The sequence below is a fragment of the Barbatula barbatula genome, assembly GCF_947034865.1.
Source record: "Barbatula barbatula genome assembly, chromosome: 2".
Lineage (NCBI taxonomy): Eukaryota > Metazoa > Chordata > Actinopteri > Cypriniformes > Nemacheilidae > Barbatula > Barbatula barbatula.
Window position 1 is genome coordinate 4,971,166 of NC_136767.1, and position 121,896 is coordinate 5,093,061.

At 41.9% G+C, this 121,896-nt stretch overlaps 3 protein-coding genes across 7 annotated transcripts; 1 reads left to right on the forward strand and 2 right to left on the reverse strand.

The window, feature by feature from the left end:
• The first annotated feature begins 61,914 nt into the window (after positions 1-61,914).
• Positions 61,915-103,179, forward strand: acaca (acetyl-CoA carboxylase alpha). Of its 5 annotated transcripts, XM_079448962.1 has the most exons (55): positions 61,915-62,090; positions 65,035-65,290; positions 66,498-66,630; positions 66,696-66,834; positions 68,633-68,742; positions 69,262-69,343; positions 69,437-69,535; positions 69,618-69,724; positions 69,828-69,938; positions 70,082-70,291; positions 70,374-70,544; positions 71,651-71,812; positions 72,008-72,171; positions 72,809-72,959; positions 73,285-73,388; positions 73,489-73,716; positions 73,829-73,979; positions 74,309-74,443; positions 74,544-74,690; positions 74,897-75,085; positions 75,371-75,471; positions 75,554-75,642; positions 76,034-76,158; positions 76,332-76,445; positions 77,148-77,261; positions 77,514-77,603; positions 77,848-77,966; positions 79,696-79,719; positions 80,723-80,824; positions 81,583-81,726; positions 82,068-82,170; positions 82,426-82,533; positions 82,660-82,716; positions 82,915-82,959; positions 83,985-84,026; positions 84,850-85,065; positions 85,153-85,308; positions 85,442-85,666; positions 86,693-86,848; positions 87,038-87,184; positions 87,700-87,969; positions 88,067-88,164; positions 88,649-88,769; positions 88,881-88,991; positions 92,807-92,950; positions 93,129-93,249; positions 94,152-94,248; positions 95,586-95,682; positions 95,773-95,908; positions 96,005-96,182; positions 96,300-96,412; positions 97,476-97,630; positions 99,460-99,630; positions 100,398-100,534; positions 101,879-103,179. In XM_079448962.1, the coding sequence occupies exons 2-55, from the start codon at positions 65,064-65,066 to the stop codon at positions 102,003-102,005; spliced, it is 7,173 nt and encodes a 2,390-aa protein (XP_079305088.1). In that variant the 5' UTR covers positions 61,915-62,090; positions 65,035-65,063; the 3' UTR covers positions 102,006-103,179. The 5 variants fall into 5 exon arrangements, 4 of the variants coding, with proteins under 4 accessions (XP_079305088.1, XP_079305089.1, XP_079305090.1 ...); XM_079448963.1 differs by lacking the exon at positions 82,915-82,959; XM_079448964.1 differs by lacking the exon at positions 80,723-80,824.
• Positions 103,180-103,574: 395 nt separating this feature from the next.
• aatf (apoptosis antagonizing transcription factor) lies at positions 103,575-114,133 on the reverse strand. Its single transcript, XM_079451097.1, has 12 exons — positions 114,001-114,133; positions 113,406-113,573; positions 112,748-113,152; positions 112,498-112,635; positions 109,558-109,672; positions 109,096-109,324; positions 108,750-108,917; positions 108,215-108,298; positions 108,012-108,079; positions 107,850-107,930; positions 107,298-107,369; positions 103,575-104,231 (listed from the first exon to the last, which is right to left on the reverse strand). The coding sequence occupies exons 1-12, from the start codon at positions 114,083-114,085 to the stop codon at positions 104,180-104,182; spliced, it is 1,665 nt and encodes a 554-aa protein (XP_079307223.1). The 5' UTR covers positions 114,086-114,133; the 3' UTR covers positions 103,575-104,179.
• A 2,085-nt stretch (positions 114,134-116,218) lies between these two features.
• lhx1b (LIM homeobox 1b) lies at positions 116,219-119,585 on the reverse strand (the record flags this gene model as incomplete). The annotated part of the gene is made up of 5 exons (XM_079449970.1): positions 116,219-116,601; positions 117,051-117,216; positions 117,762-118,036; positions 118,207-118,430; positions 119,416-119,585. The coding sequence occupies 5 exons, from the start codon at positions 119,583-119,585 to the stop codon at positions 116,219-116,221; spliced, it is 1,218 nt and encodes a 405-aa protein (XP_079306096.1).
• Positions 119,586-121,896: the final 2,311 nt, after the last annotated feature.

The window sequence follows — 121,896 nt, forward strand, 5'->3', positions numbered from 1 at the left end:
CGGTAGAGCATGCTCTCGTGGCACAAGTGCTCTTGTGTCCACAGACATGTCACCTGGAGGCACCGGCCAATGCTCCCTTCCAAAGCTTGTAAGTCCTTGCCATCACTGATGTTGAGGGCTTGCACTGTGGCAGGTCAGCTGCCTCCGCCCTTCACACCAATGCAAACTACTAAATTGAGTAGGATACAATGTCACTGCTTAAATAAAGTGTAATTACTGTTAATTTTAAACTAATCCCTAAATGTCATGGGGGATGAAACTATTCAACAGAGACCCATTATAATACATTTTGATCAACATGACATAAGCAATTGATAATGTAAGAAACAGCCGAGAATTGTACATAATCATTTGCATGGATGAACCAAAGCATTTGCAACTTGTTCAAAGAAATGAGAAACTGCTTTTTTGATGTACACAAGAGACACCATGATGTGAGGATTGAACAGGTAGATTTGTGAATGTAAATTATGATCTAAGAAATGCACCAAAGCGACTTAGAAAAAATATATTTAACTTGGGTTGAGGTACTTTTGGGGCAGTTTCGTTTCACCTAACTGTCCCATTTCCACCCCCTTCAAACTAATGCATGGATGCATATAGCCAGAAACAATTCGTTTGATGCATGCACAGAAGCAACACTGTATGTCTCAACAAGCATTTATTCATAATAACATAGACATAGTAAAGTTTCAAGGCCACACTACATATTATACATGACATATGATAGCTGCAAATAAACCTCAGTTTTTAAAATACGGTAGAACAATAACTTCAACTACTGAAGACTCGTTTCTCTATATTCTGCCTAAATTATCTAAATTCTCTCACATTTCAGATAACCTAGAACATCTTCACACTTCTTTTGGGCAACATATTCTCATCCACAACGAATATCTTCTGTTGAGATGCAGCGTGGAAAAAATATTTTAGAGTGTCTTATCCAGCCTCAAAAGGCATCTTCTGTGAAGTCATCACACGCTGCATCTATGGCAGCTAGAATGGTCATCTGTGTATGCGGCTTGCGACCATATACGTTCCATCTTCAAGCTGAGAAAAAATCCTCAATGGGGTTAAGGAATGGAGAGTAGGGTGAGAGGATCTCCATCGACATCCTGTTGTGGTCCGCAAACCATTGCCTGCTGATGTTGGAGCGATGGAAAGTGACATTGTCCCAAACTATCATGTACTTTGGCATGTGATCTCCAATCTGACACCTCTCTTGTTCAGGGATGAGATCCCTGTAGAGAGTGTCTAAAAAGGTGACAAGAAGTTATGTATTGTATGGCCCAATAATGGGAATATGCGTTAACACACCATTCTCAGAGATAGCAGCACCCATGGTTATGTTCCCGGCCCTTCTGTTTAGGTGTGAAAAGGGCCTTCTGCCACCCTGTGAAGTTGTCTTGCAGTCCTATGTGGAAAAAATATAGTAAGGCAAACTACTAAATTGAGTTATATTAAATCTCACTACTTACGTAAAGTATACTTACTGGTAATTTTATACTAATCCCTAAATGTCGTGGGGGATGACACTATTCAACAGAGACCCATTATAATACATTTTGATCAACATGACATAAGCAATAATAATGTAAGAAACAGCCGAGAATTGTACATAATCATTTGCATGGATGAAGCAAAGCATTTGCAACTTGTTTAAAGAAATGAGAGACTGCTTTTTGGATGTGCACAAGTGACACCATGATGTGAGGATTGATCAGGTAGATTTGTGAACGTCAATTATGATCTTAGAAATGTACCAAACCGACTTATAAAAACTGTATTTAACTTGGGTTGAGGTACTTTTGGGGCAGTTTTGTTTCACCTAACATTTCCACCCGCCACAAACTAATGCATGGATGCATATAGCCAAAAACAATTCGTTTGATGCATGCACAGAAGCAACACTGTATGTCTCAACAAGCATTTATTCATAATAACATAGACATAGTAAAGTTTCAAGGCCACACTACATATTTTACATGACATGACATGACATATGATAACTGCAAATAAACCTCAGTTTTACAAATACGGTAGTTCTACCAGAAAGACTCGGGAGGCAAAGTGTAGAGTATTGAACATTTATTAAACAGCTGGTAAACAGAATATATGGTAATGGTGAATATGGTTATGAGTTTCTTTGGAGTAGGCCCTGTCCGTGGCTCGCATCCAGAGGGCCAAGAAGTCCTCCACTTCCCGTCTTAAGATGAAGACAGGGGCGTAGCCAACCCCCCTTGGGTTTGTAGGGACAGGACCTCCTGGTGGTGGTGGGGAGGATGGGGGTGAATCACTGTTGCTTCGACTGCGGACGTAGAAAGGGGTAAGTGGCGATCTTTTATGTTCCATGTTGGGAGGTGATTGGTTAGGTGTTGATTGGTAGTGGATGATGCGAGATTGAGTCTTCCCGGCAGAACTTGCGCTGTAGCTATATTTCTACCAGAAAGACCCGGGAGGCAAAGTGTAGAGTATTGAACATTTTTTAAACAGCTGGTAAACAGAATATATGGTTATGGTAAATATGGTTATGAGTTTCTTTGGAGTAGGCCCTGTCCGTGGCTCGCATCCAGAGGGCCAAGAAGTCCTCCACTTCCCGTCTTAAGATGAAGACGGGGGCGTAGCCAACCCCTAAGATGTTCGTTGGCTTACCTCTGGAGCGGGGCCTACCCCCAAGAATGAAGAGAGATTTCTACTCACCCGCTGGTTAAGGTCTCTTACAGTTCCTGTAGACAAGATTTAGAATGCAAATGTTAATTGATATTGCCGAATGCCGGTCACCGGCCCCGATTGGCCACGACACTGAGACAAGGCCCCGATGGGCCACGACACTGAAAGTGGGGGGGGGGGGTTTGGGACGGACTTTCAGGTAGAGCGTAATGGAAGTGAATGGACAGAAGCTGGTGTTGATTTTTGTGAAATTTATTGTGGCGCCGACTCGCTTCGTGTCAGATTTTGTGTGTTTAAGGGTGATTGAGAAGGCTTCCGAGGTAAACTGGATGTTGGAAAACGAAAGGCCTTTCATTGGGTCGAAATTTTTCATTGAGTCTGGCATTAATTCCCCCCGGCGCATGAAGCCATAGAAAGCTGAGAGGAACATGGCCTCCAGCAGTGCGTTTGCGTAAGGAGTAAAAAGCCTGCCGTGGAGGGAATCAATAAGTCTGTGTAATATTGATAGTGTGATAGGCTTGCGTCTATCTGGATGACTGCACGACGAATGGGTCAAGCCTTTGAGCAACAAACGCACTGAGGGATTGGTGAAGAGGCTCGGATAATCGTTATTATGATACCTTGCGTAAAATTGAATTCCCGCCAGTAGTCTCCGAATGGAAGATATGGTCTGGTTACGGTTCTCATAATTATGGACGAGAAAGGAGCAGACTGATGAGATCGAGATGGGGAATAGCGGAATTTGGAAGGAGAAGCAGAACATGTTAAACTGGGACCAGGCGGAAGTGTAAGACTTAAGTGTCGACGGGGCCACTCCTTTGGCCATGTAGCGTCCGACTGATTGTCGAAGTCAGTTGTGGGTCAGTTGTGGCCTGGGGGTTAGAGCGTTGGGCTTGTGATCAGAAGGTTGCAGGTTTCAAATCTCAGTGCCAGCAGGTCATGACTGAAGTGCCCTTGAGCAAGGCACCTTACCCCGATTGCTCTGCAGTAATGTGTCACTGTAAAAAACTACTTGTTAGTCGCTTTGGATAAAAGCGTCTGCCAAATGAATAAATGTAAATGTAAATGTCGAAGAAAATCTAGTCCAGTTTTATATCCCCTAGATCGGGGCAGGGCAATGGGTCCTGGTCTGCTGAAAGGCAGAGTCGTCTGAATGTCTGCAGACGAAGACGAGATAGAGCATCAGTGATTGCGTTATGGTGGCCCGGAATGTGTCTGGCTGTGATTATAAAATTATGGAGAACTGACTGCCAGATCAGACGTCTTACGAATGGCATTATCGTCTGGCAGTGAGATCTCCCTTTGTTAATTATGGCAACTGTTGCCTCATTATCGCAGTAGAGGGTGATGCGTTCGCGAGACCACGCCGATCCCCAGATGACGCTAGCAACCGCTATTGGATAAATCTCGTGCAGAGCGGACGAAGCGAACCCGGAAGCGGGTTTGGGGAAATCGTGTGGCCACTTCTCAGCGAACCAATGGCCTTGGAAAAATCCCCCGAAGCCGATAGAGGGGGTGGCGTCTGTAAACAATTTCGGGTCGAGCGGTGATTCTGAAGCGTCGTTATAAAAAAAAGTTCGTCCGTTCCAATTATTAAGTAAGTAAGACCAAAATCTGAGGTCAGAAACGGCTTCCTTCATCTAGTGAAATCGTATTGGTTAGTTCCGACACCAAATGGGTCAGGGTAAGCATGCGTGATATAAATGACCGGCCTTGGGGAATTATGCTTGTGGCAAAGTTTAGGTGGCCTAGGAGGGAAAGCATATCTCGGTTGGAAGCTGCGCTGCATGCCGAGAACTCTTCTGTGAACGACCTGATTCTTATGAGTTTATCACGAGGAAGGAAAGCTTGCATTTTGACAGAATCGAGATGAATGCCTAGAAATGTTAAAGCCGTGCATGGTCCCTGTGTTTTCTCAGTGGACAGGGGAACGCCAACGTCGTCGAAGGTCTGTCTGAGTGTGTCGAGGGTGGACGTTTGGGAATTGGGGAAATCAATAAGTAGAAAATCGTCGAGCAGGTGTAGGACGAAGGGCAGTTTATATACGTTCAGCAGGATCCAACACAGGGCTTCGGAGAGACAATTAAAGATGTTGGGGCTGCTTCTGCAACCGAATGTGAGTCTCGCAGCAAAATAAAATTTAGACTGCCATTTTACGCCAAACAGGTGGCGATCCGCGGGGTGTAGCGGTATGATTTTAAAGGCGTCTTTGATGTCGGCTTTGGCTAGCGAAGCCCCGGGTCCGGCTAGCTTTATTAGCCTAATAGCGTTATCGACAGATGCGTAATGTAGTGAAAAGGGTTCTAAAGGGATGCATTCGTTGATGCTTGCGGTCGTGCTGGAATGGGGAGAGGACATGTCGATGATGAGGCGTTTTTTACCTGAATATTTTCTAGTGGCAAAGCCAATTGAGTTAATCCGAAACATGGAATAAGGAGGGGAGTCGAACGGGCCGGTTACATAACCTTTATTTACTTCGTTCTCCAACATGGATGAGACGATTGCAGGTTCTGACATGGCTGATTGTAGATTTTTGCCACAAAGTAAGCTGTGAGTTGTGTGCCGACCCGGAACCCTTGTGAAAGCCCGGTTAACAAATAATTTGCGAAACATCTATGGGGGTGAGTCGATAGGTAGTTTGAAAGGATTGGGACGTTAATGGGAGTAGATACGAGATTGATTAGTACATTCTCTTCCGATCGGCGGCTTCCTCTCGGATAGCTGGCCTGAATATCCTGGGGCAGACGGATTTCGGGTGTGGGTCTTTGCAAAAGCTACATACTTGAGCGAATTTGCATTGGGGAAAAGAACAGACGGATTCGTTAAAATTATTACAAAGAGAAGTGCCGATAAAATGTATGATGTCCCGACCTCTAGCGTCTGAACGCTTTCTTACATTTCAAGCGCCGAGAACTACGGGCGAATCTGGACTAGCGGTTGTTTTAGGGCAAAACTGTGCCGAATGTCCGTGGGAGCTGCAAATGGAGCATGCGAGTGTCATGTTGCCGCCAAAATGGCGAACGAGCAGTTCCGTATCTACGATGGACCAATCGATTCTAGAGTTAAAAAGTGAGATGAAAGATGCGGATTTAGCAGAGAAAGATGCGTGGTATTCGTAGAACAGTGTACCCCTGCAGCGTTGGCTGAAATCTGCCATCGTTCCTAAATAAATATCCAGCTCCTCCCTTCTGTCCGGGTAAACTTGGCAGAGTATGTCGCGGTAAATTCCAAAAGCGATCATGAATTCGCCGAACGGCAGGTTACGTTGGAGTCTGGGATCGGACGTCCGGAGAAAGACTGCCACGTCACCGCACTCGACCATTTTCCTGTCGGGAGATACCGTGGCCGCTGCCGGATGGACGAATCGCCTGCCAAAAGCTTTGGCTGAGGTGGCAAGGGCAAAATGTGCTGTCGCCGGCGGAGCAGTTGCGTCCTGGAATGGTGTCTGGATGATATTTGTAATAGCTACGGGGATAGATGTCAACGGGATGCTTAGTTGATCGTATATTCCGGGGATGAGAAGGTCAGTCGATGGTGTGGACCGCGTCCTGATGTTAAATCGTTTGTTGCTAAGTGCTGTCTCGAAAGGCACCATTTTTGTTTGTAGGCCTTGAACGGTGGCGGACAGAGATCGAACGGCCTGAAGCAGCTGATCGTTGGCGTCGCAGGATGCTTGCGGAGGAGAGTAGATCCTTGTGGGCTGCTGGCACTTTTTGGATTGCCGAGGTGGAGAGGATTTACCGGTTCGCTTCCTTCCAGCTTGTTTGGGCTGGGTTGGTGGTGCGTCGGGCCGTTGCGGGAGGGGCGCCCAGGGCGTTGAAGGCCAGCGCGAGCAGATCATCCCTGGAAAGATCGGGGCCGGCTGGAATGCCTGCTGCCTCTAGTTTGCTGAAGATCACTTCTGACGGACACTGGGCCCATGTAGAATCCCAACATTGGATTCTTGAACTACGCCTCACGTTGGCAGGAATCGTAGGGATGAATTCCTCATCGGAATCGGTGTATTCACAAAAGGCGTTCTGTGACATGACGAAGTCTGCGAGTCGTAGCTGCTGGATTACGGTGAATCACTGTTGCTTCGACTGCGGATGTAGAAAGGGGTAAGTGGCGATCTCTTGGGAGGTGATTGGTTAGGTGTTGATTGGTAGTGGATGATGCGAGATTGAGTCTTCCCGGCAGAACTTGCGCTGTGGCTATATAACAATAACTTCAACTACTGAAGACTCGTTTCTCTATATTCTGCCTAAATTATCTTAATTCTCTCGCATTTCAGATAACCTAGAACATCTTGACACTTCTTTTGGGCCACATATTCTCATTCACAATGTATATCTTCTGTTGAGATGCAGTGTGGAAAGAATATTTTAGGGTGTCTTATCCAGCCTCTACAGGCATCTTCTGTGATGTAATCACACGCTGCATCCATGGCAGCTAGAAGGGTCATCTCTGTATGCGGCTTGCGACCATATACGTTCCATCATCATGCTGAGAAAAAATCCTCAATGGGGTTAAGGAATGGAGAGTAGGCCGAGAGGAACTTAATCAACATCCTGTTGTGGTCCGCAAACCATTGCCTGCTGATAATGGAGCGATGGAAAGTGACATTGTCCCAAACTATCACGTACTTTGGCATGTGATCTCCAATCTGACACCTCTCTTGTTCAGGGATGAGATCCCTGTAGAGAGTGTCTAAAAAGATGACAAGAAATTCTGTATTGTATGGCCCCAAAAACGGGAGTATGCGTTAGCACACCATTCTCAGAGATAGCAGCACCCATGGTTATGTTCCCGGCCCTCCTGTTTAGGTGTGAAGACGGCCTTCTGCCACCCTGTGAAGTTGTCTTGCAGTCCTATGTGGAAAAAATATATTAATGCAAACTACTAAATTGAGTAGGATACAATGTCACGGCTTAAATAAAGTATACTTACTGTTAATTTTAAACTAATCCCTAAATGAGATCAAGATGGCGGCGCGTGAACATCGCGAGGCTCAGCGTCTCTCCAGTTTTAGCATTTATATAGTGTATTTCTTGCTCATCTCGGGTCTGTTCGTCCAGAACAGTTGTGCATTTACATCGTACACCCGGCAGGAGCTTTTGGATATCAGTTTACGCATGTCCGGTAGTTGTATCAGCAACATTTAACTCGTCTCTGAGATCGTCAGAACAACCGATGCAACGCACCCTGCACGGCCAGGCGGAAGTGCTTGTTTGCGGCGTCGAGATCGTAAACAAAGGCGGGGGAAGCGCGGAGGGCTAAGAGCTAGGCTAAAGCTAACACCACACCGGCTCTCTTTACCCAGCATTTTCCTTGCTAATGTTCGATCACTAGTGAACAAAATGGACGAGATTAGACTCCGCATCACCAACAGCAAAAGACTTTTGAACTGCAATGTCATAATCTTCACGGAAACATGGCTACACAGCGGCATACCGGACAACGCTATTGAGTTAGCGGGCTACAACACACACCGGGCGGATAGAACGGCAGAGGAATCCGGTAAGACAAGAGGAGGTGGATTGTGCATTTACATCAACAAAACTTGGTGCACAAACTCTGTTATTGTCGGGAGACACTGCTCGGCTAACCTTGAGTTTCTCATGGTTAAATGTAGACCGTTTTATCTGCCACGGGAATTCACTTCCACCATTATAACGGCAGCTTATATTCCACCGGATGCTGATGCCAAGCTTGCTATGAAAGAACTTCATGCAGCCATCAGTAAACAACAGACTGCTCACCCGGAGGCTGCATTTATTGTTGCGGGAGATTTGAATCACTCAAACTTAAAGACAGTGCTCCCTAAATATCATCAGCATGTTTCCTGCCACACAAGAGGAAACAAAACTTTGGATCATGTCTACACAAACATGGCTGAAGCTTACACCGCCACCCCCCTCCCCACCTGGGTCAATCTGATCACCTGTCTTTGTTCCTCACCCCCAAGTACATTAATCTCATTAATCGTGTGAAGCCATCAGTGAAGACCATCAAGGTGTGGCCTGCGGGGGCAGACTTTTCACTCCAGGAAAGGTTTCTACACACAGACTGGAGTCTGTTTGCTTCTCAGGCCACCAGTGGCTCTCACACGGAGATCGACAGTTACACCTCCTCTGTATTGGACTACATAAATTCCACCATTGATAGTGTCACAACCCAGAAGCAGATCACCACGTACCCTAATCAGAAGCCATGGATGAACAAGGAAGTGCGCCTCCTGTTGAAAGCACATAACACTGCCTTCCGATCGGATGATGCACAGGCCTATAGTACTTCTAGGGCAAATCTGAAGAGGGGCATCAAAAAGGCCAAGCACTGCTACAAGCTGATGCTAGAGGAGCATTTTTCCAATTCTGACCCTCGACGCATGTGGCAGGGCATCCAGGCCATCAGTGATTACAAACCCAACCACTCCACCCCCATAGCCACAGATGCCGTCTTCCTGAACGAGCTTAATGACTTTTATGCTCGCTTTGAGAGAGACAACAAGGAAACAGCTACCAAGCTCACACCCTCTGCTGACCACCCAATCATCACACTTAACGCCACTGATGTTCACAATGCACTAAGTCGGATCAACGCGCGCAAGGCTGCTGGCCCAGATGGCATCCCTGGTCGCGTACTCCGGGCATGTTCAGAGCAGCTCGCTGGGGTGTTCACGGACATCTTCAACCTGTCCCTCGCCCAAGCAGTGGTTCCAGCATGTTTTAAATCCACCTCCATTGTGCCCATTCCAAAAAATTCTAACCCGACGTGCCTGAACGACTACCGCCCTGTAGCACTCACACCCATTGTCATGAAGTGCTTTGAGCGGCTGGTCCTGGCACACCTAAAGGACTCTCTACCACCCACACTGGACCCATACCAATTTGCCTATCGCAACAATAGGAGCACAGATGATGCAGTGTCCATGGCGCTGCACTCCGTGCTCACACATCTGGACAATAAGGACACTTATGCACATATGCTGTTCCTAGACTTCAGTTCTGCTTTAAATACCGTCATCCCTTCCAAGCTAATCGTCAAACTTGGAAACTTAGGCATCAACAACCCTACCTGCAACTGGATTATGGACTTCCTGACGAACAGGCCTCAGCTTGTTATGTTAGGCCACATCTGCTTCACCCCCACCCTCAACACGGGTGTACCACAGGGCTGCGTACTGAGCCCCTTTCTCTACTCCCTTTTCACACTCGACTGCAGGCCTGTGAACGGATCTAACTCCTTCATCAAGTTTGCAGACGATTCAAACAACGATTGGTCTCATCAGCAACAACGATGAGACTGCATACCGGCACCTGGCCACATGGTGCACCGACAACAACCTGCTCCTTAACACCTCCAAGACAAAGGAGATCATCGTGGACTTCTGGAAGGCGAAAGGAGGCACACACGACCCCATCCACATCAATGGGATGGCTGTTTAACGTGTTTCCAGTTTTAAGTTCCTGGGGACTCACATTTCGGAGGACCTGTCCTGGACCACCAACACCTCATGCCTGGTCAAGAAGGCTCACCAGCGTCTCTTCTTTCTGAGGACACTGAAGAAGAACCAACTGTCTTCAACTATCCTGGTGAACTTCTATCGCTGCACGATAGAGAGCATCCTGACCAACTGTGTCACAGTCTGGTACGGGATCTGTTCTGTTGCTGAGCGCAAGGCACTGCAGCGGGTGGTGAAAACAGCCCAGCGCATCACAGGGACTACACTTTCTGCTATTGACGACAATCCAGAAGAAACACTTTTTGCGTCGAGCTCGCAGCATTATCAAGGACTTCTCTCACCCTGCTCATAGACTGTTTACTCTCCTGCCTTCCGGTAGGCGCTTCCGGTGCCTCCGGACAAGAACCAGCAGACTAAGAAACAGCTTTTTTCCCAGAGCTGTTTCATTATTGAACTCTGCCCCCCAATGATTCCACTACCTCTCTTACCTTTAACTCCAATGCTGCTATAACATCGTTTACATTGCACTACAGGGCTGCATGCTTGACTGAACTGTACACACCAGTACTTCATGTTATCTGCTCTACTGGACTGTTTACACACACAGCATCATTTGCACTCTATACTGCTCACTTGCACACCAGGAATATTTAACTGAATGCTCTTTTGCACTAATGGACCACTTCCATAACTGCACTAACCTATCTACTGCACTGTAATTCTACTAACTGCATCTACTCATCTATTGCTCTGTAACCTATAAACTGCATTAACTCATCTTCTGGACTGCAAACTATTAACTGCATTAAATCGTATACTGCACCGTAACTTTCTTAACTGCATTAACTTCAACTACTGCATTAACTCACCTATTGCACTGCAACCTTAATAGCCAATGTCAAAAATGTATGCATACCTAAGTCACTTGCACTATTTTAGTCTAAATTATTATCTGTTCATAGCCACCTGTATATTAATGTTCATAGTATATAGCCATCTGTATATATTGTTGATAGTATATACCTAATGTCATATTTTCATAGAACATTCCTACTGCAAAATATTTTTATAGTCCATGCCCACTGTATTATATTCTCCCATATTGTATTCTGTATTTATTCTAACTGTATATCCTGCACTTGCTAACTGCACTTCTGGTTAGACCTAAACTACATTTCGTGTAATATGTGTAATGACAATAAAGTTGAATCTAATCTAATCTAAATGTCGTGGGGGATGACACTATTCAACAGAGACCCATTATAATACATTTTGATCAACATGACATAAGCAATTGATAATGTAAGAAAGAGCCGAGAATTGTACATAATCATTTGCCTGGATGAAGCAAAGCATTTGCAACTTGTTCAAAGAAATGAGAAACTGCTTTTTTGATGTGCACAAGTGACACCATGGTGTTAGGTTTAAACAGGTAGATTTGTGAATGTCAATTATGATCTGAGAAATGTAACAAAGCGACTTAAAAAAACTGTATTTAACGCGGGTTGAGGTATTTTTGGGGCAGTTTTGTTTCACCTAATTGTCCCATTTCCACCCCCCTCCAAATAATGCATGGATGCATATAGCCAAAAACTATTTGTTTGATGCATGCACAGAAGCAACACTGTATGTCTCAACAAACATTTATTCATAATAACATAGACATATTAAAGTTTCAAGGCCACACTACATATTTTACATGACATGACAGATGATAACGTCTCGGTTACGTATGTAACCTCCGTTCCCTGATGGAGGGAACGAGACGTTGTGTCGACAGAATGGGGTTTGACTTGTGAACCTACCTTCTCTGACTGACTTGAACAGGCCAATGAAAATTGGCGAATGAAATTTGCATGCCGGACTCCGCCCCCGGATATCCGGGTATAAAAGGGAGCCGGCGTGCCGCATTCATTCACCTTTTGTGCTGAGGAGCCTGAGGATCTTGCCCCGACTGCTGCAGCGGGCGGCCAGTGTTGTGGCATGAAGGACACAATGTCTCGGTCCCTCCATCAGGGAACGGAGGTTACATACGTAACCGAGACGTTCCCTTTCTGTCGGTCTCTCGACGTTGTGTCGACAGAATGGGGTTCCTCGGAAAACGCCACAGCGCTGTGCCGCGTCACAATTCCTCGCGAAGCGACGCTGACTGGCCTGGGCGTGTCAGACGTGAGCGCTTAGCATGAATTGCAACCTTCCAGCGGAAGGGAAGGAGTCCAGAGCTTTCTAAAAAGATGGGAGCCCCTTCCACCGGCCGTCACGGACGGCGGCCTAGTTCTCTTAACAGCGAGAAGCCGCCCGGCACCGTAAGGCCACTGGGAAGCGTCATTCCCCCCTGAGGGAACGCGCTACGGAGACCACTTCCTACCGCAGGGAGGAGCTTTAGTGGAGATTCACAAACGGTCTCACCGGATAGGGGAGAGCACGTGGGAGACATGCAGACACGAGAGGGTATCGCGAACAGGTGAAGTACACCTGGGAGAGGTCATGGGCCATCGATTGAGAGCCATTCATGAGAAGACAACAGACGGAACCGCCCTGTGGGGGGGTTACTACGTGTGGAGCACTAGGCCTTGTTTGAGTCACTGCTAGAGCTCAGAAACACGCCAAGGGAGGCAGGGCCGCTCCGCCGGGCCCGCCGCCGAGGAGTGCTTAGTGATGGATGGAATGCCTACTCTTCACCACGTGGGGGGAAGAGGGGAGGCTAGATAGCGCCGCGTCTCACCTATGGAGGGGCGCTATCGCAGGCGTACGCCCACCGGCTGCCGGACTTACCTGGCGGTGCTTCGTAAGACTCTGGCTGATACCGGTTCCACGCGGAGGCTGTAGAACCTCGCGAAGGTGCTGGGCGTAGCCCAACCCGCAGCTCTACATACGTCTGCCAGAGGGGCGCTCTGAGCCAGTGCCCACGAGGAGGCCACACCCCTGGTGGAGTGTGCCCTCACTGCAAGCGGGCACGGGAGATCCTGTGATCGGTAAGCCATTGATGGCGTCCACGGTCCAGTGCGCCAACCTCTGTTTGGAGACAGCCCTCCCCTTGTGCTGACCTCCCAAAACAGACAAAAAAGCTACTCAGAGCTCCTGAAGCTCTGCGTGCGGTCCAATCAGAGGCGCAGCGCGCGCACTGGACACAACACGGAAGGGGTTGGGTCTTCCTCCCCAGAAGGGAGCGCCTGCAGGTTCACCACCTGGTCCCGACAGGGAGTGGTGGGAATTTCGGGCACGTCGCCAGGCCGGGGTCTCAGGATAACGTGAGATTGATCAGGCCCGAACTCTAGGCAATCCGTGGCCACGAAAAATGCATGTAGGTCCCCTACCCTCTTGGTGAGCGCCACTAGGAGAGCCGTCTTCATCGAGAGATGAGAAAGAGCGGCATCTCCGAGGGGCTCGACGGGGGGCCTCTGGAGGCCCGCCAGGACCACATTGAGGTCCCAAGAGGGAACGGAGCGCGGACGGGCTGAATTCAGCCTCCTTGCACCCCTCAGGAACCTAATGACCAGGTCGTGCTGTCCCAGAGACTTCCCACTAACTGGTCCGTGATGAGCGGCAATAGCGGCTACATACACCTTCAGCGTGGAAGGGGAGAGATTGCGCTCGAGTCTCGACTGCAGGAAGGACAGCACGCTCCCGATCGAGCATATCCGTGGGTCTTCTCCACGAGAAGAACAACAGGAGGAGAAGAGGCGCCACTTCAATGCGTATAACCGCCTCGTGGCCAGGGCCCTAGCCTGAGTAATGGTTTCCACCACCGCTGGGGGTAGACCACTCAGGATCTCCTCGTCCCGTCCAGGAGCCAGACATGGAGGTTCCAGAGGTCTGGTCTCGGATGCCACAACGTGCCCTTCCCCTGAGAAAGAAGGTCCTTCGTCAGGGGAATCGGCCAGGGGGGAGTTGTCGTCAGGAGCATTAGCTCCGAGAACCAAGTCCGGTTGGGCCAGTAAGGCGCAACTAGTAGCACTTGATGCTCCTCTTCCCTGACTTTGCACAAGACGTGTGCAATGAGGCTCACTGGGGGGAAGGCGTACTTCCGCTTGTGCCGCGGCCAGCTGTGCGCCAGGGCATCCGTGCCGAGGGGGTCCTCGGTCAGGGAGTACCAAAGCGGGCAATGGGTGGTGTCCAGGGAGGCGAACAGGTCCACCTGTGCCTGCCCGAACTGCACCCAAATGAGCTGGACTGCGCGGGGGTGGAGCCGCCACTCTCCGCGGGGCGTCGACTGACGAGAGAGCGCATCGGCTGTCTGGTTCAGGTCGCCCGGGATGTGCGTGGCTAACAGAGACTTCGTCACCTGCTGGCTCCACAGGAGGAGGTGTCGGGCGAGTTGCGATAGCTGCCGTGAACGAATACCACCCTGTCGGTTGATATATGCCACGGCAGTCATGCTGTCCGACCGGACCAGCACGTGCTTGTCCTGCACGAGGGGAAGGAACCTCCTCAGTGCAAGCAGCACCGCCAACAACTCTAGGCGATTGATATGCCAGCGCAGGCGGGGGCCCGTCCAGAGACCCGACACTGCGTGCCCGTTGCACACAGCACCCCAACCCTGCAGGGAGGCGTCTGTCGTCACCACGACGCGCCTCGAAACCAGCCCAAGAGGGACCCCTGTCCGCAGAAAGGTCATTGAAGACCATGGGGCTAGGGTGCGCCGGCAGAAGGGCGTGATCGCGACGCGCCTGTTGCCGGTGTGCCACGCACTCCAAGGAACTCTGCTCTGTAGCCAGTACTGTAGCGGTCTCATGTGCATCAACCCGAAGGGGACAACCCCCGCCGAGGACGCCATGTGTCCCAGGAGCCTCTGAAAAAGTTTCAGCGGGACCGCCGGCTGCTGCCTGAAGTTCCTCAGGCAGGTCAGCACTGACTGGGCAAGCTCGGAAGAAAGACGTGCAGTAATGGAGACAGAGTCGAGTTCCATACCGAGGAAGAGGATGCTCTGCACCGGGGAGAGCTTGCTCTTCTCTCGGTTGACCTGTAACCCCAAATGGTCTAGGTACCGGAGCACCAGGTCCCTGTGTGTACACAACAGATCTCGCGAGTGCGCCAAGATGAGCCAGTCGTCGAGATAGTTGAGTATGCGCACCCCCTGCTCCCTGAGGGGAGTGAGGGCGGCCTCCACGACCTTCGTAAAGACTCGAGGAGACTGGGACAGACCAAATGGGAGGACGCGGTACTGATATGCCTGTCCCTCGAAAGCGAACCGTAGGAACGGCCGGTGACGAGGGAGGATGGACACATGGAAGTACGCGTCCTTCAGGTCGATCGCCATGAACCAATCCTGACGCCTGACGGACATCAGGATGCGCTTCTGCGTTAGCATCCTGAACGGCAGCTTGTGTAGGTGCTTGTTCAGGGTACGCAGGTCCAAGATGGGGCGCAGCCCGCCACTTTTCTTGGGGACAATGAAATACGGGCTGTAAAACCCGGAGTACATCTCGGCCAGAGGGACGAGCTCGACCGCCCCCTTCACCAGAAGGGTAGCGACCTCGGCCCGAAGCACGGGAGCATCTACTCCCACTGATGTGAAGAGGATGCCCCGAAACTTGGGTGGGCGCTTGGCGAACTGAATCGCATAGCCGAGACGGATCGTTCGCTCTAGCCACCGTGCCGGTCTGGGAAGAGCCAACCAGGCTCCCAGGTACCGAGACAGGGGGACCAGAGGTTCGATCTGATTCATTGCCCCCGTGGGGGGTGGTTCGATGGCTGGCAGTACGGCTCCCTCGACGCGGGGGGGACCCCGGGGAGGAGAGCGGCTCTGCCGAGGTGCCTGTCGGGCGATATCGCGGCATACCGCACCGTCTGACTGAGGGTGCTGGTGGCCACTGAGAGTATACCCAACCGTGTGTCTCGCCGAAACACAACGTGGGGTTGCCGAACACCGTCCTGCGGAGGGTGAGAGCGGCTGTGAAAAAGACCCAGGGAGAGAGAAAGCTCTTTCTGTGAGAATGTGGGCGCCAGGCCCTGAAAAGGACCCGGCTGGTGTTGCTGGGACGGGGCAGGCACCGTCCCAGTCCGACCCACTAGCAATGTAGTTGCCAGGGTCGGGCCCGGTGAACTCGATCTCCCTGGGTTCACCCCGTCAGGAACGCTTCTGCTTCCGCAGAGGTTGGTGACGGGATGGTGCTCTCCTCGACGACGTCCTTCTCCGGGAGGCAGCCTGTGCAGGGGGCGCTGGAGCCGGAGTCTGAGTCGGCGAGGGGCGGGGCTGCCGGGGAGCAGACGCCGCGCGGGACCTCGACGGACGATAGGCGGCCGGGTCGCGGCGGGGCAGGATGTGTTTTATCGCCTCCGTCTGCTTCTTTACAGTCGAGAACTGCTGGGAGAAGTCCTCGACCGTATCACCAAACAGCCCACCCTGCGCGATGGGGGCGTCGAGAAAGCGAACCTTCTCAGCGTCCCGCATCTGCGCAAGGTTCAACCAGAGGTGTCTCTCCTGGACCACTAATGTGGACATCGTACGACCCAGGGCTCGCGCCGTCACCTTCGTCGCCCGAAGAGCGAGGTCAGTGGCAGTGCGGAGTTCCTGCATAATCCCTGGGTCGGACTTTCCCTCGTGCAACTCCTTCAACGCCTTGGCCTGATGGACCTGCAGGATGGCCATGGCGTGAAGAGCCGAGGCAGCTTGACCCGCAGCGTTGTAAGCCTTTGACACCAGCAATGCCGAAAACTTACAAGCCTTGGAAGGGAGCCTTGGTCGATCTCTCCAGGTGGCAGCTGTCTGCGGGCACAGGTGCACCGCGACTGCACGTTCCACCTGAGGGATGTCGACGTAGCCCTTAGCTGCCCCGTCATCGAGGGAAGTCAGGGCGACCGAGCTAGTCTGACGTGCACGCGGCGAGAAGGCGGCGTTCCAGGTCCGACTAAACTCCTCATGCACTTCCGGGAAGAATGGTACCGCCGCCGACCGTGGCTTAGAGTCACGGCCGGTCCCCAGATACCACGTGTCCAGCCGCGAGCGTTGGGGAAGAGGCGGTGCGGTGCACTGCAGCCCAATACTCGCGGCGGCCCGGGAAAGCATGGTTGACATCTCGACGTCCGCTTCATCCTGAGCTCGACCCCCCGGAGGGGGAAGCTCTAAGGAATCGTCGGGGTCGGATGCCAAGAGGTCGCCCTCCGATGCAGCAAGCGACATCTCATCGTCGTCACGCCCCGTGTCCGAGTGCGTGATGGAGGAACAAGGCGGCGTACCGCCTTTTCCGGGACGGTCAGACGAGCGAGGCGGGGCGTGAACCGTCCGCGAGCCGATGGCTGACGGATTGAGGCGCACGGTAATTCCCCGATCACCCCCGGTGCTCGCCGAAGCGGTTGGCAGGGCTGATGCCACTGCTGCCGCAGAACGGGAAGCACTCGAGGTGGCGGCTGATTCTCGGAAGAACGCAGCTACCCGTGACCGCAACGTCTGAATTACCATCCGCCCGCAGTGCGGGCAAGATGTATCCACAAACGCTGCCTCAGCGTGCTGGAGTCCCAAACACACGAGGCAGACATCGTGTCCGTCCCCTTCCTCGATGAGTGCGCCGCACCCACGAGCACAGCGGGACATGCCGCGCTGAAGAAACACTAAGCCCTGAAAAGGGCTCGCTCTTTAGAGGGATGCCTTGGAAGTTGCCGAGACGCCCAGGGGAAGTCACAGGAAAAGGGACAGTCCGCTGCACCACGTCGTAAGACCAGCAACACGTAGAATGTATCTGCAGAGTCGTCAGCATCAGGATGCGAAGGCTCCGAAGAACAAAAGGTGAATGAATGCGGCACGCCGGCTCCCTTTTATACCCGGATATCCGGGGGCGGAGTCCGGCATGCAAATTTCATTTGCCAATTTTCATTGGCCTGTTCAAGTCAGTCAGAGAAGGTAGGTTCTCAAGTCAAACCCCATTCTGTCGACACAACGTCGAGAGACCGACAGAAAGGGAATGCTTGTTTGATGTGCACAAGTGACACAATGATGTAAGGTTGAACAAGAAGTTTTGAGAATTTCAAATCTGATCTGAGAAATGTACAAAATTGACTTAGAAATTGACTTGGGTGGGGGTACTTTTGGGGCAGTTTTGATTCACTCAAGTGTCCCATTTCCACCCCTCTCAAACTGATGCATGGATGCATATAGCCAGAAACAATTCGTTTGATGCATGCAAAGAAGCAACACTGTGTGTCTCAAGAAGCATTTATTCATGATTACGTAGACATTCTAAAATTTCAAGGCCACACACACACACTACACATTACACATTACACATGACATTACACATTTCATTAAATTTACATTTAGTCATTTAGCAGACGCTTTTATCCAAAGCGACTTACAGACGAGGAAACATTGGAAACAATTATAACAATATAGGCAACAAAATGCATAAGTGCATTAAATCCAGTCCATTAAAGACTAGCACAGTATACAAAGCTAAGAATAGTGAGGAAAGTAAACTTTTTTTTTAAGAAGACAGAAAAGAATTAGAGGTTAAAATCAGTCATCTACATTTTGACGGAAGATATGCGTTTTCACATACTACACCGGCCTGTAGTGTTCTAGCAGTGTAAGGATGAGAGTGGGTTTCTTCAGTAGCGGTGTGATGCAGGCCTCTTTGAACGCAGTGGGAAATGTCCCAGTGGTGAGCAAAGAGTTGATGATGTGGGTCAGACCAGGCACAACTGCTGGAGAGATGGCGTGGAGGAGATGGGTGGGGATGGGATCCAGTGGGCAGGTGGTAGGGTGGTTGGAACCAATGACCTTGGAAACATCATCTTCAGACAGAGGAGAAAAGGCGGGTGATGGTGGTGTAGAAAATTGGCTGTTGATGGCGGTAGTTTTCTTTACGAAGAACGATGCAAAATCATCAGCCGTTAACTCGGTTGAAGATGTGGGATCAGGCGGACAGAGGAGAGCAGAGAAGGTTTTTAAGAGCGTGCGAGAGTCAGGAGAGTTGCTGATCTTCGAGTGGTTATAATCAGTTTTTGCAGATTTGACGTCAACGGAGAAAGTAGAGTTTAGAGACTGGTAGAGAGAGAGGTCAGTATGGTCTTTTGACTTGTGCCATTTTCTCTCAGCTGACCGGAGGCTGGCGCGATACTCACGTGGTACATCCGATAACCAGGGGGCAGACAGTGATGCACGGGCTGGTCCAGATGTGAGAGGGCATAGGTGTCCAAGCAGGATGTAAGCGTGGAACACAGAGTGTCTGTGGCACTGTTGGTATTCAAAAGAGAGAGCTCTTCAGACAAGTTGCAGAGGAAAAGCAGGAGGGAGGGACCGTAGGTAGCGCCGGAAAGTGACCAGCGGTAAGACATCTGCGTTGTCTAAATCGGTGAGGTCGGGGGTGACAAAGAAGTGATCAGACGTGTGCAGCGGAGTGACCTGAGAGTGATGAGTGGAGAATTTCTCGAATCATCCCTGACATTTGCAAAACAGTAAGTGCATTTCTGGTTTTGATTGTTTGATTTCAAGAGACTGCACATGATTCATGTTAACGCTTTTACTGTTTGTACAATAATTTATTGACAGACAGTGTCATTGCGATGCAGACAGGAAAAGACAGCACTGCATAGCACAAACAAATGTAGAAATCTGAACATAAGACAATTTCCTTAGGGAAAACTGTACATGCAGTGCAATGGAATTACAGTGCAGTCTTCCTACACCTCCTGACGTTCCTGTCTTTTGGGCAACGGATTCTCATTCACATCACAACAAATATCTTCTCTGGCGATACAGCATGAAAATCATCTTTCAGAGTGTCTAATCCAGCCTCTGCAGGCATCAGCTGTGATGTCATCACACGTTACATCCATGGCAGCCAGAAGGGTCATCTGTGTATGCGGCTGGCGATCATATACTTTTAATCTTCATGCTGAGAAAAATTCCTCAATGGGGTTAAGGAATGGAGAGTAGGGTGAGAGGAACTCCACCAGCATCCTGTTGTGGGCCTGTTGTGGAATTTTCTTATTCCTTAATCAAGGTGAGTCAATTTTGACAAACGCAATATACAGAGACATCAGGTACTTTGCAAAGTATTTTATTGTCGTTTAATCTGCATCATAAGCAATGAGCATGGTGCAGAGCGAAGGCGCTCTTTCCTCCTACACCAAGAGTTTATATATTAAAACGTGAAAACCCCCTCCCTTTGCCCCCTAGCCAGAATCCCGAGCTGGTTTACGAGAAGTTCCGTTATTCCAAACAGAACATCTTAGCCTCTGCTCGAGGGCAAAGGCAGAGTGGTATGACGCGTATAGAGAAAAACATGATAACATAGAGAAGAAAACATAGATAAAAACTTCATAAACATATAGATAGACACATCAAGAAGCTAGACTAGAAAATTTCCATTACAGGCCGCAAACCACTGCCTGATGATGTTGGAGCGATGGAAACTGACATTGTCCCAAACTAACACGTACTTTGGCAGGTCATCTCCAATCTGCCCCCTCTCTTGTTCAGGGATGAGATCCCTGTAGAGACTGTTTAGGTGTGAAAAGGGGCCGTCTCTAACCCAGTGAAGTTGTCTTGCAGTCCTATGTGGAAAGAATATAGTAATGCAAAACACTAAATTGAGTAAAATAAAATGCCACTGTATACTTGAAGTATACTTACTGTATATTGTAAAACTAGTGCTTAACTGTCGTGGGGGATTATACTATTCAACAGAGACCTATTATAATGCATTTTGATCAACATGACATAAGCAATTGATAATGTAGGAATCTGCACAGAATTGTGTCATAATCATTTGCATGGATGTACCAAAGCATTTGCAACTTGTTCAAAGAAATGAGAAAATGCTTGTTTGATGTGCACAAGTGACACAAGGATGTAAGGATTGAACAAGAAGTTTTGAGAATTTCAAATCTGATCTGAGAAATGTACAAAATTGACTTAGAAAAAACTGTATTTAAAGTGGGTGGGGGGTACTTTTGGGGCAGTTTTGTTTCCCCCAAGTGTCCCATTTCCACCCCTCTCAAACTGATGCATCGATGCATATGGCCAGAAACAATTCGTTTGATGCATGCAAAGAAGCAACACTGTGTGTCTCAAGAAGCATTTATTCATGATTACGTAGACATTCTAAAATTTCAAGGCCAAACACACACATTACACATGACATTACACATTTCATTAAATTTACATTTAGTCATTTAGCAGACGCTTTTATCCAAAGCGACTTACAGACGAGGAAACATTGGAAGCAATTATAACAATATAGGCAACAAAATGCATAAGTGCATTAAATCCAGTCCATTAAAGCCTAGCACAGTATACAAAGCTAAGAATAGTGAGGTAAGTAAAACATTTTTTTTAAGAGACAAAAGAATTAGAGGTTAAAATCAGTCATCTACATTTTGACGGAAGATATGCGTTTTCACACACTACACCGGCATGTAGTGTTCTAGCAGTGTAAGGTTGAGAGTGGGTTTCTTCAATAGCGGTGTGATACAGGCCTCTTTGAACGCAGTGGGAAATGTCCCAGTGGTGAGCAAAGAGTTGATGATGTGGGTCAGACCAGGCACAACTGCTGGAGAGATGGCGTGGAGGAGATGGGTGGGGATGGGATCCAGTGGGCAGGGTGGTTGGAACCAATGAACTTGGAGACATCAGCTTCAGACAGAGGAGAAAAGGCGGGTGATGGTGGTGTAGAAAATTGGCTGTTGATGTCGGTAGTTTTCTTTACGAAGGACGATGCAAAGTCATCAGCCGTTAACTCCGATGAAGGTGTGGGAGCAGGCGGACAGAGGAGAGCAGAGAAGGTTTTTAAGAGTGTGCGAGAGTCAGGAGAGTTGCTGATCTTCGAGTGGTTATAATCAGTTTTTGCAGAGGTGACGTCAACGGAGAAAGTAGAGAGAAGAGACTGGTAGAGAGAGAGGTCAGTATGGTCTTTTGACTTGTGCCATTTTCTCTCAGCTGACCGGAGGCTGGTGCGATGCTCACGTGGTACATCCGATAACCAGGGGGCAGACAGGGATGCACGGGATGGTCCAGATGTAAGAGGGCATAGGTTGTCCAAGCAGGATGTAAGCGTGGAACACAGAGTGTCTGTGGCACTGTTGGTATTCAAAAGAGAGAGCTCCTCAGAGGGGGGGAGTGCAGACAAGACAGCAGAGGAAAAGCAGGGGGGAGGGACAGTAGGTAGTGCCGGAAAGTGACCAGCGGTAAGACATCTGCGTTGTCTGGAGCGGTGAGGTCGGGGGTGACAAAGAAGGGATCAGACGTGTGCAGCGGAGTGACCTGAGAGTGATGAGTGGAGCATTTCTCGAATCATCCTTGACATTTGCAAAACAGTAAGTGCATTTCTGGTTTTGATTGTTTAATTGCAAGAGACGGCACATGATTCACGTTAACGCTTTTACTGTTTGTACAATAATTTATTGACAGACAGTGTCATTGCGATGCAGACAGGAAAAGACAGCACTGCATAGCACAAACAAATCTGAACATAAGACAATCTCTTTAGGGAAAACTGTACATGCAGTGCAGTGGAATTACAGTGCAGTCTTCCTACAACTCCTGACGTTCCTGTCTTTTGGGCAACGGATTCTCATCCACATTACAACAAATATCTTCTCTTGCGATACAGCGTGAAAATCACCTTTCAGAGTGTCTAATCCAGCCTCTGCAGGCATCAGCTGTGATGTCATCACACGTTACATCCATTGCAGCCATAAGGGTCATCTGTGTATGCGGCTGGCGATCATGTACATTTAATCTTCATGCTGAGAAAAATTCCTCAACGGGGTTGAGTAGGGTGAGAGGAACTCCACCAGCATCCTGTTGTGGGCCGCAAACCGTTGCCTAATGATGTTGGAGCGATAGAAACTGACATTGTCCCAAACTAACACATACTTTGGCAGGTCATCTCCAATCTGCCCCCTCTCTTGTTCAGGGATTAGATCCCTGTAGAGAGTGTCAAAAGACTGTTTTGGTGTGAAAAGGGACCGTCTGCAACCCATTGAAGTTGTCTTGCAGTCCTACGTGGAAAGAATATAGTAATGCAAAACACTAAATTGAGTAAAATAAAATGCCACTGTTTACTTGAAGTATGCTTACTGTATATTGTAAAACTAGTGCTTAACTGTCGTGGAGGATTATACTATTCAACAGAGACCCTGTAATGGAAATTTTCTAGTCTAGCTTCTTGATGTGTCTATCTATATGTTTATGAAGTTTTTATCTATGTTTTCTTTTTTATGTTATCATGTTTTTTCTCTATACGCGTCATATCACTCTGCCTTTGCCCTCGAGCAGAGGCCAAGATGTTCTGTTTGGAATAACGGGCATCACTTCTCGTAAACCAGCTCGGGATTCTGGCTAGGGGGCAAAGGGAGGGGGTTTCACGTTTTAATATATAAACTCTGGGTGCAGGAGGAAAGAGCGCCTTCTCTCTGCACCATGCTTGTGATGCAGACTGAATGTCAATAAATATAAAATACCTTGCAAGGTAACTCATCCTCTCTGTGTGTTGCATTCCACAACAATTTGGCGACGAGGCATGGGATCACAAGGCTGACGGAGAACGGACTAGAGTTGACTGATCATTCTGCTCATAGCAAATCCAGCTCTAACCCCATACAGGGATGAGAGAACTCTACTCCGGACTCCAAGCTGACGTGATCCCAAAAGAACTCAGTGCAAGGCACAAAAGCGGTGAGTCAGATAGGTTTGATGCATGCAAAGAAGCAACACTGTGTGTCTCAAGAAGCATTTATTCATGATATGCTTACTGTATATTGTAAAACTAGTGCTTAAATGTCGTGGAGGATTATACTATTCAACAGAGACCCTGTAATGGAAATTTTCTAGTCTAGCTTCTTGCTGTGTCTATCTATATGTTTATGAAGTTTTTATCTATGTTTTCTTTTTTATGTTATCATGTTTTTTCTCTATACGCGTCATACCACTCTGCCTTTGCCCTCGAGCAGAGGCCAAGATGTTCTGTTTGGAATAACGGGCATCACTTCTCGTAAACCAGCTCGGGATTCTGGCTAGGGGGCAGAGGGAGGGGGTTTCACGTTTTAATATATAAACTCTGGGTGCAGGAGGAAAGAGCGCCTTCTCTCTGCACCATGCTTGTGATGCAGACTGAATGTCAATAAATATAAAATACCTTGCGAGGTAACTCATCCTCTCTGTGTGTTGCATTCCACAACAATTTGGCGACGAGGCATGGGATCACAAGGCTGACGGAGAACGGACTAGAGTTGACTGATCATTCTGCTCATAGCAAATCCAGCTCTAACCCCATACAGGGATGAGAGAACTCTACTCCGGACTCCAAGCTGACGTGATCCCAAAAGAACTCAGTGCAAGGCACAAAAGCGGTGAGTCAGATAGATTTCTAAAAAGTCTTTAGAGCAGGGACTACTCTGAAAGAGTAGATTTCTAAACAGTCTGTAGAGCAGGGACTACTCTGAAATAGTAAATTTCAAAAAAATCTGTAGAGCAGGGACTACTCTGAATTAATAGATTTCTAAACAGTCTGTAGAGCAGGATTTCCTCTGAAATAAAATAGAATTCTAAAAAGTCTGTAGAGCAGGGACTACTCTGAAATAGAAAGAACATTTCTAAACAGTCTGTAGAGGGGGGACTTCTCTGAATCGTGAAAAATGGGACAAGGAAGATCCCATATGAATATGGATAAACCAACATACAGAGAAATGAGGAAAAGGTGGGGAACGGGAAGTTTACAAGCTTTTCCCCAACTGAAAGAAAAAGCAAACTTTCCTGAAAACGGTACATTTAGTACCACAAAATTAGAGAAGATAAGAGAACACATGGGGAAAAAAGACATATTTAAAATGTCCAAAAAAGAAAGAGAAAAATATGATGAAGCATGTAAATGTTTAGAATTATGGGAGAGGGAAGCAAATAGACGTGACCATGTTTTTAAAGAAAAGGCTTTGGATGAACTGCCACCGCCGTGTCATACACCCCCACCGCCGCATGCTCCATTGTACCCTGTTTTGCCTGAATATAATGATATAACCCCTCTGTCTTCTTTACCCCCATCTATGACTTGTTACAAACACCAACCGGAGGATGATTGTGTCCCTCCTCACCGACATCTGAACCCGATCGAGGCAGCTTCAGTGCCCCCACCAGTGTCTCCACCAGCACCAGTGCCGTCTCCACCACAGCCCATGGTGCGTCAAAAGCAAGAAAGAGCGCGTCCAGCACCGACAGACAAAGAACTTTTGACATTTTGCAAAGAATTCTCACCCTCAATGAAAGAATTAGAGAGACTGTAGAGAGACAAACTGAAACCATCTGACCTAAGAAAGTTACAGGGTAAATGGACTGTGGAGGATTATAGAAGGGAACATGTCAACTGGTTGCATGCAGACAATGCTGAGTACAGGAGGATTCTGGAAAAATTCTTAGAAGGATTAATAACTACGTTTCACAAATCTCTGAACCTGGACAAGATCGCTGCTTGTGTGCAAAAAACTGATGAAAGAGTGGAGGATTTCTTGGCCAGGCTGGAGGAAGTATTTAAAGAACATTCTGGACTTCAACCGGATGCAGACGGACCAGACATTAGTCCGTTCGAAGGACATCTCAGGTCCGCTTTCCTGCGGAACCTCCGAGGAGAGCTGGGACGAGAAGTGGAAAAATCGTGCATCGAGCCAGATCGCGCAAGAATGAGTGAGATCGTCCGTCATGCTGTGCACGCAGAAAGACAAACAGAGAAGAAAGAGCTTCAGAAGAAACACAAACAAGACGAAGAACTTCACATGGCTTTAGTAAACATCGGTGAAGAGCATGGAGGGAAAGGAAACTGGCATGGACGTGGAAGAGGGAGAGGAGGTTTTAAACCCTCTGGCATGTATTGAGAGAAGTGTTTCAATTGTGGAAGAACGGGGCATTGGCACAAAGATTGTCCTGAGCCTCGGAGATCGCGGAGGTCAAGAGAAAAGGTAGATGGAAGTGAGGAGGTGAGGCATCATTCCGAGGGTGGTGAGTATGATTTCCCTTAGCATATGCAATGAAGAAATGCTTTTTCCTACTGTATGCAATGAAGATCTGCTTAGCTCACATTCCATGATGAATGAAACCGCTTTCTGAACTTTGCTAAAATGCACAATGCTTGTGTGCAACAAACCGCTTGAATTTTTGATAGATTCAGGGGCAACAAATAGCCTACTGTGATTCACAAGAAGTGTTTAAATTTACCCGAGTCTAAACTAGCTGTGTTTTCCCTAAATGCTAGTGGCTCTAATGTAAAATAATTTATGTCAAAAGGGTGCAATGTGAGTTGGGGAGTGACAAATTTCAACACAGGTTTTTCATGTCTGACTGCTGCCCGATTAATTTGCTGGGCAGAGTCATAATGTGTATGATGACAGATTGAGCATGATGCCAACACGACCCGAGTGCAGCGCTCGTACAGCTGTACGATGTAATATTGAATTACGTAAGTATGTTGTAGAAAGTTTTGCCTCACAGAGCCTCATGACGTTGATTACAATGGTGTGGGGAGCTGTGGGTGTTTTGCTGACAAATATGCGCACGCCATAGAATGGGTTAAAAGGGATGACATGCAATATTCAAATTTGTTGCACACCCATCGTGAGAATCATACCTGTCTGTCAGCAACAAGGGGACTTGAAGTGTTTTCACACACAAAAAAGATTAATGAAGAGTATTGACCTTTCAACTGTTGGTAACAGGAAAATATTATGTTGGGTTGATTAGGAACTGTGAGCCTGTTGTGATAACGCCCAAGGGTAATTTTCGTCCACGCAAACAGCAATTCCCCCTCAAAACAGAAGCCTCAAACCAGAAGCCCATAATGGCATAAGGCCAATATTTAATGAGTTTAAAAAGATTAAAAAATAAAGGCATAGTTGTGCCATGCCCAAATTTACCGGTGCGCAGGCCTTTGTTTCCAGTTTAAAAGATAAGAGAAAAGAACACAAAGTAAATGTCTCCAAAGTCCAGCTGGCAAAACGATTTGTTCATTTTTGGGTCACGAAATTACTGACCGCGGCAGACAGCTGTCCGCAAAGCGTGTCTGCAATTACAGACATCGCAAGTCCAAAAGCAAAGAAGCAATTGATATAATTTTTAGGGACCATTTCTCTGCTCAGACAGCAGAGCTCATTGCACTCACACGTGCATGCGAATTAGCAAAGAATAAAAATGTAGACATTCACACAGATAGTAGATATGCATTTGGTGTAACTCATGATTTTGGCACACTGTGGAAACACAGAAACTTTTTAAAAGCTGATGGTAAAAACATTCTTAATCACACACAGGTTGCTGATATGCTATCTGCCATTCTTCTACCATCAGCCATTGTTGTGTGTGACGGTGACACACACACTTTTTATCAGAAACAATTTCTACAGGAAGCCGACAAGCTGACCTTGCAGCAAAGCAAGCAACATCAGAGACAGACAGATTTTCTCCAGAAATCACTAACAAAACTCTTTCTCTTGCAGAGATGCAAACATTTTGCAGAACCAGCTGAGCGTGCACTCTGGAAGGAGTGCTCATGTAAATACACAGACAATGTTTGGGGGGGCCCAAATGGCTTCACCTGTTTGCCAAAACATTTTTTCCCTGCTTTTGCGATTTTGACGCGTGGTCATGTTACAAGGCAATGTGTTTTTGTGTTTTTGCTCTCAAAATATTTGTGCAGGTCAAAAGAGCAGTAGCAAATGGAGCTGACAAATCATTACACAGCTTCCAGGAAGTCGTAGGAAAGACACGCCTCCCACTGCAAAAAGGTGTCCAAGGAGGGGCAACTCCAACCGTATGGCTCTTCGCAATGGTCGTGCTGACTGAAGAGACAGGAGGGGCACTATTGGTGCTCACAAAGGGAATCCACAGTTCGAGTCGGGACACATCGAACCCCGAGAAATTAGAGATTATAGAATTTTGTTTCTGTGCAACACTATATTTCAAGTTTGATAAAATGGTATGGGGAGGGACAGTGTTACCCTAATTCTGCTAGGTACTGGGGAACAAATATGTATTTGTGTAGAGGTACGTGTACCTCAGGTGATGTTGTGGATAAGGCAACAAAATTTGAAAATGTGGGCCATTAGGTCCCCTGGGACGGCCAAATAGAAAGGAAAGAGACTAGCTCTAACTCAGAAAATTTGAATTATGAGGGAACGGGAGCAACTTCCCAAATAAGAGTGGAAATATGGAAAGTGACGAAGGTTTATGAAGGTGATGAAGGTTTAAGCAGTTCAGTATTGGTGTATGTGGTCGAGGAGAGAAGGAAAGACACAGATCAGAGTCAAAGTATAAAGATTTTGGTTATCATATATGATAAAAGGGGGGAATGTAATGGAAATTTTCTAGTCTAGCTTCTTGATGTGTCTATCTATATGTTTATGAAGTTTTATCTATGTTTTCTTTTTTATGTTATCATGTTTTTTCTCTATACGCGTCATACCATTCTGCCTTTGCCCTCGAGCAGAGGCCAAGATGTTCTGTTTGGAATAACGGGCATCACTTCTCGTAAACCAGCTCGGGATTCTGGCTAGGGGGCAAAGGGAGGGGGTTTCACGTTTTAATATATAAACTCTGGGTGCAAGAGGAAAGAGCGCCTTCTCTCTGCACCATGCTTGTGATGCAGACTGAATGTCAATAAATATAAAATACCTTGCAAGGTAACTCATCCTCTCTGTGTGTTGCATTTGTCTAAAGTGTATCAAACTCACATTGATTAAGGAATAAGAAAATTCCACAACAACCCATTATAATGCATTTTGATCAACATGACATAAGCAATTGATAATGTAGGAATCTGCACAGAATTGTGTCATAATCATTTGCATGGATGTACCAAAGCATTTGCAACTTGTTCAAAGAAATGAGAAAATGCTTGTTTGATGTGCACAAGTGACACAATTATGTAAGGCTTGAACAAGAAGTTTTGAGAATTTTAAATCTGATCTGAGAAATGTACAAAATTGACTTAGAAAAAACTGTATTTAAAGTGGGTGGGGGGTACTTTTGGGGCAGTTTTGTTTCCCCCAAGTGTCCCATTTCCACCCCTCTCAAACTGATGCATCGATGCATATAGCCAGAAACAATTAGTTTGATGCATGTGTGACAGTACGGGCAAGTGAAGGTGTGGTGATTGACATTTTGGATAGCCAATCAGCGACCAGTGCTGGTTATTTAGTTGCTGGTTGGTACCAGCCTGGTATGCGTCATATCCGGAAGTTTCCCTGTGGGTGTGTGTGCGCACGGTGGTTACAGGTATGTGCGGTTAAGCATGTAGCATGTAGCATGTAGCATGTAGCATGTAGCATGTAGCATGTAGCATGTAGCATGTAGCATGTAGCATGTCGCATGTCGCATGTCGCATGTCGCATGTCGCATGTCGCATGTCGCATGTCGCATGTCGCATGTCGCATGTCGCATGTCGCAGCGTTTCTTTTCTTAAATAACCATTCCTAGTTTCTTGACAATTTCTGTGTTGCATCCCAGCCTGTCCTTTTCGTCGGGAGTCCTCGTACGTTGATATAGTGGATTTATTGACTGCTTTAACTTCAGGTATGTAAGCATATTCTATGGTTAACTCCTTGAGGCTACCGTTGGCGGGGGGTTTAAATAATGTGTAGTCCCTGTACTCCAGTTTAGCAACGGGTCGAGTGAAGACTGTGTGTCCTGGCTTGAACTGGGTATAGTTAATTCACTGAGGTTTGGTAAGTTTACCACGGGATGCTTTGGGGGAAACTCTAGCGGGTAATGGTTATTTTTAATAACGATGTGTATTCTTGTTATAGGATCCTCCCTTTTTCGCCTCTCGTCTGTCTCCTGCTCTCGTTGCTGGTTATTGCTACTGCCTGGTCGCAACGCAGCCACTAAAGCTACGTTAACGCTATTGCTATTGAACACTCCGTGATTTCTGCTGTTAAAGCTACTACTCCTGCACATTGTGTGCTGCGGTTTCTGCCGCTAAAGCTACGTTAACGCTATTGCTATTGAACACTCCGTGATTTCTGCTGTTAAAGCTACTACTCCTGCACATTGCGTGCTGCAGTTTCTGCAGCTAAAGCTACGTTAACACTATTGCTATTGAGCACTCTGCGCCCTCGGTCGCTTAAGCTATCGCTGTTGGGTATTCTAGGTGTGGAAGGCTGTCGGTGCCCACCTTGTTTGGTTGAGCGGCAAGGGAGACTTTGAATAGTCGTTTCCTTTAGGAGCCAGGCCGTCTTGGTCTACGTACGTTTGTGTTAGTTTATTTCTTTTGATTATTTCTTTTCTTTCTTTTGTTTTTGTGTTATACCATTTCTGATCATCTTTTTCTTATTTAAATTGAGTATTGGTTTGTTTCATGATTTTGATTTCGTTATATATTTATGGAATGTGTCGTGTTTGTTTTATTTATCTTTTTCTTTCAGGAGCTGGGGTCCCACGGGTGAAAGGTCTCTAGTGGTGGTGGTGCTACTTTAAGTTTGCTGTGTCGTGTGACACTTGACGTGTGTGTGATCCGAGGTCACAGTGGTGTGTGCTGTGCTACAACCAGCACGGACGACCTTCACTGTAGTGGGTAACCCCAGCCCTGTGCGTGTGCATTTACTTTCATCCTATGATTTTTCTTGTTTATGGTTATTTAATCATTTGAGTTTACTTTTCTTTTTGTATGCTATGACGTGCTTGGACTGTCAAATTGAGCCGCTCCAAGATATTTTTATATTTGTCTTTTATGCAATTGTTATTTAATAAAGACTATTTTTATACTAGATACCCATGTTCTCGGCTGCCTTAATTTATGAAGAGAACGAATCTGTGTGATCTTAAACTTGTGGGGTTTACTTCTAGTTCCTGGGTTTAACCCTCCCAGGTGGCGTAGTCGGATATTTAAGTAATAAATTAACTGGTTCATTCGTGAACTTTTCTCATCAGTGCCCCGCCACACATGCAAAGAAGCAACACTGTGTGTCTCAAGAAGCATTTATTCATGATTACGTAGACATTCTAAAATTTCAAGGCCACACACACACATTACACATGACATTACACATTTCATTAAATTTACATTTAGTCATTTAGCAGACGCTTTTATCCAAAGCGACTTACAGACGAGGAAACATTGAAAGCAATTATAACAATATAGGCAACAAAATGCATAAGTGCATTAAATCCAGTCCATTAAAGCCTAGCACAGTATACAAAGCTAAGAATAGTGAGGAAAGTAAAACATTTTTTTTAAGACAGAAAATAATTAGAGGTTAAAATCAGTCATCTACATTTTGACGGAAGATATGCGTTTTCACACACTACACCGGCATGTAGTGTTCTAGCAGTGTAAGGTTGAGAGTGGGTTTCTTCAATAGCGGTGTGATGCAGGCCTCTTTGAACGCAGTGATGAGTTGATGATGTGGGTCAGACCAGGCACAACTGCTGGAGAGATGGCGTGGAGGAGATGGGTGGGGATGGGATCCAGTGGGCAGGGTGGTTGGAACCAATGACCTTGGAAACATCAGCTTCAGACAGAGGAGAAAAGGCGGGTGATGGTGGTGTAGAAAATTGGCTGTTGATGGCGGTAGTTTTCTTTACGAAGGACAATGCAAAATCATCAGCCGTTAACTCCGATGAAGGTGTGGGAGCAGGCGGACAGAGGAGAGCAGAGAAGTTTTTTAAGAGAGTTGCTGATCTTCGAGTGGTTATAATCAGTTTTTGCAGAGGTGATGTCAACGGAGAAAGTAGAGAGAAGAGACTGGTAGAGAGAGAGGTCAGTATGGTCTTTTGACTTGTGCCATTTTCTCTCAGCTGACCGGAGGCTGGTGCGATGCTCACGTGGTACATCCGATAACCAGGGGGCAGACAGGGATGCACGGGATGGTCCAGATGTAAGAGGGCATAGGTTGTCCAAGCAGGATGTAAGCGTGGAACACAGAGTGTCTGTGGCACTGTTGGTATTCAAAAGAGAGAGCTCCTCAGAGGGGGGAGTGCAGACAAGACAGCAGAGGAAAAGCAGGGGGGAGGGACCGTAGGTAGTGCCGGAAAGTGACCAGCGGTAAGACATCTGCGTTGTCTGGAGCGGTGAGGTCGGGGGTGACAAAGAAGTGATCAGACGTGTGCAGCGGAGTGACCTGAGAGTGATGAGTGGAGCATTTCTCGAATCATCCTTGACATTTGCAAAACAGTAAGTGCATTTCTGGTTTTGATTGTTTGATTGCAAGAGACGGCACATGATTCATGTTAACGCTTTTACTGTTTGTACAATAATTTATTGACAGACAGTGTCATTGCGATGCAGACAGGAAAAGACAGCACTGCATAGCACAAACAAATGTAGAAATCTGAACATAAAACAATCTCTTTAGGGAAAACTGTACATGCAGTGCAGTGGAATTACAGTGCAGTCTTCCTACAACTCCTGACGTTCCTGTCTTTTGGGCAACGGATTCTCATCCACATTACAACAAATATCTTCTCTTGCGATACAGCGTGAAAATCATCTTTCAGAGTGTCTAATCCAGCCTCTGCAGGCATCAGCTGTGATGTCATCACACGTTACATCCATTGCAGCCAGAAGGGTCATCTGTGTATGCGGCTGGCGATCATATATTTTTAATCTACATGCTGAGAAAAATTCCTCAACGGGGTTGAGTAGGCAAGGCAAGGCAAGGCAAGGCAAGTTTATTTGTATAGCACATTTCATACACAATGGCAATTCAAAGTGCTTTACATAGAAGAAATTAAAAATATCCATTTGATAAAACAGTTAAGAAATAAGAAAAATAAAAGTAACCAGTTAAGAATAAAAAAATAAAATAACATAGTTTAGAAGAAATAAGAAAAATAAAAATTAACCAGTTAATAAAATAAAATAAAATATAGTTTAGATTAGATAATCAATAAAATAAAGTACAGCGCAAACAGTCGGACGGTCAGAGGCACAGTGGCACATTAATCAAATGCAAAGTTAAACAGATGTGTTTTGAGTCTGGATTTGAATGTGACTACTGTAGGAGCACATCTGATCTCTTCTGGAAGCTGGTTCCAGCTGCGGCTCGCATAATAGCTAAATGCAGACTCTCCTTGCTTAGAGAGAACCCTTGGTATTTCTAGCTGATGCGATCCTAATGACCTGAGTGTTCTTTTGGGTCTGTATTCAATGAGCATATCTGCAATGTATTGAGGTCCTAGGCCATTGAACGATTTATATACCAGTAGTAAAACTTTAAAATCTATCCTATATGTAACTGGTAGCCAGTGTAAAGACCTGAGGACTGGTGTGATATGATCATATTTTCTGGTTCTGCTCAGAATCCTTGCCGCAGCGTTCTGTATGAGCTGCATCTGTCTTATGGTCTTTTTGGGAAGGCCAGTAAGGAGCCCATTACAATAATCCACCCTGCTGGTGATGAAAGCATGCACTAGTTTCTCTAAGTCTTGACTAGAAACAAAGCATCTAATTCTTGCAATATTTTTCAGATGATAGTATGCTGATTTAGTTATTGCTTTGACATGACTACTGAAGCTAAGGTCTGACTCTAGAGACACACCGAGATTCCTGACTTGATTTTTTGTTGTTTGACCTTTAGAGTGAAGGTACGCGTTCACCTTGAGAACTTCATCTTTATTTCCAAACGCAATGACTTCAGTTTTGTCTTTGTTTAACTGAAGAAAGTTTTGGCACATCCAACTATTTATTTCATCAATGCATTTGAGCAAGGAGTCAATGGGGCTGTAATCGTTAGGCGATAGGGCTAAGTATATCTGTGTGTCGTCTGCATAGCTGTGGTAAGCAATTTGGTTATTTCTCATTATTTGGCTCATTGGGAGCATGTACAGGTTGAATAGGAGAGGCGCAAGAATTGAGCCTTGGGGGACTCCGCATGTCATGGATGTCCACTCAGACTTATGGTCACCTATACTCACATAATAACCTCTTGCTTCTAGGTATGACCTGAACCATTTTAGGACTATCCCAGAAAGCCCCACCCAGTTTTCCAGCCTGTCTATAAGTATGTTGTGATCGACCGTGTCAAATGCAGCACTGAGGTCGAGTAGGACCAGCACGGATAATTTGCCTGAATCAGTACTTAAGCGAATGTCGTTTACTATCTTAATGAGTGCTGTCTCTGTGCTGTGATGTGGGCGGAACCCAGATTGAAAATTGTCAAAGTATCCGTTTGAGCTTAAGAATTTGTTCAGCTGGTTGAAGACAACTTTTTCAATGATCTTACCTATGAAGGGAAGATTTGAGATCGGTCTATAGTTGTTTAATATGGTCTTATCCAGATTGCTCTTTTTCAGGAGGGGTTTGACAACAGCAGTTTTCAGGGAGTTTGGGAAACTTCCAGAGAGAAGTGAGGCATTTACCACATCTAGGAGATCTGCTTCTAAACAGTTTAACACACTTTTGAAAAAAGATGTGGGAAGTGCGTCAAGGGCGCAGGTTGATGTTTTAAGGTGTTGAACGGTTTCTTCCAAATTTTTGCCATCAATTTCTTCAAAATCAGACATTGTAACTACTTTCTCAGGTTGTGGTGTGATCTGCCTGACCCCAGCGCTACTCAAGGATGTGCTGATCACCTTTCTAATATTATTGATTTTATCAGAGAAGAAAGAAGCAAACTCACTGCACTTGCTGTCTGAGAGCATTTCACTGGGAATCTGGCTTGGGGGGTTTGTCAGTCTGTCTACAGTAGCGAAAAGAGTCCGGGTGTTGTTTAAGTTGCTATTTATAATATTTGAGAAGAAAGTCTGCCTAGCTTTGCCTAGTTCCATATTGAAAGCATGGATGGTGTCTTTGTAGATGTTATAATGGACTACAAGTTTTGTCTTCCGCCACAAGCGCTCTGCTTTTCTGCATTGTCTTTTCATATTTTGCACCGCTGTTGAGTTTCTCCAAGGTGCTTTTTGTCTACCACTCTTCCTGATTTTCACAGGGGCAATATCATCAATTACACTTTTAACCTTCGAGTTAAAAGAATCAAGGAGAGAATCAACAGAGTCAGAAGATATGCTTGGTGTTAAGGATATGGCCTTCATAAATAGTACACTAGTGTTCTCATTTAAGCATCTCTTCTTGACAGACACAGATCTAACTTCAATGGCAGGGGAGATCAATACATCAAAGAAAATACAGAAATGATCAGATAGTGCTACATCCTTAATAACAATAGATGAAATGTTTAGACCCTTACTGATAAGTAAATCTAGAGTGTGTCCACGATTGTGTGTGGGTCCATGTACATGCTGAGTCAGGTCAAATGTTTTTAAAACAGTTTTGATTTCTTTTGCCATATTGTTTTCTGCATTATCTACGTGAATGTTAAAATCTCCGGCAATAGAGAAACAGTCAAACTCTGAGGAAATTGTTGATAACAGTTCTGTAAAGTCCTCAGCAAAGGATGAAGAGTATTTAGGAGGCCTGTAAATAGTGATTAGTAAAATGCGAGGAGCACCTTTTAACACAATACCCAGATATTCAAAAGACGTGTAATTTCCAAATGATATTTGCTTACATTGATAGACATCTTTAAAAAGAGCAGCTACTCCCCCACCTCTCCTAACTGATCTGCAGACACTTATAAAAGTAAAGTTAGGAGGGGATGCTTCATTTAGGACTGTTGCACTGCAGCTGTCTTCTAGCCAGGTTTCATTTAGAAACATAAAATCCAGGTTGTATGTGGTTATTAAGTCGTTGACTAGAAGTGATTTGTTTTTAAGTGAGCAGATGTTTAAAAGTGCTAACTTAACGGTCTTGCTTTTTGCCCCCATAGCAATCTTGGTTTGACGTGCAATTGGCACCAGATTCGTCTGGTTTGATCTACGACTATTGAAGGCTTTAGACTTTCTGTCGTGTGATAGCACAGCAATAGAAAAAGATACAGGCACACTGGATTCCCGCTTGTTCTGTAAACATTTGATAAAGTTACTGTTATCATAGCGGGGACCCGACACATATCACTTAGAGCTGGTATTAGTTGTTTTTGGTTGACCTCGAAGAGATGGAGGAGGGTGTGGGCCCTGGCGTTGTGGTAGAGGCCGAAGAGCTCTCACAGGAGGAGGGTGAAGGCGAGCTGGGCCTGCAGGCTTTGGTGGCCGTGGGGCTTGTCGTTTTTTGGTTGATATTTGGGGGCTTCCAGCAAGTTTGGTTCCAGCATACACCAGTTTTTCCATTTTCTCTGAGAAGCACAGAAGTGGAGATGCTGGGGAGAGAGATAACGTGTCTGGTGAGAGGGGCTGTGTCTCTGGTGTTATCGGAGGCTGTGATACGCTGTCCTGTTTTCCGTGGTTGTTTTCCAGGAAGTCGTCCTTGGGTGCTGAATCTTGGAGCAGGTCTAATATGTCACAGTCTGTCTGTGTTGAGCTCGGTGGGCAGGGCTCAGCTGAGATGGTGTCCATGAACTGAGTGGTGTTATCATTGTGTGACGTGTCAGCCGCATGTCCAACCAGGTGCTGAGGTGAAGACATGTGGTCATTCACACTGTGTTCGGGTGTGTGTGTGCCATTCTGGTTGAGTGGATTGGCAGAAGGATGACTGAGGGAGAAGAAGATATTGTCCTTAAGCACTCTTGAACCCAGTTTATTTGGCTGGTGGCCATTTTGTTGAAACAGTTGCCGCTGACTCCAGAAAATATTGAAGTTGTCAATGAAGTTCACTCCTTTTATATTGCAGGTTTTTTGCAGCCATGTATTAAGCCCAAGCAAACGTGAAAACCTGTTTGTTCCTCTTGCTGGAAGTGGTCCACTGATGAATGTTTGAACATTCAGTCTTTTTAGTGTTTCAAAGAGTTCATTGAAATCCTTCTTAAGAAGTTCTGACTGTTCTTTATGAATATCATTTTTCCCCACATGAATGATGAGTCGATTTACAGTCTTATGTTTCATCATAATGTTCTGAAGTTCCCTGTTTACATCAGTAGTTGTTGCTTGTGGAAGGCAGCACGTAGTTGTATCCCTGCTACTAATGTTTCTGATTATGGAGTCACCCACTATCAGAGTCCTGGGCTCAGCTGCGCTTTGAGCTGAGTGCCGCTGTCTGTTCGACCTTGAGCGCCTGGTAAAATCAGAGTTAGCTGCTGGCTGATTTAGTCTGTGTTCGGACACATTCATCAAATTTGGGGATTCCTCATTGAATAATACTTCAAATCTGTTCTCAAGATTTATAGGCGGTGTTCGGAGACCAGTGTTTGCAATCCTTGTAGCTGTATTTGGGGTAGAGGATGCTGCTGCGGCAATATGTGATACTCGTGACAGTCTGATGTCTCGAGTGCCTTTAGGTCTCGCTCCCTGTTTATGCCATCTATTTGTAAGTCGATCGGCTTGTTTCTCTACACTCAGAAAGGCCGGTCGAGGAGTACTAGATTTATGGGACTCACCGGCTGTGTGCTGAGGGCGTCCATGACGGAGCTCTGATTTCTGTTCCGTCTGGTTTGGTGGTCCCACAAGTAACTTTGTTTCAAGAACTGCAATCCTTTGTAAAAGTTTGTGGCAGTTTATGCAGCAAGTAGATTCCAGAGAAGGCATTTTCTCTTATCCTTATGAGTGTAGACAGTTGTGTTTTCTCTTCCCTGGAATGTAAGCTTTCAGTTGGAGGCTGGTCAAATAAGATAATTCGGATTTTTGTAGTAATACGTTTGTGCACTGTGCCGAAGTTAAAATTAGGTGATTAAAGGAAATAAAATATAAAAGCGACAGAGTAAGCGCAGAGAAGTAAGCAGGAGCGTCCGACTGCGACTTGACTCCTCCTCAGTCAGTCAAGTGTCTGAGGAACTCCACCAGCATCCTGTTGTGGGCCGCAAACCGTTGCCTAATGATGTTGGAGCGATGGAAACTGACTTTATCCCAAACTAACACGTACTTTGGCAGGTCATCTCCAATCTGCCCCCTCTCTTGTTCAGGGATTAGATCCCTGTAGAGAGTGTCAAAAGACTGTTTTGGTGTGAAAAGGGACCGTCTGCAACCCATTGAAGTTGTCTTGCAGTCCTACGTGGAAAGAATATAGTAATGCAAAACATTAAATTGAGTAAAATAAAATGCCACTGTTTACTTGAAGTATGCTTACTGTATATTGTAAAACTAGTGCTTAAATGTAGTGGAGGATTATACTATTCAACAGAGACCCATTATAATGCATTTTGATCAACATGACATAAGCAATTGATAATGTAGGAATCTGCAAATAATTGTGTCATAATCATTTGCATGGATGTACCAAAGCATTTGCAACTTGTTCAAAGAAATGAGAAAATGCTTGTTTGATGTGCACAAGTGACACAAGGACGTAAGGATTGAACAAGAAGTTTTGAGAATTTCAAATCTGATCTGAGAAATGTACCAAATTGACTCAGAAAAAACTGTATTTAAAGTGGGTGGGGTACTTTTGGGGCAGTTTTGTTTCACCCAAGTGTCCCATTTCCACCCCTCTCAAACTGATGCATGGATTCATATAGCCAGAAACAATTTGTTTGATGCATGCAAAGAAGCAACACTGTGTGTCTCAAGAAGCATTTATTCATGATTACGTAGACATTCTAAAATTTCAAGGCCACACACACACATTACACATGACATTACACATTTCATTAAATTTACATTTAGTCATTTAGCAGACGCTTTTATCCAAAGCGACTTACAGACGAGGAAACATTGGAAGCAATTATAACAATATAGGCAACAAAATGCATAAGTGCATTAAATCCAGTCCATTAAAGACTAGCACAGTATACAAAGCTAAGAATAGTGAGGAAAGTAAACTTTTTTTTTTAAGAAGACAGAAAAGAATTAGAGGTTAAAATCAGTCATCTACATTTTGACAGAAGATATGCGTTTTCACACATTACACCGGCCTGTAGTGTTCTAGCAGTGTAAGGTTGAGAGTGGGTTTCTTCAGTAGCGGTGTGATGCAGGCCTCTTTGAACGCAGTGGGAAATGTCCCAGTGGTGAGCAAAGAGTTGATGATGTGGGTCAGACCAGGCACAACTGCTGGAGAGATGGCGTGGAGGAGATGGGTGGGGATGGGATCCAGTGGGCAGGTGTTAGGGTGGTTGGAACCAATGACCTTGGAAACATCAGCTTCAGACAGAGGAGAAAAGGCGGGTGATGGTGGTGTAGAAAATTGGCTGTTGATGGCGGTAGTTTTCTTTACGAAGGACGATGAAAAATCATCAGCCGTTAACTCCGATGAAGGTGTGGGAGCAGGCGGACAGAGGAGAGCAGAGAAGTTTTTTAAGAGTGTGCGAGAGTCAGGAGAGTTGCTGATCTTCGAGTGGTTATAATCAGTTTTTGCAGAGGTGACTTCAACGGAGAAAGTAGAGAGAAGAGACTGGTAGAGAGAGAGGTCAGTATGGTCTTTTGACTAGTGCCATTTTCTCTCAGCTGACCGGAGGCTGGTGCAATGCTCACGTGGTACATCCGATAACCAGGGGGCAGACAGGGATGCACGGGATGGTCCAGATGTAAGAGGGCATAGGTTGTCCAAGCAGGATGTAAGCGTGGAACACAGAGTGTCTGTGGCACTGTTGGTATTCAAAAGAGAGAGCTCCTCAGAGGGGGGGAGTGCAGACAAGACAGCAGAGGAAAAGCAGGGGGGAGGGACAGTAGGTAGTGCCGGAAAGTGACCAGCGGTAAGACATCTGCTGTGTCTAGAGCGGTGAGGTCGGGGGTGGCAAAGAAGTGATCAGACGTGTGCAGCGGAGTGACCTGAGAGTGATGAGTGGAGCATTTCTCGAATCATCCTTGACATTTGCAAAACAGTAAGTGCATTTCTGGTTTTGATTGTTTGATTGCAAGAGACGGCACATGATTCACGTTAACGCTTTTACTGTTTGTACAATAATTTATTGACAGACAGTGTCATTGCGATGCAGACAGGAAAAGACAGCACTGCATAGCACAAACAAATGTAGAAATCTGAACATTAGACAATCTCTTTAGGGAAAACTGTACATGCAGTGCAGTGGAATTACAGTGCAGTCTTCCTACAACTCCTGACGTTCCTGTCTTTTGGGCAACGGATTCTCATCCACATTACAACAAATATCTTCTCTTGCGATACAGCGTGAAAATCATCTTTCAGAGTGTCTAATCCAGCCTCTGCAGGCATCAGCTGTGATGTCATCACACGTTACATCCATTGCAGCCAGAAGGGTCATCTGTGTATGCGGCTGGCGATCATATACTTTTAATCTTCATGCTGAGAAAAATTCCTCAACGGGGTTGAGTAGGGTGAGAGGAACTCCACCAGCATCCTGTTGTGGGCCGCAAACCGTTGCCTAATGATGTTGGAGCGATGGAAACTGACTTTGTCCCAAACTAACACGTACTTTGGCAGGTCATCTCCAATCTGCCCCCTCTCTTGTTCAGGGATTAGATCCCTGTAGAGAGTGTCAAAAGACTGTTTTGGTGTGAAAAGGGACCGTCTGCAACCCATTGAAGTTGTCTTGCAGTCCTACGTGGAAAGAATATAGTAATGCAAAACACTAAATTGAGTAAAATAAAATGCCACTGTTTACTTGAAGTATGCTTACTGTATATTGTAAAACTAGTGCTTAAATGTCGTGGAGGATTATACTATTCAACAGAGACTCTGTAATGGAAATTTTCTAGTCTAGCTTCTTCATGTGTCTATCTATATGTTTATGAAGTTTTTATCTATGTTTTCTTTTTTATGTTATCATGTTTTTTCTCTATACGCGTCATACCACTCTGCCTTTGCCCTCGAGCAGAGGCCAAGATGTTCTGTTTGGAATAACGGGCATCACTTCTCGTAAACCAGCTCGGGATTCTGGCTAGGGGGCAAAGGGAGGGGGTTTCACGTTTTAATATATAAACTCTGGGTGCAGGAGGAAAGAGCGCCTTCTTTCTGCACCATGCTTGTGATGCAGACTGAATGTCAATAAATATAAAATACCTTGCAAGGTAACTCATCCTCTCTGTGTGTTGCATTTGTCTAAAGTGTATCAAACTCACATTGATTAAGGAATAAGAAAATTCCACAACAGCCCATTATAATGCATTTTGATCAACATGACATAAGCAATTGATAATGTAGGAATCTGCACAGAATTGTGTCATAATCATTTGCATGGATGTACCAAAGCATTTGCAACTTGTTCAAAGAAATGAGAAAATGCTTGTTTGATGTGCACAAGTGACACAATGATGTAAGGCTTGAACAAGAAGTTTTGAGAATTTAAAATCTGATCTGAGAAATGTACCAAATTGACTTAGAAAAAACTGTATTTAAAGTGGGTAGGGGTACTTTTGGGGCAGTTTTGTTTCACCCAAGTGTCCCATTTCCACCCCTCTCAAACTGATGCATCGATGCATATAGCCAGAAACAATTCGTTTGATGCATGCAAAGAAGCAACACTGTGTGTCTCAAGAAGCATTTATTCATGATTACTTAGACATTCTAAAATTTCAAGGCCACACACTAGACATTACACATGACATTACACATTTCATTAAATTTACATTTAGTCATTTAGCAGACGCTTTTATCCAAAGCGACTTACAGACGAGGAAACATTGGAAGCAATTATAACAATATAGGCAACAAAATGCATAAGTGCATTAAATCCAGTCCATTAAAGACTAGCACAGTATAAAAAGCTAAGAATAGTGAGGAAAGTAAACATATTTTTTTTAAAGAAGACAGAAAAGAATTAGAGGTTAAAATCAGTCATCTACATTTTGACGGAAGATATGCGTTTTCACACACTACACCGGCCTGTAGTTTTCTAGCAGTGTAAGGTTGAGAGTGGGTTTCTTCAGTAGCGGTGTGATGCAGGCCTCTTTGAACGCAGTGGGAAATGTCCCAGTGGTGAGTAAAGAGTTAATGATGTGGGTCAGACCAGGCACAACTGCTGGAGAGATGGCGTGGAGGAGATAGGTGGGGATGGGATCCAGTGGGCAGGGTGGTTGGAACCAATGACCTTGGAAACATCAGCTTCAGACAGAGGAGAAAAGGCGGGTGATGGTGGTGTAGAAAATTGGCTGTTGATGGCGGTAGTTTTCTTTACGAAGAACGATGCAAAATCATCAGCCGTTAACTCCGATGATGGTGTGGGAGCAGGCGGACAGAGGAGAGCAGAGACATTTTTTAAGAGAGTTGCTGATCTTCGAGTGGTTATAATCAGTTTTTGCAGAGGTGACGTCAACGGAGAAAGTAGAGAGAAGAGACTGGTAGAGAGAGAGGTCAGTATGGTCTTTTGACTTGTGCCATTTTCTCTCAGCTGACCGGAGGCTGGTGCGATGCTCACGTGGTACATCCGATAACCAGGGGGCAGACAGGGATGCACGGGATGGTCCAGATGTAAGAGGGCATAGGTTGTCCAAGCAGGATGTAAGCGTGGAACACAGAGTGTCTGTGGCACTGTTGGTCTTCAAAAGAGAGAGCTCCTCAGAGGGGGGGAGTGCAGACAAGACAGCACAGGAAAAGCAGGGGGGAGGGACCGTAGGTAGTGCCGGAAAGTGACCAGCGGTAAGACATCTGCGTTGTCCGGTGCGGTGAGGTCGGGGGTGACAAAGAAGTGATCAGACGTGTGCAGCGGAGTGACCTGAGAGTGATGAGTGGAGCATTTCTCGAATCATCCTTGACATTTGCAAAACAGTAAGTGCATTTCTGGTTTTGATTGTTTGATTGCAAGAGACGGCACATGATTCACGTTAACGCTTTTACTGTTTGTACAATAATTTATTGACAGACAGTGTCATTGCGATGCAGACAGGAAAAGACAGCACTGCATAGCACAAAGAAATGTAGAAATCTGAAGAAAAAACAATCTCTTTAGGGAAAACTGTACATGCAGTGCAGTTGAATTACAGTGCAGTCTTCCTACAACTCCTGACGTTCCTGTCTTTTGGGCAACGGATTCTCATCCACATCACAACAAATATCTTCTCTTGCCATACAGCGTGAAAATCATCTTTCAGAGTGTCTAATCCAGCCTCTGCAGGCATCAGCTGTGATGTCATCACACGTTACATCCATTGCAGCCAGAAGGGTCATCTGTGTATGCGGCTGGCGATCATATACTTTTAATCTTCATGCTGAGAAAAATTCCTCAAGGGGGTTGAGTAGGGTGAGAGGAACTCCACCAGCATCCTGTTGTGGGCCGCAAACCGTTGCCTAATGATGTTGGAGCGATGGAAACTGACATTGTCCCAAACTAACACATACTTTGGCAGGTCATCTCCAATCTGCCCCCTCTCTTGTTCAGGGATTAGATCCCTGTAGAGAGTGTCAAAAGACTGTTTTGGTGTGAAAAGGGACCGTCTGCAACCCATTGAAGTTGTCTTGCAGTCCTACGTGGAAAGAATATAGTAATGCAAAACACTAAATTGAGTAAAATAAAATGCCACTGTTTACTTGAAGTATGCTTACTGTATATTGTAAAACTAGTGCTTTAATGTCGTGGAGGATTATACTATTCAACAGAGACCCGTTATAATGCATTTTGATCAACATGACATAAGCAATTGATAATGTAGGAATCTGCAAAGAACTGTGTCATAATCATTTGCATGGATGTACCAAAGCATTTGCAACTTGTTCAAAGAAATCAGAAAATGCTTGTTTTTTGTGCACAAGTGACACAAGGACGTAAGGATTGAACAAGAAGTTTTGAGAATTTCAAATCTGATCTGAGAAATGTACCAAATTGACTTAGAAAAAACTGTATTTAAAGTGGGTGGGGTACTTTTGGGGCAGTTTTGTTTCACCCAAGTGTCCCATTTCCACCCCTCTCAAACTGATGCATGGATTCATATAGCCAGAAACAATTTGTTTGATGCATGCAAAGAAGCAACACTGTGTGTCTCAAGAAGCATTTATTAATGATTACGTAGACATTCTAAAATTTCAAGGCCACACACACACACTACACATTACACATGACATTACACATTTCATTAAATTTACATTAAGTCATTTAGCAGACGCTTTTATCCAAAGCGACTTACAGACGAGGAAACATTGGAAGCAATTATAACAATATAGGCAACAAAATGCATAAGTGCATTAAATCCAGTCCATTAAAGACTAGCACAGTATAAAAAGCTAAGAATAGTGAGGAAAGTAAACATTTTTTTTAAGAAGACAGAAAAGAATTAGAGGTTAAAATCAGTCATCTACATTTTGACGGAAGATATGCGTTTTCACACACTACACCGGCCTGTAGTTTTCTAGCAGTGTAAGGTTGAGAGTGGGTTTCTTCAGTAGCGGTGTGATGCAGGCCTCTTTGAACGCAGTGGGAAATGTCCCAGTGGTGAGCAAAGAGTTGATGATGTGGGTCAGACCAGGCACAACTGCTGGAGAGATGGCGTGGAGGAGATGGGTGGGGATGGGATCCAGTGGGCAGGGGGTAGGGCGGTTGGAACCAATGACCTTGGAAACATCAGCTTCAGACAGAGGAGAAAAGGCGGGTGATGGTGGTGTAGAAAATTGGCTGTTGATGGCGGTAGTTTTCTTTACGAAGGACGATGCAAAATCATCAGCCGTTAACTCCGATGATGGTGTGGGAGCAGGCGGACAGAGGAGAGCAGAGAAAAGTGACCAGCGGTAAGACATCTGCGTTGTCTGGAGCGGTGAGGTCGGGGGTGACAAAGAAGTGATCAGACGTGTGCAGCGGAGTGACCTGAGAGTGATGAGTGGAGCATTTCTCGAATCATCCTTAACATTTGCAAAACAGTAAGTGCATTTCTGGTTTTGATTGTTTGATTGCAAGAGACGGCACATGATTCACGTTAACGCTTTTACTGTTTGTACAATAATTTATTGACAGACAGTGTCATTGGGATGCAGACAGGAAAAGACAGCACTGCATAGCACAAACAAATGTAGAAATCTGAACATAAGACAATCTCCTCAGGGAAAACTGTACATGCAATATCTTCTCTTGCGATACAGCATGAAAATCATCTTTCAGAGTGTCTAATCCAGCCTCTGCAGGCATCAGCTGTGATGTCATCACACGTTACATCCATGGCAGCCAGAAGGGTCATCTGTGTATGCGGCTGGCGATCATATACATTTAATCTTTATGCTGTGAAAAATTCCTCAATGGGGTTAAGGAATGGAGAGTAGGGTGAGAGGAACTCCACCAGCATCCTGTTGTGGGCCGCAAACCACTGCCTGATGATATTGGAGCGATGGAAACTGACATTATCCCAAACTAACACGTACTTTGGCAGGTCATCTCCAATCTGCCCCCTCTCTTGTTCAGGGATGAGATCCCTGTAGAGACTGTTTAGGTGTGAAAAGGGACCGTCTCTAACCCAGTGAAGTTGTCTTGCAGTCCTATGTGGAAAGAATATAGTAATGCAAAACACTAAATTGAGTAAAATAAAATGCCACTGTATACTTGAAGTATACTTACTGTATATTGTAAAACTAGTGCTTAACTGTCGTGGGGGATTATACTATTCAACGACCCTGTAATGGAAATTTTCTAGTCTAGCTTCTTGATGTGTCTATCTATATGTTTATGAAGTTTTTATCTATGTTTTCTTTTTTATGTTATCATGTTTTTTCTCTATACGCGTCATACCACTCTGCCTTTGCCCTCGAGCAGAGGCCAAGATGTTCTGTTTGGAATAACGGGCATCACTTCTCGTAAACCAGCTCGGGATTCTGGCTAGGGGGCAAAGGGAGGGGGTTTCACGTTTTAATATATAAACTCTGGGTGCAGGAGGAAAGAGCGCCTTCTCTCTGCACCATGCTTGTGATGCAGACTGAATGTCAATAAATATAAAATACCTTGCAAGGTAACTCATCCTCTCTGTGTGTTGCATTTGTCTAAAGTGTATCAAACTCACCTTGATTAAGGAATAAGAAAATTCCACAACAATTTGGCGTCGAGGCATGGGATCACAAGGCTGACGGAGAACGGACTAGAGTTGACTGATCATTCTGGACATAGCAAATCCAGCTCTAACCCCATACAGGGATGAGAGAACTCTACTCCGGACTCCAAGCTGACGTGATCCCAAAAGAACTCAGTGCAAGGCACAAAAGGGGTGAGTCAGATAGATTTCTAAAAAGTCTTTAGAGCAGGGACTACTCTGAAATAGTAGATTTCTAAACAGTCTGTAGAGCAGGGACTACTCTGAAATAAAATAGAATTCTAAAAAGTCTGTAGAGCAGGGACTACTCTGAAATAGAAAGAACATTTCTAAACAGTCTGTAGAGGGGGGACTACTCTGAATCGTGAAAAAATGGGACAAGGAAGATCCCATATGAATATGGATAAACCAACATACAGAGAAATGAGGAAAAGGTGGGGAACGGGAAGTTTACAAGCTGTACCCTATCTGAAAGAAAAAGCAAACTTTCCTGAAAACGGTACATTTAGTACCACAAAATTAGAGAAGATAAGAGAACACATGGGGAAAAAAGACATATTTAAAATGTCCAAAAAAGAAAGAGAAAAATATGATGAAGCATGTAAATGTTTAGAATTATGGGAGAGGGAAGCAAATAGACGTGACCATGTTTTTAAAGAAAAGGCTTTGGAAGAACTGCCACCGCCGTGTCATACACCCCCACCGCCGCATGCTCCATTGTACCCTGTTTTGCCTGAATATAATGATATAACCCCTCTGTCTTCTTTACCCCCATCTATGACTTGTTACAAACACCAACCGGAGGATGATTGTGTCCCTCCTCACCGACATCTGAACCCGATCGAGGCAGCTCCAGTGCCCCCACCAGTGTCTCCACCAGCCCCAGTGCCGTCTCCACCACAGCCCATGGTGCGTCAAAAGCAAGAAAGAGCGCGTCCAGCACCGACAGACAAAGAACTTTTGACATTTTGCAAAGAATTCTCACCCTCAATGAAAGAATTAGAGAGACTGTAGAGAGACAAACTGAAACCATCTGACCTAAGAAAGTTACAGGGTAAATGGCCTGTGGAGGATTATAGAAGGGAACATGTCAACTGGTCGCATGCAGACAATGCTGAGTACAGGAGGATTCTGGAAAAATTCTTAGAAGGATTAATAACTACGTTTCACAAATCTCTGAACCTGGACAAGATCGCTGCTTGTGTGCAAAAAACTGATGAAAGAGTGGAGGATTTCTTGGCCAGGCTGGAGGAAGTATTTAAAGAACATTCTGGACTTCAACCGGATGCAGACGGACCAGACATTGGTCCGTTCGAAGGACATCTCAGGTCCGCTTTCCTGCGGAACCTCCGAGGAGAGCTGGGACGAGAAGTGGAAAAATCGTGCATCGAGCCAGATCGCGCAAGAATGAGTGAGATCGTCCGTCATGCTGTGCACGCAGAAAGACAAACAGAGAAGAAAGAGCTTCAGAAGAAACACAAACAAGACGAAGAACTTCACATGGCTTTAGTAAACATCGGTGAAGAGCATGGAGGGAAAGGAAACTGGCATGGACGTGGAAGAGGGAGAGGAGGTTTTAAACCCTCTGGCATGTATGGAGAGAAGTGTTTCAATTGTGGAAGAACGGGGCATTGGCACAAAGATTGTCCTGAGCCTCGGAGATCGCGGAGGTCAAGAGAAAAGGTAGATGGAAGTGAGGAGGTGAGGCATCATTCCGAGGGTGGTGAGTATGATTTCCCTTAGCATATGAAATGAAGAAATGCTTTTTCCTACTGTATGCAATGAAGATCTGCTTAGCTCACATTCCATGATGAATGAAACCGCTTTCTGAACTTTGCTAAAATGCACAATGCTTGTGTGCAACAAACCGCTTGAATTTTTGATAGATTCAGGGGCAACAAATAGCCTACTGTGATTCACAAGAAGTGTTTAAATTTGCCAGAGTCTAAACTAGCTGTGTTTTCCCTAAATGCTAGTGGCTCTAATGTAAAATAATTTATGTCAAAAGGGTGCAATGTGAGTTGGGGAGTGACAAATTTCAACACAGGTTTTTCATGTCTGACTGCTGCCCGATTAATTTGCTGGGCAGAGTCATAATGTGTATGATGACAGATTGAGCATGATGCCAACACGACCCGAGTGCAGCGCTCGTACAGCTGCACGATGTAATATTGAATTACGTAAGTATGATGTAGAAGGTTTTGCCTCACAGAGCCTCATGACGTTGATTACAATGGTGTGGGGAGCTGTGGGTGTTTTGCTGTCAAATATGCGCACGCCATAGAATGGGTTAAAAGGGATGACGTGCAATATTCAAATTTGTTGCACACCCATCGTGAGAATCATATCTGTCTGTCAGCAACAAGGGGACTTGAAGTGTTTTCACACACAAAAAAGATTAATGAAGAGTATTGACATACCAGACATTTTGGGAAAGGTGCCCTTTCAACTGTTGGTAACAGGAAAATATTATGTTGGGTTGATTAGGAACTGTGAGCCTGTTGTGATAACGCCCAAGGGTAATTTTCGTCCACGCAAACAGCAATTCCCCCTCAAAACAGAAGCCCTCAATGGCATAAGGCCAATATTTAATGAGTTTAAAAAGATTAAAAAATAAAGGCATAATTGTGCCATGCCCAAATTTACCGGTGCGCAGGCCTTTGTTTCCAGTTTAAAAGATAAGAGAAAAGAACACAAAGTAAATGTCTCCAAAGTCCAGCTGGCAAAACGATTTGTTCATTTTTGGGTCACGAAATTACTGACCGCGGCAGACAGCTGTCCGCAAAGCGTGTCTGCAATTACAGACATCGCAAGTCCAAAAGCAAAGAAGCAATTGATATAATTTTTAGGGACCATTTCTCTGCTCAGACAGCAGAGCTCATTGCACTCACACGTGCATGCGAATTAGCAAAGAATAAAAATGTAGACATTCACACAGATAGTAGATATGCATTTGGTGTAACTCATGATTTTGGCACACTGTGTAAACACAGAAACTTTTTAAAAGCTGATGGTAAAAACATTCTTAATCACACACAGGTTGCTGATATGCTATCTGCCATTCTTCTACCATCAGCCATTGTTGTGTGTGACGGTGACACACACTTTTTATCAGAAACAATTTCTACAGGAAGCCGACAAGCTGACCTTGCAGCAAAGCAAGCAACATCAGAGACAGACAGATTTTCTCCAGAAATCACTAACAAAACTCTTTCTCTTGCAGAGATGCAAACATTTTGCAGAACCAGCTGAGCGTGCACTCTGGAAGGAGTGCTCATGTAAATACACAGACAATGTTTGGGGGGGCCCAAATGGCTTCACCTGTTTGCCAAAACATTTTTTCCCTGCTTTTGCGATTTTGACGCGTGGTCATGTTACAAGGCAATGTGTTTTTGTGTTTTTGCTCTCAAAATATTTGTGCAGGTCAAAAGAGCAGTAGCAAATGGAGCTGACAAATCATTACACAGCTTCCAGGAAGTCGTAGGAAAGACACGCCTCCCACTGCAAAAAGGTGTCCAAGGAGGGGCAACTCCAACCGTATGGCTCTTCGCAATGGTCGTGCTGACTGAAGCGAAAGGAGGGGCACTATTGGTGCTCACAAAGGGAATCCACAGTTCGAGTCGGGACACATCGAACCCCGAGAAATTAGAGATTATAGAATTTTGTTTCTGTGCAACACTATATTTCAAGTTTGATAAAATGGTATGGTCAGGGACAGTGTTACCCTAATTCTGCTAGGTACTGGGGAACAAATATGTATTTGTGTAGAGGTACGTGTACCTCAGGTGATGTTGTGGATAAGGCAACAAAATTTGAAAATGTGGGCCATTAGGTCCCCTGGGACGGCCAAATAGAAAGGAAAGAGACTAGCTCTAACTCAGAAAATTTGAATTATGAGGGAACGGGAGCAACTTCCCAAATAAGAGTGGAAATATGGAAAGTGACGAAGGTTTATGAAGGTGATGAAGGTTTAAGCAGTTCAGTATTGGTGTATGTGGTCGAGGAGAGAAGGAAAGACACAGATCAGAGTCAAAGTATAAAGATTTTGGTTATCAAGATTTTGGATAACATATATGATAAAAGGGGGGAATGTAATGGAAATTTTCTAGTCTAGCTTCTTGATGTGTCTATCTATATGTTTATGAAGTTTTTATCTATGTTTTCTTTTTTATGTTGTCATGTTTTTTCTCTATACGCGTCATACCACTGTGCCTTTGCCCTCGAGCAGAGGCCAAGATGTTCTGTTTGGAATAACGGGCATCACTTCTCGTAAACCAGCTCGGGATTCTGGCTAGGGGGCAAAGGGAGGGGGTTTCACGTTTTAATATATAAACTCTGGGTGCAAGAGGAAAGAGCGCCTTCTCTCTGCACCATGCTTGTGATGCAGACTGAATGTCAATAAATATAAAATACCTTGCAAGGTAACTCATCCTCTCTGTGTGTTGCATTTGTCTAAAGTGTATCAAACTCACATTGATTAAGGAATAAGAAAATTCCACAACAACCCGTTATAATGCATTTTGATCAACATGACATAAGCAATTGATAATGTAGGAATCTGCAAAGAATTGTGTCATAATCATTTGCAAGGATGTACCAAAGCATTTGCAACTTGTTCAAAGAAATGAGAAAATGCTTGTTTGATGTGCACAAGTGACACAAGGACGTAAGGATTGAACAAGAAGTTTTGAGAATTTCAAATCTGATCTGAGAAATGTACCAAATTGACTTAGAAAAAACTGTATTTAAAGTGGGTGGGGGTACTTTTGGGGCAGTTTTGTTTCACCCAAGTGTCCCATTTCCACCCCTCTCAAACTGATGCATGGATGCATATAGCCAAAAACAATTTGTTTGATGCATGCAAAGAAGCAACACTGTGTGTCTCAAGAAGCATTTATTCATGATTACGTAGACATTCTAAAATTTCAAGGCCACACACACACACTACACATTACACATGACATTACACATTTCATTAAATTTACATTTAGTCATTTAGCAGACGCTTTTATCCAAAGCGACTTACAGACGAGGAAACATTGGAAGCAATTATAACAATATAGGCAACAAAATGCATAAGTGCATTAAATCCAGTCCATTAAAGACTAGCACAGTATAAAAAGCTAAGAATAGTGAGGAAAGTAAACATTTTTTTTAAGAAGAAAGAAAAGAATTAGAGGTTAAAATCAGTCATCTACATTTTGACGGAAGATATGCGTTTTCACACACTACACCGGCCTGTAGTTTTCTAGCAGTGTAAGGTTGAGAGTGGGTTTCTTCAGTAGTGGTGTGATGCAGGCCTCTTTGAACGCAGTGGGAAATGTCCCAGTGGTGAGCAAAGAGTTGATGATGTGGGTCAGACCAGGCACAACTGCTGGAGAGATGGCGTGGAGGAGATGGGTGGGGATGGGATCCAGTGGGCAGGGGGTAGGGCGGTTGGAACCAATGACCTTGGAAACATCAGCTTCAGACAGAGGAGAAAAGGCGGGTGATGGTGGTGTAGAAAATTGGCTGTTGATGGCGGTAGTTTTCTTTACGAAGAACGATGCAAAATCATCAGCCGTTAACTCCGATGATGGTGTGGGAGCAGGCGGACAGAGGAGAGCAGAGAAGGTTTTTAAGAGTGTGCGAGAGTCAGGAGAATTGCTGATCTTCGAGTGGTTATAATCAGTTTTTGCAGAGGTGACATCAACGGAGAAAGTAGAGAGAAGAGACTGGAAGAGAGAGAGGTCAGTATGGTCTTTTGACTTTTGCCATTTTCTCTCAGCTGACCGGAGGCTGGTGCGATGCTCATGTGGTACATCCGATAACCAGGGGGCAGACAGGGATGCACGGGCTGGTCCAGATGTAAGAGGGCATAGGTTGTCCAAGCAGGATGTAAGCGTGGAACACAGAGTGTCTGTGGCACTGTTGGTATTCAAAAGAGAGAGCTCCTCAGAGGGGGGGAGTGCAGACAAGACAGCAGAGGAAAAGCAGGAGGGGGGGACCGTAGGTAGCGCCGGAAAGTGACCAGCGGTAAGACATCTGCGTTGTCTGGAGCGGTGAGGTCGGGGGTGACAAAGAAGTGATCAGACGTGTGCAGCGGAGTGACCTGAGAGTGATGAGTGGAGCATTTCTCGAATCATCCTTAACATTTTCAAAACAGTAAGTGCATTTCTGGTTTTGATTGTTTGATTGCAAGAGACGGCACATGATTCACGTTAACGCTTTTACTGTTTGTACAATAATTTATTGACAGACAGTGTCATTGCGATGCAGACAGGAAAAGACAGCACTGCATAGCACAAACAAATGTAGAAATCTGAACATAAGACAATCTCCTTAGGGAAAACTGTACATGCAGTGCAGTGGAATTACAGTGCAGTCTTCCTACAACTCCTGACGTTCCTGTCTTTTGGGCAATGGATTCTCATCCACACCACAACAAATATCTTCTCTTGCGATACAGCATGAAAATCATCTTTCAGAGTGTCTAATCCAGCCTCTGCAGGCATCAGCTGTCATGTCATCACACGTTACATCCATGGCAGCCAGAAGGGTCATCTGTGTATGCGGCTGGCGATCATATACATTTAATCTTCATGCTGAGAAAAATTCCTCAATGGGGTTAAGGAATGGAGAGTAGGGTGAGAGGAACTCCACCAGCATCCTGTTGTGGGCCGCAAACCACTGCCTGATGATGTTGGAGCGATGGAAACTGACATTGTCCCAAACTAACACGTACTTTGGCAGGTCATCTCCAATCTGCCCCCTCTCTTGTTCAGGGATGGTGTCCCTGTAGAGACTGTTTAGGTGTGAAAAGGGGCCGTCTGCAACCCAGTGAAGTTGTCTTGCAGTCCTATGTGGAAAGAATATAGTAATGCAAAACACTAAATTGAGTAAAATAAAATGCCACTGTATACTTGAAGTATACTTACTGTATATTGTAAAACTAGTGCTTAACTGTCGTGGGGGATTATACTATTCAACAGAGACCTATTATAATGCATTTTGATCAACATGACATAAGCAATTGATAATGTAGGAATCTGCACAGAATTGTGTCATAATCATTTGCATGGATGTACCAAAGCATTTGCAACTTGTTCAAAGAAATGAGAAAATGCTTGTTTGATGTGCACAAGTGACACAAGGACGTAAGGCTTGAACAATAAGTTTTGAGAATTTCAAATCTGATCTGAGAAATGTACAAAATTGACTTAGAAAAAACTGTATTTAAAGTGGGTGGGGGGTACTTTTGGGGCAGTTTTGTTTCCCCCAAGTGTCCCATTTCCACCCCTCTCAAACTGATGCATCGATGCATATAGCCAGAAACAATTTGTTTGATGCATGCAAAGAAGCAACACTGTGTGTCTCAAGAAGCATTTATTCATGATTACGTAGACATTCTAAAATTTCAAGGCCACACACACACATTACACATGACATTACACATTTCATTAAATTTACATTTAGTCATTTAGCAGACGCTTTTATCCAAAGCGACTTACAGACGAGGAAACATTGGAAGCAATTATAACAATATAGGCAACAAAATGCATAAGTGCATTAAATCCAGTCCATTAAAGCCTAGCACAGTATACAAAGCTAAGAATAGTGAGGAAAGTAAAACATTTTTTTTAAGACAGAAAAGAATTAGAGGTTAAAATCAGCGTTCTACATTTTGACGGAAGATATGCGTTTTCACACACCACACCGGCATGTAGTGTTCTAGCAGTGTAAGGTTGAGAGTGGGTTTCTTCAATAGCGGAGTGATGCAGGCCTCTTTGAACGCAGTGGGAAATGTCCCAGTGGTGAGCAAAGAGTTGATGATGTGGGTCAGACCAGGCACAACTGCTGGAGAGATGGCGTGGAGGAGATGGGTGGGGATGGGATCCAGTGGGCAGGGTGGTTGGAACCAATGACCTTGGAAACATCAGCTTCAGACAGAGGAGAAAAGGCGGGTGATGGTGGTGTAGAAAATTGGCTGTTTATGGCGGTAGTTTTCTTTACGAAGGACGATGCAAAATCATCAGCCGTTAACTCCGATGAAGGTGTGGGAGCAGGCGAACAGAGGAGAGCAGAGAAGGTTTTTAAGAGTGTTGCTGATCTTCGAGTGGTTCTAACCAGTTTTTGCAGAGGTGACGTCAACGGAGAAAGTAGAGAGAAGAGACTGGTAGAGAGAGAGATCAGTATGGTCTTTTGACTTGTGCCATTTTCTCTCAGCTGACCGGAGGCTGGTGCGATGCTCACGTGGTACATCCGATAACCAGGGGGCAGACAGGGATGCACGGGATGGTCCAGATGTAAGAGGGCATAGGTTGTCCAAGCAGGATGTAAGCGTGGAACACAGAGTGTCTGTGGCACTGTTGGTATTCAAAAGAGAGAGCTCCTCAGAGGGGGGGAGTGCAGACAAGACAGCAGAGGAAAAGCAGGGGGGAGGGACCGTAGGTAGTGCCGGAAAGTGACCAGCGGTAAGACATCTGCGTTGTCTAGAGCGGTGAGGTCGGGGGTGACAAAGAAGTGATCACACGTGTGCAGCGGAGTGACCTGAGAGTGATGAGTGGAGCATTTCTCGAATCATCCTTGACATTTGCAAAACAGTAAGTGCATTTCTGGTTTTGATTGTTTGATTGCAAGAGACGGCACATGATTCACGTTAACGCTTTTACTGTTTGTACAATAATTTATTGACAGACAGTGTCATTGCGATGCAGACAGGAAAAGACAGCACTGCATAGCACAAACAAATGTAGAAATCTGAACATAAAACAATCTTCTCAGGGAAAACTGTACATGCAGTCTTCCTACACCTCCTGACGTTCCTGTCTTTTGGGCAATGGATTCTCATCCACACCACAACAAATATCTTCTCTTGCGACACAGCATGAAAATCATCTTTCAGAGTGTCTAATCCAGCCTCTGCAGGCATCAGCTGTGATGTCATCACATGTTACATCCATGGCAGCCAGAAGGGTCATCTGTGTATGCGGCTGGCGATCATATACATTTAATCTTCATGCTGAGAAAAATTCCTCAATGGGGTTAAGGAATGGAAAGTAGGGTGAGAGGAACTCCATCGACATCCTGTTGTGGTCCGCAAACCATTGCCTGCTGATGTTGGAGCGATGGAAAGTGACATTGTCCCAAACTATCAAGTACTTTGGCATTTAATCTCCAATCTGACACCTCTCTTGTTCAGGGATGAGATCCCTGTAGAGAGTGTCTAAAAATGTTACAAGAAGTTCTGTATTGTATGGCCCAATAATGTGAATATGCGTTAGCACACCATTCTCAGAGATTGCAGCTTCCATGGTTATGTTCCCGGCGCTCATTTTTAGGTGTGAAAGGGGCCTTCTGCCACCCTGTGAAGTTGTCTTGCAGTCCTATATATAGTTATTAAATTGAGTAAGATAAAATGTCACTGCTTACATAAAGTATACTAACTGTTAATTTTAAACTAATCCCTAAATGTCGTGGAGGATGATACCATTAAACAGACCCATTATAATACATTTTGATCAACATGACATAAAGCAATTGATAATGTAAGAAAGAGCCGAGAATTGTACATAATCATTTGCATGGATGAAGCAAAGCATTTGCAACTTGTTCAAAGAAATGAGAAACTGCTTTTTGGAGGTGCACAAGTGACACCATGATGTGAGGATTGAACAGAGAGTTCTGAGAATGTCAATTATGATCTGAGAAATGTACCAAAGCGACTTAGAAAAAATTTATTTAACTTGGGTTGAGGTATTTTTGGAGCAGTTTTGTTTCACCTAACTGTCCCATTTCCACCCCCCTCAAACTAATGCATGGATGCATATAGCCAAAAACTATTTGTTTGATGCATGCACAGAAGCAACACTGTATGTCTCAACTGTAATATTCTGTGATAATGCCAAGCAAGAAGCCACGCCTGTACGTGGATACGTAGATACGTGGGTACGCGTTACGTGAAGTGCATGGCGGAATAAAGTTGTTGCAAATTTCCTACCATCTCTGTCTAATGGTTGCTTTCAATGCGAAGTGCTACACAAGAACCATTACAATGGCGACGAGGATTTAAATGTGCTCTGAGTGTATTTCAAGCCATCTCCAGTGACTTGCCTGCTAACGAGTGAGTACATTCAAGTAATCTGCTAGCAGCCATGCAGTCCGTGCTAAACAACACAGCCATTCAGCCGTTTGATTATGAAACAGACCCCAGTTCACTAGGGACTCGGTGGAACAAGTGGATACAGCGGTTCAACAACTTTCATGTCGCCCTGAACACCACTGTTGATACCAGAAAAAAAGCGCTGTTGTTACACCTCGCAGGCGAACGAGTACCTGACATATACGACACGTTCGCAGATGACGCTAATGGCTACGCAGAAACGAAAGCCAAGCTAAACGGCTATTTCTCTCCCAAAAAGAATACGCAGTATCTTATATATCTTATTTATCAATTCAGAAAAGCTGTGCAACAACAAGTTGAAAATGTATCAAACCAGACTCAGGATGCTTGCAAAAGACTGTGAATTTGCTGATGTTGATCAAGAAATAAAGGCACAGTTGATACAAAACTGCATTTCATCCAGGCTACGCCAAAAAGCACTCAGATAACCAGATCTGGCCTTGGTGGCTCTTTCTAGTTCTTGGTGGCTCTTCTAGATCAGAACTCTAGAACTTTCTGAGCAGCAAGCTACAGGCATTGAACAAAATTCAGCGGCTACCGTTAACTCGCTACAATGTGACCAAAAACAACAGAGTGAGTTTAAAGCCAACTACAGGCGAACATCCAACAACCAATGTAGAAACTGTGGAGGGAAATACCCACATCAAGGCATCTGTCCCTCAAAAGGAAAAGAATGCAGGGTGTCATGACTCTGGGTCTGTGGTTCAGTTTTTTGCCTGCGTGACTTTGTTTTGTTTCATGTTGAACACGTGGGGAATTGTTTGACAGTTTTCCGCGTGTTCTGTGTCTGCGTCACCAGCCCCGCCCCGTGTCTCCCTCACTGGGTTTCCCTCACGACTCCGCTGATCACCCTGTCACCTGTAGCGAGTTTCGCTAGCGCTTCCCGCTCGCGGGTTGCGCTACGCGGCTGTTGCCCATTACGTAATTAAGAGGTTTCCTATTTCATTCCCTCGTGTGCTCTTGTTCTTTGTCAGTCCGTTGTGTGTTTATCCTAGCACTGCCGTTAGCTGACTTCTTGTCCTGTCCAGTCCAGTCCAGTCCAGTCCAGTCGTGTCTAGCCTTGCGCTACTAGCTTTCTACTATCATTCATTAGCATTATTTATCTAGTCTAGTCTAGTTTGGTTCTTCTAGTATTGTTATTTTCCCTAGATAGTTTTGTGTTCCTCCTATTATTTTTTCATCTTCATCTGCCCGCTAGTTTCCCGCCGGCGCTCCAGTGACTCCCTGCATCGGCTGCTCACGAAGCTCTCCCACCAGCTCCCCGGGACTTTTACCCAGCCACGCCGTCTGGGACCCTGGAGCAGACCCTGCCTAGCACCAGACCCTGCCTCTACCGTTGCGGTCCGCAGCCGCCGTCTAGAACCCGGATTCTCCGGGTGTGACACCCCCCTGTGCTGCAGACGCTTCGATAGAGGATCTCCTGAGAGTTCTCCCTTCGGGGTCATTCATCTCTCCCTTCGGGGTCATTCATCTCTCCCTTCGGGGTTTTTGTCTCTCCCTTCGGGGTTGTGTATGCTCTCTTGTGTCCCCTGTGGGCAGGGTAAATAAAACCAGCTGTTTCACCGCAATTGGGCCTCCCTCCGTTCTTCCACCATGACAGCAGGGCATGCGGAAAGTTAAATCATTTTGCAAAGATGTGTCGTTCAAGCTCCAAAAAACCTCCTGAACATGACTCGAGAAATAACTTCAAACAACAGAATGATTTTGCACGTCAACAACGCAACAGCACAACGAGAGTCAAACACGTCGCTGCAACCACTAGCCACATACGTGAGGATTCGTCAAGCAGTGACGATGTATACGTATTTGTCTTGAATACCACAGTTCGTCAGCAACAACCTCAGACACATGTGAATATAAACGGAACAAAGATCAGAGTTTTGATAGACTCTGGAGCTGCAGTAAACATTATCAGCAGTACGGTAACAGCAACCAGAATCTTTGCATATGGCTCTGATGCAGCTTTGCCCATCAGTGGTGTATTCCAATGCGACGTTCAAGCATTACAGAAAAGCACAAAAGCCAAGTTTTACGTTCTTGAGCATGACGGACAAACCCTTCTGAGTTACGGAACAGCACAGGAACTTGGACTGGTTGACATCATTGCCCCGCAACAAGGTAAACGCATAGTAGCAGATTAACTCATCAACACTCATCCGGAACTTTTCGAAGGAATCGGAAAACTCAAAAACTTCCAAGTAAAGCTCCACATTGATCCCGACGTCCAGCCCACATGTCAGCCACATAGACGAGTGCCGTTTCACATTCTACAGAAAGTGGAGGCTGAGCTACAAAAGCTAGAAGATGATGATATCATAGAAACAGTAACTGGTCCAACTCCATGGGTTTCTCCAATCGTGACTCCGCCCAAGCCAAAAGACCCCAATAAGGTCAGGATATGTGTTGACATGCGTCAAGCCAATACCGCTATACAACGTGAACGTCATAGAACTCCCACCATTGATGATGTAATTCATGATTTGAATGGTGCGAAAGTCTTTTCGAAACTTGATCTCAGAGCAGGTTATCATCAACTAGAACTGCACCCTGACAGCCGGTACATGACAACATTCACGACACACTTGGGATTACGGAGATATAAACGCCAAAATTTCGTCATATCTTCTGCTGCGGAAGTTTTTCAGAACACCATAGCTCAAACCTTACAAGGCATCAGAGGCGTAAGAAACCTTAGCGATGACATCATTGTGTACGGCGTGTCACAAGAAGCCCACGACGAAGCTCTCAAAGCTATTTTCCGCGGACTAAAGGACAGTGGTCTTACGCTAAACCGTGACAAATGTGAATTCAATAAGCACAGACTTGAGTTCTTTGGATTTATTTTCTCTGCTGCTGGCATCTCTGCGGATCCTAAAAAATCTCAGCGATTCAACAAGCGAGTGAGCCTAAAGATCCCACAGAAATTCGAGGCCTCCTCGGCATGGCGAATTATTGCTCACGATTTATAAAATATTTTTCAACCATCACCGCACCTCTACGCGACCTAACAAAGAAAGGTACGCAATGGCAGTGGACAGAAACGCACCAAAAAGCCCTTCAAGATCTTAGAGATACTTTGGCTGATGCCACCACCATGTCGTACTTCGACCCTTCGAAAGGCACCGAGCTCGTGGTAGATGCTAGTCCAGTAGGCCTTGGGGCCATCCCATCGCAAACGCAGGACGGACAAGGACACATCATAGCGTATGCCAGTCGTGCACTTAGCGACGTTGAAAAACGCTATTCACAAACTGAACGAGAAGCTCTAGTCATTGTGTGGGGTTGTGAACATTTTCACCTGTACCTTTATGGTACTCCTTTCATTTTAGTCACCGACCACAAGCCGTTGGAACTGATTTGGAATAACCCCAGATCATAGCCATCTGCGAGAATCGAAAGATGGGGTCTGAGACTTCAACCGTATCACTTCTCAATCCAGTATAGGAAAGGAACCGACAATCCAGCTGATTTCATGTCCAGACATCCTGCTCCTCTCGAGAGTGAGTTTAACAGTAGAGCATCTAAAGTTGCAGAGGAGTATGTCAACTTCATGGCATTGCAATCAACACCAAAAGCTATGACTCTGGACGAGATCAAAACTGCGACGAAGACAGATGCTATCCTACAGCAGGTATGCTTGCATGTACGAAACAACTCATAGCACATTGTTGCAACCGATCGACCAAATGCGGACATCATGAAGCACTACAAGAATGTATGCTCCGAGCTAACTGTCTCACCTAATGATGACCTTGTCTTCAGAGGTTCCAGAATAGTCATTCCCAAAGCTCTAGAAACAAGAGTGTTGCAGCTTGCTCACGAAAGCCACCAAGGTATCGCCAAGACAAAAAGCCTGCTACGAGAGAAAGTGTGGTTCCCCAATATGGATCACAAAGTCGAAGTCATGATCAATAACTGCATCGCTTGTCAGGCAACCACGCCACTTACTCGCGTAGAGCCACTCAAAATGTCCCTGTTACCAGAAGCCCCATGGCACAATGTGAGTGCAGATTTCAATGGACCGCTACCATCTGGTGAATACCTGCTTGTCATCGTGGATGATTACACGCGATACCCTTTTTTTTTAAAATTCTTCACTCAAACCGTGATACCAGCCATTGATGATGTTTTCTCGATGTTCGGAATTCCAGAAGCTTTAAAAACAGACAATGGCCCTCCTTTTAACAGCAGTATGTTCTCACAGTTTGCTGATAACCTCGGATTTCGGCATAGGAAAATCACCCCCTTTTGGCCACAAGCAAACGCCACAGCCGAACGATTCATGCGAACGCTAGGCAAAGCTATTCGTGCTGCACACACCCAAGGCACCCAACAGCTGAATGTGTTCCTCCGTGAGTACAGATCCACACGGTTCAACAGTTTGCTTGTATAAGCACAGAAAAGACAGTCCTTTGTTATTTTATATTATAAGAGTGTTTTCTTACAACTATCAGGCATATGCAGTCGCTTTAGACTGGCAGATAAAATTATCCTTACATGAACCTCTGTGACCATAACATGTTTGTTCTAATGATTTAATAGTTACATTACTATGTCCTGAATTTGGTCATTCTCCGACTGTATCTTTTTTTGTTATTATAAAAGTGAATAAATCTTGTTTTAATATTTAATGTTTTGCTTTCGGTCTTGTAACAAGCAATCTATCAAATTGAATTTCAGTTACTTCTAACTCTTGAAATATTTTAACACGCTATTGTACAAAGGTTTAGGAGGTTACAATAATGTTAGTTATGCATTAGACATCACGAACTAACAATGAACAACACGTAGCATTTATTAATCTTTGTTCGTGTTAATTTCAGCATTTAAATGTTTATAAAAAGATATAACTGTTTAATTCACATGAATAGCTGTATTTACATCCCAGTTTATACAGTATGGGGGATTCAAGGACATTTGCATAGCATTTACCTTCTGAATAACTTAAAATATGAAGTAAAATTACTTTTCACACTAACACATTGTACATTCAGTTTATTTAGAACAAACTGTTTGTACATTTAACTTAAAAGTGTATAAAATGTTATTTCATAATTATATCATCACTGATTCATAATATAATATAAATCTTTACTTTTACAGTAACTTACTACATCACATTTCTTGGCCAATAAATGTGAAATACTGTGAATACATTTTGCAATGTAATCTGTCTGTTTCCCAATAAAATGATTTACCCAATATCTGGATCGGGCTTCGGTGTCTAGAGTACACGTCTGGCAAAACAGGTCAAGGTTGGTACTTCTGATATACCATAATCAGATCAGCTTCGCTTGAACATCAGAAATGTGTTCTAAAGTGCAACACTGGCTATCAGCTGCATGTAGAGTGCCAATAAAGCAGGGATTACATTGGCTTTAATTCAAATCATACTTATTGTATTGCACAATTTCCCCTTAAAATCTCTTAATATGAGATCAGACATCTGACTACTGCACACCTGGCTCTACAAATCCCGGTATAGTCCTGATCTGTTCTTTTTGAAAATATCACATGGATGATCAGCTTAAACGAACACAGGCAACATAGCAAAAATGCATTTTCCAATATTAACATTTCTCTTCAGAACTGCAGCCTGCCATGAACCTTTATACTTAAAACCTTTTCATTCTGAAGTTCCAAACACTAAAACACTACGTCGTTGGTCGTTCCTTTAACGTTAAATGGCAAAATTGCCAACCATGCTGTTTATTTTAGGGGAACACGCGCGTACAAAAAAACCTTTGAATCATTGGCCACACCTTTAGTTGTAGTTGCAAGATGACCCCGCCCAGACCCAAGAGCGCGCAATGCGATTGGTCAACCGAGGCAGCGCGAGCGGTTGCATCGTCGAGGTCAAAGGACGACGTACAGAAGTAACCCCCTTCGCATCACACCACCGTGATGTTGCTGTCAAAGAGGTTGGAACTGCGGCTACAGTACCAGTGTTAAATAGCACAGGAGGGAAGATGTTCTTGAATTAGGAGGAAATTCATTCAATAGACATTTACACGTCTGGTTAATACGCATCAGAATTGCTTGCAGACTCTTTTCGCACGGTACGTATGTAACACTCATCACAGATGCCAACTGACTAACTGCGTTTATGCCGGCTAAGTTAACTGTTAGCGTACACTTTGCACATGTTGGAGGAGTTATAAAACATCCATAAATGAAACTCCATAAATCTGACGTTTTTGGTATAACGTGGTAACGTTAGCTTGTATGCTACTGTCCAAATGTTTTCCGAAAGTCTGATTGTTCAAGGACCCGGCAATTCACGGTCGAAAGAATAAATCGCGATACATTGCTTTAGATCGTTGTTTAAAAGAAACTTTGCATTAATGGTGGAGTGAAGGGTCTAAAATTTATGCGGATACCCTAATCATACTCGTTCGTCAGGTCTGTCCTGTTGGAGGTGTGCGGTGGTATTTTCTCAGGTGTCAGACATGAAGGGAAGTTTGTAAATCAAGGCATAATAATCGAATCGGTTCGGATGGCTTAATCGCGAGACATCGTCGGTGTGATGATAGGACAGTACTGCGATGTACCATGGTACTATGACAGGATCCAACTCCCCTTGTCAGTGTGAACTTAACTTATGTCTATTCAATGAAATTGAATGGTGGCATGTACCACCTGAATTCCACCATGCTGGTCCTAATATATCACTATGACACCTCAACTAAAATATGATATGGCTGCCTACCTCAAATTTAATATTTTGCCTTTCATTTTTTATTTTAATTCTCTACTTTATTCTCTTTACTACAAACATGGGTACTGTAATGGAACCATACTACATTTCTGTTACCTGGTTTGGCTAAAAACATCATAGTTATTGTGTTGTTGGTTACTATACTAAAACTATGGTTAGTTTTTAATTTTAAAGGGTAAATGTGGTATTATTTCCATTCCAGTAGTAGGCTATAGTACGAATACAACGAAAACCGTATTGTTACGGTTACTATAGTAAAGCTATGGTTAGTTTTTACATTTTAAACGGTAAATATGGTATTAATTCCAATCCAGTAGTAGGCTATAGTACGAATACAACGAAAACCGTATTGTTACGGTTACTATAGTAAAGCTATGGTTAGTTTTTACATTTTAAAGGGTAAATATGGTATTAATTCCATTCCAGTAGTAGTCTATAGTACGAATACAATGAATACCGTATTACCACGGTTACTATAGTGAAACTATGGTTAGTTTTTACATTTTAAAGGGTAAATATGGTATTAATTCAATTCCAGTAGTAGGCTATAGTACGAATACAACGAAAACCGTATTGTTACTGTTACTACAGTAAAACTATGGTAAGTTTGTACATTTTAAAGGGTAAATATGGTATTAATTCCAATCCAGTAGTAGGCTATAGTACGAATACAACGAAAACCGTATTGTTACGGTTACTATAGTAAAGCTATGGTTAGTTTTTACATTTTAAAGGGTAAATATGGTATTAATTCCATTCCAGTAGTATGCTATAGTACGAATACAATGAATACCGTATTACCACGGTTACTATAGTAAAGCTATGGTTAGTTTTTACATTTTAAAGGGTAAATATGGTATTAATTCAATTCCAGTAGTAGGCTATAGTACGAATACAACGAAAACCGTTTCGCCACGGTTACTATAGTAAAACTATGGTTAGTTTTTACATTTTAAAGGGTAAATATGGTATTAATTCCAATCCAGTAGTAGGCTATAGTACGAATACAACGAAAACCGTATTGTTACGGTTACTATAGTAAAACTATGGTTAGTTTTTACATTTTAAAGGGTAAATATGGTATTAATTCCAATCCAGTAGTAGGCTATAGTACGAATACAACGAAAACCGTATTGTTACGGTTACTATAGTAAAGCTATGGTTAGTTTTTACATTTTAAAGGGTAAATATGGTATTAATTCAATTCCAGTAGTAGGCTATAGTACGAATACAACGAAAACCGTTTCGCCACGGTTACTATAGTAAAACTATGGTTAGTTTTTACATTTTAAAGGGTAAATATGGTATTAATTCCAATCCAGTAGTAGGCTATAGTACGAATACAACGAAAACCGTATTGTTACTGTTACTACAGTAAAACTATGGTAAATTTGTACATTTTAAAGGGTAAATGTGGTATTAATTCCATTCCAGTAGTAGGCTATAGTACGAATACAACGAAAACCGTATTGTTACGGTTACTACAGTATAACTATGGTCAGTTTTTACATTTTAAAGGGTAAATGTGGTATTAATTCCATTCCAGTAGTAGGCTATAGTACGAATACAACGAAAACCGTATTGTTACTGTTACTACAGTAAAACTATGGTAAGTTTGTACATTTTAAAGGGTAAATGTGGTATTAATTCCATTCCAGTAGTAGGCTATAGTACGAATACAACGAAAACCGTTTCGCCACGGTTACTATAGTAAAACTATGGTTAGTTTTTACATTTTAAAGGGTAAATATGGTATTAATTCCAATCCAGTAGTAGGCTATAGTACGAATACAACGAAAACCGTATTGTTACTGTTACTACAGTAAAACTATGGTAAATTTGTACATTTTAAAGGGTAAATGTGGTATTAATTCCATTCCAGTAGTAGGCTATAGTACGAATACAACGAAAACCGTATTGTTACGGTTACTACAGTATAACTATGGTCAGTTTTTACATTTTAAAGGGTAAATGTGGTATTAATTCCATTCCAGTAGTAGGCTATAGTACGAATACAACGAAAACCGTATTGTTACTGTTACTACAGTAAAACTATGGTAAGTTTGTACATTTTAAAGGGTAAATGTGGTATTAATTCCATTCCAGTAGTAGTCTATTGTACGAATACAACGAAAGCCAAATTGTTACTGTTACTACAGTACCACTATAGTTAGTTTTTACATTTTAAAGGGTAAATGTAAAATAAACAAATGTTTCAAACTGATTTATATATTGCCTCATTTATAAAACTTGAATGTGACCAGATTTTTTTTATCCTGTTGTAGTGCTTGCAGCCTGCCAGCGTCGCTTACCCATGGCAGAGCAGGACTCAGTAGAGAGTAAACCCCCAGCTTTAGCTGCGTTGCACTCTCATTTCATTCTGGGCTCTGTGTCTGAGGATAACTCAGAGGATGAGACCGCAGGAAAACTCGATCTCCAGATGGAGGACAATCAGCGCTCCCTTTCACCCTCCTCTGTTAGTTCAGACAGCACTTCCGAGATGGGCTTCGAAAGCCTGGATGGGCCCTTGCACAATCTGAGGTCAGTGATCCTTTGTGCGCTGGTTTTCACTTATTGTGACATTGCCTTGTGTCATGCAGTAGTGCTATCTCTGGTACCAGAGAACAGGGGAGTGTCTTTTACATTTTTGAAACGCCAAACCTTTATTTATTTTTTCTATTGAACACAAAAAAGATGTTAGGCAGAATGTTATTGCCTTAACGGTTCAGTCTGCATTCATTTTCATTTTTCATTCACCTTTTGTATACCACAGTGCAAGTGTGCATAGTTGACCAGTGTTGCTGGTCTAAGTGATTCAGTTTTATACCCATTTGTGGATGTGTGAATCTGAAGCCACTTTCTGTAAATTGCCAGCCTCATCATCAGGGTTCATCTGGGTTCATTGCTGTGCCGTGTAAAATCTGGACAGAGCGCCTCTTTGTGCTTGTACTTACAACTGCTGTTTCACTGCCAGTATTTGGCAGCTTTTCCTTTTTCTGTGCCCAGCAAGGTCTCACAGAGACATGTCACAACTGGGTGTGCATTGAGGTTTTGTGTGCGTGGAACCGCTTCAAGGAGAGGTTGGAATAGCGGCAATTTCTGGACTACATAGATTGACGGTTTTGGTGACAGTCCCATGCTGGGGTAGTCCAGAAAAAGAAAGGCCTCTGTGTTCGTGTTTAATTCCAGTTTGCTGATTTTTCTTAGATTATTTACAATCCATCCTTACACTTAAAATGTGCATGTGTAGTGGTTAAAAGACATTGTCAGCTATCTAGGGAAATGGTTTCTATGTGAAATACTGCTAGACAAGAGTAGCAGTAAGCCCAACCATGGTCATTGCAACATATCACTTCAATCAATAATGGTCAAAGTAATCACGTAATCATCCTACAAACTGAATACATTAAAATGTACTAAATAAATGGATAATTTGCCCAAAAATATTAATATTTTATTAATTGAGCCTCATGTCATACTAGCTGGTATGGACTCAAAATATAATCTTTTGTGTTCCAGAGAACAAAGAGTCATATACATGTTTTGACAGGAGGGAATAAATGATGAGTTTCCCTTAATTAAAATATGGTTCACTAGCATTAATGTCGCAGTATGTTTGAATGCATACAGACAATAAATAAGTTATTGTTATAGGCTGGTCGCCAGCTCTTAACTGCTCTACTAGTGTTTTGTATTCTCTGGTTTCTCAGGCAGCATTGTGTATTGTGATGTTTGTGTGTTACTTAAGGCCTAGTATGTCAGGACTTCATCTTGTAAAGCAAGGCAGGGATCGCAGGCGCATCGACCTGCACCGAGATTTTACCGTGGCTTCCCCCGCCGAGTTTGTCACCCGCTTTGGTGGCAACAAAGTCATTGAGAAGGTAAGGTTATTGACTGCTGACTGTTATACGTGTGTGGTAGCAGACATTAAATATGTTTGTTATAGGTTCTCATCGCCAACAATGGGATTGCTGCAGTCAAGTGCATGCGCTCTATCCGGCGCTGGGCTTATGAAATGTTTCGCAATGAACGGGCCATCCGCTTTGTAGTCATGGTGACCCCGGAGGACCTCAAGGCCAACGCAGGTGAGTTAAAAAAGGGCTTAACTGTTACACTGATAGAGTTAAAAAGAACTCCTGTCACGGTTTAATCCAGGATAGGCCATGCTGGGATGGCAAATGTATTTAAAAGGTAAACCAGAAGGTTCAATATGGCAGAAGATTTGACCTTTGATTACGACCAGTGGCGCAAAAAGTGGGTATGCGCTATATGCGGCGCATAGGGGCGCCGCACCACGGGGGGCGCCAACGCGATGGTTTAATAAATGTGAAATAATAAAAGTTATATACATTTTTCTAAAATTTATTTAAGTTATTGTATGTATAAAAAGTTATATACATTTAAGAGGACTAACAGGCTAGGCGGCACCGGTGCCCTCATAAGATTCCATCATATAATTTATTTAGACATAGAAGGGTAATATCGCGAGTGGGCGGGGCGCCGTGAGTTACGTTAAGTACGCAGTAACGTTGGTGAGTTGTCGTTGAAATTTGAATTTGAAAAAGATGGATAAACCAAAAAAGCTGTCGGGGGCTAAAAATAGAAAAAGAAAGATGGAAAAAGGAGACGGCCTGTCAAGGGATGCGACAGCAGCTAACTACGTGGATGGTGAAAGGCAACAGGTAGGATTCAAAATGTGACGTCTATTCTTGCAAATACAATATTCATGTTAACAGACTAACGTTAGCTAGCGAGCTTGCTGAGCAACCGACCGTCGGATTCATGAATAGATTTGCTACCAAACTTGGAGGCTTGAACATATAAATATTGACTGGCAAGTGTTTGCTAACTTAATGCAAAATAATGTTGCTGCTGATATCTACATTTATATTTTGGTTAAACCCTATTGTACCAATGCCATGCATGACATATCTCAATTTTATTAAAGTAAAATAAGAACTGGTAAATATAAGGTAGCATGCACAATAAATGACTAGAAGCTGGAAAACATTCCTTATGCAATTAGCCTGGTTTATCATGGATTTTATTTTACCATTAGCTTCATGTTAGCTCAGCTGTGCTGTCAGACATACAGGCTACTTTACATCTGCTGGGTGACATGGAAGCTGCAAGGGCCACATTTCTCCTTCTTTAAAGATCTGTGCTATATGTGTATGTATGTATGTATATATATCAGCACAGATCTTTAAACAGAGAGAGATGTGACCCTGTAATTATTTTTCTATATGTATGTGTGTGTGTCATATTTGTACTTTTTAAAATCCCAAATGTTCATGTAATTTCAACAGCAGCACAACCTTACTGCATAATAGTTGTCTTATCTGATGCCATCCCTAGGCTGATTGAAAAATCGAATTTAGGCTGCTATATTTAACAGCAAAGTTAGGTAGGTCTAACATTAGGTGGAAGTGTAGAGGGAGCTTGATACCAACTTCATACTTGATACCAACAGATTAATTTCTTAATATTATTAATATGGAAAAGGTAGGGGTGTAATGGTTCACAAAATTCAGGGTTCGGTTCGATACGTTACACTTGTGTCACGTTTCGGTACGAATCGGTACGTGTTAGATACGGCAAAAAGAAAGAAATGGCAGAGAAATTTCTATGAATACATTTTTATATATTTGTGTCCATATACCATATAATTATGGTGGGCTTACAGTAGCTGTCTGATATACTTTTAAAATAAACCTTTATTATTTCAAGCCCATACATGATGATGTCCGGCACAGTTTTTTATTTAGGGGGGGCGCAAAAACTGTTTCTGCATACCCCCCTAACACTGAGTAGTTGCGCCCCTGATTACGACATCATCTTTACTCATTTAATTGTATTATGTGACAATATCTATGTCCACAGAATACATCAAGATGGCTGATCACTATGTGCCAGTGCCAGGAGGGACAAACAACAACAACTATGCTAATGTGGAACTCATCTTGGACATAGCTAAACGGATTCCTGTTCAGGTAATACCAGGTGGTCTGGTCCCAGTACGCCCCAGCAACCATAAGGGCTGTCGCGGTGAAGGAATTTCCAATGCTGTGATTTTGTGCGGCTTATTAGAGCGGTGTGCGATATTACCGCATTAATCCTGAATTTTGGTGCCATATAAATAGCCCTAAGTTATGTTGTTGGGCTTTATTGTGTTGCGTATATTGGAGTTTACTAACAAAGACGGCTAATATTTTTACGTATTAGTACGTAACAAATAGGTACTAATATTTTTATATTTTGTTGGTTAATGCAGAATAACACAGAGCAATAAAAACGCAAAGTAGGCTACACGCCTTTTTTCCCCTTTTTTTTGAGTAAACACGCATATCCAAATGGTCGGGGGAAAGTCGCATCTCTGTAAAGCCGGTGGCTGTCGAGACACTGGCTCGCTTCTCTGTCATTACAATTTATTTGATGATAAACATAAAAATGACAAATAAATTGCATTTGTTTCTCCTTTTCTCGTTCACATTTAACCTCACTTTCTGCAGGCGGTGTGGGCAGGTTGGGGCCATGCCTCCGAGAACCCCAAACTCCCTGAATTGCTACACAAGAATGGCATTGCATTCATGGGTAAGACTGACATATTGTAAAGGGCCATTCAGCACCAGATTGCTTATATTATTCAAATGCCGTTATTTGATTGGTGGTTTGTGACTTCATTAGGTCCTCCTAGTCTTGCCATGTGGGCTCTTGGGGACAAGATTGCATCCTCTATTGTGGCCCAGACTGCTGGCATCCCGACGCTACCCTGGAGTGGAACAGGTTCGTCACTCCCTCTATCTCTTATCAGTTCTGTCCTTTCTACTATGGGTGTGAAGTTTGACTGTGGTGTTTTTTTGTACAGGACTGACTGTAGAGTGGACAGAGAATGACCAGAAGAAAGGAATCGTCAATGTTCCTCCTGAGCTGTATGAGCAGGGTTGTATACAGGACGTGGAGGCTGGAATGAAGGTACACGGTCATATAACCCAAACATGTGCTCATGATTCAGACCTGTCAGTGAAAGGGCAATACCAAATGCTCAATGTTTTAAATGGTTTCATTTGATTGACAGGCAGCTGAGCAGGTGGGATACCCGGTGATGGTGAAGGCATCTGAGGGCGGAGGAGGAAAAGGTATCCGGAAGGTCAACACTGCAGAAGACTTCCCCAATCTGTTTAGACAGGTCAGAGATCATAATCCAGCACTACCACATTTCACGTAACCATTAGGGAACCTTGGTGTACTTTGCAAAATACCTGTTTCTAAATCTCATAGCGTATATTTCATCAGCTCATTCTCCTTTCTATCCGGTTAAATTTCACACAGGTTCAAGTAGAGGTACCAGGCTCTCCAATCTTCGTGATGCGTTTGGCCAAACATGCTCGCCACCTGGAAGTGCAGATCTTGGCTGATCAGTACGGTAACGCCATCTCTCTGTTCGGCCGCGACTGCTCTGTTCAGCGTAGACACCAGAAGATCATCGAGGAAGCTCCTGCGACTATCGCCACCTCTGATGTCTTCGAGAATATGGAGAAGGTATTGAATAGTTATGAGTGCTTGTGAATATTCAACAGAAGTCCAATGTTTAAATGTTTTTGTTTGTGTATGTTTGCTCCAGTGTGCCGTAAAACTGGCTAAGATGGTGGGCTATGTTAGTGCTGGTACAGTAGAATATCTCTACAGTCAAGATGGCAGCTTTTACTTCCTGGAGCTCAATCCTCGTCTACAAGTGGAACATCCCTGTACCGAGATGGTAGCTGATGTTAATCTGCCTGCCGCCCAGTTGCAGGTTTGTGTGTGAAACAGTGTATTTAGAGAATTGTTGGGAGTTGAATACAACTAAGCTCTATTAACTATAAGCCTTGACATGATGACGATTACCACAATGAGAGCGATTTCAACTTTTTTCCTCATTTTGAAAAAACACGAGGTTTACAGTGGTCCACTGACATATGCGCATTACTGTTAACCAGTGGGTGTTTTTACAAATTGATAGATAAATCAAAGTTATATAATGGTTTATATGTAAAGTTGTATAAACATGGAAAATCTTTGTTTAATAGCTGTCCTGTGGATTTAATGTGGCATAATGTAACTGGCACAATGCAAATGTAGGTCTGTGCAACAACTAGAACAAGTGCATCTTAAGAACAATGAAATACAGTCACGTGACTGCCGTCCTTGCTATATAGATCATTTGGCTGAGGACAGTGTGCCGAGAGCTGGTGGGAGGGGGTGTAATGTGTTACAATGACACACAAAGACTGCTGCAGATGGATGAGGAAAGCAGATAGAGGGAGAAGGTAGACAGTGGGAGTTGCTCAGAAAATGCATAATTGAAGTGGATGTGAAAAGGACCGCACAATAAGGGGAATCGTGCATGTTTAGGGGGTCCCTTCGATATAAATCTTTGGCATGTAGCTAGTGATGCAACGTGTATAGTATTTAAAATATGTTAAAATATGTGCCTTGTTTAGTAAAGGTTTTCTTTTATTTGTTTAAGCGATCAAACTTTCATCTCATAGACTTGTTCTATTTTATTTATCAACTTCTTAATAATCATACAGAACAGCCCAGCTAACATTTACCTAGAAGCCAAGCCGAATACATTAGAAACAAAAAAAGTATTACCCCCCAATTCCACCCGCTCTATGGCAAAACCTAAGCGAAACGACACATACAGTATTGCAAAGACAGCAGTCACGTGACTGTATTTTATTGTTATTGACATGCAAAGAAATTCCAATCTTTATTTTTTCTGAAATGTAATATATTTCTAAGCAAACACGGCATTGGACTACAACGAAACGGTTTACTTTATTGATGAGGAGCCCTTTTAAACAAATCGTGTAATTGCAAATGAAATTAAAGCTGTGTATGTCATCTATCTGTCAGATCGCAATGGGCATCCCACTTCTCCGCATCAAAGACATAAGAGTCATGTATGGGATGCAGCCATGGGGAGACTCTCCTATTGACTTTGATGGACTCTCTACCAGCCCCTCTCCACGTGGACACGTCATTGCAGCTCGAATTACCAGTGAGAACCCAGATGAGGTGTGTATAAATCCAAACCGTATTGCATGCGAATAGGGTTTACAAACGGCCTGTGTAGTCAGAAATAAGAAAATGATCATGAATGAAGTATATTATGGTGATCGTATACGTGGAATTGGAAAAATATGTTTATAGTGATGCAAATTAAATTTGTGGAATGATGTAACTAATAAAATGCTAATTTGTGTTGGTTAGGGTTTTAAGCCCAGCTCGGGTACCGTTCAAGAGCTCAATTTCCGCAGTAATAAGAACGTATGGGGTTATTTTAGCGTGGCGGCTGCTGGAGGCCTGCATGAATTTGCTGACTCTCAGTTTGGCCACTGCTTCTCCTGGGGAGAGAACCGCGAGGAAGCCATCTCGTAAGTACTTGCTGATTTAAATGCTTGAGTTTTTGACATTGTGTTGTTACCATCTTTAGTAATACTTATTAAAGTAAGACAACCTGAAGTGCAGTCTGCAGTCAGAAATGTTCTCCAGTGCACGATTCTAAATCAGTCACTTTTTAAATAACATGGATTTACATGAAGTATTAATTTACATTTGATTTATACACTTTGATGAAATCTCTTCTTTATGTCGGAAGAATCTGTTACTTGCAACAATATAAATGCATATAAATTAAACTATATATCTAGGGGTATGTTCACATTTGTAGTTTGATGACACTGAAAACACTGTTTACCAAGTCTGGACACAGCCTAAAAGTGAATATTTTTGGATCAGCGGCCCTTTAACAGATCAAACCGGTGTTTAGAGTGTGTAAACACACCCTAAAAATGTATAAGAACTTGAATACTAATATGAAAGTACAATAATGCAAACACTGCGGTGTATTACTTGACTTTCACTTGAATGTGAGTTCTACCTCATACACTCTTGGAGTTGAAATGTCTAGTTTTTGACAAATGTAGTTCATGCTCTGGACAAAGCAACAAACCTCACATTTTGAGATCAAATTCACCGTTCACCTTTACAACAATATCTGCATTATCATAGAAACATGGTGGTGGCCCTCAAGGAGCTGTCCATCAGAGGAGACTTCAGGACTACTGTGGAGTATCTGATAAAGCTTCTGGAAACTGAGAGCTTTCAACACAACACCATCGATACAGGTTGGCTAGACCGGCTTATCTCAGAGAAGATGCAGGTACAGTCATATGTCTCATAACACCCGCTTCATTTTACATCACAACATTTCTCAATCAAACATTGACCTATGGTTGCAGGAAATCGTGGCATCCTATTCTAATGTAAAAAAAACTTTGGTAGGCCAACTGAGACCCGATTTCTGCACCCGTGCATTGTTGTTCTTTTGTTGCACAAATTGGTGCCCCTACTTTGTAAGTCGCTTGGGATAAAAGCGTCTGCTAAATGACTTCATGTAAACCTTACAGTTTTGTGTATCATTTAGTTTAGTCAATAGTGCCATTATAAACGGATTTCCTATTTTAAATGCATGAAATTGTTTGCAGGCCGAGCGTCCTGACACTATGTTAGGAGTAGTCAGTGGAGCTCTGCATGTGGCTGATGTTAACCTCAGGAATAGTGTGTCCAACTTCCTGCATTCACTGGAGAGGTATGAAAATATTACTTTATAAAAGTGACTTCCAAAAGATGAAAGAATTCTGTGTTAGTTTAAGATGAAACCATTTGTTCTTTTTCCTGGGTGTTTACAGAGGTCAGGTCTTACCTGCTCACACCCTGTTGAACACGGTGGATGTGGAGCTGATATACGAGGGGACCAAATATGTCTTGAAGGTGACGAGACAGTCCCCCAACTCTTATGTGGTCATCATGAATAACTCTTCAGCTGAGGTGGACGTTCATCGGCTGAGTGACGGGGGTCTGCTGCTCTCATACGATGGCAGCAGCTATACCACATACATGAAGGAGGAGGTGGACAGGTAAATACAGCATGAAACTTTAGCCAATTTGCTTCTGTCATAAGTGATAGATTATTTACAAATAATTGTATTTTTTGAGCTTGTTTGTTTTATATTGTATTTTTCTGGTTAGGTATCGCATCATTATCGGTAACAAGACATGCGTGTTTGAGAAGGAGAATGACCCGTCACTCCTGCGCTCTCCATCTGCTGGGAAACTCATCCAGTACACTGTGGAGGATGGCGGACACGTGTTTGCTGGACACTGTTATGCAGAGATAGAGGTGTGTTTGAAAGAACATTATCTCAGCCCCACACTTCAAACCGCAGGTCGTTCAACTCGTCTGTACACAGCTAGCACACGTAAAAAAATCTTTGAGAGAGCAGTTTTACATCCTTCCTAAATCATAAACATATTACAGATGTCTTCAAGATGTCTATATGACATCTGAAAGCAGACGTCTTCGAGACGTATTGCAGATGAGCAAAACGATGTGCTGCAAATGTAAATGCAGACATCAAATAGACGACTGGCAGATGGAGTGTGCTATCAGGGTAGAGACCACAGAGACTGGTGCGCACGTGTGAATTTCTTGTTTTGTTTGTGATGAAGGTGATGAAGATGGTGATGACCCTAACGGCGTCAGAGTCTGGATGTATTCACTACGTGAAGCGAGCTGGTGCAGTGCTGGAGCCAGGCTGTGTCATCGGGAAATTACAGCTGGACGACCCGAGCAGAGTACAGCAGGTACACACATCTATTACTGATCTTGTTATGCGTGGTTTACATGTGATGCATAGCAAGGTTAAGTGGTCCGGTGATTTAAGTAAGAATGTATGTGTTTAAGGCAGAGCTGTATACAGGAACCTTACCCAAGGTTCAGTCTGTGGCTTTGAGAGGAGAGAAGCTTCATCGAGTCTTTCATATTACTCTGGATCATCTGGTGCACATAATGAATGGCTTCTGTCTTCCAGAACCTTTCTTCAGTGCCAGGGTAAGGGAAAGCTGTTTGAACGCAATGCTTCATTTAAAGTGATGTCTTCCTTCACTTTTTTCTCAGATACACTCAGTCCGTCAGAAAAAGATGGATCTTTTTTGTGCAACATACATTCTATTTATTTTATTGTTTTATAAATATTGCCGTAAATTCACTCTTGGTGTGAATAGACATTAAGGATGTGTTTGTCTATGTGTTTTTAGCTGAAGGAATGGGTGGAGCGTTTGATGAAGACTCTGAGAGACCCATCTTTGCCCCTGCTAGAGCTTCAGGACATCATGACAAGCGTGTCAGGCCGAATCCCTCCTGCTGTAGAAAAGTCCATTAAGAAAGAAATGGCTCAGTATGCCAGTAACATTACCTCTGTCCTCTGCCAGTTTCCCAGCCAGCAGGTGCTACTTTTGGCCCTTTAAAGCTATTAAACTGTATCTTTCGGTTCTAAATCTGAGTGAATTGCAGTTAGCTCAACAAATTGCTAACACCAAACAAAGTTTTGCCCATATGCTTTTTGTGTGGCATGTAGAGCTTTAGCATATAGTGGCCGATTAAAATCACTTATTTGAAAGCTTCCATGACAGTATATTGCAATTTATCGTATATATTGGCAGGATTCTATCTATGTTTTATAACATAGTTTATTACTGTTGTTCATAAATGTGCTTAAATGTTCACTCTAGGTCGCCAATATCCTGGACAGTCATGCTGCCACACTAAACAGGAAGTCAGAAAGAGAGGTTTTCTTCATGAACACACAGAGCATTGTACAGCTGGTTCAGAAGTTAGTCATTCATTCAGACATTGTAAACAGTTGCCCATATACTCAGAAACATCCCTAGTAATAACAGTGCATTTGTTTCCAGGTACCGCAGTGGCATCAGGGGTCATATGAAGGCAGTAGTGATGGACCTTCTCAGGCAGTACTTAAGAGTGGAAGTTCAGTTTCAACATGGTAAGAACTCTGATATCTGAAGACACCTGGTGACCACTTGGTGGCAGACGTTTTGGTGAATTCGGGTGTATCGATTCTTACAATGGAAAAAAAATGACTACAGATTATTCATATATATATTTAAATATTTTTATTGCAATTAACCCAAGGCACACAGGTGTCACCTTCTATGCCATTGGCTGTCGAACACCTGTAAATAAATCTTATTGTCCAGTTCAAAGATCTAATGTATTTTAAATATGTCCTTCGATTATTTAAGATTTACAACAGCATGTTGTAGTGGGTCGGTTTTTTGAGAGCTAAATTTATTATATCCCACACACCTGCAAATATATGCATAATAATCATTCATTGTATCATTCATTCTGTCTATGCGTTTGTGTTCATTTAGGACACTATGACAAGTGTGTGTTTGCTCTACGAGAGGAAAACAAAGGAGACATGGCCAATGTACTCAACTACATCTTCTCTCACGCACAAGTAACAAAGAAGAATTGTCTGGTCACCATGTTGATTGTGAGTCACTCTTTCAACTTCACTGGGTTATGATATTTTCATTTATTATTATGAATGTTTGGTATGGATTTGACAGGCTGTAATGTAAACTAAAGACAAGTTGTCTAATGTCCCAAAAAAGAATTCATTTTTCAGTTCGTCATACGAGTCAATAGTTCATCATCTCTCTGTAGGATCAGCTGTGCGGCCGAGACCCCACCCTGACGGATGAACTCATGGCCATCCTTACCGAGCTCACACAGCTTAGCAAGACCACTAATGCCAAAGTGGCCCTGCGTGCACGCCAGGTTAGATCCCCCCACTTATTCACAGACTATGTCAGAGGGTCAGAAGCACTTTTTTCAAATCTACTGAGCTGCCCACGTAGGTACAGTAACAATTTAATGCCAAATAAGCACCAGTTGGATCTTTTTGAACAGTCATGCCTTTTTGGTTATGATGTTGCCTTGGAAGGTAGCTACTCGGGATGTAAAAAAAAAAATTACCAAAAAATCCCTTTTAGGCCCGATTCACATTTCACGTCTAAAACCGTGTGGAAAACGCAAGCCTTCAAACGAACCACGGTGCTTTATGAAAAGTTTAACTATTTCCATCTCGATGCGGTGCCGAGGCACCTACAAATATGTGCTCTACATCAAAATCTACATTTAAAATAAGCAATATGCACACAGAATAAACGCAAAATGTGAATCGGGCCTTATAAAATAAAAGGATTGCACCAGATGGACCCTGAAAAAAGTAACATCTATTATTTGTTTCTAAAATTCTCTATTTTAGGCCCAGAAGACCCATCGTTTCATGCAGTCATGTGACTACGATAATATTGAGACATTTTTGCTATTGCCATAACAGGATATCGATAATATTGTTACATCCCTACCCTAGTAGCTGCCTATGTAGATAATGAAGCAAAGTCAAAACAATTTGGAACAGTTTTCACAAAGTTCTTTGTTTAAAGACACAGGAATCTAAACTTTCAATTCTCGCAGGTTCTTATTGCTTCTCACCTTCCTTCATACGAGTTGCGACACAATCAAGTGGAATCCATCTTCCTGTCGGCCATCGACATGTATGGACATCAGTTCTGCATTGAGAACCTGCAGGTAGGACTTGTCTATGTGCTTTTAAGTAACACAACTTGGTATTGCATGTAGTTTAAAATATATAAGAATTTTCAGACAAATATAGGAAGTTATAATTTACTTGCCTTCATTTAGGACCAAAACCAATATCTCCAAAATAACCTTTTTGCTATATTTTTAATATTGTTTGTTTAAAGCATTTATTTTTAATTCAAGTTAGTGCTGCTGTTTTTGTCAAAATATTAATCACTTGAAAATGTTGCCTTCCTTTAGAAATTGATCCTTTCGGAGACGTCCATCTTTGATGTGCTGCCAAATTTCTTTTACCACAGTAATCAGGTGGTGCGAATGGCTGCTCTTGAGGTAAGACTGCAGCTTTGCCATTTCGTCGCATTGGTGTTTTTTTCGCTACGTTGTGAATGTTGTTTAGGGGCTTTTTAGAAAACAAAAAAGGTTTTATCTACAAAGTTAAATGGAATTCCAAAACTAAACGACTCAAAACCGCTCCGAATGCAGATAGAACCTTTTGTTTCCAAGGCGACAATTTGTTTTACATGTCCTTCAGGACATTCTTCACTTTTTCCCTCATGTGATTCTCTCTCCCCAGGTGTATGTTCGTAGAGCTTATATTGCTTATGAACTGAACAGCGTCCAGCACCGTCAGTTGAAAGACAACACCTGTATAGTAGAGTTCCAGTTTATGCTGCCCACATCCCATCCTAACAGGTACTTTAGGATGTACTATAACCCTGCCTCCCTCACCTCTCCATCACCCCCCTTTGGGTCTGTGGAGGAGCTTGTTCAAACTGTGAAAAGGGTTATTTATTGCATTTGTATCAAGTATCTATTTGCATAAGTACTGGCTAAGTGCAACACAGATTCTCCTCCATGGGTACCACAATTCATCCTCTCCTAAAAGCGCTTACCTGTGTCTGCTCCAATGGTTTAGTCTCTGAGTCTGCTTTAATGAGGTTTGTATGCAAGTAGGAGACGAAAAACAATATAGTGACACTGTCTGAATCACAGTTCCTCTTCATGGGGTCGCAGGTCTTTGCTGGTCACATCCATTTGTTTCAGGTGACACGACACTGATCGCATTTACAAACCAAAAAATGCAACGCAACCAATATAATGGTCTCAGCGATTGCAATGATTGGCTAATTTACATCTTGACTTTCCTGCACCCATTGTTTTATTGCATGCAACGTTATTCTTGTGAGCTGATTCTGCATAGCTTGCCCTGATGTATGCCATGCTTCTTTGTGTCAGTTTGTAGTCATCTATAATACCTGTCCAAGGCATGTGCTTTTGTCACCATTACTGCTGCTTTGCATGTGATGGGTGTAAAATAAATGACTTATGTCTTGTGCTATATTAAAGTAGAGATTCTAGCTACGTTTTGGTTGTTGCATGTGAAGGAGAGGCAGTCTTAAGGGAAGTGTGTGGCTTCAGTGCTTACAAAATTTCCCTTGAAAATAAACAATTGTATTATTTCCTTCGTAAAGATGATGAAACATTTCAATGGACCATTAAGATTTTTTTGCGTTGAGCATTGCTTTCATTTTTGACAATTAAGATCAAAAGCTATTAAGCAGTTGTTCAAAATAGACGGTTTCAAAGCAACAACATAAACAAACGGTACTGCGCATATGGACAGTGGACTGCCCCTAAAGGAGAAGTTCGCCCAAATGTTTAACTTCATGTGGGTGAGTAAAAAATCACACAAAGTAGATTTTTGGGTGAACTTCCCTTTTAACTACCGGTATTCAGTCACAAATAATAGAGTGCCTGTAGATTATTTCTGATAACAAGCAAAAGAAACAAAGGACTGTTACTTCAATTTTCCAATATTTTATAGAATCTATATAGTTTTATAGACCGCTATACCAATCTCAACCGCTAGATGTCAATGTCCCATACGTTTCCTTTAAATGCAACAAAAATACAGGCCAATTGTTCAACCAATTGTTTATTTAACAAAACTTATTAAATACAATTATTATACGATAAAATAATAAATTAAATCTAATTCAAATAGTTATATTATTAGACAATAGATCGATAAAGAAACTCAGTCCACAAATGCACGTCGGCTGAAACAGTCTATACAGTAAATGGTCAACTGTCATCATGAAATTATGCCAAAAATTTTAAAGGCTGTAAAAACGGACATCGAAAATGTATTTGTTAACTTAAATAATTATAAGAAAGCAAAATATAATTTCTTATGACTTTCTTTTGGCTTTAAGGGCCAACATACTTTCCTGAGATTGATTTAGCTTGGCAGCGGTGTGTAAGAGCAGTTCATTTGCGCACAAATGAAACTGTGAAATCGGATTGGATTTGTCGGTCAAGTGAAAGGGCCACACACTTCTCAACTCTCTCAGGCTGACCTGTCTTATTGATGCCTGACACTAACCAATCAGTAATCATTGTAAAAATTGTTTGATTGCAGAGGGAACATCCCCACTCTTAACAGGTATAGTACACATTATTTTTTTCCCTCAACCAAAGCATAGACTGGAAAAGCAGTATGCTGCAGACTAGACACGCAATGTAAGCCCAGACATTTGTGTATGTTCGATTGTAAAGATATCTCCGATCAACTACAGTAATTAGCATTTAACCAAAACAAAGGTTCATGTTCCGAATAGCATTCTAAACACCTGGTGAACAGATCTTATGATCATGTACTTGCTTTCCAAAGTTTAGTGCTTCTTGCACTTAGATGCTGAATCGGACCAGAGAATCGATATATTGTGATGCCGTGAGTTGTGATTGTTGCACAAAAAACAGTTCACTTTCTGTTGAACTCAAAATATGAATACAGACATCAGCGTGTGTGCATGCAAATGATTGTGTGTGTGTGTCTCTGTGTGTGTGTCTCTGTGTGTGTGTGTCTGTGTGCGTGTGTCTGTGTGCGTGTCTCTGTGTGCGTGTCTCTGTGTGTGTGCGTGTCTGTGCGTGTCTCTGTGTGTGTGCACGTGTCTGTGTGTGTGTGTGTCCACGTGTCTGTCTGTGTGTGTGTGTGTCTCTGTGCGTGTGTCTCTGTGCGTGTGTCTCTGTGCGTGTGTCTCTGTGCGTGTGTCTCTGTGCGTGTGTCTCTGTGCGTGTGTCTCTGTGCGTGTCTCTCTGTGCGTGTCTCTCTGTGCGTGTCTCTCTGTGCGTGTGTCTCTGTGCGTGTGTCTCTGTGCGTGTGTCTCTGTGCGTGTGTCTGTGTGCGTGTGTCTCTGTGCATGTGTCTGTGTGCGTGTGTCTGTGTGCGTGTGTCTGTGTGCGTGCGTGTGTCTGTGTGTGCGTGTGTCTGTGTGCGTGTGCCCGTGCGTGTGCCCGTGCGTGTGCGCCTGTGCCTGTGCGCCTGTGCCTGTGCGCCTGTGTGCCTGTGCCTGTGCGCGTGCCTGTGCGCGTGCCTGTGTCATCTTGTTTTTGGTGTCCTACCACTGTTTTGTCAAAATGTGACTGTGTCATCACTGTCCACCCAGGAGATTGTCTACCCCACTACAGGACTACAATATTCCAGATATTGCAGCAAATCATAGTGCCGCAACAGGGGCAGCTAGTGACTCTGCTGAGAATGAGGAGAGGTAGAACAGGACAGATTGTTTAAGAGCACTTACAGGGTTTAATCACAGAGAGGGTTTAATTGGTCAAAATGTGTATTTTTTCTTCTATTCCTACGGATCCTTTTGATGGTTGGGAATCTTTTGTTAATTGGTCTTTTATGGGTTGGGATGTGCTGTTTATACTAACAGGGACAAGGAAACCTGTCACTTTTACCTTTTTTTGTCAGATTATCAATATACAGTGTAAATAACAACAGAATTGATTGTAGTCCTGATCATTCAGCACTTTATTATAATCATGGATATTAGTAGAGGGATATTCCAGGTTAGCTGCAGACTGCTGTTGATTTCTACAGAAAAGCACTTTGACGTCTGAGTTTAAGGGAAAAAATATAAAAAAAATATTAGTTTTTACAAATTCATTCAAGTCAAAATTTCTGTCAAAGGAGCATGATGTTAACCTGGAATATTTCTTTAAACCAGACTGCGCTATATCTTTAATCCATTTATAAGGCTGCATTCATTCTCCCATACAGTGAACTTTCAATCATAATCTCTTATTTCTTAAACTCTTAAATTTTCTTCTGATAATAAGCTCCTTTTATACATTTCCGACATGTTTATTTACATTCAGGAAATGCATGTCTCTTTAACCCCTGATCTCGAGTGAGGAAGTAATTCAATATGGGAATGATCTACAAGGTACAGTAAGTGAGAGTTTAGCTTTGAGTTGCTGGTTAATAACATGTTTGTTTGTGTTATGTGTGTTGTGCTCTCAGGATGTCCTTCTCTTCTAATCTAAACCACTATGGGATGGCCCATGTGGCCAGTGTTAGTGATGTTCTGCTCGACACGTCTTTCACGCCACCCTGTCAGCGCATGGGTGCCATGGTTTCCTTCCGCTCCTTCCAGGAGTTCACCAGGTCGGCATGTTTTTAGGTTCATTACAATGTGAAATTAAAAGGCAACATAGATTCTCAACCGATTTAATAAATGTTACCGATTTGTTTTCACAATCATTCTTTAGAATATATTATTTTATCTCATTTAATTCTGCTCCTTGCGTGTAAAATAAAACATAATATAAACTACATTTACAATGAATATATCGTTTTTTAACCTCTAAAACAATTTTTTTTAACCTTGATCAAAGCATTTCTTTCTTTTTTTATGGATTGTTTACACTAAGAAGTTTGACATTGTGGATAGTTTTGTTGATGAAACTAAATGTGCTTTTTGGGTGTAAATGTGATTGTTCTCACAGGAACATCAAGGATGTCTTGAGCTGTTTCTCAGACTCTCCACCATCTTCTCCAACCTTTCCGGAGGGTGGCAACCCAGTGCTGTATGGCGAGGACGATAACAAGGTGAAACTTTCACCCATCTTGTTAAATTCTGTCCATAGCATTTAAATGAATTGCTCCTAGTTAAACTGGTTATCGACAGAGATTTACATAATTTACAGCTTAACACATTTGTATCCATTTTTCATTCCACATGCAGATGAGAAATACATGTAACGTGTCAATTTGAAGCACGCGTAAAGCTGGTAATCGCCTGACATGCACAAACAAAATAAATGAAATAAACATTTAAAGTTTTACTTTTGTTTTTCACTGTAGAGCATCCAAGATGAGCCGATTCATATTCTTAACATTGCCATAAAGACCGACAGTGACATTGACGACGACGGGCTGGCAGCTATGTTCCGCGAATTCACCCAATCTAAGGTGAAGCATCTTTCATGAAATGAATCTTCATGTTTTAGAGGGTTATTGCATTTTAGCAGAATTGCTGAAGCAGTTTTCCTATCTCAATTTGTCGCCGAGTAAAAATGCAATTAATGTCTACCACAGAAATCTCAGCTGTTTGAGCATGGCATCCGAAGACTTACTTTCCTGGTTGCTCAGAAGGTATGATTAAAAACCGACATTAAAGCATGTTTGTGCTCTCGCTCTGCACTCTGTCTTCCAATGAGTGATAACGAAATAATCTGCAGTTCAACCTCAATCGAAATCACAGTCATTTATCATAAATGATCTGAAATCTGGCCTGCCCACTGCATGTTTTTCTGTCTCCCTTTTCTTTGCTCTCGACGCCGTTATTAACAGGATTTCAGGAAGCAGGTCAACTGTGAGGTGGACCAAAGGTTCCATGTAAGTAGTTTCTAAGGGATTAGACACTGGCTCTGTTTCAAAACCTAGAGGTAAATTGCTGTCTTGAGGTTGATCGTGTAAAATAGCATCCTAACCAAAATCAAACATGACAAGAAGGGTCAATAACAATGTAAATTGAGCATTAAATTGCCATTAATAAATCTTTCTGACCATGCATGATCATTAAGCTTGTTTTTCTAGAATATTCTAATGTTTTCTTTAGTACATTTTCCCTAACATAAGCTAATGAAATTGGTCTTTTATATTGCTTCTCCTAAAAGACAAGTTTTATACCCATTTGTTGCTTGACGTTTTAGTTTGGACTTATTTGTAACTGAATTGAGACTTTTTGCATCCTGGGATTGACTTGTTTACATGGATGTTGTTGGTTCCAATCGCTGTTTACAAAATTTATGTTTGGTAGTGCACCCATGATGGCAACAAATGTTGTCTAGATTTTGGAACAGAGAACTTGAACATTGTTTAAGTGACTTACACTTTATGATTTAAAAAAAATCCTTCAAGGTTATTAGGTCAAAATTCTATTGATGTAATATTGTACATATAAGTCTGGTGTTTGAATCAAACAAGGTGTTGACATGGATAGAAGTCAAGTCAACTTTATTTATATAGCCCGTTTTACCAATTGAATTGTTACAAAGCAGCTTTACATGAAACATATTAACTATAAGCATTGAAAGTTATACAAGTAAAAACTAGAAAAGGTGGAAACACAGAACATGCACACACCGGTTCAAACGCACCCACGTACAAAACACGGACTCGCAAACTCCACACACACACATTATACGGACGCGCATAGACACACAAACGTGCACACACACGCACCGTGGTTATCACAGAGGAGCACTTATTTAAGATAAAGGAGAGAGAAACACAGGTAAAATATTGAACCGACTATAAATTCCTATACGTAATATTAAATAAGTTTCAATAAACTTTGAAATTCAAATTTTAAAGAAGTGTTATTAGTTTTAGTAAAAAAAGTCTTTTTTGTTTCACAGAGAGAATTCCCCAAATTTTTCACCTTCCGGGCTCGAGACAAGGTGAGCTATGGTTCATGTCTAAGAACGACAGACACAAAAGGGCATAATACAGTACATTTAAAAGCCTTCATTAAATCCATCAAGTGCTTTATGATTGGGGGAAAAAGAACTACAGGATAATGTGAAGCGAAAAAGGAGGAAGCCGTTATATTCATGTTTCTTGTCTTGGCTGTGGAAGTCACTCCATCATGATCGACAGCGTTTCTCTGTCTTCTATCAACCCTGATAGTTTGCTAAAATGGTTCCAGCAAAGCTCATTACATTAATGAACTTTTTAATTATTTGTCTCATTTGAGAGGGATGACATCCATTAGCTGCGGTGATTACATACATTTACTAAATCCAGCCTGCTATTACACTGTAGCTCACGGGCACGTTCTCCTCCTGTAGACTCACTTTTGTAAAATCTCCCATTCATATTTTCGATTTTATTCATACTTTTATTTAAACATGTTTGCCGTAGTGTTTATGTGGCTTAGATACGCAATGCATTCACATTCCTTTTGTGTTTTAAACAAACGTGTTGCATCAATGCAATTACAATGTTTTGATTTCATTTATTTACTTGTTAGATTAAATATTGTTCCGTTTATATTTGGATTCATTTCTGCGATGCTAGTGGCTCCAAACAAAATGCTTAAAGTAACAATCATAACAAAGGCATATGGACTCCTTTTCAGATCAGAACTTGGCCTTTTGTGGGTTTTGTTTATATTTTGAATTAGTTGCAGTACAAGTGATGCGTGATAGACATTTGCAGTACAAGTGATGCGTTTGCTTATTTTTAAAACGTGCATAACAGTGTGCAAATATTTCTTTCCAGTTTGAAGAGGACCGTATCTACAGGCACTTGGAGCCTGCATTGGCTTTCCAATTGGAGCTCAACCGCATGCGTAACTTTGCACTGACGGCTATTCCCTGCGCCAACCATAAAATGCACCTATACCTGGGAGCTGCCCGTGTGGAGGTGGGCATTGAGGTCACAGACTACCGCTTCTTTGTGCGGGCCATCATCCGCCACTCTGACTTGGTCACCAAGGTAGGAGCTACTGCGTGATCCTTCACCTGCGATCACATTCGTATGTCTAGTTGCAAATGTAGAGACGTGTGGTTCTGTGCTTTGTAGGAGGCGTCGTTTGAATACCTGCATAATGAGGCAGAACGTTTGCTGCTCGAGGCCATGGATGAGCTGGAGGTGGCCTTTAATAACACCACAGTGCGCACAGACTGCAATCACATCTTCCTCAATTTTGTTCCCACCGTCATCATGGACCCTTCTAAGGTAATTGATACACATCGCCAGCCATTCAAGACGCCTGAGCCCGCTTTTGTTTTATTACAGATAAAGTTTGGGATGTTGATATTTCCATAGGTTATACCATGTAACATGTTTTAAACATTTGAATTGTCATCAGATCGAGGAATCTGTGCGTTCCATGGTCATGCGCTATGGCAGTCGTCTGTGGAAGCTTCGTGTGCTCCAAGCCGAGCTGAAGATCAACATCCGGCTGACTCCCACTGGAAAACAGATCCCCATCCGCCTCTTTCTGACAAATGAGAGTGGCTACTACCTGGACATCAGCCTGTACAAGGAGGTCACAGACTCCCGTACAGGACAGGTGGGGCACAAAGATCGACAGGTGGGGCTCACGTGTCTCTCATGTAACAAACACAAGACATGCATAATTTACTGATAAAGAAGAATCTGTTGAACAACTATTTTTAAAATGCAGGAGTTTGCCGGCCAACTACTAATGTCATTTATAGCAGTTGATAAATGTCAGATGTTTCATATTTAAAGTGATACTTCACTTTAAATACTTCATACTGTCATCATTTACTCACTCTAGATTGTTACAACCCAGTAAAAATGTCTTTGGTCTGCTGAACACACAGGAAGAAATCTTTAAGATTGTCCCCTATTGACTCCCATAGGATTTATTTTCCTTACTATAAATGTGGGTGAGATCTGACATTCCTCACAATTTCTTCCTGTGTGTTCATCTAAACAAAGACATTTATACAGGTTTGGAACAATCTAAGGGTGAGTAAATGATGACAGAATTTTCATTTTTGGGTGAAGTATCCCTTTAAATATTAGGGATTAAAAATGTAGTGATACAAACTTGCGCAAGTGCATTATAAATTTCATGGATAAGTTTTTGCAGTAAAGCAAAATATTAAAATAAGTTAACCGAACAGAAGCAGGGAGAAGCTTCTTTTACAAGTGTATCGTATTATTATTTATTAAAACAATGAACACTTCCACGATATTGAATCAAAGGAATATTTTTTTCCTTTGTTTTATGCACCGGAGTCATTTGGATTACATTAACATTTGGATGTACAGTATGCGCTTTTTGGAGCATCACCAGTTTGAGTACTGCAAGACTCACATAAAGGAATAATAAACATATTAGATTTAAATGTCTTTGTGTTCAACTGCAGAAAATGAGTCGTATACATCTCGGATGACATTTGCATTTAGTCATTTAGCATATTTGGCTAAAAGTGATTTGGAAAGTTTATCCTTTGTTACTTCAACTGTTGATATTGTGATATCTGCCCGCTGTTATACAGTATTTGTTTCTAGGTTGGGGATATTTATATTTGTTTACTTTTTCTTTTCTTCTTTATGACTTTTTTTGCTTTCTCTCTCTCCTCAGATTATGTTCCAGGCATATGGAGATAAGCAGGGTCCTTTGCACGGTATGCTCATCAACACCCCCTATGTCACTAAAGACCTTCTGCAGTCTAAACGCTTCCAGGCCCAGAGCCTTGGCACCACCTACGTCTATGACTTCCCAGAGATGTTTCGCCAGGTATCATCCTGAAATCCGACCCTGCACTGTTTGATGAGATTTATGATGCACCTACAACATGATGTGGCTTATTTTGCAGTGTATAGAATTACATCTTTTGTTGGTGCACCAAAATGACAAATGTTTAATAAATAAATGTACATTGACATTGCTCATAGTTGATTGGTTAATCATGGCATCTTTCTCAAGGCTCTAAGGAAACTATGGCAGTCCACTGACGCACACGCCAACTTGCCCAAATGTCCTCTGCCATCTGAGCTCCTCACCTTTACGGAGCTGGTTTTGGATTCTCAGGGTCAACTGGTGCAGATGAACCGTCTACCTGGAGGAAATGATGTTAGTGATGTCAACAAATTAGCACATGTAGTACATTCAGTGTGCACTAGGGGTCACTATGTTACTTTTTAACTGTTTTAAAAGAATCTTTAGGTGTATGTAGTTTAGAAAATGAATATTTTACAGTAATAATAATCTGCTTCGCTGTTATTTGGCCAGCTGAGAGCATTGGTCATGCCCACAACCACTTAGGGCAGGAGCATCATGCACCCATTTTTTTAAGGAGGTACCGTGTGCACCACACACACAAACATGTCCTGGAGGTTGCATGCAAAACCGACTGTACAGAAATCTGAGGCGGCACGTGTCTCTGTTTGAATGGGCATGAGGCCTCTGATTTAGGGGATTAATAAAAGTTAGTTCTTCCTTGTTGTTAAAATGTTGTGTAACATAAATGCACATTAACACTATATCGCTCTCTAGATATTGGTATCTGTTTCTGCATCATCCATTAAAAACACAAGAGTCGACTGCTCTTTTACAGATAGTGTTCTTTGTTGTGTGTGTCTATCCAGATTGGCATGGTTGCATGGCGGATGACTCTCAGAACCCCAGAGTACCCGGCCGGTCGTGAGATTATTGCGATCAGCAATGACATCACATACAAAATAGGCTCCTTCGGGCCCCAGGAAGACATTCTGTTCAAGGAGGCTTCAGAGATGGCAAGAGAAAGTGGCATCCCACGAATCTACATCGCTGCCAACAGTGGAGCCCGCATCGGCCTGGCAGAAGAAATCAGACACATGTTCCATGTCGCCTGGCAGGACCCAGCAGACCCGTACAAGGTTTGGAGAGGCTCCAGGGGAGGGGATCACTGAGCATTAAAATGGTGTTTGCTTGCAGGATGTGTGTAAATCACAATGTTTGTCTGTTGATTTGTAGGGCTTTAAGTATCTGTACCTCACACCTCAAGACTATAAGAAGGTTTCTGCTCTGAACTCGGTGCATTGTGAGCATGTGGAGGACGAGGGGGAATCTAGGTGAGTCAAGACCACCAATAACGTGTCAGACTGTTACATCTACAATTGGTTCTGTGTGTTACAGTGATTTTTTGTCAAAATGAAAATGAAAGCCATTTTTTGACTCTCGTGGCTTTAACACTGTCGACAACAGCAGTATGATAAGAACAATATAAAGGTATTATTATTCATAAAAGTTTGGCAAGTAATATGTCTAGTCATGTTCTTGTCACATAATAAGACCATTTGATTTGTTAGGTTCCATGTCAATTTATTTAGTTAAAAAGTAGGTACATAATAATAAGATGTTAACACAGGAGTCGCTTAACAAACCCAATAAAAGGTTTTGTCGTGCATAAAAAAACTGGCTGACCACACTTTATTCTACAAAATTTGGGGGGAAGCTTAAAAGAGCCAATGTTGAAGAGGAATGTGTTGAAATGGTACTAGGAAACGTGAAATAATATAAATTCTCTTCGAAGACACCATTCATCTCTCTCTGCAGGTATAAGATCACTGACATCATTGGAAAAGAGGAGGGCTTGGGTGTGGAGAACTTGAGAGGTTCCGGCATGATCGCAGGAGAATCATCACTAGCATATGACAATATTATCACCATGAACCTGGTACAATGATGCACAATCCACATTATGCAAATGTTTAAGCATTACATTTATAGAAATACATAAACTTTTATTGGATGCTGTTTATAAGCATTGGATTTTGGTGATCATCAGGTGACGTGCAGGGCTATTGGAATCGGCGCTTACCTAGTGAGACTCGGTCAGAGAACCATACAAGTGGAGAACTCGCACATCATCCTGACTGGGGCTGGAGCTCTCAATAAGGTTAGGGAATGCACTGCCTTTTTTTGCCATCTGATGTATCGTTGCTGTTGTCATGAAATGCTAGCTTAAGTTTGCGCAGTTGCTGAAATGTAGAAAGGGCAATAAAGGTACGGCAGATGTTAGAGTTTTCCGATTGGTTATCTTTTCTGATTGAAAAGAATCCGACTCTGCCATGTCAAAACTGTTTTGTAATTTGCGTAGTCGGTGCTCTCTGTTTTGTTGATTCTCAAAGGTCTTCTCCGTTGTTTAGCTGCTGCTAAAAAAGGTGGCACATGTGCATAAATTACCTACCCGGTCTGCTGATAAGGGCATTTTAATTGGTCTCTTTTTTAATTGCATAAAGTCATTTGATTGGGCCGAGGCAGGAATCGTGACAGGCCAGTGTGAACTCCTAAAGCCTTGTGTGCGCCCAACTATGACCCAAATAAATGAGGCCCTAATTCATGCAATTACCACAACTGCATTACAATATGACTTTTATAAATCAGCCCGTTTCTTTCTCCACTGGTGATTTGCTCGGTGGTGCGTTGAAGCGTGTGTTTTGAAGCTTTTTTCATTTTGGTGTTAAGGTTGCAAGACCTCTCTGCTCTTGGAGAGGATGGTTTTGTCTGACGTTTAGGCATCTCGTGATTGTAAAAAAGACTCGTGACATGTTATTTTCAGACCATGTTTAGTCCACTACAATTTTTGGGGGCAACTCCTGCCCCCAAAAGTGAGCATTAGAGGTAGACCGATGTGGTTTTATCTCCGGCGGATGCTGTTAGTCAAATGGTCACAATCTAAGTGAAAAGCAAAATAAAAAAATCACTCATTGTTCATAACTGCGTTTTCAGTTATATTTAGTGTTTTTTATTTTATAGGACAGTAGAAATCCTGACGGGAAAGTAGTTGTTCTTGTGGTCGAATGCATTTAAACTGCAACAAAAGACCGCATGCAGAAATGAGGGGAAACAATAAGTCAGGATTTAAAAGACTTAAAAGTTTGGTTTAATGACGAAAACCGTCGCAAGAAAGCGGAATGTTTTCTCTTGATTAACAGATTTCTTAAAAAAAACATTCAATCGGTCGACCTCTTGAGCGTAACTAATAAAATAGCAAACATTTGGAATATTCTCATTTATAAAAACACAATTGTTCGCTTTTATTAAACATGTTATTAAACAACAAAGCATTTTGTTAGAATGTGGAATAGGGTTGAATTCAATTAGATGTATATTATTACTCAAGTCTAACTCACTTAGATAGCCGTGCGTGTGTGTGTGTGTTACTCAATGTATATAATTCACCCCTCAGTGATTGCCACCCAGCCCCACGCATCAACTTCTCTCTCTCTCTCTCCCGTCATGATGCAGCTCCTGCAGGAATAATAGAAAGAGAAGCGTGAAGTTGTTATTTGCATAGAAATAGGCTGATGCCTGGGGCGGAGAGTGGAGGGACACCTATATCATTCCTCTGAGAACAGAATGAGCACTTCTGACCAGACGAATCCCTCTCGCAATGCCTTTCTTTATCTGTTTCTCTCTCCTCTGCATTGGTCCAAAGCAGGTTATTGGAAATTCACCTGCATATGTCTTTAGAATCCAATATCACGCTGTAATGCAAATTTCAGGGACCATCGTGATTTTTTTTTTTTACATCCATTTCTCTGATCGGAAGGAACACCCCATCTATCCCCAACTGTGAATGTACTCTGCAACCCTATGGAGAGGCTCAGAGATGACGTATTTTTGTAGGCTAGCCTGGAAGTAAGTGCCACGCTGGGTCCCTCGACCGAAAGCCTAAGCGTTTTTCCCATAGGCTTTTGGAAGATCGCCAAAAATACACTCTGTGATTAACAAATGTTTAAGATGGTTACACGTCAAGATCATCTTTACAAATGAACACAACATATGTTACTTTTGAAGCCCAAATATAATTTAGTGAAAAGCTAACACGATGCTATAAACAGACTACACTTAAGGTCGATCGATATCAACATCACCACGCCTCCGACAACTCTTTCAAACTTTATTGAAAATGTGTCCCTGTTACGTAATTACTCCGTGAATGAAATGCATCTACGTTTTAAGAGATTTGTGCCCATATTGCATTATTAGTGAGCTTTATTTGACGTTGCTTTTAGCAACTTGTTAGCAACCGCTGTTTTTTAAGACACAATAAGGCTTTAAAAAATCACAAGCGGGTTATAATTCGTGTTTCATGTCAAAGAATAAAATGCAAAAAAAGGTTTTGTTAACCACAGAGCAAAAACCCATAGAGTCCGGAAGTCCTAAAATGCTAACTCACATCCGGATTTTGCATACAAAAGCACGTCATCTCTGAGCCTCTCCGTTACTGTGTTGATCAGTGCAGAACAGAGGAATCGGCTCATTTACATTGAGTGCAGATCTCGGGGTGTGTCAGACCATTGTAACTGTTTGTGTATATGTATTATATGAGTTAAGAGGCAAAAACTAGTCATTCTAAGACCCCGATCAATACAGACCACCCCATAAGGCTCAAATATTTTCAATTTTGCTCATCTCCTTTTCAAGGAGACTGTAATGAGCATGAGCACAAATACTCATGTGGAAGTAGTGCTACCGTGTGGGTCTATGTGTTGTCAATTCCTCGCACATGCACTGTTGTCCACACAGATAGAACCATCTGCACAGTTACTGACGGTCGATCTCAGCACAGATCTCAGCAGATTTAGGTCGGGTCACAGGGACTGTCCGAGTCCTGCTGAACTACAGGTAGACAAAGCCAAGTTTACTTTGGGGTTAAGATATAGGTTAGCGTGAAATTCCCTAAAATCCAGACGTCTGATTTCTGCAGCTTTGCACTGGGGTATCCCCACCCTCCATGAAATGGAAATCCAAAACATAAAATATTCACAACAAAACTTAATCTTTTCTCTTTTTTTGCATCAAGAATCTCACTGGAATGTGAATGGAGACAGGGAAGAGAAATCCAAATATTGATGAAGTTCCAGACGGAAAATAATAACCCTGTACTCTCACCCATTGAGCACTAAGTGACAGTCATTCTTCCCAGGCCGTTGACGGCATTGAACTGAGAGCAGGATCTCTCAAGCCCCCAGCACTGATCTGACTGCTTGTGTGATGGTATTGATCCACGGTCCTAGGACCTCCTCAAACACTGAGTCTTTTAAACGACACTCAGAAATACACATTACACGCTTCATGCTTCTATGATGTTACCTTCCCAAGTCCAAACATTTTACTGAATAATATATTCGCTTATCGAGAACTTTTCCTCCTGCAGTTTAAACTAATAAGAATGCTTTAGACGGGTGATGGAGTGGTGGGTTCAATGGCAAGGTTGGTGGTGCAAGATTGACCATCTCTAGGAGAAACGTACAAAAAACATAAATATGAAATGGCGGTTCACTAAATGAATATGAAGGCAGAGTGACTTGTGAGCTGATAAAAAGCAAAAGTAACTCAAGTTTGCATACAATGAGGTTTGCAAAAGACAATGCACAACCGGCTGTTCTGGCAGGTGGGGGTGTAATGATGCTGGGTATATTTTCTTGGCACACGTGGAGCTCCCCAGTAGTTAAAAGTCCATGGGGTATTCTGTTTGAGGCTGTGAGGCTACAAACAAAAAGCACAGGTTATCATTGAAGAATGTTCTCATCGGCTGAACATTACATTTCAGCTTCTACCATCGAAAAGATGTTTCAGACAACCTCAAGCAAGGAAAAATGTATATCAAATGTAATTTGTGCCAACTGCTACAACTTGAAAATAAGTAGGGGGATTGTGGGGGGATCTTTGCGACGTATTCATTTTTTTGTATTCTCTCCACAGGTTTTGGGTCGTGAGGTGTATACCTCTAATAACCAGCTGGGTGGAGTACAAATCATGCACAATAATGGCATCACACACACCACTGTGTGTGATGACTTCGAGGGAGTGTTTACATTACTCCAGTGGCTGTCTTACATGCCAAAGGTATGCAGAAGGCCTTGAATGATCCAATTGTAAAATATGATATCGTCCCATGTGTATGCGAAAGGTTTTATTTAAGCTGCAGCAACTGAAAAAGTTTATACTTTACAGTTGACACTTTAAGATTAACACTGAAATGATTCTCAGGCTGACAATGTTTTTTCACATTGCTTTATCTCAGAATACATCTAGTCCCGTTCCTCTGCTAGCTGCTAAGGATCCCATTGACCGGCTGGTGGAGTTTGTTCCCACCAAGACACCTTATGACCCACGTTGGATGCTGGCGGGACGTCCCAAACAGAGTAAGTGCAGGTTACACCAAACACTTAAAGGGATACTTCACCCAAAAATTAAAATTCTGTCGTCACCTTTTAGTTGTTCCAAATCTTGTATATGTATTTCTTTATTCTGATGAACACAAAGAACGATATTTGCAAGAACACTTATAACCAGAAACATTTTGCCCCCACGTTAACTCCCATTATAGGAAAAAAATACAAGTCGGGTCAAAAGTGCCCCAGAACGGTTTCCTTTGCTACATTCTTCAAAATGACTTTTGTGTTCAACAGACCAAAAAATATAATTTATCATACTTTGGTATGTGAAATGTGGTACATTTCAGGTTAAATATTTAATTCTTTCTATAATATGTTGTTTTATTGTGATCTTAGCAAGTGATATTTGCCTTGCTCCACGTAGTTTTATTTGTAAGTGCTTTGTTATAACCACAAATTTTGGTTTAAAATCTGGTATGAGTTGATCTAGACAATTGATATTTGTGCAATATAGCTTGGTGTGTGTTGTTGAGGCCTCCTGCCATGATATATTGTGTTTTGTGTATTAATTGTGTGAGGGATGTGTTGTTAGGAACGGGATAGGATCCAGTAATGGATGACTGTGGTCCGAGGGTTTATGTTTAAGGCACAGCTCTTGGTCTCTCCTCTCAAAGATAAGACTGGCATGTATGGAATGTTTTTTAGTGCCGAGACAGATTACATATCACTGTAATTGCCACAGCAAGGTAGAGAGATATCGCCTGTAGGGTGGCAGGAGAAGGAATCTTTGTCTTAGTGCTAAGACAGGTTTCGCAGTGTAATTGAATGGTAACCTCTCTCTGCAGCAAGCATATTCTCTGTCTCGGCTCAGCATATCTCAGATGAAGATATAGGGTGCTTATATAGGCATATTTCTCTTCTCCACACAGGCACCAAGGGTGCATGCATGAGCGGATTCTTTGATCATGGATCTTTTGTGGAGATCATGCAGCCATGGGCACAGAGTGTAATCGTGGGTCGGGCCAGGTAAGCACCCCTGTGCTTTCATGAAATGTGGCAAGAAAATGTTATTATTTTTCCTTTTCTTATTTTTCATTTCTATTCTTCGCTTTCTATACATACTACATAAGTAGTTTCTATAGAAAAGGCATCAATCACTGTGATGTTAGAATACTGTACCGTTTTTTTTTAATTCTCAGCATTGCCAGTCATTCTCTCCCCAAAGACCTTAGGATGACCTCTGACCTCAGTGCCTGAAGGGCAGCGTTTGTCAATGGGAATGATATCCTGTGATAAACGCTCCAGTGGGCAACATTGGTTTTACATCCGTCTCAATTTTTTTCAAATGTTTGGTCAAAATAGATTGACAAAAACATTTAATTTTGTTATGTAGCAGTTGTTTTAAATAATATTTTATTTATATTATATAATTTTTATAGTGAAATATAGATATTGTTTTTAGCTTAAAATAAAGTATTTATCGTCAAACTGGTATTTTACAATATACCAGTGGTGACAATAAGAGTGATCTTTGAAACCATCATTAACCTTTTCTTGTTAATACTAAACATGTGATAATATTGTGAATAATCCAGGACTTAACATTTTTTATTTGCGTTAAGAGCCACAATGGTTACAAACTCTTTTTGTCTCCGTAAAGTCGAATTGTAAGCATGATTCATTTGCCTAAAATAGAAAATACAAAGTAAACAAACTTAAAGATGAATTTCACTATCATATTTTTTTTTAATCAGTAGATATTAATGGCAACACTTTACATTAAGGTACCCTTTATAAAGCGCCTATAAATGTGTTTATTAATGATAAATAAGTCATTTACAAATGCATTACAAAGCAGATATAAATGCATGAATGCAAAGAGGGATTCTAACAAAATGCCTGCCAAATAGTGAGCTATTTTTAACTTGCATGTTATAAATACTTAATAAATGTATTTATTCATTATTTATTTGACTCAAAAGCTAATTCATTATTATCTTGATGTTGTACACAATATAGGCTGTCAGACTGGACACTGTAGGGTGTTATGTTGTTTTTCTTACTATTTGGCATCCCCTTTTTTATTCATGCAGTTATACCTGCTTTATAATGCATTTGTAATTCACGTATTAATCATTAATGAACACAGTTATAAATGCTTCATAAAGGGTACCTTAATGTAAAGTGTTGCCGATATTGCAATACTATGTTATAATGGCGAAAATAATTTATAATAACTAGAGTACAAATCTGATTTTCAATTACAATTTGGGAATGTCACAAAAATAATAACATTAAGAAAATTATAGAATGTATAGAAATTATTTAAAAAAAAAATAACAAACGTCTCATGTCAATCATAGGTTGGGTGGAATACCAACTGGAGTTGTTGCAGTAGAAACGCGATCAGTGGAGTTATCCATTCCAGCAGATCCTGCTAATCTAGATTCGGAAGCCAAGGTAAGTGCTTACAGAAATTGTGTATCCCTGTTCATCTCACATGTTCTCTCTGAGGATAATAATCTATTATGTGTTTTCTGTGTCTTGTAGATCATCCAGCAGGCAGGACAGGTGTGGTTCCCTGACTCTGCTTTTAAGACCGCACAAGCCATTAAAGACTTCAACAGAGAGGGTCTTCCACTCATGGTTTTTGCCAATTGGAGGGGCTTCTCCGGCGGGATGAAAGGTCGTTGATTTAGAAAGTGAACTGGGTTTCGATTTGATAACATGCTTTGGCGATCTGTGATGGTATCTGCTAACATCTCAACTCTTGTGACCTCAGACATGTACGATCAGGTGCTGAAGTTTGGAGCTTATATAGTGGATGGACTGAGAGAGTACAGACAGCCGGTGTTGGTCTACATCCCACCACAGGCTGAGCTCAGGGGAGGATCCTGGGTTGTGATAGACCCCACCATTAATCCACGCCACATGGAAATGTATGCAGACAAGGACAGCCGGTAAGAGGACCAGGATGTGAATCTGTATTTTGGATGTGTATCTGTATCTGTAATAATTAGATTAATTTATTTTTATTTATATTATTATTTATTTTTGATCTATTGTGTGTTCTCCAGCGGTGGAGTTCTGGAGCCGGAGGGTACAGTGGAAATTAAGTTTCGTAAGAAAGATTTGGTGAAGACCATGAGACGAGTGGACCCAGTGTACATGGGACTGGCAGAGAAACTGGGTAGGTTATTTGTATTGTTGAGATTTTGAAGCAAATATCAACCAAAGTAAGTGATAGTACTAAGTTTTATAATCCATTTTAATTTCTCATTTATCGGCATGTTTACTAAAACATACCAGTGGACACTAGGACTTATGACTCTTGTTCAACAGCTATGACATAATGTTCTGATTTACATATTTAAAATCCAGGGTTGTTACCAATTGTCCAGTTGTCCAACTTTCCCCGAGAATCAATTTGGTCATATGAAGTCATTTGTATCATCACTATTGTCATTTTCTGATAGTTTGCTGACTTTCCTAGATCTCACTCTCCACTAAAATGTTCTCTTCTCATTGGTTGTGTACGGATGCTGTATGAAAGCACCTACCGCCACATTGTGCTGATTGCATCAACCCTCTTTCTCTTTGTCTGTTCTCCCCGAGGAGACGTGTCCATCACAGGGGCTTCAGCTCTATCAGCCCCGCTGCTGTTACACGCCTCCCTCAATCGATTAAACCCTCAGCAGTCACTAAAGAGGACTGTGCCACTAGAGAGGCCTGCGGTATCGCAGGCGGCTGCACTGAATGATTGCTTCTGACATGATCAATCTCTTTAAGACAGCCACGGGGCTGATGGGAGATCCTAGAGAACTCCTTGGTTGTGCAGTATACCTTTTGATATAAAGCTCAAAAATGTCTAAAATTAGTTTTGTAGGCAAAATAGAATTGCAGAAATGTTTTAGTTTCTTACATTGCAAAACTAAAATGTTATCCGATTAAAAAGTGATGTGTTGATGGATAACGTTGCATTATTAATGAAGAAAACGGAGCCAATAAAAGTCCAGTATAGTAATAAAATGCCAAGCTAATTTTGATCAATGGGGGAGGACACTGAAGATGCTAAAATAAAACATCTGAGTTAGTCATCGTAAATCTTCGAACAGTATATTTGAAAGCATTAAGAGATGTAGATTAACTACTCTCAATTTGTCGGTAGACTTTGAAACTGACAATAAAAGAGATGTGGTGTGCTATATTGGTTATATAGTTTTTGATCAATGTTTATGTGTGTTTGTATTTAGGCACACCAGAGTTGAGTGTAAGTGAGCGTAAGGAGCTGGAGGCTAAACTGAAAGACCGAGAAGAGTTCCTGTTGCCCATATATCATCAGGTAGCCGTTCAGTTTGCTGACCTTCATGACACGCCAGGCCGCATGCAGGAGAAGGGAGTCATCACTGTGAGTATTTACTCCCACTGCATTCTGCACAAATCTGCCCCGCTGATCACATTCTCCATTCAGTTATTCATACAGTAGTTGCGTTTTTTGTTGAATGTGCTAGTATGAGATGGTTATACCATGGTACCATACCATTTTTATACACAAAAAACACAAAGTCGCGCTCAAACGGATGGAAAACGCAGTCAAAAATGTATAATAAACATTGAGAAGGGTATTGGTTATGCGTAACCCACTTTTACCGACAATAATTATTTTGTAGGTGGGGGCCATTTCGTTTTTAAAAGGGGGCATACTTTTTTAGATAGTCACCAAATTAACCACCCGTATAGTAGTATTTGGAAAGACAAAGCGCTGGAGATTTGCGGTTAATACATGGGTTATTAGATGAGCGATGATACGTCGGCAAGCAGGACTCTATTTTTACAGATCGCAAATGACACCACACCGCGTCTGTATTATAAACTGCGAAAAAAATCTTGGTCATGTTAAAATCAATGAAACGTGCACAGCGGTGTGTAGTTTTGATGCGCCACTCGCTCATAATACGGCAGGAAAATGAGAAAGAGCAGCAGCAGTAAAAAGCATGAAAGTGACAAAAGAGACAAAGCTACTTAAACCTTCCTGGCTGTTGAAACAATAGAGATCTGCCCAAAACAAAAGGATTTAATGGTTATAATGGGAATTGTATTGGTTTTACTGGAAACTGTAATGGTGTCTACTGGTATGTGATGGATTCTATTGGTAGGGTGTTATCTGGCAGATTAATCCTTTTGGGATAATGCCCAAAACATGCAACAGTTTTATAATGGATTCAATGCAAAAAGCTAATGGTTCATAATGGTATTTTAATAGAAACCATTAGGATTTCGGTGATGGCTACCTTTGGGTTTCTTTAGTTTTTTTATAAGCGGGGTTGTTACATTTATAATCTGATCTTCAAATCAATCCGTCATATACAGATATTTATACTTCGTTGTTCGTATATTCCTATTTTGCTAAACATTTGAAATATACATAAACAATATCAAACATATTTATTCATCTTATCTATCCTAAATGTACATGAAAAGGGGGAGGGAGCGCCACATCTTAAATGGGTTTACAGGGGGGCCCTTAAACCATTCACATCTATAATAAGTGATGCTGAAAGTGTTGGATAAACCCTAAACATATGAAACGCTGTAAATATATAAATACACTGATATATTTTTATTGTGTTTATACTGTATATATAATGTAAATACACTGATATATTTTTATTGTGTTTATACTGTATATATCCAGTATAAACACAATAAAAATATATCAATGTAAATACACTGTATTTTAAGGTAATTGATCAACTTAATGCATTATTAAAACAAGCTAAAATGTATTGCTAAATAATTTTAAAATGACTTTCATAAAAGTTGAAAAAATGGTTCACCAGTCAAATGGTTCATCGGTTCTTTCATTAGAAACATCTTGATCCAAAGGCTTCTGCTTAAAAGTATGCTTTAAATTTATGTAAGCACATTAGATTTGTGCTTAAAACTAATTTAAACTAACACTAGCATAATTTAAATGACAAATTGTTTTTAAATGGATGAGTTCGACAAGTAACCAGCATACATAGGAACACCTTCAAAACGGTTTATATGCATCCCAGGATGCACCTCTACATTGTAATAATAAAGAACAGGTGGGTGTGGCCAAACCTTAGTAAACCTTGGTCAAATGTATCTTTAGTGAAGCATTTTTAAGTTCACAAAGGAAATTTAGCATTTATTCATCAAATAGTTTATCTCTGAAATAACCTTGAAATAAGTTGAGCTCTGTGTGTTTAGGATATACTGGAGTGGCAGACGTCTCGTCAGTTCTTCTACTGGCGTTTGCGACGGTTACTATTGGAGGACACAGTGAAGAAGAAAATCCAGTGTGCTAACAGCGAGCTTACCGACGGACAGGTTCAAGCGATGCTGCGCCGCTGGTTTGTGGAAGCGGAGGGTGCTGTGAAGGTACGCTGGCAAAATATCCTACCTCAATCTTTTCACGTTACGTTTTTTGTCATCTTACAGCTGAAGTATAAGCAATTTTTTGCTCGATCTCATCTTCTATTTCAACACAATTTTACACTTTACCTTTAATGAGTTTATCATTTGTTGATTTGTGTTTCTTCTGAGAAGAATATTTTTGTTCCCGCCTGCACCTATCACGGTTAAAATCTTCATTTGTCTGAGGTCTGTGTGGACCAGAGGATAAATGAAAAGTAGAAATGATCAGAATGGATGACGGGCTCGTGGAGCCCAGACAAGGCCTTCACCAATCATCACACAGGTCCAGCCTGGAGCAGAGCCAAACCCCCGGGGCAGTCTAAAGTATCTGCGGAAGACAGTGTCTGGACCACTAATACATTACTCCAATCAGAGCGAGCTATCTTAAGCTACAATTAATCTCCACCCTGGCACGCACAGATAGGAGAGCAACACGCTGTTTCTTAATTAAAAGCAAACGGATTAAAAATGATTAATATGGGGCATTAAATGTTCTTGCCGACTACAAGTGCTTGCGGTTTTTAGAAGCACGGAAGCCCATTAACGCCTCGACAAATCTTCACAAGCACAAGTCCGGCTTTGTTTCAGATCAGCCTGATGTTATCAGCCTAAGCCTAAATGAAGAGCTGCTGAGGAGCATTGTGACTTGGTTTCCAAATAGAAGCATTTTCCAAAAGTTTTTTTGGCAGAATGTGTCCAAGCAAGCTTCATCTTTATTTTGTCTCTCTCAGGCATATATGTGGGACTGTAATGAGGAGGTGGTAGAGTGGTTGGAGAGGCAGTTGGCTGAAGAAGAGGGTGCCAGGTCTACCATCGATGAGAATATCAAATACATCCGCAGGGACCACATTATCAAACAGATCCGCAGGTAATGTGGCATCCAGTCGAAATGTATACGTGTAAACTGTCTAATTTTCTGTTTTATTCTGCTCGTATGTTATTCTGCTCCGCGGACGCAAGAAAGTAAATAAATAGACATCAAATATTGAATCATTTTTGTTAATTCATTTGCGTATTTGTATAGACAAAACACTATCATAGGTACGTGAGAAACGGGTTTACAGAATGAACCACGCTAGTGTTGCCTTAAACAACAGTCATTATTTCAAAAAGGTTGACGGCTGAATGACTGATCGGTCGGTATCCAGTATTCCGAGAGCCATGTTATATGTTTATTTGTAATATAAGGATGGAAATTTGCTTTGACTTTAGATTATTTAGTTAAGTCATTTTAGAAAACCGTAATTGGAATAAATGCGTCATGAAATCAGAAATTTTGTTCATCGGAGTAACACATGCAGTTTCTGCCAATCTCATATTAATCTTGAGGACCTATAGAGTAGGATTGCATACTTCGTATCTTTGAAGAGTGTTTAGTTTGATCACTTTTAAGAAAGACGGATGCAGGGCGCGGAAATAAAGCACGAGCACACAATAACGCATTGCATTGTTCTTGCATATCTGTCGATTCACTATACTGTAGGTTTGTGTTGTTTACCTTATGCACGTATGCGGCGATTGCCAACAAAACACAGACATATGACTTTGACTTACCGCTCCAAATATCAGTTTCAAACCCTTGACCCGGGTCGTAACATATCCACCTTTTATATAACATTCATCACGGAAATTTAGTGAACAAACACAGCTGAACTTCCCCAATTAAGCACATTGATGGGCGTGCTCTTTCTCTCGCTGGTTCAAACGTAGGTGTGGTTTTCCAGGAGAATTGTCCAATAAAGGTTTGAGAAAAGTTATTACGTAATGAAATTTCATGTTCGAAAAATTTTCAGAAACCTTTTCGAACCTTGTGAGTGTATCGAGCACAGAAATTCTTCATCATAAGCCAACTCAAACTTTGATAAGTTGACCATGTCAAGCATGAGAAGCCAGCACATTTAACATTTATCTCGAACACATTTTATTTTTCAAACTTGGTCCAAGTTTGTGTCATGTTTAAAACATTTTATTATATATATTTTATTATATATCATCTGCAAAACCAATTTGCTGAACATTTTTGTAAACTTTCGACTAGCAGTGTAAAATATGCTCATCACAGTAATTTATATATTGTCAACAACATATTACATTTCCTTTCTCGGATAAATGCACCTGTGCATTTTTTACCTCTCTCCACACATGTAAGATCTAGATTTATATTGCAAACCCATTTCGATAATGTCTTGAATTTTTTTTCTGTCTGTTTTAGCTTGGTTCAAGCGAACCCCGAGGTGGCCATGGACTCCATTGTTCACATGACCCAGCACATCTCCCCAACCCAGCGCGCCGAGGTGGTCCGCATTCTGTCCACCATGGATGCCCCCGCCTCCACATAGAGCTTCTGCACAATCATCTCAATGTCCCCGTCTAATGCTATGAGAATAGTTACTGGAAACTAGGACCAGATGAGCCAACATGGCAGTGTAGTGATTAACACTGTGGGCTATGATTCTGATAAGATTTCGCCAGATATATACTGTGTCCTCTACAAAACATTTATAGATATCAATGTCCACCTTTAGACACTTTAGTCAAAAGAATTTACATGCATTATTTCATTTTTACTTTTTGGCAATCTAGTCAAGCGCACTTTGATAAATAAGCAGAGACCAATTGTTATAGACAAAAATAAATTCTCGTGGGTTTTTTTCTATAACACTTAACAGGCACTGTAGAAGGTAGTAGAGTGTGTTACTGTATGAGAGAGAGTGTTTAGCAGTTTACAGCTTTAAAGTAGAATTTTCTTTACACTAGAATTAGGATTTTTCACACAGTTGTGTGCATGATAATTGTTCAGCCACACAAACAACAGTGCAGATTTTGGATGTCTCAGTCTTACACACTGTTTACACTAAAGTCAGCAATTTGTTGCAGTGTGAACGCAGTATTTCTTTACATGCAGGTGGTGGAGTGAACCGTATGACCGCATCAGCTTCTTGCATTCTCTTGTGGCTTAACCAAAACATCGATTTTTAAAAGAAATGTGTATTCACTGATATTGTGCTATTATGCTGTTTTTAGCATAGATTACGTAATGCTGAGTTGTCATGACTAATTTATTAAACAATCAGAAATACTAGGGGGTTTACACTGTAGTTAAGACGGTACATTATACTGTAAGAGCATCTGCACATTTTTAGCTGAATTCCATTGTAACCATATGAATTCTACAATGACATACACAGTGTTTTATAGTTTTGCTTGAAAAAAACTACGGAGGAAAGGATGTCTTTGGTAGGTGAATGGAGTAGTAAAATTCCCATGTCATCATGGTTGATGGCTTCAGACTCTACTGGAAAACCTTGAGATACCTCTCCAGTGCTAAGCACTACGGCTTGACTCCGTAAACATGTCAACGTTGTGATAAGTATGACATCTGCTCTAATCGTCTATAAGTGTTTCTAAATGTGTTCCTGGACGCAATCGGAAAACTGCCTAAATGGAGAATTTCCTGTGTGCAGACTGTATTTGCTCCAACAATAATTGAATAAAATATATGATCTAACATCGTATTGTATTTTTTTATTCCATTGAGCTTGATAGGAGAATATATTATTTTCATTTCAATATGCTTTATAGACGTTTAGAACTCAAACCTACCTCACTAGTCCGCTCACTGAAATGAACCTGCCCAAAAATGTCAAATATCCTTATGAATGAATGTATGCCAGTAGCATTAACACATTCTCAAACAGACCACCTATTTTTCTATTACACGCTTCTGTCAAAAGTGACACAAGGAGATGGCCCCTTTGAAACTCTCTTGTTTCTGCCGACAGATAATCAGGGCTTGTATTCATGTTCTTGAGAAATGGAAGAACACATCTCCATTGATTTATCAATTTTGCAATCGCTCCCATTCGGACCTCTCTGTGTGAGATGCACCGTCTACTTTCACATTACCTGCCGACAAACACAGGGACCGAACCAATCCGATATTCAATGAAAATGAAACTGAGATTTCAGTGGTTCTGAATGCTTCCAAAGAGTTAGTTACAGTTAACCAATTATTTGCTCAAATGTATTTGCACAATAACACATGGCAAAGTTTTATATAAAGACGCAATCATAGGTGTAACTTTGAAATTTAATAGAAACACCATTTCATTTACAGATATTTTCAGGAGACAATTATTTAAAAAAATTGTTTTGAACAAACAAAACAAAAACACTAGTTGAGTCCAGGGTTTCTGAAGGTTCTCATCTCCAGCAGATACGTTTGGCAACCGTGCAGTTAAAGAGACGGTTCACCAAAAAATGAAAATCCGTTCATGTACTAACTCACCATGTAATTTCAAACCTGTATGACTTTCTTCGTTCTGCAGAATACAAAATATTTTGAGGACCAAAATTTTGTTAACCAAACAACACTGGACTCCACTGACACAAAACCAATGAGATGTTTCTCAAAATATCTTCTTTTGGGATTTGAACAACGTGAGGGTGAATAAATGGTGACAGTATTTTATTTTTTGGTGAACTATCCCTTTATAAAACTTGCTGTTAGGAATCACTGTGCCATTGCTGGACCGTTGGCAAAAAGAGAACGATACAGCTCAGACCTGCAACAGACAAAACAGAAGTCAAAAGGTTAAAAACAAATCCAACTCAAACAATGGCAACATTTACTGTTGAACTAAAAGAAAATGCCATTCTGCAGTTTAATAGATCTATATAAATAGGTATATAGATAGGGCCCAAGCCAAATATCTATCATACCCTGGATCCTCAATGCAGCTCGTGCTAAACCTGCTGCCACCAAAGGCCACAAATCCTAATAGATAAACGATGGCCCTCTTTAATGCAGAGAGCAAAAAAGCACACATGCAGACGCCTGAGATTGAGATGCTAATGTCCCAGAGGGTCGGAGCTGAGCCCAGGCCAACAGACTCACTTAAATCCTCAATCCCTGTTAGAAATGCAACACCAGTGTCCAGGATTACAGCACACTGTGACGAACACACAACGCATACATATTCTGATTCTAACAGCACTTGCTGGGGTGAGGAGGGACGCTCCGGATCAAAGGGGAACGTTGAGACCAGAGCCCAGTCTCTTGTGATGAGGTTTTACCCAGGACCCTCATCCGACCCCGTGTCCCCCAGCGCTTCTCCTCACCCCGATGGGGACAAATGCACAGTGATTATCTATAAAAGCCCTGCAGTATTTGTATGCTGTGTATCCGCTTGCTTGCCCTTGTGTAGGGAGAGAAAGAGTGTGTGTGTACTCCCGTCCCACTATATCAGCATTAACATTCATGGGGCCAGTGGTGCGTGTCGTGGCTATAGAACTGGTGTCGAGATACACTCGTACACACAAACATTACCGTATCCGGCTGTACGAGGAAAAGGTCGCCTTGAATTTCTCTCCTGCAAAGGTCAGCCATCCCTCTCTGATGCCATTGACATACATCATTATTACTGCAGTGCAACAATAGTTATGTAAATAAGATGCATGTGTGTGTGTGCGCATGTAATGGCTGGCGAAGGTCACGTTCCAGTTTGTGTCATTTACGGTACCGATAACACGGCTGGTGTTTACACGTACAAAGATCTGCGTTGATTCTCTTACAGATGTCATGCAAAAAAAACTGATTTATAGAAATAGACATTTATCAACTTTTTTACACTTACAAGCTACTGCACAGCTATTGTAGCCACATTTGTTATTCTTAAAGCAAAACTTTATAGTTTTTCGACCTTAAAATTATGTTTCTAAAATTATTTCAGTGGTAGAACAACTCTTAACTGGACAAATTCAACTCGCGCTGCTCAGATCTGAGCAGCCACACAGCAGCTACAACCACACTGTAAGTTCTGTGTTCGGGTCAGAAAACACACAGCCCCGCCCATCCCTTGCCATCGGAAGGGTCTCCAAACAACGTATCTGCATCCGCCTTTTCATCAGTTTAGTCAACTAAATCACCTGTTTTGCGCTGACCATGGGGAAGCTTATGCAGCGACAATATTTAAAACACTTGTAACAGACAATTGCGCATATCAGCCAGATGGCGGTGTAGCTTTAACGAACCATTTTATAACATTTTGTGAAAATTACAGTAATGGATAATGTACATCCTGTACGCAGTATTTATTCGAACTTCCATATATAACATCATATAATATTCCTAAACAAACTGCTGTGCAGTATACACCCCGATGGCACAAAGCAAATATCTTCCAAGTGTGCAAGCTACTCAGCACAACTCGCACCTCACACTTTCAAGCGCTTTGTGTATTTGTCCGCTACGTGCTCAAGTAGAAAAGCAATGTGACCGTGAACACCAGGCCAAGTCCATCTGTCACCTGCAGCTCTTCATCAATCCATTCTTAGCTCACCTCACTAATCCTGCCTACACATCTGCATCTCCCCTCTACATCACTCCAAACCCAAACCCTAAAAACACCCTCAGGAACAATTACTGTGTCAAGTGTGTGCTCAAAACCCTAAAAGAATGGATCACCCAAAAATTCTCAAATTAGGATTTTTCTCATGTTGTTTGAACATCACACCACCTGGATTTAATCCGTGGAACACAAAGGGATATTGAGCAAGCCGTTTTGAGCCCAAAAATATGAACAGGCCCCGTAAAGGAACGGATGAAATAAAGTCTCAAAATGATGGTCACACGAGTGATCGTCGTTACCTTTTAGTGTACTACACATTTAACAGACAGCAGAGAGGGGATCAATGGGATCAACACTAGATTTGATCCAGAATGTTCCTAATGAGTGCAACAGATCAACTGCCATCATGTGTTACTGCACATTACACACAGCTATGATTTCCTATTGTTCCCATTGGGGTCCTGATCACAATGTCAGGGTTTATTCTGCAATAACAGCCTCTGCATTTACGTTATCCCTTACTAAAGCATTCTTATAGTTTGCTCACTTGGGTGCCGCTTAAACAAAAAAGTTGTTACCAAGTAATGCAAAATTGTCTTTTTTGCAACCACAGGAAATCGTACAAAAAACAAAGAAGGGATTAAAGCTGAAATCTTTGAAACGTCGGTGTGTGAGTGTTTGTGTATGTGCATATCTCTAGTGCATGTTTGATTAGTCTGTTCTCTGTTTGTGGAGGATTACTGCTGGCTGACAGGCACACAACACAACTGCACCATTCATTAAACACACACACACACACACACAGCGAGGACTTCCCGCTGCTCTCCTCCCTGCAAACGTAAACCGTCAGAAAAAGCACAGTATAATCTGAAGACAACAAAACTGTTCAGTTCGAGGGCCAATGAGTTTTGAGTACAGGAATCATGCAAACATCTGTATTAGTTTGTCTTTCTTCATGGAGCACAAAATGAGATTTGTCTATATGATTATATTATTAATTTCCAAACAACAAAAGTGGAAAGGGAACAGAAAAGTATCATAAAATTGTGATTGTGTGCAGTGTTCAATGTGTTATAAAGCCATACAAAAACAAAAATAAGCACTCTCTACATTCCCCCATTTTGGATGAATGCAAAAGGGCAGCTAGAATGCTGACCGACACTTTCTGGTTATCGTCCCTTACTCAAAGTACTGAAGTACTTCCATTTTGTTTACTTGCATGATAAATACTTTTTTTAAACTATACCCTAGAGTTTTACTATGAGAATCGCGAACACTCACCGGGCGTCATCATTCATGCTGCTGTTGTCCAGAGGAGCCATAAAATTGATCAGTTTACTATGAACATGGAACCTGCCAATAAACAAACACCACCTTATAACTGCAACAAAATATACACAGTCAAACATGATTTGATATTAATAAATCTCGAACTGAATATCTAAATATTAAGATTATAAATCCTCTGGACTATCTGCTCTGCTAACGTTTTGGCAGTAGAAATTTGAATTATTTTTTATGTTTATTTTCAACAATAACATAAGCAGTCCGTAACAAACATTACAGCTAATAATATTAATATCAAATCAAATCAATTTAATTGCTCATGTGTAAATGCGATATGCCTGAATTTCACATGGGAAACGCTTTACACATACAAAATGTATTTTTTTTTCTATAAAGAATACGGTCTAATCTTTATTTTTTCAAATATAGAGTTTTTCACAATTTTGCATTGTTGCAAAGAAGCCGAACAATAAAGTACAGAAAACTCTTTGTATTTGGTGCATATCTTTTAAAGCATCTCTGATGTCTGAGAGACTGAACGCTTACCTGATCTTCCTGCCTTTGCTAGCTCTAGTGTCCACCCTTTTCTTGATTTTACTGCGTAATTTCTGGATGGCGAGCCACTGCCTGTGAGATCAGAGGTTGGGTTATTATTATGTTCAAATCTTTACATTGTACACACACACACGCGCACTCACTCACACCCACCTTCCCATGGCCACTTGATCATTGGGGTCGGCTGCACTTGTTTTGCGCTCGATAAGTTCTCGAAGGAGCTGCACAGAGTACTCAAATACATCAGTGAACAATAGCAGATGAAATGTGCTGCTAATAAGAAACTGCAGGAGGTAAGAATACGTGAATATATAAATCAAATAAAAATCGATTTATCATTCATTCTGCCTTCGTACCTGGTGATAGAAGTCATCGTCATCGAAAATCTCCTCGTCCAGATCTTTGAGGTGCAAATTAGCTTTTAGTGCCAGTTCTGCTGCCTGAAACATCAAAACGTTCCATCTCTTGAATGTCTTCAAATGTTACTTTTAAAAAGAAAAAGTGTATTACCTTACTCATAATAAAAGTAACATATTGAGTCAATTATGATGTACAGTACATAAGCGAGTCACTTATGGTGTACAGTACATATCAAAAAAAGTAACACTATAATTATAGAATAGCTTAATAATGTCCATTAAATCTGCATTGGGGCATATTTATACCAAAAGTACATTCACTATGTCTATTCAATACATTTTCTGTATCAAAGGTGCTTATAATATGTCTTAAAATAAAGAAAACATAAACAGCATTTTTCTTTACACCAGTACTATGATTGTCATTAAACGGCAATATATTCCTACATTTATTTTCTCTAACCCACACTTACTATAGACCAGTTGACTCAATAATAGAGGTGCATTCTATGAGCTGAGAAGTGTGTCCTACCTCTCCTTCTGTGATGGCTGTGTTGTCTATTTCCGGTGCGATGGGCTCTGGTTTTCCCAAAACTCTGTACTGAGACCTGCGAGTCTGTGTACGTCTCACCAGCCTCTCTTTATCCATTAAAACCTGCTCCACCTGCGTCAGAATGTTCCTGTCAAATGCTCCAAAGCCCTGTTTGATCGAGATGCGCAAGAAAAACTGTGAAAATCTAATAAAACCATTTTAAACATTCTTTAATAATACACATGCTGTTTTTGTCCAGTATGTATTACAATGGATCATTTCCTTAATATTAAAAAATGAATTGTATTGTGTAGCATTTATTGTGTAGCATCTGTGATCATGTTACCTTATTGGTCTTGCCCATTGTGAGCCGCGTCTTGTCGTACCATTTCTGCAGGGTGGCATCACGGTATGGTTGAAAAGCGGCAAAGCGTTTGGCCATGAGGCTGGGATACTCTGCCATTTCCAGCTTTCGTTTGGGGGGTCCTTTTCGACCTGCCCCCTTTTCCTCCTCATCGTCATCCACATTTTCCTCTTCGTCCTCACTGTTTATCTCCTCATCATCTTTATTATTGCTGTGTGAGAAGTAAAAAAAGCTCATCGACTCAAGTCTAAGTTTCCTTTTCATAGTTTCATTTAACCTTTTCAAAGCTGCTTTTTCAGGCGAAAAATGCAGGACAAATAATTTTGAATGACTGTGGTTGAACTGACCAACATGCAAATACATTTCAATGCATAAGCACACATCATACATATACAGGTGTATGTGGATTGTATATTAATAGAGGAAAAGTATTTATGTTAATACCTATTAGCTGACCAGGTCTTGCCCTGCGAGATTCCTCGGGTTTCTGGGTTTTGGTAGAGTAGCTGATCTTGGAGCTCCAGCAGAGATCTCTGTAGAGCCTTCAGGGCTTTATGACCTACCACACACACATAAGAGCTTATCATGCAGCACCTGTTTGACCACAGCATCAATTTAGACTGCTTCACTAAATATAGGGTCTCAACCCCTCTTATCCAAGTCATACCTCCACTAAAATTCAAAACCACCAAGAAAACGTATTAAAGAAATGAACTCCACAGTCTGATGCATGCACACCATCAAACAAGATTGAAAAAAAGTGAGGTGAAGCTACAATTAAACCAATTGTAGGGTAACTTGATAAAAAAATTAAAACTGTGGCACTTTCAGAGCATGGCTTGTTTGAGTGGTCTGATCTGTCAACTGCTGGTGTGAGTTTTTCCAATGGTGCAAGTTTGTCCAAAATCTCCAACCTTAGTTTAGCATGTCCCGCATTCAGTTTAATGTTTTCGCAAAGATACGTAAACACTAACATCATGCTTACGAAACTGAACCTACAATTTGAACTGGCAAAGCAGGTCTAATTCTCTAGGATATTCTCCAAAATATTATAGACTATGGATGGGACGATTAATTGTGCAATTCTTTTGCTCAGTTTCTCACTGAATTACGGTTAAATGCTGCCGCATCCTAAAGCCAGATGCCGATCTAGCACAGAAACTCCAAATATGGGCCGTAGAAGAAGTAGGGATGTTTGATTTAGAAATTTTTGGAAATCGATTCCAATTCCTACGCTGCTTCCGAAATCGCCAACTTCCATACTATATAGTACGATTCATGAATAGTATGTATGGCGAGAATTACCTAGATGGTCTACTTCTTCCGCCGAGATTCATGAGTGTGGATCGGATGGACTCTTACCTATCCCATGATGCCATGGGAGCGGATCAACGGTCAAATTTCAAAGTTTTCTGCTATATTTATTTGTTTACTTAAGATGGATGTCCTTTTTTAATGCAAGTGCCAATAAATGAATTTATTGTGACTAAATTATGTTTTATACACTCATGTGTAGATTGTTGTTAATACGTCATAGTTCAAAGAGCATCCGGGTCACATGACCATAAAACATGACGGACGCAGTATGTCCGAAATGTATTTATTCTACTCCCACTCATACTATATAGAACGTACTGTCTTAACGGCCGATAGGTAGGTACTTATTCAAATTCACAATTCTCAACTTTTGTCACCGGACAAGCCCACTTTCTGTCGCCAATGGCCACAGTCACCCGTCACTGGAAGTTGCCAGCTCTCTATTGAAATGAATCAGATCGCGACGCTCTGTCGCTGCTAGTTTCTGGCGGTCTGAACGGGGCGTAAGGATTTGCTTCAGAAAATATACAGTAAAATATTGTGAACTGCAGTAACTACACACCTGGTTGATCTCATCCTTCTAAAAAAAAAAAACTTGTCTTTCATTTTAAAATCTCTAAGCAAATATGCTTCCAGGTTTCATCTGCAAAGCAAACATCAGCTACCTAAAAAATCGTAACCCTACACAAAATCACTTTACATAAAGATAACAAATAAATAAAAGAGTGATGGGAAGGTGCAGATTGCGTCATCTTCACTGCTAATCAAAAGTACACATGCACCGCAAACCCTCACCTTCCATCTCAAAGCAATGTGCTGTTCAGAATTCAGGAGGACAGCCCCACATCAATCATTCGCTGGCCAAAGGACCACTGCAATAAATATGCAAATGAGAAGCAGGCAGCCTCTCTTAGCACCCAGATCGGCTTGAGAACGAAGGTGTGCACAAACGCATTAATTGCACAGAGCCGGACGAATCGTGATATTAAAACTACAACTGAATTCATTGATTTTGAGGCTGCAGTTCCTCGGGGCGTGCCAGCTGGCTGCACATAAGACAGCAGGTTTAGAGGTCTTGGTGGTTTATGGTTTTGGGGTCATTTAGAAGTTTTTCCCAGGAAAACATCTTTGCAAATAAGAATGTAGCCGATTATGGTTTTGCATGTCTACAACAAACTTTCTTAATACAAATATTTTGATATTTTTATCCTTCAAACGCAAAGACAAAATTTGCCAAAAAAAGACCTTATTTTAAAGCAACGACATAAACAAACTGAATGCGCATGCACGCTTTTGTGGTCCAAAATTAACTTTCGGTACACATCCCCTGCAGATTGTTTCATTTACATTTAGTAGATGCGTTTATCCAAAGCAATTTGGAATCAGTTTCTTGTAACAAGCAAAATAAATAAGTAAATTTAGCTAGCAAGTTAAAAGTATGTCTAGCCGGTAATATTTGAGGTTACCAGTAGAGGAACCGTAGATATAAATAACTAGATGATTCTGTTTCTATTGGCCCCTATAGGTGGGTCGTCCGCCATATTGGAACGGTGCGAGCTGGTCCGTTAACACTCAAGATCAAGCTAACTGTGTATGATTATGAAAACATATTTATTGTTGTGTAAACTCAAACATTATATCTGCTACACTTACAGATGACAACATCGAAAGGGTATACATTTTTTTGCGAATTAAAAATCTGTGGATTCCACAACCATTCTAGTCAACTGAGTCATGTCAGTGGACCGTTCCAAGATGGCGGACACGTCTGCGTGCCTGTAGTGCTTGAATGTGGCATCTAGTTATGTATATCTATGAGAGGAAGCGTTACTTGGCTAAACTTAAATGTGACAAATTGACACAACCTTTTTAATCAAGTTAATATACAATCAAATTAAACAAATTGGCTAATAGAGTAAAATATTTATATAAATTCATATAAAATTAATTAAATATAAATACCAGTTATATTGATAGCAACTAGCCAGACCGATCAACAAACACAGACCGGAAGTTTACCTTGGGGCAAGCGTGTGCTGTCAATAGTAGACATTTTTATGAACTTACTATTTTTTAAAGCTTCTGCATATTCAGTCCCTCCCCTACTCTTGAAATCTGGGAATGTCTGTGATTGTGGAAGCTGATTGGCTGTCAAAAGAGCCTTCTGCATTTTGATTCGTCCTTCCAGTAAGACGTCCCAAAGAGCTGTGGAGATTTGAGAACAGCATAAAAGACGTAAAATACAGATTCTGGTCATTTATTACAAATTGCTATTGATTTATTTCTTTTTTTTGTGTAAATTTAAACTGTTCCATACCAAGTTGATTTTGCACTGCTTTCCCCTTTTCAACCTCTTCGTTCACCTTCTCTTTAGAGAAAGTCCTCAGAGCAGATTCCTTCTCTTCCTCACTCTCTCCTTCCTCTTCCTCCTCATCACCCTCAACAGAGTCCTCCTCATCTTCACTGTCTCCCAGATCATCCATCCCCTCTGTGAATTTCATCAAATCTGTGCCCTTCATCTTAGAAATTAAGCTGGACATCTGTGAGCTATTTTCTCCAATAAGATCCTCTTCATCATCGTTGTCATCTTGGTCTTCGTCCATCTCATCATCCTCCTCAACATCATCAATCTTCTCCATGTACTTATCAAGCATTCCATTTCCATCGTCATCATCATCATCGTCGTCGTCGTCGTCGCCGCCGCCGCCTTCCTCTTCATTACCTAAAAATGTGTGGTGGTATAAAAATTGTGTTCATTTATAAAAAGCATCGTGTACCATTGTTGGCATTCAATTGTTTATTGAAAAAGAAAAAAAGACACGAGTTCAATGATTTATAAGATTGTACTGTATTATAAACTATATGTGCTAAATAATTATCAGATTTATACTATGGTAGTTGCGTGGTATTTCAAAATTTCTACAATGATACCATGGTACATCCCAAAAATAGTCATTTTTATAGTATCATCTCACCTGATCCATTAAGCTCTTTCTGCAGCAGTTTTCTGGATGTTGCCTTGCCACGATATCTGCGATCGCTATCCCCCAGAATGGTCGCAGTAAGCTTCCGCAAATGACCAGATGCAGATTCTTCATCATTCTGACCTTCATCAAACCTCTCTACGACTTTAGCTTTGGTCTCTGCAATTGACATAAAAGCTTTTTTAGACAATGCTCATTGTGTCACACATGACCAACATGAAGGATACACAAAGCTTCATAAGCTATATTTTCTTCAAATTACAAATACAATACAGTAATACATTAACACGTGTATTCATTTTTTTGATATTTGAATGAATAAAAGGGTAAGTATACAAGGTTTGGTCGAGTTGTAATTCTCAGGACACAAAAAGTAGTTTATTGTGTAAAAACAATTGAAACATAACTACAAGTATAAAACTATACGCTTGATAACTGAGTACAACTGTTCACAGTAACGTTACACTCATGCCGACACATCGTGCTGGTACTGGAGGTGACAGATCTGCAAATATATATATCACAAAATAACTTTAAAACATATAAAAACACCGAAAGAACGGCAGATGTGCCGAATTCGTAATACCTTCATCTTCGTCGTCTTCGGGATCTACAAAGTTTGGTAAAGGGTTTAACAAATCTTCGAGCTGCTGTGATATGGAAGCTGCCATGTTTGTCCCACGCTGCCAGTGACGTCATCTACGCGCGCCCGTGTAGGCTTGTGTACACCAGCTTTTATTACTCTTAATAAATGTTGTTGTTTTTCGCTAAATCTACTTTTGTCATGTGGCAAAATGTAAATAAAAAAATGACATACACGTGTGTTTGATTAAATTGCATTAAATATTCAAAGTTGCGTGCAAAGTAAAGAAAAATAATTAAGTTTACAGTCAGTTTAACGAAAATAGATTTTTGGTTTCAAACAAAGACTCAAACAAAAAAAATATAGTATAAATATAGTTTTATGAATTAGAATCAAAATATAATAAATTTGTTATATCTAATATTCATAAAGCTTAATTTAGATAATCTATTTTATTTTAATCACTCTGCAAAACAATTTTTATAACGGTTTCCTAATTGTGATTTCTGTTACACAGACGCCAGCTAAGCTTTAAGGCAAAAGGAACCCACAGTGAAAAGTACGAATAGGCCTGTGTGTAGAAAGAGAAAAGGTTTGATAAAAAAACTTGTGAGTTTATTTGACTCAGATTAGAGTGATAAAACTCCGCCCAATAAAACGTGTATACCAACATTAAATGTTCCTCATAAAACATAATCATGTGCATGTAAATTATTAATTATTTTTTTATTTTAATTTTAGATATTTAAAGATATGTGGACTTAAATGTGTCAAATAGTATTTGTGAATTCTACTTATAGGTCCAATGTCATATTTGTCAGTAGGCTAGCTTTTTAATGAACACACAGCTAAATACAGTAATAAAACTGGAACATTCAGTCCTTGTCCGTGAAAAAGCACAGTCATTTATCCTGTTCTGTGTTTAAAATACAATTGTAGCCTATACAGTTTGTTTGTTTGTTTATTTGTTGACCAAAACAGTTGTTTTATGTTTATGTCCGCATCTTTATAGCCTATATTTGCAATTATTTGTTCTTGTAAATTATTAAACAAAATACTGTTTAAACTTTCCTGAAAAGCTAGACGACAGCGAAGTATAAATCATTACAAAAGGTAGCCAAGACTTAAAGGTTCGTCTATACACATAAGAATGACGTTTCAAAAAAAACCTATAGTGAAGTAGCTCTCACCTTTAAAAGCAAGATCTCTACATGGGTGTCCTTATGTAATTGTATAATGTTGAACCAATTGGAAATCTGAAAATCTGAAATGTGCATGGTTGGTCTAGATCAAAAGATAAAAGGCAGTAGTGAATTTCTAAACCATGTGCTTATCCATTTAACAGGGTTTAAATTTGATATCAGTGTCACTTAACCCAGCCATTTTTTAAGACAATAACATCTCCATTAATAATTTCACTCAGTTACTGGAGTAATGTTTAAAAAAAATTGACAATTTATGTTTGTGCTTAATTTGTCAACATATTTAGGGTTTTGTGTATTCTTTGTGCAAACACAATATCATGAACAAACTAGCACAATGAATCACAACTGAAATATAAATTTAATACAAAAGTTTGGTTACTTGTTTGAAGAAAAATGTATCCGTCTGTATCAAGTGGGTTTTTTCTTTGTTATAATTCAAACCCCTGAAGAAAATATATGTAAACAAGTGACTGCTTTCTGTCCACTGATCTTATGAAGTCCTTTATAGAAGGTAGACTTTGTCTAATAATTCAGGTGATATTTCGTTTTAAATAAAGGGTTTTTCCCAACACTTTAAGTTTCCCCTTTGAAGGCAAACATTCTGAGATTTGGCTAAACTTATAAACATGAATGTACATGTCCAGGCAGAAAAAGATTTTGGTGTCAGAAGATTTCAAATGTTATTATGGCAAAGCCTTAAAAGGCAAAGAGGTTTTAGGAGTCGGGTAATAGCCTATATTAATATAAACATTCTGCATCAGCTTTTCTTATACTGTCATTACAAGTTGCTGTATTCTGTGGACAATCTTTAGCACTGCTACGGTCTAGAGACCGACATTAGACATTCCATTTTCAAGTACACATAAATAGATAAATACATTAAATAAATAAGTAAACAACTCAAATAGATATATAAATACATGGATAAATTAACTAAAATATTGTTATAAAATCACACACAAATAGTACAATTTAACATGTTTGAAAATCCTGAAACACAGTGCAGGGTGCAGAAGCTACCAAACCGTCCCTTCATTCATCTCTGATGAGGGGAGTGACAATTGATTGCTGTATCCGTTGCCACTGAGAGAGTTCAGGGATGTAAAGGGCGGAGTAGAGTCACACAAGTCATTGGAAATACTGTGAATGGAGGTGGGTGCGCTGGGCTCTGGGCTGGGGGAGTCCCCTGGGTGGTGCGATAGCATCTCACTAAAGCATTGTGCCTCATTGGAAGGGTGGTGTGCTGCATGGTGGTGGTCTACACTCCCTAGAGGTGTTCCTGATGGGCCAGAGGAGGGCATGAATCCTAGATCACCTGGAGTTTGAGCTTGGGAAGATGGTGGACCCTGAGGGAAGTAGTCGTAATTAGACCCCGGGCCATAGTACTCACCTTGATAGTCTGCAAGACAAGTAAAGAGCATGGAGTAAGCTTAGCACATTGTTGATCACATCAAAACTGAATGATGTGAAATATAAATAAATAAATTAGTGTAAAAAATGCACATCTTTTCTGTTAAATAAATGTAAATAAAATGTAATTACAATTTACAAAATGTATAGACACCTTGATTGCTTCTATCCTTGTGCACTTTTTGTAAGGTGCTGCTACAAAAGGTTCTTTACAGTGATGCCATGTTAGAATATTATTATTCTTATAAGAACCATTTATTTCTTTTTATAATCTAAAGATTTTTTTTGTGAAACCACTTAGTCGTGGTTTTCTATAGCATCTTGAAGCATTTTTTTAAGTGCGCGTGCCAAGTGGCTACGAACAAAACAATATCCCAGTAATTCTTTCAATTATTGTACACTTTAATAATGAACATTAATAAATTTAAGCTCACCCACCCCCATAATAAGAGTAATGTCCGTTGGCCATGAGCTCTTCTGACTCCAGTCGATCGCTCAACGCTCTCATTCTCCTCGGGCTGCGGAAGAACATGTGTCTTCTGGCGCCCAGCGCGCTCAGTTGCTTCATGCGTCTCTCTTTTGAGCGTCGATTCTGAAACCACACCTGCACACCAGGACAGAACATATTTCATAAATGAATAGGACATTCATGCGTTAAAATTCATCCACACCAAAGTCATTATTTCAGAGCTATATTGTCGTTTGAGAAATAAAAAATATAGGTCTATTCGGTAAATTGACAGGCGTTTTTTTACCCATTACACAAGCAGAAGATGTGAGAAAGAGGATAGTGTGTGTATATTTTCTCGTAAAATTATTTATTTTTCCAGCCACAAAATGCTCTCAGTATTAATATATTTTTAAAAAACCCATAGCGACCACCACAACCACGACGTGTTGTAGGTTATGTGTGGCCACATTTTATGTATTGACACTAAAGGTCAACGTCTTTTCATAACAATGGCACAAACGTATAAACAAGTCCTTCAAACAAATAGCCTGTGTTCAAATGACAGTAATATAACAGTAACTATCAGGGCTGTATAGCAAGGGAGCGTCTCCCCCTTTAGAAATCTCAACTATGTAAATATATTTTAGAGTGTTTTTTTTAACATTTGCATTACGTCGGTAAGCAATTTGCAGACTTACCTGAATTACTCTCATACTGAGGCCTGTCTCCTGAGCCAGCTGTTCTCGTATATGTCTGGTGGGTTTGGGGGTGGCAGTGAAAGCAGCTTTAAGTGTCTCTAGCTGTTTGGCTTTGATAGTTGTTCTTGGCCCACGGCGTTTGCCACCCAGATTCTGCTCGTCGTTTTCGTTGTTGCAGGTCTCCTTGTCGGACAGGTGTCCAGTCTCAGAGTCTTTATAATCATCTTGTGGATCCTGAGATTCTGGCGATAAGCTCGGATCACTGCACGTGGTAACTGTAACGAATACATGAATAAAATGAATACTAATCTAATACTATCACTTATATTATATATTGTTAATTTATAATGGAATATTTTCATGCTACACATACATGGTACATCCTTGCATGAATAATCTCTTCCTTGGGGCTATTTTATTTACAAAGCCAAGGGATCAAACTCACTTGATAGAAGGGTCGTGTCTTTCCCGGTGCTGTTATTCATGTAATCGTCCTTGCAGACAAATTTAGATTCATCTAGAATATATAATTCTTCTCCGGTGGAAAGCTGTTTATTGCACATGACACAAGTGAAACAGTTCAGGTGAAAGACTTTGCTCCGTGCTTTCCGAACTAGATCACTGGGGGAGATGCCCTGCGCGCAGCCTCCACATTTAGTGCCATAACGTCTGCGGAAAACAAAGATCAGAATCATTAACGCATGTTGACAAAGTCACAAAATTGCAGTCTACAAAATGTATATATTGTAACAGCCTGTGAGAAAAATTAGAACCGCAGCATTTTCTTTTTGCATGCGTTTTCAAGAAATAGAACTAACCGCATTAAACAGCCTTCACGTATAATTTCACACTTTGTTCCTAAAATGTGCTAACAAGCTATATTAATGCATTTCCTTGCACAACGCGGCACAACCTAATGTAGGCTAAAACAATTATTTAAAAAAATATTAATTGTTACTTTTGATAGCAGTAATATACAGAAATCCCCTTCTAAACTTCACAAGAGACACCTTTTTTGTGTGTGTGTGTGTGTGTGTGTGTGTGTGTGTGTGTGTGTGTGTGTGTGCGTGAATTTAAATCGAAATAACAAATGGTGTGGCTTTCTTCTGGAATTAATTCATTATTCAAATCCACTTATCACAAGCATACTCATATGCTGCGAAAGATTAAAGCTAGGCGTTCGGCGTTCGCCTTTATAGCTTGTGTAATTCTCATCTCTCTGCCTACCTGACATTCATACCTTGTAAACAAAGAGAATTCTTTCGGTCTGTCATAACAAGTTGTCAAGTGTTTTATGTGCATTTGTAGGCTACATATTGTTTTACTATATATAGCCTATATATATATATATATATATATATATATATCATTTTCTTTTTGCATGCGTTTTCAAGAAATAGAACTAACCGCATTTTATAGCCTTCATATATATATATATATATATATATATATATATATATATATATATATATATATATATATATATAAATTGATTTAAGTACTTCTGCTTGATTTAAGATTGGCTTGAGTATTTACAAGAGCATTTTAGAATGTCATAAATATTCGTCTTCTTTTTCTTAAAATGTTTTATAAAAATCGCCACGAATGGGTTGAAAATGAATGATTTGTCACTCGAACTGATTCCAATGCTTACCTGAAAAAGTCAGTTTTGCAGTAGAGTCGTCCTTCTCTCGAAAAGCATTTGTCAGTTAAACTGCATTTACAATCACAACATTGCACGCATTTTGCATGCCACGCTCTATCCAAGACGTTAAGCAAAAATCTGTCCAGAATAGGCCTCTCGCATCCAGCGCAGTGGACCATATTTTGGGACTCCAGTCACTGCGTCGCTGTCCTTGTTTGGAGGCAAAAATCTATTTGAAGTTTGGAAAAAACGATCTGGTCCTCGATCCAAGTGAACCCAACGTCACCACAAATGCAGACATTGGCTAAATGACAGCATCCCAGTTTTTCGACTCAAATGACAGCACATAAACGTGGTCATCAAATCCTCATCTAAAGACGATTTGGGTATATTTCATTAAAAATACAATAAAAAGCTGTCGTTGAATTTTCGCGCGAAATAACGTTACAAATTCAAAAGCTAAATTGTATTTTGATTTCGATGAAGCGCACGATATTTTCAATGCTTCCAAGGCTTGAAAAGAAATAAAAAGCCATGTGCGTTTAATTCTGCCGGTTTGAAAAAAAGTTAAAATGTATTATTTCAGTCCTTGTATATCCCTAGTTATATATGTGTCATTTCCAGTCACATCTCGCACTCTGTCGCCTCTGTCCATGCGTTTGGAAGCCAGAGAGAGCCCTTATTTCCTGCGACGTGACGTCATGCTGGAACGGAACCAATCAGATCACAATAATTTCAGTGGAAAATACAATTCCCATCAATTTCTTCTTTCTTCAGTGCATTTGGGAACGGCACACAATAAGCGTCACCAAAACATTGTTGAGTAAAAACGAGTTTTATGTATTATATGCAATGTATTTTGCACGGTTTATGCGCCTGCATTTGTTCAGAGAAGCATAATATTGAATTTAATTCCATCTTTATCAATTTACTTTCATTTATATTACGTGCTTCTTCATACATAAAGGATGTCAAATTGAATGAACAAAGTAACCTTTTAAAATACAAAGAGGGGGATAATATTGGCCTGGATTTTAGTCCTTAAAGCTTCATTATTCTCCAAGGTCCAAAGTAAAGAAAAACTAAATATCAAATGGACAAGCTTAAAGATAACCTGCCCTTCTAAAGCCATTGAAAGCACATCATATGAATGGACCTGTAACGCATTTTTAATCTATGTGCTTTGTTTCTATGCGTTGTTACAAGTAATTTCTAATGGAAAGTTAAACATGTTCAAAAGCATTTAAACCTAAACCATTGGTTTGTAAAAACATTAACGGGATTTTCACAAGTCTATTTCCGTAACTAAGGAAACGGAACTGCATAATTAAAAAGAGTAAACGATGTGTGCGTTTCAAGATTAGTTATCAAAAAAGAATAATGCACGATTCGGACTAGGCTACACATCTTCGATTGCCATGTGGGAAAAAATAGGCACGGTAGTTTCCAGCCCAGATGAATGTTCCTCGGCGATTATTCTTCACTACGGGTGAGAGGGCAAGGATCACTAATGATTATAATATAAAGTCTTTGGCTGCTGGGAGATATTATCGCACAATGGGCAGCGCACAGGGAGCAATACAGAGCTGGGAAGAGAGATAGCGGATTTTCTCTGCCATAGAACAGACACGGAACAAGCATCTGCCTGTATGCTATAGTTATCTTTTGCCGTGGGATTTGATCCTTAACGATGAATCGAGAGAATGTGATTTTTCAGTGAAATCATTTTGTGCATGGCTTTTTAGAAATCACATTTTGCTGGAAAACTGATAGGCTAATGCATGACGTTTTTGTTCATAATTGCGCGAGATTATGACAGACAGACATGTGCATGTAACAATACAGACAATAAAAAACATGTTGGGGGTTCCATTAAGAACCATATTAAAAGTGAAGTAAAGAATAATTTAACCCAGCATAATAATAACCAATTTTGTTATTAAAAAATACGAACATTACTGAAGAATCTTTCAAAAACAACACATAACCAATACATTTATATTTAAAAAAATATATCTATCCATAAAAACAAACAGTAGTCAACTCAAAAAGCAGTTACTGATAAATAGAGAATTCAATTGAAGGAGCTTTTTTTAGAAATGATACGGTGAATAACGACCAATATCAGAGGACACATTTATTAAACATCATAATTATGTTGACTGCGTCCAAAAGATGCCTAGAAATGTTTTGATAATTATTTTGTTGGACTAAAAAGTAAGGGACATTGTTATCCTAATCTTTGCGTAAAGTTCACAGGATCACAACCCTTTTCTTGTGCTAGACATATTTTTCAGCAGCTTGCCATATTCCGAACATAAAAGTGCAGGTCAGACACTGGTATCCAGACCTATAAAGTGTCTATTTTTCTAAATGTGTACTTCATGCATCTGTGTCCACAATGCTTGAGAGGCGATAGTAAAACTTTATGTCTCTTGTGCGTGAACGGGTGTAAATAAATAGTCAGATTTATAGAGCAAACCTCAAAAC

What these genes read in the sequence shown, in the direction of transcription:
- acaca (XM_079448962.1), top strand. Translation starts at nt 65,064, where the DNA reads ATGGCAGAGCAGGACTCAGTAGAGAGTAAACCCCCAGCTTTAGCTGCG. An exon ending in CTAAACGGATTCCTGTTCAG is followed by an intron (nt 68,743 to 69,261) that starts GTAATACCAGGT and finishes CACTTTCTGCAG; the next exon opens with GCGGTGTGGGCAGGTTGGGG. An exon ending in AACCTTTCTTCAGTGCCAGG is followed by an intron (nt 74,691 to 74,896) that starts GTAAGGGAAAGC and finishes ATGTGTTTTTAG; the next exon opens with CTGAAGGAATGGGTGGAGCG.
- aatf (XM_079451097.1), bottom strand. Translation starts at nt 114,085, where the DNA reads ATGGCAGCTTCCATATCACAGCAGCTCGAAGATTTGTTAAACCCTTTA. An exon ending in CAGCCATCACAGAAGGAGAG is followed by an intron (nt 108,299 to 108,749) that starts GTAGGACACACT and finishes TTGATGTTTCAG; the next exon opens with GCAGCAGAACTGGCACTAAA. An exon ending in AGCATGAATGATGACGCCCG is followed by an intron (nt 104,232 to 107,297) that starts GTGAGTGTTCGC and finishes TGTCTGTTGCAG; the next exon opens with GTCTGAGCTGTATCGTTCTC.